Source organism: Hemibagrus wyckioides, linkage group LG15 (genome assembly GCF_019097595.1).
Source record: "Hemibagrus wyckioides isolate EC202008001 linkage group LG15, SWU_Hwy_1.0, whole genome shotgun sequence".
In the NCBI taxonomy this organism is placed as follows: domain Eukaryota; kingdom Metazoa; phylum Chordata; class Actinopteri; order Siluriformes; family Bagridae; genus Hemibagrus; species Hemibagrus wyckioides.
In genome coordinates, this window is record NC_080724.1 from 19,165,973 (window position 1) to 19,285,574 (window position 119,602).

Here is a 119,602-nt window from a genome sequence, read left to right on the forward strand (position 1 = left end):
TACACCCTGGACGGAGTACCAACTTTTATTATTATTAAAAAAAATTTTTTTGTTTTGTTTTAGCAAACAGTCCGCAAAGTCAGTCCACATAAATCCTTCAATAGTTTACATACCCATTTTCCTATTGTTTACTGCAAATAGCATCTTTGTCATAGAGTAGAATATTTGTTATTTAATGTTCTTCAATGGAAACAATTTATCCACCTCAAGTAGATAGATAGATTGATAGATAGATGTTTTAATATTCTTTGTTAATACGTATCTAATATGAATTTAACAAAACTAATATAAAACATTTTTGGATTAACATTTTCAGGTAATTATGTTTCTTTATGTAAAACGACAGGTTGTATAGGATTCGTTTCAGTCTGAAAAACACCGTAATTAAATCTGATTTGGATGGAATTATTTGTCATGCTTTAATCATTCATACACAAATGATTAATCTCTGATGTCTGATCCTGGAATTAAAATGGAAATAAATAAGCTAAGAATAAAGCATATAAATGCACTACAGTGACTGATGCTAGTGCATTCATGTGCTGTATTTTTCAAAATTTCTGTTCAATGCATTCTTCTTATTGTTCAGCTAATTCCATTCCAGCTAAATCCAGTCTTTATTCTGAATTACACAACACAATGAAAATTTCCATTGCTATGTGTGGAGCCGTTGCTTTTCCTACGATTCTAAACACAAGCCTTTGATTTCCTCATCTGAAAGTTGCTCAAATATTGTGCTCTTTAATTGTGGTGTGCTGAGGAAGTGAGACTGCAGCCAATAAACAATGTGTGTAAGTTATACGTGAGAACAAAATCTGCCCCTTTTCTGTACTGTTTCATCACTCAGCATCACTCAGTCCTTCCCATAACGACTAATGTGCACAGCCCGTGCCTTTCCAGTGAAAGAGGAAAAGTACTGAAATTATAGAGCTAGTCCTTATATGGTAGAGTAAATACATTTGCGTTTCGTTCAATTGTTCTTTAAAGCAAAAAAAACAAACAAAAAACTATATATATATATTGGTTCTTTTTTGTGCATCATATTAAACATAATTTTGCTGTTTAAAAGAAAAAAAACATCAGATATGTTTCTGCATAAATTGTGATCTGTCTGTATTACGTGCTATACATGCTAGAAACACCTTGTCCACTGTGAAAAGTGGATGTGGAGGACACTTCACAATCTCTAGGAAAAAATATTTATAATAATAATAATAATAATAATAATAATAATAATAATAATAATAATAATAAATGGGTTGTTATTTAGTATTTAAGGAAGGAGTCTCCAGTGTCAGCACTTTTTGTTTACTGTTATGGGAAAGACATCAGGATAGAGAACTTTGGGCTTTTCCAGTTCTTCTGTGACATGAGATAATTTTTTTGTTTGTTTTTTGTCTTCTTAACTTCAAGACAGACAGATAGATAGACAGACAGACAGACAGACACACATACAGACAGACAGACAGATAGATAGATAGATAGATAGATAGATAGATAGATAGATAGATAGATAGATAGATAGATAGATAGATAGATAGATAGATAGATAGACTCAGAAAGAAAGAGAGGGGGCAGGGCTAGTGAGGGAATGGCTATTTATAGCTGTCATAAAAGGAATTAACTTTCATATCGACTTTGACTATAACTATAGCTGGCAAAATGCTGTAGGTATATGTGATTAAAGACTCTAGGACATCCTGTTATTGGAAAATAATTAACTTTCATTGTGGTAAAGACAACACTTTGGCTCGTTTTACAATCTTCCCGTAGTTCATATAAATAGGATTTTCCCTGACGAATGGTGTCTAAAGACAGCAATACAAACAGGGCTTTTCAGTGTGTGTGTCTTGCATCACTATGTGAAAGCCCTTTAATGTGACTTTTTGACTTGAGCGTTCAAATAAATTCCCTTTTGAGAGAGATAAAAGTCTGATTGACTATCGAAAAGTACAGTGACAAAAATACCCTGAATTTCACATGCCACTGTAACTCAAAGCACACCCCTTTGGTTATGTTATTCCACGGAGGGTGTGGGAAATAACAATACATTTACAAAGACTGGTGCAGAAAGCGTCTTTGGAGATTAGTCGAATTCACCATTTACACATTGGTAAGGTTGGCTATAATGCACTATAAGAGCATGTATGATTAATGTTTTAATGAATGAGATTAAAATGAGGTAAAAGGGGGAGGGTTCTGCTTTTGTAGCCAAAACAGCCCTGACCCGTCCTGCACTGTGTATTCTGACACCTTTCTATCAGAACCAGCATTAAATTCTTCAGCAGTTTGAACAACAGTAGCTCGTCTGTTGGATCGGATCACACGGGTCAGCCTTCACTCCCCACGTGCATCAATGAGCCTTGACCACCCATGACCCTGTCACCGGTTCACCACTGTTCCTTCCTTGGACCACTTTTGATAGATACTGACCACTGCAGACCGGGAACACCCCACAAGAGCTACAGTTTTGGAGATGCTCTGATCCAGTCATCTATCCGCCATCACAATTTGGCCCTTCATCAAACTCGCTCAAATCCTTACACTTGTCCATTTTTCCTGCTTCTAACATCAACTTTGAGGACAAAATGTTCACTTGCTGCCTAATATATCCCACCCACTAACAGGTGCCATGATGAGGAGATCATCAGTCTTATGCACTTCACCTCTCAGTGGTCATAATGTTATGCCTGATCAGTGTATAGTTTGGGTCTTTAGGGGAGGGGTTCATGTGCTAAAAATCAAAACGAAAGAAAATATAAATGAATAATATATGATTAAAGCTAGGTTCTAAGCTAGCTTACAAATTTGATACATGCTGTACATTAATAAATTAAATATATATACAATTTATTTTCTATACTAGCATCTGTTTCTGAATAGTTCTGGCTGTAGATCAAATCACAGGTTTACTAGATATTAATGCACTCATTCTGATACCTAATGCTCTCTATGGTGACATCAGTGTTTGTTGTGTTGGTCAGGTGATGTTGTGGACAGATTTAATAAGCATTTAGGAGGAAGAAGTCTGCAGCGTCAGCATTTTAACGTTAGAAGTTAAACCGTAAGTTAAAAATCTTCCAGACAAAGCGCTTTGTGGTTTCGTGGTAACATAGAAAAAGAGAAGCTGGCACAAAAACATCTGTTTACAGCTGTTATAATGTAAAAGATTACAGAAGTTTGTTCCCTGGACGTTCCATAACATTCAGTATAACGATAAATGAATAAAAACATACAGCATGGTATCCTATAATAAATAGTAATGCGTTAAAGATGTTCATTGCTGTGGCATAAGAAAATATTTTGGGATGTGCTGGGATTTTATTGAATAAATAAGCACCTTTGAGGAGGTGTAATGCAGCCTTTTGATTATTGTACTAAAACACCATGCCGCATTTTGACATTTTATAAAACACATTATGTTTTATTCTGTTTTTATGATGTAGGACTATACAGATTTTAATGGTGCAGTACTGCACAAGTATAATTAATCAGACTATAGAACAATAAGCAATTATTTCACTAAGTACTGAGAAAAGCTGTGGTTATTGTCTGTACCACTCTTTATCTTGCTATAGCAAAAATGTACATTTCACGCTGTACTGGACTGTAGCCTGTGTAAAACATGAGTCTCCTTATATCTTTGCATGGATACTTAATTATTTATACAAACGATAAAACAATTTTGAAATTTATTTATACAAAAAACAAGCCTTAGAGAACCTGGCTTTTTTATTGAAAAACCTGGCTGCAGGTATTACAAGGGTGGATCTTCTTTCTTCTTAGTCTTCTATCTATCTATCTATCTTTCTGTCTGTCTATCTATCTATCTATCTATCTATCTATCTATCTATCTATCTATCTATCTGTCTGTCTGTCTATCTATCTATTCATTATTTTTTTTGATCAAGTGTACATTTTTATTTTGTAAATACAAATTTATTGCATTGTTTGACTCCCCGTGTAAGGGTTTCAGGTAAATTTATTTCTGGAAATAATAATAATAATAATAATAATAATAATAATAATCGCAAAAGGAGCTCATAAAATGTTTTGGAAAACGCAGAGAAATAGCAGGAGTGCATTCAGAATGGCTGAATCCCAAATCCCTCTTTATTCTGTATATAAGTGCAGTAGATAGGGGGTAAAATAATGACTATTACTAGCACTTGACTTTTGTATTTATCGCATTAAAGCACTGCACTAAACCGCTATCAGTCTGTCAGGCTTCTAAGTTCTGGTAACAAACTAGGAACAGCTTAACCTCTGCCGGAAGTAGAACTATGGGCCGTATACTAAAAACTACCACCCTGATGGACATATAGTGCACTACAGCCTGTAAAAGCTATGCTATGTAGGACACCTAGATAGAAAATAAGGATGCCTTTGGGATTGAGCCCAAGTGTGTTTTTATTTTGAATGATAAGGGGATGTGCTTGTAGGAGCTAGCCGGGCTAATCTCGACTGTATTGTGGAAGTATGATAATTGCCTGACCAGGTATGAAATTTATTTTAGATTCATTTATTTAGTGCGCATTTAATTCAACGATTAGTTTTGTGTTCGCGTGTGGAAAATGTATACAATCGCACTGCAGCTTGTTTATGGTAATGCTAATGCTAACGTTATATGGATTCAGTGCTAGTTAGTTAGGCTAGCTTGCTAAGTGAAGATGTTTTAAAATTAGTTTTTAGCTGACGTTTTTTTTACTCAGTTACTGATAAAATATGAGTGGTGATCTCATTTACTAGGTGAACCAAATTAGGTCCTGTGTTTGGAATTGACAGTTGCATGTCCGGCTGTTTATATGCATTACACATGTGTTTAAATGGATTGTTCCTGCTTTCATCAGCAAGACCACACTCATGATGAACTTTGACGGTCTGGACCCGGGACTGGGTGAGTACGCGGCCGGCCTGCACGGAGGCCTGGAGCCCGGGCTGGACACGACACTGGACCCGGCGCTGCTGCAGGCTGTGGAGCTGGACCCGGACGCCATGGCCGTGCCCGTGGCCGAGGGCATGTACTCCGAGCTGCACAGCGTGGCGTCCGAGGTCGGAGTTCCGGTCACAGCGACCCACTTCGACTTGCACGAAGAGCTGCTGTGGATCGGGAACCACCGGGTAATGGACATCAGTGCAGAACTGCTGTCATGCACATCTGGAACACAGCAAATATGAAGTTGAGGCCAAAGGTTTTGCATAAACCTAGGCTAAAGACATCCAAACTCACTAATTGCTATACCTTTCATACATACTTTATTTCCATAAGTTCCATGATTTCAAAAGCAGTAACTGAAATAAAGTAATAACTCATAATAAATCTAAAATGGTCAGTGGGTCATTTATTCATACACTATATTGTCAGTTTTGGGACACCCCTCCAAATCATTGAATCCAGGGAAGTATTTCAGGGTTGGGCTCGGCCCCTTAGTTCCAGTGAAAGGAACTCTTAATGCTTCAGCTTCATACCAAGACATTTTGGACAATTTCATGCTTCCAACTTTGTGGGAATAGTTTGGGGATGACCCCTTCCTGTTCCTGCACACCAGTGCACAAAGCAAGGTCCATAAAGACATGGATGAGTGAGTTTGGTGTGGAGGAACTTGACTGGCCTGCACAGAGTCCTGACCTCAACCTGATGGAACACCTTTGGGATGAATTAGAGCGGAGACTGAGCCTGGTCAAAACTGGCACATCTGCCTTTATATGCACATGAATGTAATATGGAGTTGTCCGGCCCTTAACAGCTATAACAGCTTCAACTCTTCTGGGAAGGCTTTCCACAAGGTTTAGGAGTGTGTTTATGGGAATTTTTGACCGTTCCTCTAGAAGCGTTATTTGTGTGAGGTCAGGCACTGATTCTGGATGAGAAGGTCTTGCTCGCAGTCTCCACTCTAATTCATCCCAAAGGTGTTCTATGGGATTGATGTCAGGACCCAGTCAAGTTCCTCCACACCAAACTCACTCATCCATGTCTTTATGGAGCTTGCTTTGTGCATTGTCTCCAGATTTATTCCTCATGTCGTCTCAGGGAGATTTTCGGTTCCCTTCACAATTGTCTAGAGATCTACACATGAATCTGTATCCAGATTAGCTTTGTGATACTGTAAAACCGCTGTATGAAAAATGGAATTGGAAATTGAATGGATACTCTGTTTATCTTTAATATCGAACGTGTTAATTTACATGATGTTTAAATGTCAGCGTTTTTAAAATCATAGAAACACATGAGAGAAAAATCACCAGTATTATTGTTTAATTTCACAGGGTATTTATATTCTTTCCTTTTCTCCTATTTCAGGGACACGCGAGCTCCTTTTTTGGGCCCACAATGGGACGTTACTCCTCGTTTCAGGTGCACCTGGCTGATGATATCCGCCATATTCAGAGCATGGACACCGGCGTCCTGTTCCTGACCAAGAGTAACCTCAAGTGCCTTACACGTGGAGGCCTCATCATGTTCGACTACCCGTGAGTTTCATCTGAAACACGCTGACCGTGAAAAGTGAGAGGGTGTAACCTCATGACACATAATAAACAGCCTTATGTCTATCTGTTGCCATGTTCCAGGATGGAAGAAGGTGCTGATATGCACAGTTTGCTGCTCACTGACAATAACACGCTGCTGTTGGGAGGTTTGCAGAACTACGTGACCGAGGTGGATCTGAACACCGTGCAGGAAACGCAGAAAGTGAGATTTCTCAACATGTGCACTTAGTGTCCTATTACAGAAATGCATACTGTTAACATGCAAAAATAAATGGGGCTATGGGGTTTAATGATGTCTTAAGATGCCATACTTATTACACAAGTGCTGTCTAGTAATAAAACAAGTATCAAACATGACATGGCAGGCTGTTATAAGAAAATGGTGAGGTGATGAGAATCAGCCAGTGTTTCATTTTTCCTGTACCAGAGTCATTTCCAGCAGTAACCCGATTTTTTACTTATTAAAGAACAAAACACATTAAACACTCAGAACAATGAGGGGAACTTGGTAACGTGTGTTCTGGTGACATCACATGCACATCAACCACGAAAATAAGTGGAATCGCAAAATTACCTGAAACATTCACGTGACATTTCAAAACGTTCGGCACAACGAGGAGAACTGCGTGACGCGTATCCTGGTGACATCACGTGTGCGGCACACCCCAAAATTAGCGAAATCGCAAAACTACCGCAACATACACGTCAAAACGCTCAGCACATTGTTTCGAACTGCTTGACGTGTCCAAGTGACATCACATGATGTCCACTTGCTTCGTCAAGCCGACATCACAGTTTGTCGCGAAAATCTAATTATGAATTTATATTTAAGCCTATAGAAAAGCTAGTTAAAGGCTTTTTATATTTTATATAATAATATTTTATCATTAATATTATATTTAAATTTATGAAGTACACACAAAGTATATAGTAATTGGGATTTTTAAATAATAAAATAATAAAAATAAAATAAATTAAAAAAGATAATGATAAGCATAATAAAATGATAATAATTAATAATAAAAACCCTTACATCTCCTAATACAAATACAATATTAACCTCTTTAATGGTTTATATACTTTCAGTATTTCAAGTCTATCAAGTCTGTAAAAGAGTAACCATCATGATTTTCTTAAAAGTCAGAAAACACACTCCAAATTGACCAAAATATATGAAGTTTGTTTTTCGAATGGTCTTTTCTTAGGCAAGACATTGTTATTCAGTGAGAAACCTGAAGACTTTCTTCTTTCTTCTTCAGTTTCAATTATCAGTTACATTCTGAATAGTTGTTCTCTCACTAGTGTCTCTGTTTTTCTTTTCTTAAAGACATTAAGACCAAAGAAAATTGTCATGCATGAAATGGCATAAAGTCAACGGAAAGTTCTCTGGCACTGGAAAGACAGAGACGGCATTGTGGCTTCTGGGTAACATGATAACATCATTTTTCTGTCTTTGTTTACTCTAAAAGTGAGCACTTCCTTCATTATATGTGATAAGACAGAAAAATTATGTAGTCAGGTGACCAAGAAACTACAGTGTCCTGCGTCCTAAAGATATTTCAGTGGAAGAATATTTTGTCTGTCTGTCATTTTTTAATTTTTATTCATTTACAATTTTGTTTAAAGCTATGTGAAAAGTACCGAAGTATTCTTTTCATTATGCAATGGTGCGTGGGATTTAGATATGGATGAAATTAAAAAAAAAATTGTACGTAATCAAAAAAACAGAAATGTTGCGTCCTCATCTTACACACTTTTTTATTTCTCTTAACTGTATCCATGTTTTTCACGTGCTGTTTTTGTTTTGTTTTTGTTTGTTTCTGTTATGTTGTTATGCTGCATGTTATGATGTAGTTTACCGTGGAGATCCCAGGCGTGGCCATCATGAGGCAGTCCAATCGTTTCTTCTTTTGCGGACATACGTCAGGAAAGGTGAGAGGAAAGAGAAACAGGATGTGTACGTATGACATTGTGAGAAAATCTGTAAAAGGGATATGATCTTTGGACCGGAGCTGAATATGTGGACTTTCCAATAATCAGTTTTCACAAATGCAAACAATGCAAGTATGTAGAACATTTCATGTTTGTGAGACAGTTCATGACCTTTCAAATTAGCTAGAAAGCCTGGAAAGTTTAACATTAGGAAATATGGACAATGAGCTGAAAAGAAAAGGATGGAATTTTTTAAGTATTTTCTCTGAGGTGCTTAAAAAATATTGTGAGATTATGCCATATTTGATATTTCCCTACATTCCTCTCGTCCCTTCTGTCTCCTGGCGTGACAGGTGTCTCTGCGGGATCTACGCACCTTTAAAATGGAGCATGAGTTTGATGCCTACTCGGGCAGCCTTTCTGATTTTGATGTGCACGGCAACCTGCTGGCAGCTTGCGGTTTCTCGAGCCGCGGCCTCAACGGCCTGTCATGCGATCGCTTCCTAATGGTGTATGACCTCCGCATGATGCGAGCCGTTACCCCTCTGCAGGTGCACGTGGATCCGCTGTTCCTCCGCTTCATCCCCACCTACACCTCCCGGCTGGCCATTATCTCCCAGACAGGTACATCCCTGCCCAGTAGTGTGTCATGTGCAGAGTCAGCCGTATCAGTGCTGGCTTGGTCACTTTCCTACATGTCCCTTATGCTTTTAGGTTATCCTGCACAACATTATCAACGTTTTGATGAATTATAGCATGGGTATTGTGAAGGTTTCCGTACTTAAATGCTTATGTAATATTTAGGGAAGGAGTCTCCAGTGTCAACCCACCCATAATTGTCCTCTCTCTCTATACATGTATTATGCCGAAATATTCCAATATTTTCGCCATTTAATATAACATACCTACATGAGCTTTGGCATGAGGCCACCAGCTGTTGTTTTGTATTGCTGAATGTTTTTTGTAATTGTCTGCTGATGCCCCCTGCAGGTCAGTGTCAGTTCTGCGAGCCCACAGGTCTGGCCAGCTTGGCTGATATTTTCCACGTGAACACAGTAGGCCAGCTGCTAATGAGCTTCGATGTGTCGAGCAGTAAGCAGGCGTTGGCGTTCGGAGACTCGGGCGGTTGCGTGCACCTGTGGTCCAGTGCCCCCGATGTCTCCTTCAACGACTACTCCAGAGAGACGGAGCTGGCCCTTCCGTGCATCGTGGACTCCCTGCCTCAGCTGGATTGGAACCATGAGCTGGTGCCACTTTCTCTGGTGCCCATGCCACTTACCAGTACAGAGCCTCTGCTCTCAGATTGGCCCAGCAACCTCGTCACTCCCAGCCCCAGGTACACAAACACTTTGATTTTATTTTTGTCTGTTAAGGCAATAAAAGAGGTCTTTAGGATGTTTAGTTTAGCTCTGCACATTATTAAGAGCTTGTCTTAAGAAATACAGCTGGTTGTGGTTTGCGTTTCACTTCTGCTGTCCGCTAGCAGTATACAGCAGTGTGTTACCTTTCCCTCTGTTACAGACGTGCACCTCCAGTTGACCCAGAGATTTTGAGGACGATGAAGACTGTTGGGTTTATTGGATATGCTCCCAATCCTCGCACAAGACCCAGAAATCAGGTACTGCACTCTGTAGCATCACAATTTTACTCCTGGGTCCAAATTTTATTCATTATTCATAACATAGTCTTTACAACTGAAAATGCTTATTTGATTTGTATGTTATATTGGGGCTTCAAAACATTCTGTTCATTTAAAATACCTTTTCAGGGTTGATGGTTTTAAAGAAAATGCCAGGAAAAGGGGGGCATACGAACACAGCCGACAAAGCTACGAGAACCAAATGAACAATATGTACTGAAAATCATGTGGCTTATAGATTAATACAGTAAATATAATTTGCTTTGTAGACAAATTACAAATACGTTTCTAATACAGTTTTGTTAACGGATGTCATGCTGAATGTTATGTTAATTTCTCAAGCAAGCTATAAGTTTTGCAGTTGAACAATCATATAAAATGTAAAATTGTTCTGTGCGTGTCTGTGTGTCAGGTTCCTTATAAGATAAAGGAGGTAGAGCTGGAGTATGACAGCTATAACCAGGTTCCAGAGTCTCCAATTGGAAGAGATGAGGAGCCTCACCTATACATGGTGCCAAAGAAGTACAGAAAGGTACTGATCATCCTGATCATTCTTGCTTACAAATCAGCACTTGAAGATCATTCTGAGGCTCTCTGTGTGAGCACAGTGATAATATCATTGTTGTGTTTGAATTAATAACTAATAACAACGCCTCAATCTCCACCAGGTCACCATCAAATACTCCAAACTGGGACTGGAGGACTTTGACTTTAAGCATTACAACAGAACTCTGTTTGCTGGTCTGGAGCCTCATATACCCAACGCTTACTGTAACTGCATGATCCAGGTAGGAACATCTTCACTTAACGAAGCATTTAGAATTGTATATGGAAATTAGCCAACACCATGCATGGGAATTTTTCTGTTAGATGATTAAGACTGGATTTTCACAGGTTGCACTGGGAATCATCAGTGTCTTCACCTTTGTTAAAGATTATCTTTCTCTTTCCTTGGTGGCCAGGTTTTGTATTTCCTGGAGCCGATCCGATGCCTGGTGCAGAATCACCTGTGTCAGAAAGAGTTCTGCTTGGCCTGTGAGCTCGGCTTTCTCTTTCATATGCTGGATCTGAGCAGAGGAGATCCATGCCAGGTACTCTTCCATTTACTGGTTAAATATATAACAGATCTTATATTGTTGAGGAGCTTTGTTTGCTCTTCCTAGTAGTACCTGAAGATGATGATAGTGATGATATGACGGGAAAATCCTTCTCTCCAGGCCAGTAATTTCTTGCGGGCCTTCCGGACAATTCCGGAAGCGTCAGCTCTCGGCTTGATCCTGGCTGATTCGGATGAGCAGACAGGGAAGGCCAGGCTAGGTCACTTAATCCAGAGCTGGAACTGCTTCATCCTCACACAGCTGCACCAGGAAACTCAGGAGCAGGAAGGACCTCAGGCTTACAGAGGGACCAGCAGGTGAAGGGGCAATTCACAGATTTGCACCTATTTGTTGTTTGGAAGTGTGCAAATGAGGGGGTTTTCACACTGGGTACATTTTCTGCAGTCCGAATCCAAGTGTGATTGTTCCTGGTGCCTTGTATGTCGTTGGTCTGGTTTCAGACTCGCATGTGTTATGAACTAAGGACAAAAAAACACATGCACGGATCGCTTTACTTCCTGAATAAGTGCAGCCCCAAGTGTCAGTTCACATTCACAGGAATCACGGTACAGTTCCACTGCAACCGAAAGTTTGGTACCACGCTGCGCTCCCCGGTCTGCACGACTGCTTTCACATCACCAATTTTTCATGGGAATTCAGACTAAACTACCAGTGCAAAAGATTCCTGATTTTGTGGAAAGATAAAACTTGTCATCGACTAGGTGTAAAGTACTGCAGGATATGAAACCACTTTGTTTACTCAGAGATCACATCTATCATGCAGCAGTTTGTTATCTAGAAATAAGTGAATGAAGAGTTGTATTAATGTGTGGTAGTCTATATAGTAACGTTTATTTTGTCATTTTGAAATAAATATGTCTGAGAATGACACAGTAAAGTGTGTGTGTGTGTTTGCAGTACACTGGGTTCCTCAGGGGAATCGGTGATCGGCAGGCTGTTCGGCTGTGAGGTGGAGAACAGCAGTCTCTGTCGCTGTGGGAAGGAGACGGTGCGCTCCTCACTCACTCTGCTCTTCACTATGCACTACCCTGAGCAGAACACTCTAGGTAACAACACACACACACACACACACAACTAGTGGCACACATTCATCACTGAATCAAAGAAAACTGGATCAAATGATAGTTCTCAGCAATTAGCTCAATCTTAATAAAACAGACCAAATAATCCAGCAACATGGCAATGAATAATGTTTGTTTTAATAGAAAAGTGTCCTGAATATGACTTTGGTGACATCCTGAAGAAGAGCATCTGTCTGGAGCAGAGCACACAGGCCTGGTGTGAAAACTGTGAGAAGTATCAGCCTACAGTAAGTCTCTTTCTTTCTCACTGAACTCTTACGCTGAAGTCTGGATGCTGATTGGTCAGAAGGTGTCAATTATTTTTATTTATTTTACAGATATTCAGTTTGTTTGTCTTGTTCGTCATACACTACGCATTGTTATATGTGTGTAATTGATGATATGGTGAAGGTAAAGGTTTCTCTAAGGAGTATTCCGTGTAAGACGTAGTGTGAGTGTGAGACGCTGAGACGATGTTTTTTTTTTTTTTTTTTTGTGTTGTTAATTTTAAGAGGGAGAAAAATGAGAAGGGAACAATTGTTCGTAGCTGCTTTAATATATGTAATAACTTGTTTTGAAGATGTTCCACAACATAAATATAACCCTGAGTAGTTAAAAAGTCATGTTGTATTTCATGAGAAGTTTAATCATTGGCTATTGAAGAATAAAAACCCTTCCGTATAGATAATGATGTGCTCGACTCTTTGTGATGTGTGTGTGTGCGCAGGTGCAGACACGGAACATCCGCTGTCTTCCTGACGTATTGGTGATCAACTGTGAGGTGAACAGTGTGAAGGAATTAGACTTCTGGAAAGCCCAAGCTGAGGTGAGCTCTCCACACCAACAAATCTGTACTCGGGATCCTAAAATACTCACCAATACTCCCAAATAATACCAATACTGCAGGAACGAGCCCTAAAACCCGGAAATAATTTAGCAGTTTAGCACTTCCTTGTTCCATTGTGAGTTTTCTGAATGGATTTTTGGTTAAAATGCCTGAAATAAGGTCTTAAAATATTTTCATGTTTTATTCTACGATGTAAAATGCATCAGTAATACCCCACTTGTATGTTTTGAGATTATATGAGGCTTGAAAAAGGCGGTCAAAAAGTGACTGAATGGGAATACAGAGGTTTTCGGAGACATTAAATGTCATCATGCCAAACGGAAAACTCATCTATTATAGCCTTATGTTTATACTAATAATGTTCCACCTCAAACTTTTATTCATTCAGATTCATCCACAGTGGATCCCTATCAGCGAACTTTTTTAATTTATTAAATAAAGATTGAAAGAATAGTCGGAGACTAAGTGGCAGAGACTTCTGGCAATAGTATGTACGTTTCATAATTGTGTTTATTTTTTGATGAAAATGTGTAAACGTGTTTCTAGCATAATCAAAAAGCCGTCGGAAAACGGCTATAGCGTTAGGCTGCAAAACTGTGCCATCTATGTATCATACAGTACAGTGTAAAATATCAGCTGGGGTGAATTAAACCTCTAGCAACACCTTGAAATGGAATGAAAACAAGCTGTCCTATAAAACTGGTGCACTAGCTTTACTAAGCATTTACAGTTTCAGGTTCTTGGGGTTCAATGTCCTGTCAGATTTAGCAAATTGCCGTTTTTTTGTAAAAAAAATATATGTATATATTGCTAACCTTTTGTACATTTGCTTGCTGTGCAGTACTCCTTCAACAAGGCATTGAAGAAAGAAGCTGCAGAACCACCAAAGCCCAAAGAGCCTCTTCCTACAGAGTGGTGTTTAGAGTAATACTGAAACACACTGTGACATCTTACCACATACACACTACACACAATATTTTTATCAAAATCTTCCAAACCAGATTAGAATAAAAAAATATATCAATAAAATCTTGTTATGAGGCTTTTCATGGCAGCCATGTTCCTACTAATAGTCATGACATCATATTGGCCTACACCTATTATCATTTACAATAATGCACTTTAATATGAACAGGGATGAAGCGTACAGCGTGGAAGGTTTAACCTTTGACACACGAGCAGAGGACCTGAAGCATGTGTGGATTCCACAGAGTCTAAAGATGTGCATTAATAAGACTCACGGTCTGGAGGTGTGCAGCTGGACTGCGACTGAAGAGGTAAGTGTTTGGTCGTACAGAATATTATTCAAAGATTATAGTACGCGTATACAGTTAGTGTTACAGTGAGGAGGCAGCTGTTTGTGCTCTTCTTTTTTTTGCTGTAGTTGAGTCCTGAGGAAGAGTCTGAAGGTGCTGCTGTTTACGACCTGGTGGTCACTGTGCCTCACATTCAAGACACTCGTACAGGCGGAAACCTGGTGGCTCATATCAAAGTGGGAGAGACGTACCACCAGAGGAAAGAGGTCAGACACGCCCTGTGATTGTGAATTTCAGCTCAGGCTGTCATTTAAAAGTAAGGATAAATGATGGAGAGACATGGATAGATGGTCAGAGAGGAGATGAGCTTCATGGTAACAGCTAGTCTGGTATACCAGGTTTGATCAAAAGGTGCAGTGGATTCTTGCAAATAAGGTTAAATCATGCTCTAAGGAATTTGCCTCAGGAACATTTAACTTACCTTTCCTTACTTGCTTAATATCAGCAATGCAACATCATTAGGTCAAAAATAATCAGACCCCTGACCATGATGCTCATATGTAGTTAATCCAAACTGTTGCTACAAATTCAGGCACATGCAATTGTCTAGAATGTCTCCATGTTCTGTAGCATTAAGATTTCTCTTCAGTGGAACTAAGTTGTCCAATCACTGCTCCAGCATGACAATGTGCACAAAGCACAGAGCTCCATGAAGACATGGTGTGTGAAGGTTGCAGTGGAAGAACTGGAGTGTCCTGCACAGAGCGCTGACTTTGACTCAACCCCACTGAACACCTTTGGGATGAACTAGAACACCGACTGAACCCCAGACCTCCTCACTCTTACAACGTCCGTGTCTGATCTCACTAATGCTCTTGTAGCTAAAGGAGCACAAATCCCATAGCAACACCTAGTGGAAAACCTTCCCAGAAGAAAAGAGAAGAGTGAAACTTATTGTAACAGCAGAAGCAGGGCTACATATGTGTTAATGCGTGTGGATTTGGATTGGGTGTGATGGTCGGGCGTCCATGTATTTTTGACCATATAGTGTAATTAGTTTAGCGGTAACAAAATGTTTATGAATGAAATACTGAATAACATCTTTTGTTCCTGTATAGGGGGTCACACATCAGCAATGGTATCTGTTTAACGACTTCTTGATTGAGCCTGTGGATAAGGTAACGTCATCGATGTCACATGTAGATGTTTACACCGTTCTGTTCTGTGAGTAAACAAGTCCTAAGAAAGCCTTTGTGTCCCTCAGACTGAAGCGGCTCAGTTTGATCTAAACTGGAAAGTCCCGGCTATCATTTACTATGCCAGGAGGAACTACCATACTAAATATGACCTGCGGAGTAAGACTTCTCACCATGACAAGTTTGTATTTCACACATAATTTGCCTCATTAGTCCCTTATTCCTTATCACCTTGCCGTCTTCCAGTTAAAAACCCAATTGAAGCCAACGTTCTGCTGACCGAAGCATCGCTGGCCCGCAAGCAGAGGAAGAGTCATGCCACTTTCATCCCTCTGATGGTGAGCGAGATGCCTCAAGCTGGAGACCTTGTGGGACTGGATGCAGAGTTTGTCACGCTCAATCAGGTGTGTGAAAAGCGATTTGGGTTTTGTTTAAATTCCTTGTGTGATACAAACCCTTCTCTTTGTGAATTTGAATCCCGAAGATGCTGCAGCCGATTGTTCCTGCTGCCTTGTTAATCTTTCCCCTGTCAATCCAAGAGACACTAAACAATCGTGGGCATCTGTTCGCTTGTGTATGTGGAAGAGTGTATGTAGATTTACACTAGGCTTTCTCAGACTGTGCTGTGTCTTGGTATGAGTTGCAATTTGAAAATACTTAGTGACTTTGTGTGTCTGGGACGAAGCATGTGCGAGCCTTCACCCTGTCTGTTTGGTAGGAAAAGCCAGCTTGTTGGTGGGAATTCACAAATAACCAAATTAGAAGGAATCAGGTTTCAATAAATAAATTGTACGAGTAAATAGTTTCCCTGAGGTTTTCTAAACTGTCGTTAATAATCTGTCCATTTAATTATGCTGTTTCATGTAAATATGATTTTGCTAACGATATATTTGTGCACGTGTTAGAAAATGTGATCTACATCTATGACCTGTCACATGAAATCTCTCCGTATTTGTAGAAGGCATGTTCACTAATGGCATGTTATCTTTGCGTTTGCCGTTGGACAGGAAGAGGCAGAGCTACGAAGCGATGGGACCAAGTCCACCATAAAGCCGAGCCAGATGTCTGTGGCTCGTATTACTTGTGTTAGGGGACAGGGGCCCAACGAGGGGGTTCCTTTTATTGACGATTATATTTCGACCCAGGAGCAGGTGAGGTGTCTAGTGAATTTGAGCTGACTCTGATTCAGCTTGATTATTTTAGCTGATTCCATATTTATATTTTAATATAAATTATCCCTTTCTCCCAGTTAGTCTTTGGTGTAGTACAATTTATGTTCAATAAATGTGTGAATATTTTAGCAATAGTTTTGACTTGCATGTTCAATAATGCACAAAAAAGTGAACAAGAAGATTAATCACACTCTCTTGTATAACACTTTTTATTTATTGCTTGTTAAAATATGTTTTTAAATACCCTTTTGCTCTAGGTGGTCGATTACTTGACTCAGTACTCGGGAATCAAACCCGGTGACCTGGATGCCAAGATTTCTTCAAAGCACTTAACTACACTTAAGTCTACTTACCTCAAACTCCGCTTCCTTATTGACACCGGAGTGCGTTTTGTTGGTCACGGTTTACAGAAGGACTTCCGAGTCATAAACCTGTTGGTGAGTTTGATGCACCTCCAAATATGTCTCAGGGAGGTATTGTGCATTAATACGCTTGCTGTGTTTAGGTCCCGAAAGACCAAGTGATAGACACAGTCTACCTCTTCCACATGCCCAGGAAAAGAATGATCTCTCTGCGTTTCCTTGCCTGGTATTTCCTGGGTAGGTGCTTTCCATTGTCCGGAAGCATCTTTTTCAAAAATACTGATTCTTTTATTATTATTATTATTATTATTATTATTATTATTATTATCATTATCATTATCATTATCATTATCATTATCATTATTATTATTATTATTATTATTATTATTATTATTATTATTATTTTCTAACAGAACTTTTGCTACAGACACAATCATGGCTGTAGTCTTGACTTTGACTTTATTTATTGACTTTCTGCTTCAGACTTAAACATTCAGAGTGAGACCCATGACAGTATAGAGGATGCACGTACTGCTCTGCAGCTGTACAGGAAGTACTTAGAGCTGAACCGTGGGGGGCAGGAGGAGTTCCGGAAAGTACTGAAGGGCCTTTATGAAAAAGGACGTAAGCTAGACTGGAAAGTGCCCGAGTCGGACTCTGCAGACAACCAGGGAAGCCCCAAAGGTAGGTAACCAGACCAGGATGTGACATGGTCAGTACATGTAGATATCGCGAGTCTTATGAATAATTTCACAGGAAAAAAACGAGTCCATTGTTCACATTTGAACCGTACTCGCCGGTCTCTAGGCTGGAAAATCAGGAGCACGACACATAGCATAGAATTTTGATTGCAGTAATTGATTTAATTGACTACATTACACAGACCTGCTCACTGTGAAGTAGTAATCATTTGACAGTTTTTACACTCAGCTTGTATCCAACATAAGGACAATAAAGTGCATGAGCCAGACGTGATATGAATGGCTGTTCAATTCATTGGATAATTATTCTGCTCTCTATGTTTGACAATACAACAGTATTGTGATATAATTCTTTACCTTCTGGTTGTTTAGAAGGTGTTTAGTTTATTTTCCGAATTAAAGAGCAGGATTTCCTGAAGAGTCTCTCTGTAACATGAGAAAAAGAAAGAATCGGAATAACTGTTTATAACTGTCTGAAAGGGATAACAGGAACTAAAATAATGTAATAAGCATGATGCATCATCCTTTAACCCACCCATTATACTCGGGGTCGATTTAATCCCCTTCCACATTTAATGTCTCGAAATATATGTTTGAAATATTTTTTTGCTTTATATTTAATGACTGTTACTAATTTAATGGAGATAACCAGGTAAATATAAACTGATCATGATATTGTGTTTTCAGTGTCCTGTACACATTTTGTGGCATCATTGTTTCTTGGGGTCAGTTTGACCCCAGGATATTTTAGCTGTATAAAACAAATAAAAAAATAATACATTCATCCACTTTGGTTGTTTAGGATAATATTGAGGTCATTATAACAATCTATTTCATAATCTTAAAGAACATCCCTCTGCTTTAGAGGTGTAACCTAACAGAAATATACCTGTGGTACTGCGAGAATCACTGAGAGTTCACGCGACATGGTGGAGGGGAAATTTATAACAGTGATTGTTGTCATACTCAAGGAATAAGACATTTCATGATGTGTTCATATAGAAAAATAATGAGCATTTCTTCCCTTTTATTGGCTCATTTTATTTTACCATGATTTTGCTCCAGTGTTGTTTTTTAGGGTTTTCTTTCCTCTCCTTTGTCAGGTACTGCTGTGTTCCCCTCAGTGCTTGGCTTATGATCAGAGTGAAATTCCTTTTGCAACGGTAACATTCCAGCCAGATGGACTTCTCACTATTCTTCACTCATCCATCCAGCGGTCTTCAGTATTGCTATGCGCATTGTTTTGTGCAAACACTGGAAAAGCAAACACTGATTTATCCCAGTTATTTTGGGAAAAGTGAACGTGCAGTTGGGGAAAAAATAATTGTTTAATCAAAAAAAGAGTTCGGTCAGATGTTTGTGCAGTGAATTTGAAAAGTCTGCACACTCCTGTTACAACTGCAGGGTTTTATGTAAGCAAAGAAATCATGTCAAAGCTTTTTCTAACTCTAATGTGATCTAGGAACCAAAAAAAAATTGGAAATGCTTTAGGGAAATTATGAACTTGGCACAGGTTGCGAGTTCGAATCCCAGAGCCACCAAGGTGCCACTGCTGGGCCCCTGAGCAAAGGCCCTTAACCCTAAAATTGCTCAGTTGTATTTAAAAAATTAAGTGATAAAATGGATAAGAGCGTCCCTATCCCTATCAGATTGCAATAGGATCCTCTGTACACAGCCCTCTCGTTCACTGTGTGACGTTAAATGTGGAAGAAGTTCTGATCGAGTCATGATTGATCTTGGTTGCAGTTTTTCCATCGCCGAATCCTGCAATTTTAACAGGAATGTATCCACTGTAGCTAACAAGTAAGGCAGGCACCAGATTAGCAAATCTTCACACCCTCGCCGTTGACAAGCGGCTTTGATATCCAAGTTTCCTGTTTGACGCTGTTAGGAAATACATTTTATAATAAGTAAAAAAAATTAAAAAGTTGAATTTGTATAACAATGAACTCTATCTCGGTTCACTTTGTTAACTACATTTTGATAGACTTGTTATAGACCCGTGTGTGGAACATCTCGGCTGATCGGCTTCATTCGCACTAAATCGAGAAGAACTGCGGAAGTTGACTTTTTGCTAGGATTTCCCTTTTTGATATCGCACACAGCCTGAACCTCTGTGCTAACGATCTGGGCGCTCGCTTTATGATCGAACGATGTGCAGCAATACTTTTGGGGGGAAACTCCACCCAGAAGTCACTTTATATAAAAGTAACTGCTATAATTAAGTTAAAATCTCAATATAAATGCCAGTGGAGGATTGCGATTGGAGCTAAACCTGCATATATTTCCATCTGGATTTATTAACTCCACAATTTACCGGTGTTATTGGAATCACTTTTATAGTGATAAAACATCTCGTAATAAGCATGTAAAGAAATGTTCAAATTGTGTCATTATTAAACAATACCAGCAATTTGGAGTTGGATGAGCTAGCCACATCCAGTCTAGTTTGACGATAATGGCTATTAGTGACACCTTTTGAGTTTGCTTTAGATGCAGATTTTGAGATTTTTGTGTTTTTTTTGTTTGTTTGTTTTGTTTTTTAATAAAACATTTTTTTTTTTCCTATCACTGTAGTATCACGAATATATCATTTGATGTGACTGCACAGAGTACTGGGCCAGATTTGCCGCAGCTTTTCCTGCTTTGACCTTCCTGTAAAGTCAAACATTGCACTTACTGAATTTTGGTGTTAGAACAGGAAGCCAAAGCACATGTACTGTTGTGTTTTTGTATTTTGTAACCATGATGTACACTTTGATAATGAGGCAGCTGAATAAACTTCCTTCTTTTTTTTTTTTTGACACTTCGGGTGATTTGGTGTCATTAATACTATAAAGCATGAGTACAATGGGGAAAGGAGTAAGAGGGAAATATACTCCGTGATGGACACCTGATGTTTGTAGACATTTTAGAAAATGTAAATCACCATGTAAACCAGTCCATCACAGGACCACACATATAGACAGACAACCACACATACACACACTCACTCTTATGGGCAATTTACAATTACCAAATCAGCCTAATGTTTTTTGGCTGTGGGAGGAAACCGGAGTACCAGGAGTGCCCACGCAGGTACGGGGAGAACATGCAAACTCCACACAGAAAGGCCCCTGTCTGTTCGAACCCAGGACCTTCTTGCTGTGGGGCAACAGTGCAATTTATTTTTTATTGTGCTTGTATGACCGTCTAAAGTATTTTAATTCATAATGGTGTCTCAAACAAAAGTATCTTATAATAATAATAATAATAAAGCACATGATGAGAAAAATGTATATTTATTTTTTCCTGGTAAGCACATTGAAATTAGTTCCTGCATTTTAAAATAAATTAATTAATTCATTAATTTCAGGTAATAAATAAAAAAAAAAATATGTTCAGTCCTTCATTTGGGTTGGAATATTAACAAACAATTAAAGAGGAATCTTCGCACACGACACAGTGAGGTAGAGTGTGTTTAAGTAAGAGATATGTTTGATGTTACTGGTAGCTCCCAGGCTCCCCGGTTTGAACATAAGCTCTACTGTCTGTGTGGATGTTTACATTTTTCCATGTGTCCACGTGTCCTTACCGGTTTCCTTCCACAGTCCAAAAACATGAATTTAGGTGGATTTTCTTTGCTAAATGCCTCCAAGGTGTGAATGAAGGTGTGAGAGGGATGGTGCTCTGCAAATGACTGGCATCCCATCCTGGGTGTTCTCAGGATAAACTCTAAACCCACGGCACCTCTGACATGGATTAAGTAGATGTATAAATAAATGAATTATGTAGTATGGGTATATCAGGAAAGTCATCAAGACTAATGAAGATGCTTGAAATGAATAACAATAATAATAATAATAATAATCAGCAAGAGAACCTTGGGTAAAAAAAAAATGAAAGTATTGAGATTGTTAATAAAAATGTCACATCAATAAGAGCAAATCTGCAAATACTCTTAACAACAAACAAAAAGAGAGGCAGGAGAGGAAGTTCCCTTTACATGCATAGAAACTCATTTGATTAGCTCCTTATTTCCTGCCTCTTAGTCAAGTATTAAAAACCACCTCAGGAGGCATCGTGCCATCTCATCCCCAAACCTAAAACCCAGTCTAAATTCAAACAGATTTTTGACAGAATTTCCCTTAAAAATGATCAAAATGCACATCATATCCAAAAATCCATTATCAGAAAGGTTTAAAGAACTTTGGGAGAATCTGGACAACATTCGGGATTTAACATATGGTCTTTTTAAGATGCTAAAGGATAAGATGGACAACAGTAAGATGGTGTACTGTATGTAAGGAAAAGAAACCCGATCGGACATGCTGTTATAGGAAAGTAATCAATGATGTAATGTGCCTCAGTGTGGAGATGTTACTGTTTACACACTGAAGTCGATTGGGTTCCAACAAGATCACATCCAGTTTTGGAGATGCTCTGATCCAGTGGTCTAGCCATCACAATTCGGCCCTTTGTCAAACTCGCTCAAATCCTTACGCTTGTCCATTTTTCCTGCTTCTAACACATCAACTTTGAGGACAAAATGTTCTGCCTAATATATCCCACCCACTGACAGGTGCCATGATGAGGAGATCATCAGTCTTATTCACGTCACCTCTCAGTGATCATAATGTTCATAATGCCTGATCGGTGTATATATAGTATACAGCTCTGGAAAAAAAAACAAGAGACCACTGCAAAATAATCAGTTTCTTATGTTTTTAACATAAATTCAAAATATAACTTGTTATTTAGAGTGTATATTTTTTAAAGGAAATGACAACACGTCAAAATAACCCAAGATCATGCGGTATTTGCAGAGCTCGAATAAAACAATATGTAAATAATTTGTAAACAAATTGTGTTAATGCTTTGGCTAAATAACATTAAGAAATCAGTATTTGGTGGAATAACCCCGATTTGCATGCGTTTTGGCTCCATGCTCTCCACCAGTTTTTCACATTGCTGTTGGGGAACTTTATACCACTCTTTTTACAAAGAAAAAGCAAACAGTTCAGCTTTGCTTGATGGTTTGTGACCATCCATCTTCCTCTTGATGACATTCCAGAGGTTTTCAATAGGGTTCAAATCTGGAGATTGGCCAGTGGTCTCTTATTTTTTTTTTTTTCCAGAGCTGTATATCCCACCCACTAACAGGTGCCATGATGAGGAGAGCATCAGTGTTATTCACTTCACCTCTCACTGCTCAGTATATTAAGCCTGATCGGTGTATACACACACACACACACACACACACACACACACACACGAGTGAACATTTCACTGTTGCTTTGAAGAAGTCAATGCTGGTTGTGATAGAAAGGTGTCAGAATACACAGTGCATGACGGGTCCGCAAAAAAAAAAAAAAAGGGGGGGACCAACACAATCTTAGGCGGGTGGTCATAATGTTATGCCTGGTCGGTGTATATGACAGACTACAACGTTAGCTTAGGCAGGTTGTCTCGTGCTCATTATAAACACCTGAAGGCATGGGAACTAAGATATATATATCATTTATCATTAAAAACTGTTTTCTTTTAACAGTATATAGGTTTGTATATAGAAAATTAGGCTACTTTATAGACACTGTGCTAGTATTCACGCGACTATATTCCTGTGCATATTGCCATGGAAACGGCACAAAGATTTGCAGACAAAAAAAAAAAAAGTAGGGCAATATGTAGAGAAAAAATGATTGAAAACAAACAAAAACAACCCCTAAAACTTCGGGATTTATTGGCTGATGGATAAAATGATGATTTATTGAAGTAAAAGAGTCCTGAGAGATACAAAAAAAAAAAAAAAACCAACTCGGGGGGGAAAAGAAAAAAGGAAAAGAAAACGCGTGACGTCACGCTCCCACAATGCACGCGCGCTTCAGCAGCTCGAGCGCCGCTGTGTTTAGAGGGAAAACACCGCAGGCCTGGACAAACTCCAGAAATTAAAGAAAAGAAGGGGGGAAAGAAAGCAAGAAAAAAGCTTAAATTTATTGCAGTAGATTGTTGGCTGCTGATGGAAGCAGGAATGGCAGACGGAGCGTGTTTTTGGCGCCTGGTTAGTGATCTGATCCGGCACACAAAGTGGACTTCTGCGGGGCTTTAAAGTTTTGTGGTAAGCGCTGCACCGCTGTTTTTAATGCAAAAGAAAAGAAAAATATTATTTTTTAATAAAAACAATTCCGCCTTAAGATCCAGGCTGGTTCAATTAGCTCACGTGCATAAATGTGTCAACATTCTTAAGTGCAAAAAGAACATTTTTAATTAGCGGTTTTAAAAACCAGAGGAAAAATGTTGGCCGGTTTCGAGGTTGAACAAACATGTTAAGTAAGCGTATATAAGTTTAGATTTGTTTCTAACATATACAAATAGTTTTTTGGTGGCTTTTTCTTTCATTTTCCGATTGAGAAAACTTGTTTTCTGATCGATGCCCCAAAATCTGCATGTGTAATCTAGATGTTTTGTTGTAATTGTGTGTGTGTGTGTGTGTGTGTGTGAGCTGTAGCTGCATGGTGGTGGGATGATGATGGGGGTCTAATGCATGCACTTCTGCTGACTAAGTGCAAACTCGTTTTACTGAATTAAAAAAAAAGGTGTCCGAAATATCTCTCATATGTTTCTTTGACCGTCACTGTCATTTATATAGAATTATTTCCGTTATTTTTGTACGTGGAAAAATTCTATGGTGTATTTCCTTTTATCCAAAGTCAGGCTGTGTAACCAAATGAGATTAAATTATTTAATAAGACTTATTAATATATAGCAGCTTTTACACGATTAATTTTTTTTTTTAAATGTTTGTCACATAAATTTGTCACATCTTTTTTAAAAAATGTTTTGTTCCATTGGGATAAAAATAAATGCAAAATGTAGATGTCTGTTTTCCCCTGAACTGAATTTTATTAGATATTAAACCTGCACAAAACAATCTGTAATTATTACCATAAAATAAAATCATTTTCAATCATCAATTTTCAATTGCAGATTTTAAAACGGCATCGGATCGAATGCATTTTTTGTGAAGCATGAAACACAAATTTTTTCGTAGAACATTAAACGCAAATAATTTTTATTCATTTCTATATAATGATTTATTTCATACTAAAGTTTCGGTAGTATTCGATTAGTAATTCAGTAGTATTTATAGTAAGAGTAATCAGATTATTCTGTAGTATTCTACCCCCCCCCTTTTTTTTGAGTGGGTACAATCCTTCCTAATCTCTAAATCGTATGTTTTTGAAGTAAAGCAAAGGAACTTTAAGCTTATGTTTGATGGTATCTTGAGTCTGGATTGAAAGAGTAGAAAAGGAAAGAAAAAGTAAAGAAAAGAAGTGCGAGCACAAACGGAAAAAAAGAATTTTATAAACAAGCTGCTGTACGCGTACGGCTTTGTACCTGTTCGTCTGTTCCATTTCCTGGCCTTTGATTCATTTCCATATGTCATGTATATGAAGATCAGGGTGTGTGTTAAGCAGTTTGAAGGGAATGATACAACATCTATTCGTTTTAGAATATTTTTCATGACATGATGGATTATTACACTGTCATACATAAAGCTAGTACAGTGCACTGAAGTTTTGTAGTAATTATTTCTACAGGAATGATTAGGAACATCTATGCACCTGCTCATTTATGCAGTTATCCAATCAGGCTTGTTTTTGTGTATAAAATCATGCAGATACAATTCAGTTAATGTTCACATCAAACATCAGAATAGGAAAATAAGTGTGATCTCTGTGACATTTGCCTGTGGCGTGGTTGTTGGTTCCACATGGGCTGGTTTGAGTATTTTAGAACCTGCTGATCTCCTGGGATTTTCGCACATGACGTTGCCTCTAGATTTTACACAGAATTGTGCAAAAATGAAAGAATTCCTGTGAGCAGAGGGTCTGGAGGCTGATGAGAGGGATCTGAGGTCTGGTTTGAGCTGACAGGAAGTCTATAGCATTTCAAATAAGAGCTCTTAACAACCCTGGTGAGCAGAAAAGCATTTCATGCACAAAACATGGAACCTTGAAGTGGATGAGCTATAACAGAAGAAGATCTCTTCAGGTTTCACTCCTGTCAGCCAAGAACAAGAATCTGAGGCAATCGTAGGCGCAGACTCGACAAAACTGGAAGTTGAAACAAATCACCTAGTGATTTTTTTTTTTTTTCCCCAGTCTATCCTGTTTCGATGAGTTTGCCTATGATGTCCTCAAATTCTTGTTCTCCGCTGCCAGGAAAGGAACCTGACGTGATCCTCTGCTGTTGTAGCCAATCCGATGCAAGGTTTGAAGTTTTGCGCATGCTGAGATGATTTTCTTCTCACCACAGATGTAAAGAGTGATTATTTGCATTACTATTATCCTTCCTAGTAGCTTTGACCAATCTGGACATTTTTCTTATCATCAAGGTGTTTCCATTCATGTTTTTTTGTTTTTCTCAGCATTTTATGCAAACACTAGAGACTGTGTGAAAATTCTGAAATATGCAAACAAGTCCATCTGGTACCATAATCTATTCCACAGTTAAGGATACATTCTGATATTTGTGAACATTAACTGAAGCTTTTGCCATGTATCTACATGAATGTGCTGAAGGACAGGTATTCCTAATAAAGTGGACAGTGATGAGGGTTACAGTGCAAATGTACAACAGAACAAGACAATATATACGCTGAGCAAGGAGACTCAGTACAATATGGACAGCAAAATAAATACAACACGACAGTTCTAACATTCTTGAACCTGGTTTATAACTGAAGATGAACTTGCTTTCTCATTACACCTTTGTGTCTTTGTACAGGATGTTAAACATGCAAGGACTACCAACCATCTCAAGAGAAGTTCTATGAAAAAGTTGGACCTCTGGTATTCTGAACTCCATTGACTATCTTGCATATGTATATTTATACCTAATCCGAAAACTCACCATAACCATGCTGTGCAAGAAATGGCTTCTGCTAAATGTCCAAGCACAAACATCCTAAAACCTGCTCGTACGTATGAAGCGATGTTCCACGAAAAGAAGCAGCTAAACAGCCACCTACAGACCCATGACTCCAACAAGCAAGAGCTACAGTGTGAAGAGTGTGGCAAACACTACAACACTCGACTGGGTCTGAGACGCCACGTGGCTACCCACGTCACCTCTGTGACCGGAGACCTTTCCTGTAAGGTGTGCCGTCAGGTTTTTGAAAGCATGCCGAGTCTTCTCGAGCACCTGAGCACCCACACCGGCCGTCCTCCTCCGGGCGGGGCCGTGCGAGAACGAAAGCACCAGTGTGAGCGCTGCGGCCGGCGCTTCTTTACTCGTAAGGATGTGAGGCGTCACGCCGTGGTGCACACAGGCAGAAGGGACTTCCTGTGCCCTCGCTGCGCTCAGCGCTTCGGCCGACGTGACCATCTTACCCGCCACCTGAAGAAGAGTCATGCCCAGGAACTGGACGTCCTCACGTCCGCGCCCCCCAGTGTGGTGAAGGAAGAACCGAGTCTGACCATGTGCACCTCGGGATCTCCTAAGGATGCCTCGGAAGCATTTTCGATGGGTATGTTCAACCCTCAAGGTCTGCAGAGTGCCTCTACCTCAGGGGTCAGTCACCATCATTCTGTGGTGCCTGGATCCCTATCCAGCCCCATGGGTGTGGGCTGTTATTTTGAGCCAAGCAAGCACCAGCCCCAACAGTACCATGAGGCTCAGCGATACCAGCCTGCCTCCGCTACCTCATATCTGAAAGTTGAGATGGAGAACTTCCTGAACGAGCTCCAGTGTGGCCCGATGCCACCTCAGGCCACAGTTGCAACCTCTGCGTCCAGACCGAGTGACCTTCTTCCTGATAGCCTGGGAGGTCAACCTGCCCACTTCACCCTCAGGAACGCCACTGCCGAGGCTTCACCCACCGCTGCTAACGTGGACCTCTCGCCACTGCTGGGCTTCCTGCCGTTCGGTCTGCCACCGTACAGTGCCCCTTTGAGTTCAGGAGGCCTTGTGATGGGATACTCTACAACTACCACAGATTGCTCACCGACTCCTACCTCTCAGCTCCCTGGGCCGCTCGCCTCGTTTCAGCCGCAGCCGCTGCACGAGCCTCATGCCTTGGGGCATTTAAATCAGCCTCCTGGTTTCTCTCCTACTCTACCTCGATTCCATCAGGCCTTCCAACAGTGATGTTCCTTCTTAAACTGAGTGATGCGTATCCTCGCGTACACCTCCAGAGAAGCACTCAGCAGACTTCGATCGAAGGCTCTTACTTTACAGATACGACTCGATAAAATTCTGTAGAATAAGATGATTTGGGAGAATTTTGGATTGAATAGAGATTGTTTTAGAATAGTTTTGACTTAGCTTTTATTATTTTATTTTTTTTCCTTAGTACTTCTTCCCTTTATTTGATTGTAGTGATTTATGGTGTTATTTAGATTCATTTAGTATCGAGAAGTCTGCATTGAACTAAACTGAGGAAATACGATGATGTGCAAAAGTCAGAGACCGCCGTTTATTTCAACTAAATTCCAGTCAAAATGGCAAGTCAAAGAAATGTCTGCAGATCAGACAGTAATGCAGGGAACATGTATTGAACTGGAAATTAAACAATAGTGTCTACATTTACATTTCTGGCAGACGCCCAGAGCTGCTTACAATTTCTCATTTATACAACTGAGCAATTAAGAGTTAAGGGCCTTGCTCAAAGGTCCAGCAGTGGCAGCTTGGTGGACCTGGGATTTAAACTTCCGATCAGTAATCCAACACCTTAACCACTAAGTTACACGTGTGTGTGTGTGTGGATGTATTCCCGCTTAACACCCAGTGGTCCCGGGATAGGCTCCACTGCAGTCCACACCTAGATAAAGCAGTTATTGGGGATAAATAAAATGGAAGCCAACACAGCTACGCTCGTTATAGCAGGAAACTCAGAAGTGTCAAAAAATCTGAAAGGTTTCAAATAATTTTAACATCTGTCTCCTAGTGTAACATCAGAGACAAGATGCAGCTGCGATAACAACTCATATCGAAAGATGTTAAGACGTACCCTTCAAAAATGACACATACCTTCAAGCCAGCAAGTTTGTGTCTAAAATGGCTACAGGATATATTTTCGAGAAGGGTACTTGCCTTGCATATAGAAGCGGAAAGGCCAAAGGAAATTCTGTTGAAACTTATGCGGTGTGTAATTTCCAAAGCTGGATGTGTTGAGAATTGGCACTGTAGATATCGCAGTGAGATGATGTTTGGGAGTATTTTTGGTTACTGGAGGTGTTGAGAGAAGAACATGGAACAGTGGAACCTCGGCATATGAATGCCCTCTCTTACGAATTTTTGCATTGGTATATGAAGAATTTTCAGCATACAAACAAACCGAGCTGAACTTTGGCTATGTTGCGCATATGTCCAGGAGCCGTTCAAAACTCGTTTGCATCAGTGGAAAGCCAAACAAAGCCGAAGTGAGTTTACAAATTTTTGTCTAGTCAGCGAAAGTTGTTTAGAAAGAGTCAACCCACGATACCAACGTTGCCTTCAGCATGCATGCGAAAGCTAGGTGATTTTTCGGGCATTTTTTTGTTGACCGATCCGTGGCGTGGGCGGTCTGTTCTTATTTTTAGCCCAAGCTTGGTGGCACGACTTCCTGTGAGGAGCCTTGACATGGAATGCTTGGCTTGGGTCAGTTCTTTGTAAGCAGCCGTACAGTTTCCATACGCTTCGTATTGGGAAAATTGGTCATGTTTTTGGGCGGCTGGAACGGATTATCTACATTTACATTATTTCTTATGGGAAAATTCGTTTCACGATACAAATTTTTCGCCTTAAGAACTCGCCTTCAGAACCAATTAAATTCGTATCCCGAGGTTCCACTGTATATCATACATACCAGAAGAGTCGGAGCTGTAACAAAAGTAAGGGTAGATATACTGAATACTAAAAGTTCTGATCTTAAACCTGCACAAGTTATTTTGACACTGAAAAACTCCATACCGTGCACTTACTGTCTGGAAATGAAATGAACCAAAAGGGTGATCTCTGACTTTTACGCAAGTTCTGTACCTTGTAATATTCTTTGGAAAAAGAGACTGGATTATCACAGTGTTCTCCATTGTACAAGCACTTTTCTCAGTCAGAAGCACTTCCATGACTCAAGAGTCAGTTTTAAACTGTGGTCTAAATCACATCCCAACTCGCAGCTTTCACGCAGTATATAATCTACCTCTTTTAGTGGACTTCTCCGCCGGGGAGCCGTCTCCCCTCTCGTGATATTGGCTAGAAAAGCAAAGTGAATACCTGTATGAAATGATGTAGTGGATGTAGAGAACTTAAAAGCAAAAAAAAAAAAAAAAAAAAGTGGGGATTTTAGAGTGCATTTCAGTAGTAAGGAAACTGAGACGATTATAGAGTCAGGTGTTATAATTAAAATAAAAATTAGCTTTTATTCGTGTTGTTTTAGCGTTTTAAGGTGAAATTTGAAACGGTGCTGTTGCTTTCCGTGGATCGACGGCGTACGGAACAACGGTGTGAAGTGTGAAGACAATTTTGTTTGTCTTGTTGCCTGTAACTCTTAATTTCTCTCTGTTCATTCCATAAATTCATCGGAAAAGCAAATGATTTGAAATATCGAAATACTTCACAAAGGAATAGCTACTGAAGGAACGTATGATTAGTGGTCCCCCCTCCCCAGTCCTTTAATCCCATTTAAAAACAAAGTATTTTTGTCTCATGTGATTTCTGTTACTTTTCCCATTACGGATATATTACACGAGTTAATGGTTATTGACGGTCCCATTTTCTGCAAATGGCACGAACGACTCGGGAGAAGAAAATCGTCGGCGAGATGAATTCGGTTTCTGCTACAGAAGGAAAAGGGAAAAAAAGGCCCGAGTCGAAATGGAACTGGAACCCATTGTTACTGTGACGTGTTTGGACTCAGACGTAACTACCTCAGACATATCTGCAACTGTGTTTATGTGGGTATCTCACTGGAGTAAGATGGTTTACATCTTTAATAATGTCCAATCGTGGCACTTGTTGTCGTTCAGTTGGTCTTTTGTTAAGTCTTTTTTCACATTTTCAAGAAAAAAAAGGCTGAATTCATTAAATGTACTTAGGAACAAATTCATGGATGACAGAGAAAATAAAGTATCTTCGAGACTCCTGAGTCTTGGCATTCTTTTAACCAACCTTCTAATTAAGTAATCTGGACTAATAAGTGAGAAAGAACAGTGTTTACATTTGTTCAGAATCTTCTGTAGACCTTTATAACACATTTGTTTGCATTTGTGTTTACTTTAATGGAGAGAGAGCCTCTGTGCTGTTGATATAGAACCAAATTGCTAACAATTAGCCTTTTTAATTTATTATAGAATGATAAAATACTTTTTGTCCTTTTAATTTGATATTCAACCTTGAGGAACGTCCATGAAACATGTTTCTGGTGTCATTTATGTTAGACTTAGTGGTTTTGGGATTAGATTTTGGTGTATTGTAAAGAACCTGTAGTGTAAATAATCTCATCTAATGTTGAAAATGACGTAACTAAGGCTGATTCCTGTGTTTTTATAAAGGGAACTAAGAAAATTAACTTAACATGTTGCAAGGAAGATGTTCTCCCAAGATCTGGCATTATCTGCCAATTTCAACACACTGATGGTTGCAAGTATTTTAAAGTTCTTTAGTCGTATTTTCATATGATCCAGAACAAGATCCTAGTAGAAAATCCTAAAATTCTCTTTAATGAAGCCGTAAAGAACTCTTGAAAATGCTCCACAACAGTTTCAAATAGCAGACAAGTTCTAGGTATTGAGAATAAGATCATTACAGATAGTTCGAAGTCTGTGTCTTATAGTTTTTCTAGTTAACACATACACCTTTAAACGTTCTTCAAAGGTTTTGTGCCTAAAATGAAGGGGTTTTTAGTTTCTGAAACCCGATAAGAAAAAAAACTTGGAGGTATGTCTCTAGTTCGGTTGCTTTGGGTAGAGAAAGTTTAATGAGAAATGAGGTTCAGCCATTTCAAAGATGTGAACAGGATATCATAGAAGTTGAATGCGATAGGAAATAAATAATCGAATCAAAACTAATCACTGAAGATGTATTTTTGCTACAAGTATAGGAAGACCAATAACTTCTGAGAAAAAACATTTGGTTTGGAATAATTCTAGTATATTGTAAAAGTATTTTAATTGAGGTATATTATACAGTATATAGCTGTATAATATCATTTCACTGATTTCTCATATTTCTATGCAGTCTGTGCCAGACTTAGAGAAGAACGGGTCCATCTAGGGTTCTCCAGTTTTCTTGTCTGAGTGAAATTTAATGTTTTTACATAGACAATTGTACGATAAGTTCACTTTAGAAAAAGTAAAACCAATTCAGAAATTGTTTAGTGTTAACCCCTGAGGAACCCATTATATACTTAAGTGCATCTACATTTGAGAACCTACTCTTAAACACACACTAAAATGCTTTCTTAATGACTTAAATATATGATTATATTAAAACACAGTGGTGTTTAGGGACTTTGACTCAACTTGGTACATTTTCCCTCAACATGATAAAAATATATGGATGTTGTATTTTTTGACTGAAATGGCTTTTTCACTGACGTCAATCTGTAAGAACATCTGCAAACGTCAGCAGTATCAGTGAGCTGGTTATTTCAGTTCACTTTAAAGCAAACGTGTGTGGATAAACTTTTATAACATTTCTATTCACATATTATGAATTTAATAATTTGTTAATTTATTTCTTTTTCTATTTTTTTTGACCAAACAGGCAAATATACGGGCAGCTTAAGCAAATAGGAAGCCCAGGCCAAGGACCCTTGGATGACTCTCAAATGAGTCTGTAGTAAACATATATAGTGCACTACGTAGGGCGCAGACGCCTATAATACACAACCTAGTGTAGTGCACTTCTGTAGGATGTTATGAGCCATTTGGGTTTCAGCCAGTGTTTTGCCGGAATGGGGCGCTACTGATGTGTTGTATGGGTTTTATAGATATATTTGGGAAGCAAAAATAAACATGACAGAGTAAATATTTATTATTAATATAAATTGCAGTTGTTTGTGTTAAAAGCTACAGATGATATCCATGTACTAGCTGGTTAAGTCGCTGGATCAGTGTTGTTTTTCCAGCAGAAATGGCAGACGAGGCTCTTTTTCAGTTCCTCCATAATGAACTTATTCAATATGTCAACAACGCAGAGAGCGGGGAAAATGTAAGATATAATATAATCATGTCATTTCTAATAATATTGTTTTACAAGTAAGTTATGAAATGTTTCATATGTAAGCGTTTAATGGCTTTAACTAACTAGCTGGTGTCAGCTGATGATATTGCTCGTGTAATTAAGTTAATTTTCTCCCTGTGGAAAAAAAAATTGCTGTACAATTATCTTATAAAATCTACTGGAATCTAGGAAAATGGACGGTGTGTTTCCAAGCTTGAGAACATAGGCTTTCGTGTAGGACAAGGTCTCATCGAAAGGTAAGTAAACATTGTCAAACTCAGAACTACGCTCAATAAATCATACACCGATCAGGCATAACATTATGAACACCTGCGTAATTTTGTGCTGGTCTGCTGCCAAAACAGTCCCGACCCGTCCTGCACTGTGTATCCTGACCCCTTTCTATCAGAACCAGCATTAACTTCTTCAGCAGTTTGAGCAACAGTAGCTCGTCTGTTGGATCGGATCACACGGGCCAGCCTTCACTCCACATGTGCATTAATGACCCTTGACCACCCATGACCCTGTCGCCGGTTCACCACTGTTCTTTCCTTGGACCACTTTTGATAGATACTGACCACTGCAGACCGGGAACACCCCAGAAGAGCTGCAGTTTTGGAGATGCTCTGATCCAGTGGTCTAGCCATCACAATTTGGTCCTTGGCATCAAACTCGCTCAAGTCCTTACACTTGTCCATTTTTCCTGCTTCTAACATCAACTTTGAGGACAAAATGTTCACTTGCTGCTTAATATATTCCACCCACTAACAGGTGCCATGATCATCAGTCTTATTTACTTCACCTGTCAGTGCTCATAATGTTATGCCTGATTGGTGTATATTATAGTGTCAATCATGGTCTTTATATATATTTTATATATATATATATATATATATATATATATATATATATATATATTTCTGATGCATACATAGAGTTGTGTGCAAATATTTGTGCACCCCTGGTCAAAAGAAATTAATATAACCTATGCAAAGTTATACACTATATTGCCAAAAATTTTGGGACACCCCTCCAATCCACCAAAACATTTTGGACAATTTCATGCTCCCAACTTTGTGGGAACAGTTTGGGGATGACCCCTTCCTGTTCCAACATGACTGTACACCAGTGACCAAAGCAAGGTCCATAAAGACATGGATGAGTGAGTTTGGTGTGGAGGAACTTGACTGGCCTGCACAGAGTCCTGACCTCAACCTGATAGAACACCTTTGGGATGAATTAGAGCGGAGACTGAAAGCCAGGCCTTCTTGTCCAACATCAGCTGATTTCACAAATGGGCTTCTAGAGAGGAATGGTCAAAAATTCCCATAAACACACTCCTAAACCTTGTGTTAAGCCTTCCCAGAAGAGTTGAAGCTGTTATAGCTGCAAAGGGCGGGACAACTCCATATTACATTTATGTGCATGTAAAGGCAGACGTCCCAAAACAGTGTATGTTTAAAAAGTTTCAAAATCTCGGTGATGGTTACGGTCTCTACTGTTTCTATAGGTTCACCAAAGACACGGCACGTTTTAAAGACGAGCTCGATGTCATGAAATTCATCTGCAAAGATTTCTGGACCTGTGTGTTTAAGAAGCAGATTGATAACCTGAGAACAAACCACCAGGTAAGTGTGTGTAGATCGACTTGAATCATCATCATCATCAGTCTATCAGAGCCTGAATGTGTTAATGGGTTGAAACACTTATGGTCACAGTAATGTGCTGCAGTGATGCACTGTTTACACTTTACAATTATTACCTCAGATACTGCAGTCATGATGCAATAGCGTGTAACTCCAATCCCCACTTTTTTTTGGCAGGGTATTTACGTCTTACAGGATAATAAGTTTCGGTTACTGAACCAACTGTCTGCTGGTAAACAGTATCTGGAGCATGCCCCAAAGGTACACATGCACCCTGACGACGCGCATCTTTTTAAAATCTTGCGAAACCAACAAAATGTAAAACCTTGAGCTCCAAATCTTCATTGAACTGCTGGATGGGACACTGGTCTATATACCAACATGTTCACACACTTTTTAATACCTAGCGTAGTCATTCTATCTGCTGTTGTGTATTTTTGTGTTCTTTGGCTTCATTTTTTGTCACATTTCTGTGACTGAAAGTTTTTTTTTTTCTTTTTTCGTTTCATCCTGCACAGTATTTGGCGTTTACCTGCGGCCTGGTGAGAGGAGGGCTCTACAATCTCGGTGTGAAGAGCATCGTCACTGCTGAGGTGTCCGTCATGCCTGCTTGTAAGGAGAACTGTTTTAATGATTACACACACACACACACAGAGTTTTGGATGAGATTGAGACAAACTGGAGACTGAGATAAAGACAGGATAGAGAGTTATAGAGAGACAGAATGACAGGCTGGAGACTGAGAGAGACAGAGACAGAACATCAGACTAGAGACTGATAGAGAGAGAGAAAGACAGGCTGGAGACTGAGAGAGAGACAAAGACAGGATGGAGAGAGAGAGAGAAAAAGAAAGACAGGATAGAGACTAAGAGAGACAAGGAGACAGACTGGAGACTGAGAGAGAGACAGAAACAGCCTGGTGAGAAAGAGAGAGAGAGAGAGGCAAAGACATGATGAGGATGGAGACAGTGAGAGGGAAGTGGAGTCAGAGTGAGGGGACAGAGAGCAGAAGAGCGAGACAGACAGATTAAAGACAGAGAATGGATATGAGAGAGACCACAATGCAGAGAGAGATGGAGAGAAACAGGAGCTGATGGAGAAAGAAAGAGAAAGAGAGATGGAGATGCCGAGAAAGACAGAGCCTAACCCAGACAGAGACAAAAAGATTGAGTATAAGAGTGCATCAGCAGGGTAGTATATAAGGTACTCAGCGTCACACTTACAACTCGTCCTGAACTCTTTTTAGGGAATTACTGATTATTTTACTCGCATCTCAGCGTAACACACTCACTGTGACTGTTCTTCTCTTCTCAGGTAAATTCCAGGTGATGATCCAGAAGATGTAAAACACTGAACAAGAACAAAGTCTTTATAATATATACACATCTGTCATAGTTCTGTTTATTTGTGATTTTATTATACTGTTTTGTTTGGGGTTTTTTTTCCTCCATTGATGCCTCTTAAATTCCTTGCATGCAATCTATAGCATGTTGAGGTCATGCCTTAATGTACTGTGTTCATTTGTACCATAACCTTGATTTATTATGGGTTTTACACTATATCATCTACATCATTTGCACAAGATATCATTAAAATGTCTTCTGTTTGAAGTTGTACATCATGTCTTATTTGAATGCGCAGGATAGAATATTGGCATGGCTCGTCAAATTAGTTTAAATAAGCATCAAGTCGTGTCACAAAGTGTAGTCTAACTGTTTGTGTTAGATCTCTAGTGTATATTTGGTTTTAGTCTTTTTTGGAATAAAGTAGACCTGTCCAGGGTGTACCCCTGCCTTTCGCCCAGTGTGTGCTGGGACAGATCCAGCAGATCCCTGTGACCCTAATTTGAAATAAAGCGGGTATAGACAATGGATGGATGGATGGAATAAAGTATATGAGCTTCCAGACTCCATTAAAGAAAAAATCCACCCTGAAGGGCCAACATCTGCACCAGCATCTTCACTACAATGGATTTCTCATTAACATGATGTTTAATGTCTCTGGAAAATGAGTCAAGAAGGAAAGAAGCATCTCTAGTGTTTAGTGGCTATCAGCAAAATCTGACCTTTATGATTGACACTGGAACTGCACCAGCAATGTCCACATGTGACATCTGCATGGAAGATAACCTCTAATTTCCAAAAGAATTAACAACAGACTCACTAGACATTTATTATTTCAATATAAACATATTTAAATGTTTCAAGATGGAGCTTTCCTTAAAATTTCCAAATAAAGCTATGGATCTGCCAAACCTATTGAAAAACTGTCTCTTACCAGGGCAGAATCATACCATTATTACCGTTTCCCATTATTGAAGAGTGACAATAGACTGTGCTAAAGCAGGGGTGTCCAGTATTATCCAGAAAGGGTATAATGTGGGTGCAGGTTTTCACTCCAGCCAAGCAGACGTCACACCTGAGTCTAATGAAAGCCAAGCTTCACTGATTAAACAAGAGATATCAGGTGTGAATAAGGCTAGCTTGAAATGAAAAATTTCCCCAACACCAGCATCAGATAAGAGTTTGTTGTATTATTTTTGTGTGTATTATTGACAGAATCCAGTGGCAATAGAAGAGTTTTATTGAGGGTAAGAAAGATATATAACTGATTATGTGCTATAGTATTGTAGTAGTTCATAGTAATAGTCATGTTAGTTTATATTACCTGCTGACTTTACTAGAACAAACATGCTAGTCCTCCATCTTCCGTGGTGTGCACATAGTTGATAGTGTAACTATGCAGGAATGATCGCTTTATTTGATATCAAATGAAAAATTACTCCAACTGCAGCCTTTTGTGGATAAGACAGGACAGGATCAATACTTTAACACACAAAAAAGTGTGGTTTGTTTCAGACCATTTGAAGCAGTTAGCAGTTTGATTAACAATAAACGATTCTAAAAGGGAAATCACTGTGTGGTCAAAAGTATATGGACACCTGACCACACTTGTATGTACTTTTTCAACGTCCCATTCGAGATTCACTCCCCATTTGCTCTTAAAAAAAAAAAACCTCCACTCTTCTGGAATTTAGATTTTGGAGTTTCGCAGTGGAGCGTTAGTGAGATCAGGGATTCAGTGAAGCTGAGGCAAGGGCTCTGTGCATGCCATTTGAGTTCTTCCACTCCAACTTTGGCAAACCATCTTCATGATGCTTTGTGCACAGGGGCGTTGTCATGCTGAACAGGATTGGACCTGTTCGTTCCAGTGAAGGGGAAATTGTAATGCTACAGCATACAAAGACCTTCTAGACAACTGTGTGCTTCAAATTTTGTTGTAACTCTTTGCTTAAGACCCACATATGTCCACATACTTCCGCCATTAACTCTCAGTAGTCGTAATCACCGTGGATGTGTGTTTTTTTCACATGTATAACAATAAACAGGTCAAAGAATCTAATATATACTATAAAGTAATGTATTTTGAGGGAGCATCTGACTGAGGTTACAGTTAGAATTAAGGGCAGGATTGTATTCAAGGGACTTATTCGTTGAATTTAATATGTTCAAGTATTTTTTTTTTTTTTTTTAGTCTTGATAAGTTCATTGACACGTTTTTTTTTAATCTCTGGTGTGCTCAAAATAACTTTTGTTGTTAAAATGAAGAATACACCTCCTGCATATTAAAACAACACAAACATGCCCCCCTTGTTTTAAATGTCCCGGAAATACGCGCACCCCTGGCAGAGTGAAAAGAAGACAACGTCACGTGGGCCATTGCTCGCATTGATGTGACCAATAGGAAGCCGAGTTCATCCCGATCAGCGTCGCCATTGGCTGATTTTTAAAACGCAGCCCAACGGCGCTGAGATTCAAACTCGTCTTCTCCTCTTCAGTGGACTGTTGAGTTTCCTACGCGTCCGTTGGTCCGAGTTGGTCGTGTTTATTATTTTTGTGTCTGTTTTCTGGACAGCTACAATAGAAAAGGTGTTTTTTTGAGGGTAAGAACGATTATTAACTGATTGTGCTGTAATATTGTGGAAGTTTATAGTGATATTCGTGCTAGTTTATATTTCCTGTTGACTTTGCTAGCACAGACATGCTAGTCCTCCATTTTCCGTTGTGTTCACGTACTGTAACTAACGCTTTATTCAGTGTCATGTAATGAAGGGAAAAAAAACAATCAGCTAGTTAATTTCTCCGTGTTTTAGCTCAATTATCTGGCTTTGCAGACGCCTCGGGTTGAGAAGATGGACGTGCAGCAGGCTGGAGACTCTGCTGATCCGTACACTTTCGATGCACCGTTTCATGTAATTCACGATTTTAGTCCAGACTCTGAAGATAATGCTGATCAGTGGTTTGGTAAGTTAAAAAAAGTAAAATATATTCTCTTAAACAGTTAGATTTGTCATAATCACGCCCTGTTTGCCTCCAGTGGTAACCTTTCCCAGCCTCCACATGCGCGTGCAGTTTATCTACACTCGCTGTTATCATATAGATCGAAAAAAAAATTTCCCACTTTTTAAAGAAGAGATTATTTTGTTAAAACTTGTTTATTAACAGCCTGATTGAAGCCAAGGTAGCTTGCGAAGTTCTGGTTTCCGTCTGGAAGAAATGATGGCCTTGTCCATCTTTGTGATGTGTCCCAGCCAGAAATGAAGGAGGAGTGGACACATGTCCAAAAAGTTTTGAACAGGATACTTGAAATGGTTCTTAGAGCCAAAAGACTGAAGGCAAACATTTACTGTATGGCCCTTGAGCAAGGCCCTTAACCCTCAATTGCTCAGTTGGATTAATGGGATAAATGTAAGTCACAAGATAAGGGTGTCTGCCAAATGCTGTATATGTAAACTGGGAAAGTTGGGATGGTTATGTCTGTCTACAACCATGGCTATATTCTTCCGTGGGGTGGTGGTGGTAGCTCAAGTGGTTCAAGCCCCAGCACTGCCAAACTGCCACAGTTAAGGTCCTTGAGCAAGGCTCTTAACCCACCCTGCTCCAGGGGTGGTGTGTCATGGCTGACCCTGTGCTCTGACCCCAACCCCCAAGGATGGGATATGCGAAGAAAGAATTTCACTGTCCAGTAATATGTGACGAATAAAGACTAGTTACTTCCTTTAGATATAATGGCTGCTCCAAAAAATGGGGAAATGGAGCAACTCACAACCCCCTTAAGGGCTCCAAAACCTTTTGATGGGACGCACGGTGAAGACCTGCCTAAAGCCATCGTCACACCCATTGTTCATGGGGCTGATACGAAAGTGTCAAAAGGTAAGACTTTTGTATTGTGGATTCAATTCTGTTTGGATGCTATCGATATGTAGTGTATAATATAGCTTATTGAGGCTTTAAATGTTTAAATAAGACACACATGAATATTTTTAATGCTTGGCTTTAGATGTTCCTGAAGATTCTGCTTCAGAACCACCGTCTAACATTGTGACTTCATGGGGAGACAACAGACCCACCAGAGCTCCTAGTCAGACTCAGAAGAAGAGTGCTCCAGCTCAGCCACGCAGGTACAGTGGAGTAGTTGCTCTGAATATGGGTGCAAAATGCCTTAAATATACAGTGCATTCTTACCCTTCAAGTACTGACTTAAGCCAATGGATTTTCTCGTGCTGCAGGCACTCACTTTTCAATGAAATAAATGAAAGCAGATGGTTTTGAGACTAGAGTATTTTGTGAAGTTGTATTCACGAGTGACTCACCTAAAATAAATCTGTAATAAATACTGTGCACCCATTATAAAATAATCGATTTAGAGAAAATGTCTGACTTTGTATGTCACAGTTTATAGGGGTTTGGTGTGAAAGTGGACAATAACCATAAAAGTATGTCCCAGTCAAATCTAAAAATGTAATCTTTTCTATTACATTTGCTTTCCTCAGAGTATTGAAGCGTCCTGTGGTCAAAGAGCGAACTCAAGCTCCTTCTCCGCCTCCTGTGATTAAGAAAAGGAGGTAAGTCAAGGGTCACGATACAACATGACATGCAGGGGTTTAACAATAGTGTTCAGTTAGAGCATCATATTGATTGATTATTTACAGAGTTGTTCCAACTCCAAGAAGAAGAACAGTTATCCGCCCACCAAGAAGGTAAAATGGGCTGTGTGTGTAGGGTTGGTGCACAGGGTTAATGGTTATGTCGCATGATGGGGCGTGATCACTGGTGGCATTCTGTTAAAAAATGTGGCACGATATTTTGATAGTGCCTTTCTTTTTTTTTTTTTGGGTTGTCATGAGGCTTTTCAGTATTCAGGTAATCCACCTCTGTTTTCCCTACATGGAATGTTACATATGACACCCCCCTTTTTTCTGTTTCCCTCTAGGAGCTCAACAGGGGCAAAGCAAGCTCGCCTCAGTGGTGCTGCCGCCAGACGCAGCGTCAGGCTAAAGAACAAACCACCTGTGGTCTCAGGTGCTGCATCTACATCCAGTGCCTCTGCTATCCAGTAAGTAGCAGTAACATTAAGCTAGTTGTCTACCCCGAGTCAGATAGGGTGATTCGGGTTATTTCTGTAATGTCATTTACTCAAATGACTTTTCTGCTTGCAGACAGAAGAGCACCGAGCAGCAGGAGCTGGAGCGCATCGAGGCTCTACAGAAGGAGGTGGCCGAGCAGCGCAAGAGAAATGAGGCCAGCTACAGAGCTGCACTGGCAGGAAGTGAGTTCGCAACATATTGTTGGGATGAAATAGTTATGACTTTGCTAGGAGATGAGCCTCACTTAACTGTCTTTCTTTAAAGGTCAGCCTCCAAAGAAGCATGTGCTGTCCACCACCATTCCCAAAGAATTCCACTTCCGCTCAGATAATAGACTGAAAAATCAGATGGATGTTACTGATGCTTCATACAAGGAGAGTGACTTTACCTCACAACTGCGCAAGCACCCGGCCTCACCTGTGAGTATCTACTTTAAAAGCAGGTGTGAATGTCCGGGTCAGGAGTATCAAGCAAAAATTCCTAAACATCTTGTAATAAAAGTCCAGATAAACAAAAAATATTTAATTTTAAGACAATTCCTAGTGGGTTTTTTTTTTTAATTATTCTTCATAGTGTTATGAATAAATTTTCATTCATGCTTTTCTCTAGCACCACAAACAAAATAGGTGATGCATCTGTTTTGAATTTGATAGCAGGAGGAGAGATGAAGTCTTCTGTCCATTTGTGTTTTAAGCATTCAATTTTGTCTTTGACCATTCTTTAAACAAGCCATATTTGCCGTCAGGTAAGCAAAGTCAAGAGGGCAAATACGATTAAAAATTTGTTTGCTATCTGATCAAATATCTCTAGTCTTGTAGGTAGTCTCTAGTCCATTGAGTTGCCTTCAACAGAAATGCGTATATGTTTGAGCGCTGTATCAGAGGTATGTCCATATGACCCAACAGGCTAATTTTTCAATTGTGACCCTTTTTATAGTTGAAGGCTCACAAGGGCACCACAGTCCCAAAGCCCTTCAACCTCTCTACTGGCAACAAGAGGAAGTTGGAGGAAACCAGTTCCTATGTGTCCATGGCTGAGCAGATTGAACAGTTTCAGAAGCGCACACCAACCCGTTATCACCTGCGCAGCCGGCAGTGTCAGGAAAAGGGTGGGTCAATACTTCAGTTATTAAAGATTTAATTGTTGATGAGCCTTTTTATGTTGACATGCTAAGCATATTGAATGTATGTATTTGGAGCAAGTGTATTATACTTGTCCTGATTAATGTTACTTAAAATCTGTAAATGTGTAGCTTAATTAGATCTTCATTATGCTAACCAGACTTTCATGTGTATCCTCAGGCCCAACACCAGTGAAGACTGAGAAGCCCAAGGTTACTCACCCTCACACCCCTCAGCTCCTCACCCGCCAGAGGAGCCGCCCTGTCACGGTGAAGAGTACTGCAGAGATTGAGGCTGAAGAAGCAGAAAAACTGCAGCAGTAAGTAGCTCTAGATTTTTATTTTTATTATTTATTTTTTTTTGTAGCTCCTCTAACATGTCCATCCATAAAAGGCCTAGTTTTTGCTATACGGATTAAATTATCACCTGGAAAGGTGAAAGTTTTGATGAGGTGGATTCAGCATAATATTCATAATGTTACCCTCGTCTTAATTCAGGTTCAAATTCAAGGCTCTCGAGCTCAATCGCAAGATCCTTGAAGGGGCCCTGGCTCCGAAGAAACCTCCACCTAAAGAAGCGACTCGTCCAGAGGGCTTCCAGCTGGAGGTGGAGAAACGTCTACAGGAGAGAAACGCCACCAAGAAAACAGTAGTAGAGCAGGAAGACCACACCTTCCACTCCAAACCTTTACCAACACGTATCCTGGAAGAAGTAGTGGTAAGGATCTTGTAGACCGTATACAAGACGAGTATTGTCTGTCCAAATGAACTGATCGGCATTGCGCTTTACAAATTGGCTCTTTACATTTACCCTCAATTTGATGGTCAGATTTTATTTGCACGCAAATTGGAGAAAATGTCAAGACTCTAGAATAGCATGCGAGTATACTAGGTAGGTTGGAATGTTGGCCAAGTTTTCAATCATATAGACTGTATAGGGATTCTTTTGTTTGATCCATACTAAAGACTAAAACACTTAAGCATAATGTTACAGGAAAGTAGTTAGTGATTTTTCATTATAGAACATATTTTTTGGTTTAAGCTTACATTCAGTGTTGAATGTAAAATTTATGGACACCTGCCAGTCATACCCGTGTGTTTTGAACAATCCCTTTTACAGGTTTAGTCCCCTCTATGCTGTTATGTTAACCTCCAGTCTAGTCCAAAATCAAAAGCTATTATTATTTGCCTTCCAATCTATTATCAGGAATTTAGCGATTCGTTCCACCATGTCAAGCTTATAAGTTGCATATAAACCTGTATGATGGTGTTTTGAGCTTCCTAACTACTTGCTTTGGGTTCTTCTTTAGGGTGTCCCAGAGAAGAAGGTACTGAACCCTACTGTCCCCGAATCTCCTGCTTTTGCACTCAAAAACCGTGTACGTGTGGAACGCAAGATAGAAGAGGTACAAGCTAGCTTCTTAATTTGGATGGGCTTAATTGGTGGGGAAAAAATTTTGTGCGCTGTTTCTGAACTTCTGTTTGTGCACATTCACAGGTGAAGGCACCGGCTCCAATGAAGGCACTTCCTGTGCCCCATTATGTGCCCTTCCATCCTAAACCTGCAGGGAAGGCCCACATAGAAATGTGTCCCTTCTCATTCGAGCAGCGTGAGCAGGAGCGCCGAGCACAGAAAGAGAGAAAACTGGAAGAACTGAGAAATGAGGAGGTATAAATTCTCAAGCCGTGGCTCTCTGCAACTATCTCCATCACTGATTATAACTGGAAGCTATTTTGACAAATTGAAAATCACTTGATTTGTAGTAGCATTGCGGATCAGTCTATAAGCAACATGTCTCTTTTAGGTGCCCAAATTCAAGGCTAGGCCTCTGCCTGACTTCCATGAAGTGAGTCTTCCAGAAAAGAAAGTAACTGAACCTACCAAACCTACTCCTTTCAAGCTGATGGTGGATGAGCGTGGATCTGTGAAGAGTGAACGTTGGGAACAAATGGTACTTTTTTCCCCCTCTACTTTCTTTCCAAACAGAACTGCAGACTGTGTAGGAAAAGAACAGTCCTATTGCAGAAGTACTGAATCCTATGCATAAAGGTGAAAATGCTTTTGTTTTTCATTTGTTTTCTTTACACCTCTCCTAGATGAAGGACGAGTTGAAGCAGCAAGCTGACGCAGCGTGCTTCAAGGCGAGACCCAATGTAGTCGCGCACAAGGAGCCTTTTGTGCCCAAGAGAGAGAACCGCTCCATCTTGGGTATGTTGCACATAACATGTCTGGCACTTGGGCTTCGGTTGACCGTTTTGAACCTGTCACCTCACTGCTGGTGCTGCTTCACTGTGGTTTTGCTGCTCTAACTCTCCACCTCTTCTATTTTACTTCCCATTTTCACCCACTATTATCAACTTCTTCCTCGGCTCTATTTTATCATATCTTTTGGCACTTTCTGAAGCCGATACTACTCATTCTGTAGTTGGCGAAGGTTTCCAGCTGTCGACCGAGCGCCGGGCCAAAGAACGGCTGGAGTTTGAGCGAGCTCTGAAGGAGAAGGAACTGCTGAGGGCGCAGATGGAGGAGCGACAAGCCAGAGAGCAAGAGGAGCATGAGAAGGAAGAAATCGCCAGATTACGGCAAGAACAGGTACATTGGTCAAACTGCAACTGTGGAGTCTTAATAAATGTTTGAGCATGGTATATGAAATTCTTCCTCACCTAAAACAGCCTCAGCAGCATGAACTACTGATGTGATGCTGTGGGGGTGTGTTTTGTGTGAGTCTGAGCTTGAGTGCAAACTATGATGGTCAATCTGGGTTGTATCTAAATGGCTTTATCTTTGTCACAGGTTCATAAAGCCCAGCCAATCAGACGCTACAAACCAGTTGAGTTGAAGCACAGCGAGGTGTCTCTCACCGTGCCCCAGTCTCCAAATTTCTCCGACCGCTTTCGTTTATAAAGTCCCATCAGGATAAACTGTACATAATTAAATGTTGTTTTTGCCCCTATTTTTATTTTTTAAAGAAGATCATTCTTTTTAACTGCTTTTTAAAGCTGGCTTCTTAGTATGGATCATTCTACACTCAGACTCGTTTGAGACTGACGCATTGCATTATGTGAACTTTTGTACAATATCTTTCCTGTCCTTCATTTGTACATGTAGCCTCAAACATTTTCTGTCTTAATGTTTTCCCCTCCTTTTTAATGTATTAAAGGTGTGCTAGAACAGTTTGTTGCAGAGTGTGTTTTTTTTTTGTGTGTGTGTGTTTGGAGTAAGGGCTTTGTGTATGGTGAAGGCAGGCAGGTACACTATTGCCAAAAGTTTTGGGACACCGCTCCAATTCATTGAATTCAGGGATTGGGCTTGGCCTTTTAGATCTAGTGAAAGGAACTCTTTATGCTTCAGCATTCCAGTACATTTTGGACAATCAACTTTGTGGGAACAGTTTGGGGATGATCCCTTCCTGTTCCAACATGACTCCACACCAGTGCACAAAGCAAGGTCCATAAAGACATGGCTGAGTGAGTTTGGTGTGGAGGAACTTCAGAGTCCTGACCTCAACCTGATGGAACACTTTTGGGATGAATTAGAGTGGAGACTGTGAGACAGGTCAAGACTGGGACGTCTGCCTTTACATGCACATGAATTTAATATGGAGTTGGCTCTCCCTTTATATCCTTGCAGTAAGGAGAGATGGATGCTACATTTGGATGTATTAAAGAAAACGTCTCCTGTCTGATGGACTCTCCAGTTTGTCTGGGAAATTTTTAATGATAAGTTGCTTTTGGGGTGAGACATAAAGGTTTTTTCCCCTAATAAAATTATGCTATTTTTCAAAAGTGGTGCTTTTACGAGATCTCCTTGTTGATAATTTGGCTTCGAATTAAACGTCTTCTGACTGTAACAGTACCCACTGGTCATTTTCGATCATCTTTCTGGAGGAGGCGATTGAATTTTTTGCCATATTTTTTTAAAAATCTGTTTTAACAGTAGTTGCTAGTTTTCTGAGTCTCAAAAATTTTTGAGATTTTTATTTTACTGCAATTCGGAAGGAAATCTATTTTTTAAACCAGTTTACGAAACACTTGCTTCCCTTCTTCCTTTATAAAGGAGAATTAATGACCCCCCTGTTTATTCACAGAAAGAATGAATTCTCTAAACTTCATGCTGCTATTAGTTTGAACAAGCCGAGTGCACTACTACTACATCTCCAAGTAAATTATTTGCAATGCAGAAATATCACTAATAATAACAGTGGTTCATCAGGTTACTGAACATTTTTTTAAAAATGCAACTGTATAGAAGGAGTCTCCAGTACCAGCACTTTATAAGTAGTTTTTTGCCACAGGAAAGCCTTCATGACAAAATATTACATGTTCCAGTTAAGCAGTAAAATGACTTTTTCCCCCCAAAAAACTAAAAATATAACACGGCTCTATATCAACTTGTTTCCTGAAAGTTCCACACTAACAACACTTGGACAATATAAGTCCTGATCTCCAGGAAACAGTTATTTTCATTTTATCATTTCTAGTACAATCTTTATTATAGGATAGTCTTTAAAATACTATAAGATTTTTACCCTTCACTAGTGATATTTTGCTGAATTTCTGATTTTTTTCTGATTACTGTCAGCATATAGATTTGTTTTCAGAAAGTGTGTGCCCCCTAGTTGAATGTGGCCAGCCTTACATACCTCATTTATCAGTTACTATTCGAAACTCCCCTCCAATCATGTCCCCTGCTTGGTCTGGCTATTTCTGGTGCGGTGGACACTGGGCTCAGATAAAGGAAGAATCTGAAAGGTTGTTGCATTGGCAGCTTCAGGGGGAACCGGTCATTGTCCCTCAACCATTCTCTCTGAGCTCATGGTCTCTTCATGAAGACTTGATATACGACTGCCTTCTCTGTAGGTAAGTGTGTGTGTGTGTGGACCCTGATTGTTCTGCTGATACTTATAATCATGTTCAGGATTGAGTTTTGGATTTCCCTTATGTGTTTTTTCATTTATTTATACCTGCTCGTTTTGTGTCTCTTGTCTTAGTGTGTGACCCTAAAAAAATTCTGTATTCAGAGAATGTATTCATTTAAGCTCGAAGGTCAAAGGGTTAGGGTTTCTAACCTCTCAGTGACGCTTGCCACTTAGGTTCCTATAGGTGTAATAAAACGTCTTGTCAAAAACACCTGTTTACTTCTTTATTGCCTATGATTGACTTGTGCAGCTTGTTGCCTGCTCCTGCTACCAGCTTGGTTTGATGTTTACTAAACATGCGGTCAGTAAAGTGGCCTGCTTCTGCTGCCTGTGACCCAGCCACTGTGGAGGTCAAGATGGATGACCTGCACCGTAAACTAGACCAGCTTTTAGCACGCAGCTCTGGGGGAAGCTGCCCAATGTGTAGGATGTGCAGCCAACACAGTCGGCAGCAAGAGGCTACAGTCAGCCAGCTCTCAGCTCAGGCAAAGCTCCTTGAGAACCTGGAGAGGAAAGTCATGGACCTGAGGAATGCACTGGAGGAACTGACAGAAAGTAGGTTCACTGATATGATTGGACACTGATTTTCCCTGTCAGTTCCACTTAATGTTAGATTTGTAATATAACATAAAGCTGTATATTTGCACGTGTCTTTTAAAGATCTAGAAGGCAGGACTTGTGACAAAATGGCTGTACCTTTAGCAGCTCTGCAGAGAAGGAAATCTCTACCTGTACGGACATCAGTGGTATGTAGAGATCCGTTACACCTGACGCTAGTTTGGGATTTCCAAAAAATCTTAATTCACTGCATGCTTGCTTCACATTGTTAAGCTGTACGAATTAAATCATTTGCAGTAACCATATCATAATATTATGGCGCTAAAAAACGTTAGAGGTTTCATGTGATTATTGCATGCATAAGGTGTTTTCAAATTGCCACCTTTTTTGTCTGTCCTTTCAATCACAGGATGAAGTCTATGTGCAGCTGGATAAACTCAGAGATCAAAAAATAATCCATAATGCACCCTGTGGGAAAGGTCAGGAAGGTACCCATTTTGTCTTCTAACACTATGTCCCTTAGACAGCATTAACCTGGAAAGTTGGCATAGGTCCATTTTAAGAGTAATCTTTTCTGACGGGCTGCTGTAAGAGTGATTGACTGGAATGTTTAACTATAGCCACTGTGACCCAGGACACACCTGTCAGGAATAAAATAAAAAAGCAAATGAGATCATCACACAGTGAGATAGCATGATTAATTAAATAAGGAGCCTTCACATTATGTGAATATGATGTGATTGCTGAGGGCAGCACGGTGGCTTAGGGGTTAGAACTGTTGCCTTTCAGCAAGAAGGTCCTGGGTTCGCATACTGGGTTCTAGTTTGCATGTTCTCCCCGTGCCTGTGTGGGTTTACTCCGGTTTCCTCCCACAGTCCAAAAACATGTACATTAGGTTGATTGGTAATTCTAATTTCCCCATATGAGTGTGTGTGGTTGTCTGTCTATATGTGTGGCCCTGTGATGGACTGGTGACCTGTCCAGGGTGTAGCCCTGCCTTTTGCCCAGTGTGTACTGGGATAGGCTCCAGAAGATCCTAGTTAGACCCTAACCAGACCCTAATTAGGAATGAAGCGGGTATAGAAAATGGATGGATGTAATGGCTGTTTGTTTCTCTGTTCAGACACTCTGATTGAAGACACAGAAGGTGAGGGGCTTAGAGACAATGGATCACCACTCAGATATGACTGTGCAGACAGCAAAGCTCAGCGTGATTCGCAGTCACACAAAGATTTATTGAAAGTGACCCCACGCTGGACAACAGCACAGTCTGGGAATAAAACACCAAATACAACCAAGATCGGTGAAGAAAAGTCATCGTTAAGTCCAAATAGTTCCAGGACAGCAGGAGCGTTTGGTTGTACAGCTGCAGCGACTGCAAAGATGGATACACTTACAGTTCCATCAAAGATGCAGATTCCACCACCAGAAGTGATTACTCCACCTGTAAGGAGGAGTCCACCACCACTGGAAATGACTACGCCGAAACCGAAGATGAGTACGTCTCCAACAAAAACGGAGACACCTTCGCCGAAGACGATCGCTCCTCCGCAAAAGGTTGCACCAACTACAAAAAGCACACCAGCAACAACACACACCCTAACATCGAAGATCACACAAGCTCCTTTTCTCTTTAAAGCAACTGTGTCTTCACCTACCACAACAACCATACAAACGTCAGCAGCAGGATCTACAACCATAACAACAAACCAGAAGATCCCAGGTTTATGGACTGCTTCAGGCACAACAACATCTCCAACCGTGGTTATGACTACATCCAGTAATCTACCAAGGTTTAATGTAAAAGAGAATGCTCCAGCACCATCATCAGTCCATAGTCTTCAAAAGGAAAGTTTGGGAGTTCCTGCTGTAATGTCTCAAGGCAAAGGGATGTCTTTGTTTAAATCTGTGCAACCACCTGTGCTGGAAACAGCAGACTCAAAATTATCCCAGCCAAACGGCACTGTCACAAGACCAATAAAGACAAAAGATGAACTGCTACCACCAAAGACGACTGGACCTCCTCTCACAAGTTTGGTCACCTCCAAGCCCAATTCTCCACCAGAATCCCCACTTACAGAGAACATCACACCAATCCTTAAACTTCTAAAGGCTCCTGTAGCAACACCACAAAACATAGACAAGTCTTCAACAAATGCACAAACAACAAAAACACTCACAATGAAATCATCTGCATTATCACCTTCCACATCAGCAGCAACCTCCTTTCTCCAACATGTCTACAGCTGTCCTGAATCCTTGCAAAGGTAAAGTGAACAAATAAGAGTGAAACAGGGTTTTGTCTTGTACCAGTTTGAGATTGAAACCAGTTTGCATTCAACTGGCCAAAGCAATGCCTTTTACTGTTAGTCTTCAGGCCCCTGGAGGAAAAGCAGAGCCTGTGACCACAGTAACGCCGCTTTTTGGGAAGTCTGGGAATGCGTCATCAGGAGTCACCTGCACCAGACCGCAAAAGACTGGAGGGATACAGATCAAAATAAGTCCGGCGTCTGAGAAAACCACAAGTCAAAATGTCAAAGTGCCACCCAAGACCTGCTTAAAAATGATAGGTGAGGAATCAGAAGAATAATGAGATTTAAGCCTTGTAAGCCTTGAAAGAGGCATTTTAAAGGTCACCAGACTGATGTAGAGAAAATAAACCAAAAAAAAAAGATTTTTGCCCTCAACAGTATCTGTTCATGAACAATTTCATCAGATTGTTTTGGATGTTTTCCAAAACATGAGATGAAATGCGATGAACTGAGATAAGACGATATGACATGAAATGAGATATAATGAGATGAGGTGAGAGGAACTGAGATAAAACGAGATATAATGAGATGAGGTGAGAGGAACTGAGATAAGATGATATGAGATATAATGAGATGAGGTGAGAGGAACTGAGATAAAATGAGATATAATGAGATGAGGTGAGAGGAACTGAGATAAAATAAGATATAATGAGATGAGGTGAGAGGAACTGAGATAAGATGATATGAGATATAATGAGATGAGGTGAGAGGAACTGAGATAAAATGAGATATAATGAGATGAGGTGAGAGGAACTGAGATAAAATGAGATATAACGAGATGAGGTGAGAGGAACTGAGATAAGATGAGATATAATGAGATGAGGTGAGAAAAACTGAGATAAAATGAGATATAACGAGATGAGGTGAGGGAACTGAGATAAGATGATATGAGATATAATGAGATGAGGTGAGAGGAATTGAGATAAGATAATAAAAGTTGAAATGAGATATAATGAGATGAGGTGAGAGGAACTGAGATAAGATGATATGAGATATAATGAGATGAGGTGAGAGGAACTGAGATAAAATGAGATATAACGAGATGAGGTGAGAGGAACTGAGATAAGATGATATGAGATATAATGAGATGAGGTGAGAGGAACTGAGATAAAATGAGATATAACGAGATGAGGTGAGAGGAACTGAGATAAGATGATATGAGATATAATGAGATGAGGTGAGAGGAACTGAGATAAAATGAGATATAATGAGATGAGGTGAGAAAAACTGAGATAAAATGAGATATAACGAGATGAGGTGAGGGAACTGAGATAAGATGATATGAGATATAATGAGATGAGGTGAGAGGAATTGAGATAAGATAATAAAAGTTGAAATGAGATATAATGAGATGAGGTGAGAGGAACTGAGATAAGATGATATGAGATATAATGAGATGAGGTGAGAGGAACTGAGATAAAATGAGATATAACGAGATGAGGTGAGAGGAACTGAGATAAGATGATATGAGATATAATGAGATGAGGTGAGAGGAACTGAGATAAGATGATATGAGATATAATGAGATGAGGTGAGAGGAACTGAGATAAAATGAGATATAACGAGATGAGGTGAGAGGAACTGAGATAAGATGATATGAGATATAATGAGATGAGGTGAGAGGAACTGAGATAAAATGAGATATAATGAGATGAGGTGAGAGGAACTGAGATAAAATGAGATATAATGAGATGAGGTGAGAGGAACTGAGATAAGATGATATGAGATATAATGAGATGAGGTGAGAGGAATTGAGATAAGATAATAAAAGCTGAAATGAGATATAATGAGATGAGGTGAGAGGAACTGAGATCAGGTGATATGAGATGAAATGAGATATGATGAGATGATATGAGATGAAATGAGATATGATGAGATGAAAGAAACTGAGATCAGATGCTATGAGATGAAATGAGATATGATGAGATGAAAGAAACTGAGATAAGATGATATGAGATAAAATGAGATATAATGAGATGAGTCGAGAGGAACTGAGATCAGGTGATATGAGATGAAATGAGATATGATGAGATGAAAGAAACTGAGATAAGATGATATGAGATAAAATGAGATATAATGAGATGAGGCGAGAGGAACTGAGATCAGGTGATATGAGATGAAATGAGATATGATGAGATGATATGAGATGAAATGAGATATGATGAGATGAAAGAAACTGAGATAAGATGATATAAGATGAAATGAGATATGATGAGATGAAAGAAACTGAGATCAGATGCTATGAGTTGAAATGAGACATAATGAGATGAGGTGAGAGGAACTGAGATCAGATGATATGAGATGAAATGAGATATAATGAGATGAGGTGTGATAAGATGAAATGAAGTCCAATAAAAAGAGATGAGAAGGCAAAACAAATGCAGGAGTTAATATGATAATTAAATGGTAATGTCGTTCTTGATATCACACATTAAAACATACAAAGCAAGCTTTTGAATTTGACCCTTACGTGATGTGTGGTATCCAGAACAGACTAATCCCTGGCCTTAGCACTGCCCTGTAAACGTTACCTGCAGCTGTTCAGACCCCGGGATAATAGTGAAACAGACAGGGAGACATAGATCAGGTGTCAGCGTGTCCAACATGCCTTCTCTGTTGTGTTGCATCATTCAAAATGTCACTACAGTACATAAACACTTAAAGTTCCCTCTAATGTTTAATGCCATGTTTACTCTTTTACCCAAAGGCCGTTTTGTTCTGCTCATGTTTAATATTGGATTTCTTTGTCATTCTTTGACACTCAGGGCTAAAAAAGTAGATTTTCATAAGTATTTCTGTTTTTATTCTGTCCTGTGCTTACTATATATTAATAGAAATTTCCCAAGAAAATAAAAAACAAAACAAAAGAATGGTTGGATTTCCACACAAATATTCCTGAATACAAATCCTCATAGTAAATGATGCTATCAAACCCATTTCTGTTCTCTGAGATGCCCCAAGTGCATCTAAAATTTAAAGGTGTTTATCTTCACCACTAAAATTCTGTATAAGATTATCCAACAGAGGGAAAAACACACATCTCACATCAAAAGCCGACAGAGTCCTGACTCATTTTCTATCAGACTCACAGCCAGAAAATCATTCATTTCTTTACATTGATTGAAAATATCCAATTTGTAGATCACCAGTAAACTGGTAAAAAAGGGTTAAGAACGCTAAAATTGTTTTTAACTCACAATCAAGGTATTCTTTCACAATTTGTAATCAGTAGCATGATTGTGATGGAACTCTAAACCGTTTCTCACAGCCCTTAAACTGTGGGTAATGTGTAAAACACAGTGTGTGTGAATTGCAGAATCATGCAGAATAAGCTTAAACAAGTGTTTCTCCTGCGTGACATAGATGATGTTCCTCCAAAGCCAGCCCCTTTCTCACATCGGTGTGTGTCTCTGAAGACGAGTCCGCCATCTGACTTCAGCATCCATACTCGAGAAGTGCTGGGAGGGTGAGCTCAAAATCGGAAAATATTTATTTTATAACGTACTTTACTGTATTGAAGTAAACCAATCATATAACCCTGAATTGAATATGGAGTCTTGATGTGTCTTTGCATGGTTGAAGGATGGCCATAACAATAATGCATTCATAAGTACAAAAAAAGTACATTAATTAAATGACTGTTCTGTTATTTTAGTGGTCGTTTCGGCAAAGTACACAAATGCACAGAGATTAAAACCGGGCTTAGACTGGCAGCCAAGATCATCAGTACCAGAACTGCCAAAGAGAGGGTGAGTGCTGCTTCCTTTACTTCACCGTCTTCCTTTCAGTTCAGGAAACGGTGAAGGTGAGCGGAAGTGAACTGTGGAACTTTTCCGTGTTTGGCAGGAAATGGTGCTGAACGAGATCGAAGTAATGAACCAGCTGAATCACGCCAACATCCTTCAGCTCTTTGATGCCTTCGAGACCAAAAATCAAGTAGTGTTGGTCCTGGAGTAGTGAGTATCCCTCATGTTGTTGCGATCAGTTAGATTGAAAATTGTAAGTTCTTTTAAATGGAGATGTAGAAAAACAGTGTTATCATGTACGACATCTCAGTTTAGGTTCTTTTTTATGTCTGGAATTTGTTCAATTTTTTTCCGCACCAGAAATAAGTCGTCACTCCCCCTTCACACTTTAAAGCAGATCCATAAGCCCCACCCCTTTTTGTAACCATGTGTTCACACTACCAGCATTTTTTGCATTATGGCACTTAACTCTGCCATCGGCTGCTGATGGGTGTTTCTATCTTGAATTTATCGTTCATTGTCATGGTTTTCATCATCAGCTTTATGCTGCAGCACTACCATGTTTGGGAGATCACAACTTTGAGTCTCAGTGATGCCTCAGCAATCTGTGTCCAACAGCCAAGGAAACCTGTGCTTTTTTGTTTGGAGGGATGTGCTACTCTCTCTCCCAATCAATCACTGCAGCACGAGCCGATCATAGGCATTTGTCAGCTCATGTATGCAGAAGACTGTGGATGCTACTTCTTTTTAAGTGTGTTACGCTGCCCTGTGATGTGAAGCATGAGCAGCAGTTTAAAAAGGTTGGGTTGGTTAGGTATCACATGTCTGGTAGAAAGTACATGTTAGCCTTCACTCTTCCTCGTTTTACCAGATCTGATCAAAGTAGTTGTCTCAAACTGCTATGAAAATTCAGGAAGGAAATCCATAAAGTATCAGGAAGAGTCAAAAAGGATTTTTAATTGATTTTTTTTAATAATTTAAATTATACTTGTGGAGAAAACTGCTAGTTATGTTCGGTAGGTTATATGGTGACCTCCTATTGCTACCGGCCAGGCATTTACATTTCTGGCATTTGGCAGACACCCTTATCCAGAGCAACTTACAGTAAATCTCATTTTATGTATCTGGGCAATTGAGGATTAAGGGCTTTGCTCAGGGGGTCAGCACTGGCAGCTTGGTGGACCTGGGATTTGAGCTCATAACCTTCCAATCAGTAGCTCAACACTTCTACCACATGCTTCTTTATATCTTTAAAGCATGTCCCTTTTCATAATTACAGGTTTCTTTCTGTGTAGAATTTTTATTTCTCTGCATGTCTGTATGGGTTTCCTTGCACTGGTAGTTGGATAGGCATCTATAAATTGCCCCATTTGTGTGAATATGTGTGCATTGTGCCCTGAGAGGGATTGTTTCAGGGTGTATTCCCACTTTACACTCAGTGATTGCAGGACAGACTCCAAATCTGTCACCACCATGACCAGGATAAAATGATTACTAAAGATGAATTTATTCGTTCATTTAATAATCATTTGCTCTTATTTATTATGATTTCCAAAAGAATGAGAATAAATATTTCTGGCTATTTATTTATTTAGCTGATCATATTTACAATTGTAAAAAAAACCAGACTTTTTATTGAACAGCAACACAAGAGGTTCAGGTCAGTGATTATAAGGACATTTAGGGATAACTATTAGAGATAAATAGTAACTTAATTTTAAACTTTATCATTTTTATATTTTTCTGTGTCTATACTTCTGTAAAGCTGCTTTGAGGCATTGTTAAAAGCCCTATATAAATAAATTGAATTGAATTGAAACTTCTGAATGACCTGCAGTGTGGAAGGAGGTGAGCTGTTTGAGAGGATTGTGGATGAGAGCTGCCCCCTGACTGAAGTGGACGCCATGGTGTTTGTGAAGCAGATCTGCGAGGGCATCCAGTACATGCACCAGATGTACGTCCTTCACCTCGACCTAAAGGTATGACCCACTGTCACACATTCAGCTGCAGGAACACAAGTGTTGATCTGCGTGTCTTACGAGCTGCTCCGCTTTCAGCCAGAGAACATCCTTTGTGTGAATCGGTCGAGTCATCAGATCAAGATCATCGACTTTGGGCTTGCCAGAAGGTAGAGTGTGTGTTAATCTCCTCCACATAGTCGTAAATATCTACCAGAGTGTCAATGGCAGTGTTTAAGTGTACAAAATAAACAGCTATCACCGCCTTCGCTTGCACTAAGAAATCTGATAATAACACATCTACATTTGTAGTTCAATTGCTACAGCTTAAACATATTTCTCAGTAGTAAGGTGGGAGACACCTCTTTTTCCCACAGGCCATAAATTGGAATTTCTGCCTGTTTTGTTGTGTCCATGTTCAGCATTGAATGTCTTTTACATGTCTCGCTCCACAGCGGTGGTTAATATGAAGCTCATATCATAAAGTAGACACTCAGGACTTTGTAGAAATTAAGGATTTCTGTTTTTACCTTGCTTATTAGATGCAATATATTCATAGTACATAAAAAAAAAAAAATTCCACACAAATGTTTCTGTCTTCAGATTAAATGTTGATATCAAACCCATTTCAGCTCTCTGTAATGCCCCAAGTGTTTGTTCATAAGCAGCTAAAATATGAACCTGTTATCTTTAACCGATAAAATTCTGTGTAAGGTTATCCAAAAGAGGGAAAAGCCTGACTCATTTTATATCAGACTTGCAGCATTAAAATAATTTATTTGTTTATACTGATTGAAAATGATTTACTGACTGTTAAATATAATAAGTCGATTTCCATTCAGCCAGTGGAATAAGATGGCAGTGTACTGGTAAAAAGTATCTTGTAGCATAAATCAAGTAGTTTGAATGAACTTGAACTGTTTAATCCGTTTGGAGAGTGACGTAAATTTAACAAATTCTACACTGATTTCTATTAGCAAGTTGATTTTGAGTATTCAATATACAGCTAACATCCTTCTTCTTCAAGTTTTCATTTAATGCTGAAAAAAAGAAAAGATATTACACTGAACACTTATATGATCTGTTAACTGCCGATTGCACTTTTAGAGTTCAGGAAAGAGCTGCTTCAGATCAGATTATCGCTGGATCCTCTAATCAGCTCTTTCCTTCTGTAGGTACAAACCACGAGAGAAGCTCCGAGTTTCATTCGGGACACCTGAGTTCCTGGCGCCAGAGGTGGTCAACTTTGACTTCGTTTCCTTCCCTACAGATATGTGGACTCTAGGAGTTGTCACATACATGCTGTAGGTCACACATATACACTTGTATATATTTCTAAATCTGTGAAAACTTGTGAATGTTTCGACCGCAGATCCTTACAATGAGCTATACAGAGAGAGATGTATGAATCGAGAAAGGGCATGAGGGTTGCTTTGTAGAAAGAGAAAAGAAGAAATTTGTAGAAATAAAACACAAACCTAAAAAAAAAAGATTTTCTTACATATTGTATACAAACAACCAAGGCAGAATATCTTTAATCTTTGTTTGTCAAGCAGTTCAGCTCAGTTTGAAAACTGTGCTAATGATGTAAACAGGGCCAGGTCTGAGGTTCGACCCCATAATTTCAGAGGTTTATTTAAGGAAGCTTCACATTGCGAAAGTCTGTTAAAGCTTAGAAAGAGATAACAGATATTGTAAGTCGCAAACGCTTACAATAACAGTTACCTAAATAATCGTACACTAATAACTGAATTAATATGTACTTCAATTTGAGTTATTGACTGTACAAATCACCAGCTAATTAAATGCTAACCTCAACTATATGACTTTATATGTGAATATCAACCACCTTAACTACATATGTACATGTAGTTACTTAATTAGTTAATGTATTAATGAACAAGTAGGGATAAACTAAATCTGACATGCTCTATAAGAAAGTATATTTATTAAACATTACAACACATCATTGGATGGCGCTGGATTACTGTCAGAATTTGCGTGCTCTGCTTTTAAGAGTGGGGCACTAGGACCCGGGGCGCTCTACTCCTTTAGCCACAAGGACGAAATGAACACATTAACTTTTATTCATTTAGCAGATAATATAATCTATTATCTTTTAAAACTAGAGTCCTGTGAGATGTTTTCCGATGTTTTAGTTTAATTTAGAGCATGTTTGATTTATTTTAGTTTACCTCTACGTGTTAATAAATCCATTAACTAACATATACATGTACTTAATGTGGTCGTTATTCACGCAGTAATAGATATGTTTATTACACACCTGAACTCCTGTTCATATTTAATTAAGTATTAATTCGGGTATTAGTGTATGATTGTTATTGAACACATTAATTATTAATATTAATTGATTATTATTAATCATTGATTAATTAAGAAACTGCAATTCATACTATATACACAGTGGCATTTTAATGTCGCTTTATAACGTCAGCTACACAGAGTCATATCCTCTCCAGCCTTTCCTTTGTTTTTCTCTCTTGAAGTTAATAAGACAAAAACATGCTCCTGTGTCATGTGACTAAGGAACAACAAAAGAAAGTCCTGGAAACTATTCCATCATGGAAAATATCCTCACTCTTAGGAAACTCTGACAATGAGACACATACTCCTTCCATAAATGTTAAACAAATGCTTACTTAAACTCTCTTAAAAATAAAAGTTTCACTAAAAAACAAAAGGCTTTTTTTTACACACTGATGCCAAAGAAATTTTTTTTTTGACACCCCAAAGAACCTGTCAGAGTTCTTAAAGGAACCCATTTTTTCTTTTTCTTTTTATAGTTGAAATAACTTTTTCCCACTATAGAGAACATTCTGTGTAAAAAAAAAAAACATTTTGTAGATGTTAAACTTTCTTCACAGAACTATACACCCTGACAAATAACCTTTATTATTTATTTAAAAATGTAGAAAGCTTTATTTATTTATTTATTTATTGATTGATTGATTGATTGCATTAACTGCATTTTTTTAGTTTAGTGTATTCAGTAATAGAAATTCTATTTTTTGGAACAGAATCAGGAATAAATTTTAACATGGACTTCAACACAGAAACAAATGTTTAAGACAATAAAAAAAATCTAGTGTAGCGTGCCTAAAACTTTGATAGTGTAAGAATGTAATGAACACCCATATAGAATTGTCATTAGCCGTGGTATAAGTCTGATGTTTTGCAGAAACTGCGAATGACATCAGGATTTTTTGTCCATACTGTGTTCCAGCTGGAGAAACTGTGCCTGACTTTTTCTCTTTGCTTACAGATTAAGCGGCCTTTCTCCATTTCTGGGTGATGATGACAGCGAAACCCTAAACAACGTATTAACAGTCAACTGGTACTGTCATATTTTACCTTAACAACCTGAATATTTTTAACCGAATCTCTGTAGGGTATGTATATATATGTACTCTATAAGATACAGTACATGTACTGTATACTCATTAGATTAACAAAATAAACAGAACACTGATATTATAATATAGAGTTAAAGATAAGTTATTATACTCATTTAGTTTACATACACTGATCAGCTATAACATTATGACCACCTGATTAATATTGTGTTGGTCCCCCTTTTGCTGTCAAAACAGCCCTGACCCACTAGACTCCATTAGATCCCTGAAGGTGTGCTGTAGTATCTGGCGCCAAGATGTTAGACGCAATACTTTAAGTCCTGAAAGTTGCAAGGTGGGGACTCCATGGGCTCCACCTCACAACTTACAGGACTTAAAGGATACTTACAAGACTTAAAGGGCTTAAAGGATACTTTGGATAGATACTGACCACTGCAGACCGGGAACACCCCACAAGAGCTGCAGTTTTGGAGATGCTCTGATCCAGTGGTCTAGCCATCACAATTTGGCCCTTCGTCAAACTCGCTCAAATCCTTACGCTTGTCCATTTTTCCTGCTTCTAACATCAACTTTGAGGACAAAATGTTCACTAGCTGCCTAATATATCCCACCCACTAACAGGTGCCATGATGAGATCATCAGTCTTATTCACTTCACTTGTAAGTGGTCATAATGTTATGCATGGTTGGTGTATATGCAAATAAAATTATGATTGAAATCTCTATAATTTATACTTCTAGGCTTGGGACTACATAAGAGAAGGCTTCTAAAGCTTTCTCTTATGTCTCAGTAATAGCTTTAGTTTTAATTCAGGTTCATTTTTAACATTTATTCACTGCTTATAAACTTTCATTAGAAGTGAGTTTGAATGTTTTTTGGTCTTTCTTATTTCAGGGAATCATGACAAAAATTCATATTTGTAGTAATTACTGGAAAAACACTGCAATTGTTTGATGCAGTTTCATGCAATATTTACTCTCAGTGTCATTTCCCTGTGCAGGTATTTTGACGAGGAGACATTTGAGCATGTCTCAGATGAGGCCAAAGACTTCATCTCCAACCTGCTCATCAAAGAGAGGGGGTAAAGTTTCAGTACCTTTACATGCTCTAAAACATTCATCAGAATTTAGATTCTGGAGCTTGGAAATTTTTTTGACCTCTACATTGTCAAGCCAGAAGGTGAAAAAACCCTGGGATGCCTTTATTAAATCTTGTAATAGCTCAATAGCTCATGAACTAGCTACAATCTAGCCAGCTAACTTTAGTGATATAGAGAAATATGGTCAGTGTTATCGGTTTAGCCACGTACTGACTCTGCATGTTGATTCATCTAGAAATTACCACAATATATCCTCCAAAAAATGGTGTAAGGAGACCTAAAGATATTATAGTCTATAGAATCATATACAGTGGCATTTACAGATCAGAGGCAGAACACTGTGACGAATGCATACGTATGCAGTTGTATGTAGTGCAGTATATATTCTCCAAGAAAGAATCAGCTAGATGTGGTGTGTTTTGAGCAGCCAAGTCCAGAAATGTCCAGGTTCTAAGTATCATCCTGGTTGAGAGCCCGAATTTCCTGCAATAAGAAGCTCCTCCACATTGTCTCTGTGTTTACCTTCAAGGAGCGGAAGAGCTCCACAGAGAGAAGAGTCCATTGTTTAGAAGTCTGAGGTCTTTCACTATATTCCTGGCCTTGGTCCAGCGCCGCTTGCTGTAGATAAGTGGCAGGTCAGGGAGCTCTGTAGATGGTGTGCTCAGCTGATCATACTACCCTCTGGAGAGCTCGACTATGATGTCATGTAAACATGTCTGCTCACTCCTTCAGTAGTAAATATAGCATTAACCAAATGCATGAATTGGTCAGTAATGAAGGAGGCATTTAATTTGGATTCTGTAGTATTCTTTACATTTTGGTATTTAGTACTATGAGGTGAATCATTTGGTGAAAACTCGTGGCAAGGAATCTGGCTCCATCATCTTTCACACAAGTTATTCATATACAGTTTACATAGCTATGAGACAGGCAGAGCAAATCATCCTCACTCTTTCTCTTTGTGTTTTCACAGTGGCCGTCTTAGTGCTGCTCAGTGTCTTAAGCACCCCTGGCTGAATAATATATCAGAGAAAGCAAAGGGGAGCAATATTATCCTAAAGTCGCAGGTTCTCCTCAGGAAATACATGGCCAGGCGGCTGTGGAAGGTAGAAAAATATACATTCATACATGTGTAATAATAATATGATATACATAATAAACTTATGCTTTCTCTCTCTCTCTCTCTCTCTCTCTCTACACAGAAAAACTATATTGCTATAGCAGCAGCCAACAGGTTTAAGAAGATCGGCAGCTCAGGATCCCTCACATCACTGGGAGTTTGAAATGTTCCTCCTCTCTGACTTTCAACAAATGTAATGTTATTTTATCATGCCCACTATTGTAGTTACTATTTAATATCGAAAGATAACCCTTAGTAATGTTACAATAATATAAATAGATTTTATTCCTGCCTCATGCCCAGTGTTTCCAGGAAAGGCTCCAGAGACACCATGACCCTGATCAGGATACTAATGTTTGCAATGTTAGACATTTAGCTCCAGTTAAAAAGCAAACTGAAGCCATAAAACTCAGACACCAAACAGATTTTGGCTTATAAATTACTTTTGTAAAGGAAAACATATCAGTTTAATGTCCGTAGCCTTTGTTTCCATATAGCTGAAATAAAAATAGAAACAACATTAGTACAGTAAAAAAAAAACATTGCAGTTCCCCACAACAATGAATATAAAGTGACTAGTAGAGGGGGCATGGTGGCTTAGTTAGCTTCAAGGTTAGGGGTTCGATTCCTACCTGAGTTTGCATGTTTTTCCAGTGCTTAGGAGGTTTCCTCCCCCTGTACAAAGACATGTGCTGTAGGCTGATTTCTAAATTGTCTTTAGAGTGGGAGAGTTTGTGTGATTTTGCCCTGTGATGAGTTTGACCCTGACCAACTCCATTCTCCCATGACCCTGTGTAAGATAATGGGTACAGAAAATGGAAAGATGGATGGATTTAACAACTATAGACTATTAATTTAAAGGCTGCTAATCTGATGTCAAACTTAAACCATTTTTTGACTGTACACTGCCCTGCATTAAAGATGTGTTAACAGAATTGCGACATAAATATCCTCCATCTCAGTTTTATTTGTATAGCCTTTTAAATAATACACACAGTAGAAGAGTAAGCACTAAAAGGATGATGTTCAGTGTTCCTAATAAAGTGGACAGTAAGTGTAGTTCATTCTACAGTGGTAACAGTTATGCTTTACTCCACACGGTGGCACCACCTTAACCCTAAATCAAGAATGAATAAGAACACAACGAACACCATTTTATCAGACTTTATAAAAATCTGCTGACTATTATGACCTTGTCTATGACTTTGTAATGTAATGGTCTGGTGATGCTGATAGAATCCACGCTATTTCAAGGGACTCGAGGAACAAGGCAGGAGATACCCTGGATGGGTACCATTGCAGGGTACAGTCGCATACACACTCATACACAAGAGACAATTTAGAGATGCCAATCAGCCAACAATGGACCAGTGGATGAATCTGGAGAACCCAGAGGAAACCATCAAAGAACATGCACAAAGGGTGGAAGTAGGAATCAAACCCCCAAACGAGGCAAGCCTGATAACCACTACCGACGTGCCTTTCTTCACATGTTATCTGACTCTTCTATTCCAGCATTGACCCTTACATTGACTTTACAGGTGGTTTTACATTAAAAACTTTTTCACAGCTGTATGTTTCATTGCAACATGACCAGCACTGGAAAACTTTGATTGAAACATGACCAGCAAAGCAAACTTCCTATTTGCTTGTTTCATTTCTGCTATGAAAGTAACTGTAAGTTATAATGGCTGTTAAAGTGTTCTAGCCATCATGGTTATTTTTTCTAAAAAGGCAGAGTTTCATTTCTGCATTTCTATTATTTGCTTTATATTTGAATTATTCATGTAGTATACAGTATACTCTATATACTCTATATATCGCTTTATTATTTCTTTAGTGTTTTCATTTCTAATCTTGATTTGTATTGGAATAAAATATAGTTGAACAATTCACAAGACCTTATAAGGTGCTAATCAAGTTCATGAACCTCCAGTTTGATCCTTCCAGAAGGTGGATCAGATATATGACTAAAAAGTTTGTTCAGGTTTGTTCTGTTTCTAGATGTATTATAAGAATTGGGCACATTTAACTGTCAATAATGCCATAATGAACACCATATTATTCAGCTGGATCTGTTGTCACAGTTAAGATAAACGACTTGCGGTCTTTCTGGGTCCAGCATACCACATCCTTTGGCCACTTCTTCTTTATCGTCCTGGTTTAAGTATTATAAACATGCCATGCAATTTTTTTGTATTATTTTTTAAATAATTTTCTTCATAAACCATTGTCATAAAACAGATTAATAGATCAGTGTCAGGACCTCATAAGGAGGAAGCCAAAGGTGAAAAAAACAAACACCTTTAAACATTAGGAAACAGGAACTGATACTTAAAAAAGGAGAACTGTTTAAGTGTTTAACACAGGAAATGTGAAATAGAAAGATCCCTGACATACAACAGGAATTGGTGTGTGGAGATGATCAGAAAACAGTCTGAGAGAAAAAAATGGGAATTATTCAGTAATATCTAGAGTGGTAAATGAACCTGAAAAAGTGGATGGTATGTAGGGCAAATAAGTGGTCCAGAAATGTTTCTCAGTTCATGCAGTGATTGGCTAAAACCTTTAAATCATTTGAACAGAATATAGCTGTGAGGTGATGATCATCTCTGATGCCAAATAACATCTCATGTATGTATACACAGCTAGGGGAAAATACATTAATCCTTCCTTAAAATAAGCTGTATATGTTCATCATACTGCGATGGACTGGTGACCTGTCCAGGGTGTACCCCTGCCTTTCGCCCTATGTGCGCTGGGATAGGCTCCAGCAGACCCCCGTGACCCTAGGAGTCCTAGGAATAAGCGGGTATAGACAATGAATGAATGAATGAATGAATGTTCATCATAGTAGGGGGGCATGGTGGCTTAGTGATTAGCATGTTTGCCATCCAGGGCTGGATGATTCCTGCTTCCGCTTCCTATGTGGGCGGAGCTTGCATTAACGTCTTGTGCTTCCTGGGATTCCTTCAGGTGCCCTGGTTTCCTCCTCCAGTCCAAAGACATACGTTGTAGGATGTTTGGCAGCTCCAAACTTGTACGTTGTGTGTGTAAGGCCCCTCTAGGATGCCCCAAGCCTTGTGGCTCAAGACCTCTGGGTTGGACTCCTGCAACCCTGTGTATAATAAGCAGTACAGAAAATTGATGGATAAATGCTAATCATAGTACAAACTGAGATTCCTGTGCAAGAAGCAATAGGAGTGGAAGTGAAATGGCAAACCCACCAGGTAGCACAGCATCCCATTACAATTCCCCCATTTCAGCTCACCCTAATTCACTGTTTATGTGCCTCATTATGAATAAACTAAAATTTCCAAAAGACAGACTAAACTGTAATTGAAAATGTGCACAAAGGCTATTCCATACCCAGGAGGTTTTATAGAAAGATTTTATTTATTTATTTATTTTTGCTCATCCAGCAAATGCTTTTATTCAATGTGTCGTAAATCTAAGACAGTATACAATTTACCAGCTAAGTGTGCAGGCTCTTGCTCAGGTTCAGATGGTTATGGCTCTAAGTCACTGATCACAAGGTCAGGGTTCAAGCCCCAGCACTGCCAAACCTCCATTGTTGGGCCCCTGAGCAAGGCCCTTAACCCTCCTTGCTCCAGGAGTGCTACATCATAACTGCCCCTGTACTCTGACCCCAACTTCCTCAGCTGGGATATGCAAAAGAGTAAGAAAAGAATTCTGCTGTGCTGTAATGTATGTGCAGCGGTAATAAAGGCTTCTTTTTTCTTAAATTGAAAGTAGGAAGCGAACTCACAATGTTCTGATCAATAGCCCAACACCCAAACCTATAACCACTAAGCCGCCAATCAGCCTCAACTTCCTACTCAAAAGCTTTCACTGATAGAAAGCCAGCGCAGTCAGAAAACTGTTTATATAAATTTTTTATCAGCAAGCTATACAGTATTAGACTAACAGGTTTAACATTATTACACTTTCTGGATGCATTCTTGACTAACTGGTTCAAGCAGTACAGTTTTTCTTATCATCTATATTTAATAGATGGAGAAAAGGCTATCCCACAAAACCTACCCATATATGCATGAAAACACTTCTGGAATAAATAATTCATTTTTTAATTGATGCCAAGCTTTATTTCTCTGCTTGGGATAATGAATAAAAGCATCAAGATTGATCTGCTTAACATATCCAAAAATCTAGTTGCTGTTATAATAATCTCCACTCCACTGCTGGGAAAGCTTTCCATTAGATGTTGGAGTGCGGCTGTGGTGATTTGTGATCATTCAGCTACGAGAGCATTACTCAGAGCGGACAACGGTGATGTGTGAGAAGATCTGGGGTTCAGTCTGTGTTCCAGTTCATCCCAAAGGTGTTCAGTGGGGTTGAGTCAGAGTCAGGGCTCTGTGCAGGACACTCCAGTTCTTCCATTGCAACCTTCACACATCATGTCTTCATGGAGCTCTATGCTTTGTGTACAGGGGCAATGGGAAGCAGAGGAAACTTTTGACCATGTGGTGTCCAAAGCTGCACTAAGATCAAGAAGCATTAACACAGACAAATAGTCTGAGGGCTGTAATACGTTATTTATTCTCTGTCTCTGTATTTTGATACTCAAGTCCTAAATCTGGACGGAAATTATTAAGGTATGAATGTCTAATGCATTAATGTACATTTTATTGGATTGCTCTTTGACATATTCACCCAATAATTGTACAGTTAGATTTCTTGATCTGAAGTATTACTGCATGCAATTTCTGTAATGAACGCTCTAACAATGTCTTGTATTAATGCATTCATAAGAATCGGACTGAGTAAGAAGGAAGATGTGGAGCTATTCAGGGAAATTAGATCAGATTGCTCAATTAGCTTGTAGGATGTTTTTACTGGTCTCTATATCCATATAGAGGCTATTTTAGCTGAGTGTAATATTTTACCAGAAAGCATGGCTTTCAAAATAGCCTTTATATTGCATTATATCATATTAGTAAGTACATCAGTTAGGTCAAGGTTCATGTTTCTTGGAAAAGTTACGATTCAGCCCTCAGTACAATACTATTATACTCCCTCCACCGTGCTCTATGGCTGGAATGACATTTAGGAGTTGGCATGCAGTGCCTTGTACTTACTAAACATAACACTGACTCTTTATGCAGTGTGAAACAGTTATGTAAACCATGAGAAGACAGCAATGTGCTTTTTACCAGCCAAAGCCATGTCAGTATCAGTTGGTATGGTATTTTTGGTCACCAGTTTGAGAGTTGTTTAGGTCATGTGTTTTCCTTGAGCACAAATGACCATAGTGTACTGGTGGAGACGTAAAGTTCTTTTGTAACACTGCAGTCTTGTGAGCTTCAGCAAATAATTTTCTGAGGGCCTGAAATAGCTCATGATTTACACGTCATCGCATTCCCTTTGTGACGAGCATATAACATCAAATGATTTAAAGCGATGACTACGATGAAGATGATATGGTTTTAATCATTGACTTTTTCCTCTGTATTTTTTTTTCTTTTTTATGAGATTTTATTTAGAATCATTTACAGAAAACAACAAATGGCCAAGGATCAGGAATCACATATTGCATACGATGATCTTTATAGCTTCTTTTTACCTAAAACAAATTATATGTGTGATGCATTAATACACTCCTGAGCCTATCCTTGGAAAACACACTGTGTGAGGAGGAAATAAAATCCTGGATAGGATGGCGGTCCATCACACACACACACACACACACACACATGAAGTACAGCCACAATAAAGCACAGCCCACCTACCTAGAAGGAAACTAGAGAACCCAGATGAAATCCACCCAGACACGACAACACAAATACAGGCAACATGGAAGTATTCACCAAAAGTATTGGTACACATGTCTCTAATAGTACTGGCATCTTATCTACCCCCTTGCATCCAAAATTTTTGTCGCCCTTACTGACCACTCGCCTCCAAAAGTATTGGCACCTTGTCTGTCCGCTCAGGGATGAGTTTTACCACGGCCAATAACAGCAACAATAACATTTTCTTTAGAAATGTCTAGTTTATTTATTACTGTTCAGGTTAATGATACCAGAAGTGAAAGTAGTAGTCACTGTCAAACATTTTACTGTATTTCTTTGTTCCTTGGTATAGATATGTGCCATGATATGGTCCTTAAAAGGCAGGTACCATCTTTTCTCAGTGTGTGGTGTCAAATATAAGAGATAGATTTTATATATATATATGTGTGTGTGTGTGTGTGTGTGTGTAAATAAATGAACACTAAGTGATATCTCATTTAAAACATGTCCATTTTCTGACTGCCTTGCCCTAGTGAAGTCCAAGTTAATGACTAAGCAAACAGTAAATGACGACATGAGCATGATTTTGTAAATGTTGGTGGAGGGTGGAGTGAGTGACCATTTTAAAGCAGCGCGAGAAAGCGGAAGGTTCTCTATAATCGTTCACTGCTTCATAACAACTTTATAACGCGTTAGGGTAAGTGTTTACATCCCTGTGTTTTAGCCTGTATGGACATAAGGCGGATATTTTAACGAAGGCTTGTCGTCTTTTCGGGAATAATTTGCGCTCGTTCGTGAGCGGCTGTTTTCCGTGAAGAAATAAAAGTTGTGGGTTTTTATTCTTGGTATTAATTTAGGTTTTAAAAACGAATTTGTATTTGTATTGTTTAGGTGTGAATAGAGACGTTATGATTTTTGTGTTGTATCGAGCACTTTTACCTCTTTTTCTTTTGTTTGTATTTTTATTAACAATTTTTTTATTAGCTATTTTTCCAAAAAAAGGACAATAATGTCTTAGATAAACTGGTTGTACGAGTTAAAGATAAAACTTTCAGTCGCATTTTGAGCCGAACTTTGTTAGTGAACCTGGGGTTTTTTCCCGAAGGTCTACTAGATTGTTTTAAGATGGAGGAACTACAGACCTCCCTTTTAACCCTTAATATCATTATTAACAGTGAAACTAATTAAGGGTCCGAATATAAGATAGATTTTGTTTCAGACATTCCACTTCACCATATTATAACATGCCATATGTCATATGTGAGTTCACGTTAAAGAGGAAAGAAACGCCCATGTTCATAACGTTGGGGGGAAAGAGTTAAATACACGTGTTCACTGAACTCGTATCCTGTTTTTCATCTAATGCACTTGAATTCATGGGGAAATAACAGCAGATTATGGAGATAAGCAAGTCTTAAGAGCGGTCAAGCTGTATTCAGGGTCGAATTATGATTTACAGTGTGTACAATAGTGATATTGATTCACTTCAAGATGAACCGATTCAGTTGAACCGAATCAGTCGTCACTGAAACGCGTTTGTGTGTAGAATTATTCAGTTCGGTTTATTAGGCGAAATTTTAGTGTTTGGGTTCTTGAAAGATTTTACACGAAAGAAAAACACCATCAGGTACTTAGATATACTTGTAGGTGTGTTGTGTGGTGTAAATATAGGTGTGTTAGACATCTGTTTACATTGGACATACAGCTTTCTTTCTCTAAACATAAATGCTCCACCTACCCAGGACCTGTTTCAGTCTACTGTATTTGTTCTCTAGATCAGAGATCTTCCCATTAGTCACAATGTAAAGCTGATTATTTTTAATGGACTAATGGGATTACTCATGAAGGCTGAGTGATGCTTATTAAGCAGGACTGGGCGTAACGTAATGAATTAGTGCAAATTCCACTTTGTACGTGCTTTGGATCCAAAATGGCTTACAACTGAAGCAAAATCTAATCCAAACAGTTCAGGATTAAAAGGTCTTGCAAATCCTCAAATCCTGAACATTGCTGTCTGGCATTTTTGTTGATTTTAGATCGTAGTCTTCTTGTTATGAATACAGATCCTAAACTGAACAGCCAGTCACTGGACTATCTTTTGTTTGGTGAGGGCTTTTGTAGTTACACAACAATTATCCACTAGGTTGAAAATGTACAGATATCACACAGCTACCATGAAGACAGATTTTTGTTTATATATATATTTTTTTCCTTTTTTTCAGAATCAAAATATCAAGCAGGATGGAGGGAGGAATGAAATGCGTGAAGTTCCTGGTTTTTTTCTTCAACTTTATCTTCTGGGTAAGTTTTCAGTCCACAACTACAGGATCCGGTTGTATTCATCGCTACTGACGCTTCCTTTTTATTTTCCGACTGATTCATACAGTTATATTGCTTCACACCCTTTTTAGGAGTGTAACTGCTGTGAAAATGTTGACACAGTCAGTTCTGTGTAAGTTTGTCACCACCCATTCGGTTATCCAGATGGATGAATGAATGCGCCTCCTGTGATATCTTTAACCCAGATGACTGAAATAATACTGTAGTTTGTCATCACTAATTCCTGGAAAAATACTCCACGCACACTTTCATTTCTATCTTAATTTAGTTAAGTAGTTGGATAACTGTGATTGAAGGTGAAATGTTGTACAGACTTGTTGAAGGAAAACTCAGCTTAGGTTTTTTTTTTTTGTCCTCATGTACACATTTAGCAAGAAGTGTCTCTGTGTAATCTGTGTTGAAATAGCTATCTAGATTCATGCAGTCAGACCTCAAAATTGCCGAAGAGGAACACAAATGGAAAATATGCCACGGTGTCTGTTAATGATTTAGTGTTAGTTAGTGTTACACCTATGATTATCGACACTATTACATGGCTCACATGTTTACATTCTGTAAGTAAGTAAGTAAGTTGGACGACTTGGATTTAGGAATGAGTTTGATTACCTTCGGTCAGTGTCTTTTTTTCGGACACTAAACAGAGCTCGTTCAACTTGTTCCAACTTTAGAAGGAAGTACTGCTTAAGTTACAGGCTAAACAATGCATCACAACTTCCAAACAACAGCATGTGATGCTATTCAGATCAATTCAGTTGTTTTTGTGTAGCACTTTTAACAACAAACTCCATCTCAAAGCAGCGTTACAGAAATACAGAATAGAAATGACATAGTTTTGAGTTATATTTCTCTGGCTGTGCGGTGGTAGCTCAAATGGTTACGGCTCTATGTTGTTGACTGGAAGATCAGGGTTTAAGCCCCAGCACCACCAAGCTGCCATTGTTGGGCCCTTGGGCATGGCCCCTCACCCACCACTGTATCATGGCTGACCCTGCACTTTGACCCTAAGGATGGGATATGCAAAGAAGAAAAATTCACTGTGCAGTAATATATATGTGACAAATAAAGGCTAATTAACTTAGCTTATCACTAATGAGCAAGCCTGAGGAAATGGTAGCAGGAAAAAACTCTCTGCGAAACCTTGAGTGGATCTTCATCCTCAACTGAGTGACACCAGAGAGTGTGGTTATAAATAATATAAACAGTTTATAGTCAAGTGGGGTTGTGTACCCAGGAGCTTTTGTGCAACTCAGGGTGATTTCTAAGTTCATAGATTTAACACTAATTCCTTCTTAAAGCCATGAAATGCTCAATAGTGGAGATGGAGACCTGATCACAAAACTGACCACTGCAAGTGTAGTTCAAAGATACCGATGTAGCCTTCAAGCGGTTCTACTTAACGGCCACTTAACACATGCTTAAATCTGCAGATTGTTGGTCACAAAATAATAGTGATGTTTTGTTTATAATGCACTGATCAGGGGTGAAACTGACCCTCGGTAACTTGGAGAGAGTAAAAATGTTCTAATTTGTAATTTTCTAATATAATTTCTAATTATGGCATGTTGGACAGCAGAAAACTGAGTCACTGAAACAGTGGAAAAACGTAAGAGCCAATCATATTTCATCTTTAATCTCCTCCCCAATCACTGGCATAGTTTCTCCACCAGTTTATTCCATGATGCTACCCAAAATGTCAGATTAGTACACCAGGATGATTTTTTTAAACGTATATAGTGCATAAGCACATGGTTTCAACCCCTACAGATTTGTCCAAAGAAGGATAATGCTCAGATTAATATAGTGGTCATTTGTGTGGGAACAAGTCAGCTGACTGAGACGTACAGGAAAAAAAGCATAAGCTTCCCAACATGTATAAAACCATGGTTTGAACTTCCTCTGGGTTTTTGTGGTCTTGACGATATCCTGTGTCTGACATTTTAAAGGGAGCAGTCATAGTTTCTAAACTGACCTCAAGTTCAGAATAGCTATTTTATTCATTTTATTATGACTAGGAAACGTATCCTTCCCGTTCTTCTGTATGCCAGACATTTTATTCCCGTTTGTGAATCTACGGATCGTACAAGATTTGGAAAAATGCCCAATATATTATAAGGGAAATTACGATTTTTCCCAGAGCTCTCCTGATCACGGGTGTGATGTAACCTTCTGACTAAGTTTCCTGAGGTGTTCTAACAGGATCATGTGAGCATGTCATGTGAGGATCAACATTTTTCCGCCGACTGTAATCAGTAGTCTGGCCAGCAAAAAAAGAAAAAGAAAAGCCTGGAAAAATGGAAAACCCCACAGCTCTGGAAGCTGAAGTGGAGGCAAAGTGGAGTAAGCTGGAATCCAGGAGCTCTGCCTCCATCTGCGACCTCCTGTCAGTAATTCAGCACTTAAATATTTACACTGGTGTTACCCTGTGTGGCCAGGAATGAGGATGTGAACTCGGAGAATGCAGACCACTGGCAGTACCCTGTGTTTGTTTTCCGTCTGTGTTCACACGTCAAGGTTAATGTAGAATTAATGATAAATATTTTTTTAAGTAAACCTACCATTTAGGCCACTTTGTAGGTAGACTGTTATACAGGTATCCTGGCTGTTGCTATTTCTCAGCCCCGGTATTAGAAAAGGAACTAAACATAGGTCTACCACTGGGTATTTGGTTTGGTGCATCAGAAACACAGTCACTTTCGCAAGGCTGTGTGTGGGTTTTTACTCTGTGGTTGAGCGTATCAGCACAACCAGTAGCAGCATTTTAGTAGTTTTGTACTTTGCAGCATCTCTGTGACTAAGAAGCTGCATATTTTTATTTGGTCTTGAAGAGAGAAAGTAGTTTGATGAAGGACTGTTATCATGTAAGTCGTTAACAGTCATTACCAAATAAGTGAAAACAGGAAGAAACTTGTTTTACAGTTGTCATTCTTGCGGAAGTAATTTCATTTCATTGTATGTACCACTTATCCGATCTATCCTCGGGTCACGGGGAGCCTGTACCCATCTCAAGCATCATCGGGCATAAAGGCAGGATACACCCTGGACGGAGTACCAACCCATCGCAGGGCACACACATACACATTCAATCACACACACTACGGGCAATTTAGAGACTCCAATCAGCCTAGTAGCATGTCTTTGGACTGTGGGAGGAAACCAGAGCACCCGGAGAGAACCAACCAAGCATGGGGAGAACATGCACACACAGTGAGTGGGAGCGAGACTCGAACCCAGGATGCTGGAGGTGGAAAGTGGAAAGAAGGCAAGTGGGCAGAGGCAGTGTGATGCTCTGGTCAATATTCTGCTGGGGAACCTTAATGTGGCTGTTACTATGATGCATATCAACATTGTTGCAGACCAAGTACACGCTTTCATAACAACAGTATTTCTTCATAGCTGTGAAAACTTTCAGCAGAGAGTTGGTGTTGACCAACAAAATTTCCTAGACCTCAATTTCCTAGACACAAAAAAGTATCTATGGGATGTCCTGGACAGAAATCGATAGGTACAACTTACAGGACATAAAGGATCTGTGGTGCCAGATACTGCAGCACACTGGTTTTAATGTTATGGCTGATTATAGAAATGCCAAGTATACTGCCAAGTATAATGCTAAGTTGTGTACTTCATACTAGTTTTATCTGGTAAACAAGGAACTGCGTCTAGTTTGTTTACAGACTTTAGATGTGTGTATTTAGCTTTTACAGCCTTCTCGCTGTGTTGTAAATGTGCACCAAGGTGTGTTAGGTAGAGTTTTCCTGATTACCTCCTGTATATTTGCCTACAGTCTGACATGATGCCCTTCATAAACACGACACCTTTAGCAAATACAGGCATTAGGAAAGTTAGAGCAAAAAATATCAGCAGATCAGCGCGAGTGTCCTTCATCCTCCTTCAGTTCAGTGGAGCGTGTGACGTGTACGAGCATGCAAGGCCCGTACGCAAAAACCATACATCCGTACATTTCACCCACAGTCATATGACTGTGATTAATGTGAGATTAGGTGAGGGTGCAATGTGTGATCGTGTTCATTTGTACCGTGTTGTGTCACTTTGGAAAGTATATAATGAATCAACGGAACAAATGTGTGACATAAAATGAGAAGTGTCTAAAACACACGTGTAAATTCTAAATGTAAAACATTGTTTGTGTGTTTTGTGGGACTTTTCTGTAAGAGGGTCTTGCTGTCATTTCAGATATAAATAATCCTAAAGCACCAAGGTTATTAAAAGAACAAGATGGTTCTGTTTACTAGTTACTTTAGATTATAATGTTAGTTTATGGCGTAATGCTCAGGGGGCTGGCTATTAACGGGGTTGAAGCGCTGAAGTTGTTTAATAAACGTGAACATAAGTTAGACGAGAACTGTGTGCGAAAAGTGTCTTATAAAGTCTGTGAAATGTGCATGTGGTTGATTGACCACAGATATGGAAAAAACGTAGCTGGGTGACGAGGACTAGCTGTAAACGAGGAAATGAGTTGTGTTTTCTGGGGACTGTAGTCCATAGCGGCCATGTTCGTAGTTCACGATGCATGCTGTGAAGAGTTTGTGGATTGTCCTGCTGTGACCGGTCTTTACAAACGACTTGATTGTTACTCGTTCACTACAACAGCCGTAAATATCGTCCCTCTGTAAATCTGTATTTATTATGAGGATAAAACCAGCACCAGGTTACTCACTCTTGAAGTCCCGTCCAAAAGTATTGGAACACCGTTCTTTCCTTTTTGCTATAGAATGAAGACATACAGATTCAAAATCTAATGAATATGAGATGACAGATCAGAATTCGCTAGGTGCGATGAACAACTTTTGTTCGAACCGAACATTTTTCAAGCGATCAGAAATATCGGAACATGAAGTGAGACTGCATGTTGAGGCTTTGTGTGTAGGAAATGAAAAGCCTGGCTTTTCTAATATGTTTCTCTGTGACTTCTCTGTCTAGCTATGTGGCCTGGCTCTCATCATAGTGGGCATTTTGGCGCAGACCAACATGACCATGATTAAGCAGGTGGCCAGTAATGCATCCCCCATCGTGATCATCGTGGTAGGAGTCGTGATCTTCTTCATCGCCTTCTGCGGCTGCTGTGGAGCGTGGAAAGAGAACTACTGCATGGTCACTACGGTAAGGCAGGAAGCACCTATCAGACCTGTATACTATAATTCAGTATAGAAACACAAAAGAAAAAACAGGGTAGCTCAGACGTATTTTTTAATGAATTTATTATTATTATTATTGTTATATCTGAATTTGAACATTGTAAATAAAAAAAATTAATTTTAAGCATTTTAGAGACTTTGATTCAAAACAATATAATGTCTTTTTTGCTGCATGATAATTTTTAGTGCTATGGACCGGATAGTGTTGAAATCTTCATCATATAATGAAGAATTCATTAGCTTTTAACGATTTTTTGGGGGGGAAATTTTAAAGATATATATATATATAGATAGATATTTTTTTTTTTTCCAGTGCAGGTTTCCAATGAACATAAGAAGTCCTAAGTATCCCAAACTAACAGGTCCAACTGGATACTTGTTTAGATTTCTTGCTTCATTGAACACATTGCTGAGAATACAGTGAACTCTTAGGAACTTCTATGTTTACATTTTTAAAAATTCTTCTCTCTCTCTCTCTCATTTATTTATTTATTTATTGTGAAATAAAACCTGTTTCTGATTCGTCATTTCTCCTCAGTTTGTCATCCTGCTCTCCATCATCTTCATCGTGGAAATCGGAATAGCCATCGCTGCATATGTCTTGAGAAGCAAGGTGAGATTTGACACTATACAGTCCCGGTGGTTTGTAGCCGTCCATTTCCTCAAATCAAGGGTAAAAAATGTATTGTGTCTTGTCTTTTCATCCAGCTGACCAATCTGGTGGACGACGGCCTGAAGGAAGCGATCAAAAACTACTCACAACCGGAGGTTCAGAAAGAATTGGACAACGTACAGGAACAGGTTTGTCCTGCACATGGACATTATTAACACACATCAGTCGTAAGCTTTGATTAGCATCGGGAATTTCTGAATTCCTCGTTTTATAACGCAGTGCTCCCGTATGCTCGATTCTGATTGGCTGTTGATTAGTATGATGTAATAGCAGATGTATCCAGAGGTTTATGTTAATGCGCTCGTCCGTTTCTATAGTAACAGCGTATACAGGGATTGTAATTATTGGTGTAAAGAGGGGACATTTATTGAACATTATGAAGATGCTGTGTAGCCATCGAAAGCTAAAGCGTTAACTTTCATTTCCATGAGCGAAAGTGTTTTGGAATTGTTTTTGAAGACTTTGCATTTTATGGTTTCTCAGTCACAGACAATCTGCACATTTTTTCGTGTTAATAACCTTAGGAAAGGACTGTTTATAGGAAGTAAAAACAGGAGCAAATCTGCCCGTGGACATCAGATGTAACTGAATATAGCTGAAGACACATAGCTGTAGAGTATAGCTGCATGCAGCGACTAATAATAGTGCAGACACTAAAATGTGCAGACACGCTGGATACACAACCTCTTAATGTGGTTTCAGTACAAATGCCATCTGAAAGGTCACACTGTGGTGTAAAAGGTGTAATTGTTGCATGGGTGATATTACATCATGTTACATGTGAACTCTGAGCGATATCTGAGCCATATGGAGGAACAAAGTAGCTTTACAGAACATAGGAAATATAGTACAAAAGCTCAAGATTAATATTAGACTTACATTTAAAATTATTTCTATTAAATTCCCTAATCCCTTACTTCCTTTTTGTCTGGAGTGATGGATTGCATCGCCATAGCAACACAATTTGAGAAATCGATATACTAACAAAAGACTACATGCTGGGTGGAGTTAATTATATGGATGCAAGTGTAAAAACCTAAAGTTTATACACGTAGATGCCCAGTTCTGAGTTTTGGAGGATGTTTAGCAACCAGGAAAAGCTTTGCACTTGGGGCTTGGACTCTTAACTAGAAACAGATAAAAGGATGATGTGTCTCTTCTGTTTTTAATACTATTGTAAAAATAGAAACTGTTGTGGTCGTAAGAGAAACAAAACAGTTCAGGACATGCAGTTATTGGAAAATAATCAACATCCCAGTAAAATCTGCTTGGGACCTGTCGTTGATTATTTGCCCATAATGCCACACCCCTAAGTGTGTTTATTCCTGGTCTAATTTGTCATTCAGGATCATTTTCTCCTGTGTGTATGTGTGTAGCTGAAATGCTGTGGAGCAGTGAACTCTAGCGACTGGGTGGGCTTCAAGGGCGTCCAAAACTCCGTCCCGGACTCGTGCTGCAAGAACAAAACAACGAACTGTGGAAACGGAGCCATGAATAATAGCACCATTATCTACATCGAGGTAAGAGCAGAAGAAGCCCTGCGTTCCCGGGAGCCAAAAAAAAAAGTTTTAAAAAGATGGTTCTCTTTTTATCAACCAACATTTCTGGTCTTTTGCCACCTGGATGTGTAATAACAAGGACACTGGCTTGTTGCACTGTAGGGTTGTGGGTCTATTCTGGAGAACTTCCTCAAGAAGAACATTCTCTGGGTTGGAGTAGCAGCTCTCGTCATTGCCTTCATTGAGGTAAGACACATTTTTTTTTCTTTTACACTGCCATCCAACCTATTCCTGTTTACTCCTCCTCATCTCTCGCCTTCTCATTTGTGCTGCTTTAGATCTTGGGTATTGTGTTCGCCTGTACGCTGATGAGGGGGATCCGTAAAGGCTACGAGGTGATGTGATCCCGTGGTCAAACTTCAGAGGAATCACTTTTTACACTCCAGTTAAACACTTCAGATTTGTAAATGTCTTCCTGTAGCCAGTAAAAAAAAATATGTACCTATATGCAAAATGAAATCTTGTTTTTTAATCTTAGATGGTGAGAAAAAGCTGGATTACTGTCTGTCTTTTTCTTTATTAAGTCTCATATATTTGTACTTTAGTCACAAACTTCTTCACAGACTTCTTCTTTTAGTTGGAGATTGTACTTTTATACTCCCACATCTTGTGTATTTTATTATCCACTTTTTAAAGGCGAAATGCTTTACGGACTTTGGAATGAGCAACGAATAAACCTTAAAGTAAATAAAGTTTCCACCCAAAATACCGGTGTCGGGTTTTGGCCTCGATTTACAGACGTTTTCACACATCGACGATTTGGAAGCGGTTTGAATAGAATTTCACTAATAAGTGAAGCATTGTAAATCATTTCTAGAGAGCTGTATTTTTTCCACACGTTACCTTATTGTCTTATATTATTCCATGAGTTTGAATCAGAACAAAAATGACCATTTTGTTTGTCACAAGAATTCAATGATGAAGCATTCATGTAAATAAATAAATAAATAAATAAATAAATAAATAAGCCACTGTGTTATGCAATAGTAGCTCAGGACCTGACTAAGAAGTCGAATAAAACCGGAAACTCGTGCTGTGCTGTGGTCAGACTAATGATGCTTTCTTCTGGTACATTCACACCTCTATTAGTTTCTCTGCAGTTCCTGCTCCTTAATTAGGTAAAGAATAAAAAACTACAACAAATACTCAACATTGAAGTATAATATGGCCCGACGCTAAGCGGACTTACTGATAACTACCTCAGAGTTGATTATTTTCCAATAACATCATATCCTGTAGTGGTTTCCATCCATTTTCTATACCTGCTTTATTCCTAATTAGGGTCCTGGGGATCTGCTGGAGCCTATCCCAGCCCTGTAGTGTTTTAGTTAATTCCTGAAGATATTCCTGAATCATTTAACTTTCCTCTGATTTTACCGACACTTCAGACTTTGTTTTATTTTGTTAAATAATTTGGATTAAGTGGGGCATCCAAAATACAAGTCCCTGTGAATAATTCCTTATCCAACACATATACACACACCCTTTCCTACCTGTATAGTTAAATTCTAATTTTAGCCTCATTTTCATTCTATTTTGATTCTATTTTTCTGACAAGCTCCATTTCACACGTCCTACTGTGTATAGCTGTGCATGTGACAAATAATTGCTAAATAAATAAATAAAACGTATTAATAGAAACGTATTAATAGAAATCAATTATTCAGTTGCTGAAAATTAATCAATCAGAAATTGTGAATAATTTAATAGCGCTGCGGTATAAAAAAAATAATATAAATATATATTATAATATATTAATATTAATATAATATATTAATATTACTTAAAAATATATTCATATTACTAATGTAAACCAGTGATATAAATCTAAATAAACTCAGTGTCATGGGTAATTACAAAAATATAAATAAAATAAAAAAGAAAAATCATAATAAGTAAGCAAGCAAAGACTGCTAATGTTCATGTGCTCTGCTTGTGTTTTCAGTGTTTTTGGATCCATCCTGCTACAAAATACGTGTTCGAACCTTGTAAAGACTTACAAGCTCTGTATTTTTATGTGTTGAGAAAGCAAGGAAGTGAAAACATCACAATGTGTCACTTTTGTTACCTTGTTTGCACCAAGCAACAGCAAAACACACGAACACACACACACACACTTCACATATTTCGTACGTGAAATAAAAAATCTCTTTATATAGCAGTGGTCATTGGTGACATGTCATTATAACATCAAGGCACATTTACAGAGATCAGTGACTGCAGGCCAAATTGAGAGAAAATAACCTGTTCTGTTATTCTTACATTTCACACTGCACTATAGCCGAATGGTTTCTGGAGGCACAAATAAACGTAATCAGCTGTGAATAAACCCTGTATATTCATCAGCTTTTAACCGGCAGAGGCTATCATAGACTTCTTTCTTATAAAAGGCTCAGATTATTACGCTGACTTAAGAAAACTGGCTTTAATACCAGTTTATTGCAAATGTACTGCATGATGTCGCTTCATAATAATCAGTTATAGACTAGACGTTTTATTGATTATGTTTTTGGGTTGTTTTTGGCTGGTAGATTTTTGACAAAACTGGCAACCCTGAATACTGTTTTACAGTACAATTCCATCAAGGTTTTGGAGTATAGATTGTATGTAAATTAAACAAAAAGGCAGAAAAGCACAAGACTAAACTTCCAAACCATACGAGCACAGAACTGCACTCATTGTTAACCCATCCGTTCTTAGAGACGTTGTTTATAATCATTTTATAATATAATCACGAGACCTCTTAGTGTTTCTGAGGCTTAAAGTTGTGTGTAAATGTGGAATGGATCCAATTGTTCCATTTACAGACGTCTGATAGGACGCAAGGTATTGTTTTCCTTGCGTTCATCACGATTCCCACCCATCTTTTTAATCAGTTCGCTCAAGTAAACAAGAAAATAAGTAGGAGATTACTATCATTCCCTCTCAAAGTCACTCAACACTGTCTTTGAGGAGCTGTGCTGTATGATCCTGATACTGTTCTGGTAAGTCTCTGATAACAGCAGTGGTTCACTCCCTTTGTTTTTTCCCCTCCCGGTCAGAAGTTTTTATATGCTTTACTCCTGATCCTTTGATGGGAAGATCGCAGGGTCTGATCAGCTGTGCGGAAGGTTCTGGTAGTTCACCGTCAGCAGCATCATACCATGCAAATACAGCGAGGTCTCGGATTCTGCACAGAGGAATTAAGGGAAGAAGAACAAAGGTGTTAACTCTGTTATAAACGATGTAAGTAGAGCTTGTATGTGTGTGTGTGGTTGGGTGGGTGGGGGTGCAAGTGTGTTGCAATGGAAAATGATGCAATCTGACACTGCAATGGGTGCATGATGTACGCTCAGGGGTCTTCTACTTCCTGTGTCAAAATGAAGAAGCATACTAGTGCAAGTTCAAGAATAATACATTTGAAACTTTCACAAGATGGATGATTCTGCTGGGGGGAAATTAGTTAAAGTACAAAGTCACAAAGTGAAAAAGTCATAATCTGAAACAATTCAATTCAATTTTATTTGTTGTGTGTTTTAAAACAACGGACATTAATTCAAAGCAGCTTCACAGGAGTATAAAAATTCAGAGTATAAAAATTATTACATTTTTACTGTGACTGAGAAGTGCAAAACAAAATAACATCAGAAAATAGAATAACAAATACAATCGCATTCACAAACCATACCTACCTTATATACCTATAATACATAAATAAATAGATGAGTTCCATCTATCCATCCATCTGACTATCTATCTACTCATCCATCCATCCATCCATCCACCTATCTGTCCATCCATCCATCCATCCATCCTCATATCTATTTGCCTATCCAACCATCCATCCATTCATCCATCCATCCGCATATCTATCTGCCGATCCATCCATCCATCTGCCCATCCATCCATCTGCCTGTCTATCTGCCCATCCATCCATCCATCCATCGATCCATCGATCAACCCATCCATCCATCCGCCTGTCTATCTGCCCATCCATCCATCCATCCGCCTGTCTATCTGCACATCCATCCATCTATCAATCCATTTATCAATCGATCGATCAATCCATCCATCCATCCATCCATCCATCTGCCCATCCATCCATTCATCCATCCATCTATCGATTGATCGATCAATCCATCCATCCAGCCATCCATCTATCGATCCATCCATCCACCTATCTATCTGCCCCTTCATCCATCCATCCATCTGCCTATCCATCCATCCATCCATCTGCCTGTCTATCTGCCCATCCATCCATCCATCTGACTATCTATCTACTCATGCTTCCATCCATTTGCCCATCCATCCATCCATCCATTTTCTGTAGTGCTTATTATACACAGAGTTGCAGGAAACCTGTAGTCTATGCCAGGGGACTCGTGGTAGAAGGTGAGGGACATCCTGGAGGGGGAACCAACCAGTCGGCAAATGGCACAATCTCACACACACACAGACACACTTACACACACACACTGAAGATAATTCAGAAAGGCCAATCAGCCTACAGAAAAGCTAACCAGAAAGGCCAATCAGCCTACATTTCTCTGGACTCTGGAGGAGGAAACTGGTGGAAACCCCCTAAGCACGGAGAGAACAACACCACACTCAGGATGGAGGCGAGACTCAAACCCCCAACCCTGTGCAGTGTACTAACCACTAAGCCTAATACTGAAATCCCCCTTCTCTCTAAATTACCTTTACCAGTCTTTTGTTTTCGAGTTCATTTTTTGGGACGGCAGGGGGACGTATAAGAATTTCCAGATTGCTCATGTGGGGGGTGTGTGTGTGTGTGTAATGAGTTGTCATTTATAGATACCAATACTGCTAACACAAAAGTCCTAAGAGGAACAAAAAAGAAAAACGGAATATAGCAGCTGAGTTAAAGAAATGTACTTTATAAAGCTGTTATAAACTGAACATATTGTCTGGTCCATGTCCCTATTATACTGACTATATTAATAACGCAGAGGAATGATAAATGATAATGATGTAAACTTTGAAATGAAAAACACTTGCTCTAAATGTATAGAAGTGACAGTGCAGGGTGCACTTTGCTGCACATTTATTACTGAAGGGTTTATCCACACAGCAATGCAAACTACACCTACTCAGTGGGGCAAAGTGAAAGTAAACAGCTGCTTCACATCCTGCTTTCTGTCCTCTTTAGTGGACTGGCTTGGCTTTATGGTTGTAACAACCAGTCATAAAGCAAACAGTAAAAAAAAAAAAAAAAATCATTGGTGTTCCTCTGCCCACTCTCCATGACTACACAAGAACTAAGAAACGGGCAGGAAAAAAATCACCACAGACCCCTCACACCCTGGACACCACCTTTTTTAACTCCTCCCATCTGGCAGATGATATAGAACATTTTATTATTTCTCTCTCTGTTGAGTGATACGTCCCACTCCTGAGCTCCCAGTGTTCTGAGTTTCCAGTGTGACAGCTTCTTCTTCCCGGACATGCCTGATCCATCCAGATGCTCTAACCCCTGGTTGGAGTCTTGACACTTACTGCTGCTGGGGATAGATCTGTGTGGACAGCCTGTGACCTAGGAGGCTGCTGTAGATAGAACCACTAGGAGACTATCTCACCATTATTGAACTGCCATTGCATCGGTCAGCTTTCGGAAGGAAGCAATTAGTGCTCAGTCATTCATGAACTCAGGAACCTCACTGACCTATTAGTTCCTCAAGAGCTCTTGGTTGCACAATTCATCGTGACTATAAACTGTTGATGAAAGGACATTATGAACTTTTACCTTATTTACTGCCCAGTGTCACCCTAATGAGGATGAAGTTCCCTTCTGAGCCTGGTTCCTCTCAAGGTTCCTTCCTCATATTATCTCAGGTAGTTTTTCTTGCCACCATTGCCTATAACCTGCCACATAATCTGTATATTGTGGATTTTATTTAATTTCTATCCATATATTATTGTTTGTAAATTAAATGTGTAGTTATTTTCTATCTCTATAAATTAATACATTAATACTGGTTCAATAGATCACAGACTTAGGACACCATCTAAAAAAAGGACTAGTTTAAGTGCTTCAGGAAGAGGTAGGTCTTCATCCGTTGTTTAAAGACGGTCAGTGACTCAGCTGTTTGGACGTCTAGGGGAAGTTCATTCCACCACCTCGGTGCCAGAACAGAGAAGAGTCTAGATGTATACCTGCCTGTTACCCTGAGAGATGGTGGGATTAGTTGAGCAGTGCTAGAAGATCTGAGGGAGCGAGGTGCAGTGTGAGGAGTAATAAGAAGCTTTGAGGTGAGAGGTAGTTGGTCCATTCTTGGTTTTGTAGGCAAGCGTCAGTGTTTTGAATCTGATTCAGCTACCAGAAGCCAGTGGAGGAATGCAGCAGTGGGGTGATGTGGGAGAACTGAGAGGTAGACCCGACTGTAGAGATTTGCAACAAGCACCTGAGCAGCTTGTGTGGATAAAAATAGCTGAATCCTTCTGAGGTTGTACAGAAAAGAACGACATGAGCATGTGACATTAGCAACATGGGAGGAAAAGGACAGCTAATTGTCCATGGCTACCCCAAGGTTGCGAGCAGTGGTCGAAGAAGAGATCAGAGATACTGGCATTTGCCCTATTCTGATTCTGATTAAAAGGCTATGGCTAAACCGTAAATGCTGACATCTCTGATATTCAAATACGTAACTACTCTTTCTCAGAATATTTGATGGTGCTGGTGCATATCTCTCACCTTTAAGGTGCACTGAGAACTGCAGCCACTGTGACATCCAGTCTCGGCACTGTGCTGGACTCAGACTCTCCACGTTCAGCCCTCTCACATAACACGCCTGCAAACATAGATCACGTGATCCAAACACTTGAGCACGTGGTGCATTAAGTTGGGAATAAAACAAGGTGATCGATAATATATTACAATAAATGCATTAATATAAACCTACGACACCTTCTGACCAATCAGAACCCGGAACCCTTAACAGTTAGAAATGAACGATGGATATGTAATCAAGTCTCTCTCTCACCTCTTTGAGCTCCACGTCAGAGAGCTGATGGAGGCCCAGGTTGATGATGGCGCGATCCAGGTGCATGAGCTCTAGGGCGTGGCTATTTAAACGTTGGCTCATCCAGAACGCCGGGAGGCGGGGCGTTAAGAAGAGCAACGTGCAGAGGTGTCTCTGGAAATAATTAACAGCAAGCACATTTCAGCTGTAGTGAGGAGGTTCAACTTTGATAGTGGTTGAAGATGTGATGTCACTATTGCTATGGTTACAGGGGCAAGTCATATGATTTGAGAGATTTTTATCAAAGTCACACAACTAATGTCAAAGCTCTTAGTCTTAGATTTGTACTGGATCTACACAGGATCTAACCCTAACCCTAACCCATGTCATGACAGTTTCATGTAAAACTTTAACTTCTACTCTAAATCAGTTCTCTAAAACACCCATTAGTCATTCAGTGTAAGGTTGCTGGTGACGTGATGTCTGCCCCATGACCATCACATGGCGTGACATCCTGGATCTCTAACACTACCGAGGTTTCCTAATGAATTCATCAGCAGACAAATATAACGTGAATAACCAATATTAGAATATAGATATTTATATATAAATAAAATATAGAATTTTACTTGCTGTATTATGTCCAGTTAGTTATGTTATGCGCACTAAAACTGTACACACTTTGAACTTTATAACAATGCTATAGTCATATCATTTACATCACCATATTCTTTTTTTATCTGTCTATATTCTATTTAAATTTATTTTGTCTATTTGTTTTTCATGATACAGCAAATTCCATTTCATTTTCTTGCCTTATTATTCTATTTTATATTATAATATTTCATTTTTAAATTCTATTTTTGATTTTTTTTTTAATTTTACTCTATTTATATTCTTATGCAAGGATGGTCATGAAAAAATGTTTCACTGAAAGTCGTACTGTGTATGATTGTGTACATAAACAAAATATTTTAATTTGAATTAATTATTAATGCCATTCATAGATGGATGGGCAGACAAATGGATGGATGGATGGATGGATGGATGGGCAGAAGCATGGATGGATGGATGGATGGGTGGACAGGCAGGAGGGTAGATGGATGGATGGGTGGATGAATAGATGGATATATGGATAAATCAGTGGATGAATAGATGAATGGATGAATAGATGGATGGATGGATGGATGGATGGATGGATATATAGACGGACATATGGATAGATCAGTGGATGGATGGAAGGGCGGATAGATGGATGAATAGATGGATATATGGATAGATCAGTGGCTGAATAGATGGAAGGATGGATGGATGGGCAGAAGGGTGAATGGATAAATGGATGGATGGATGGGCAGAAGGGTGAATGGATAAATGGATGGATGGATGGATGGATGGGCAGAAGGGTGAATGGATAGATGGATGGATGGATGGATGGATGGATGGATGGATGGATAGATGGATGGATGGATGGATGGGCAAAAGATGGAAAGATGGATGGATAGATATTTGTGTAGGAATCATGATCATTCTCTTCTACACTGATCACTAAAATTGAAATAAAATGTACTCTATTTCATTTGACTGATATAAAAAAAATACAGATCTCTGAGATTTGTTACATTTGTTACAAGTCTAAATAATAATGTATAGGATTTATATTAAAATTCACGGAAATATAATTAAGTATGAATATTATTAAGTCACAGCTTATTATTGTGTAAGAAAACCTCCTCTGTTCTGAAGCTTTACATCTGACTGTAACAAAGCACTGATACTGGAGACTAATTCTATAAATGCTATAAATAAATAAATAAAATCAACTTACAGAAAAAGGCATTATACCAACAACACACTTCTATAATTATAAGTTTTTCACCATATAATCCCCTGTAAATCTGCTGTTTCATGGAATCAGTAACATAAGTGTAATAGAATGAGCGTGTTAATATAAACCTGTAATTTAATGACATTAAACTACTGTCAGATCTGCTGTTTAATCGAATCTACACCTTCTGACCAATCAAAACCCAGAACATCAGACAGATACTTTCTGTAGCACTCATATAAGGCATAAATATCAGAAAATAATACTTTATTTCAGATCAAATTTTATTTTCCACTAACCATCTGATCTGCACCCATCCTTCTGATTCCCAGTGGAGGGCCTGAGAATAAAGTGCTCACTGCGTGAAGATCAGACACAACAGGGTGAGCACCACTCTGGACCTGGGGCAACAAGGGCAGATATTAATATTTACTAGTTTTTCCACACAGTCATTGAAATGCATTAAAGCTCCACACAGGGACTCACTTTACTGCACAGTTCAGTAAGTCGGTTTTTCAGTTGTTCGTGTGCGAGGTGCGATGCCGTCGTCTTCAATCCGCCGAGGAGTGGCTGGTGATGCTGCACTCTCTGTGCGTGATACACCGCCCGGAACTCCAGCAGCTGCTGCGGCGTCCAGAAATGTCGTATCAGGAGCTGGCGAGGATAAAGGTACCTGGGAAGAGAGGAGTAGAATGAGTGCAGACGGAGAGGAAGGTATTACACGGTAATGGAAAGATCGAGATAAAAGACTGAGGAAAGTATAAGAGGAAAAAAACACCACGGGACACGCTGTACTGAAAAATCATCGAACTCGTGTGCTGTGCTAGGTCATTTTCCTAAAACAGAGGGAATTCTTCTTTACTGGAAACTGCTGGTTATCAGTTTCATATTAACCACCACTGTGGAGTGAGACATGACCGAACAGGCACAAATTCCATTTTTTTGGCCTCTGGGAAAATTAGGTACAATGCTTGATGTGGAAATGGAAAGCATTTTCATTTCGAGAGATTAAACATGAAAATAAACTGTACTGAGAAGCTGTTAAACCGACTTTGCATTTTCATTTGGACATATCCGCTCCACACGGGTATTTCATGAAAATGTGGTGCAAATATAAGTTTTGCACCAGAATTTGAATCAGATCTCAATGTGATGTGAACACACACAGGCAAATGCAATTGAAATGAGCTTTTACTAATTTAGCATTTGAACTTGAATAAAATCCGGAATATGCTGCTATGCTAAGAGGAAAATATGTGTGAAAATGTGAAACCATATGACCCTCGGTGTACTTATCACACTTCTGTAACCGTTTAATGCAATTTAATTGTGTAATAATGTAAATTCAGTCAATACTCACATTAAAACAAACACTAGGTAGTTGGCAAACGGAGGAATGGAGATGATCACCAGAGGAATGGCTTTGATCATATCTCTGTGGAACTGAAAGAACGAGTAAGAGTGTATTATATATTTATATATATTTATATTAATCTTGTAGCTAGGACAAGTCATCAAATACAGGTTTAAAAATACCACCTTTAAGTGCAATCACAATTAATTAGTAATGAATTCTTAATTTTGAACCTATAAAAATCCAAGCTAGTTTTTATTAACTAATCGTTATGTACACGAGTTTAAGTACTTTGGAGTCAACAGTCCAGAGTGATGGAGAGTGTGGGAAAGAGGTAAAGAAGAAAGTTGGAATGGGTGGAGAAAGGTGTGTGATAGAAAAATATCAGCGAGAATCAAGGGGAAGGTGCACAAGACGGTGGTGAGACCGGCCATGCTGTATGGTTTAGAGGCAGTGTCACTGAGAAAGAGACAGGAGTCAGAACTGGAGGTAGCAGAGCTGAAGATGTTGAGGTTCTCTTTGGGAGGGACACGTTTGGACAGGAGTACATCATGTTGGCTCATGTTGGACGTTTGGGGGACAGAGTTAGGGAGGTCAGGTTAAGATAGTTTGGACATGTTCAGAGGAGGGAGAGTGAGTATATTGGTAGGAGAATGCTGGACATGGAGCTGCCAGGCAGGAGGCAAAGAGGAAGGCCAAAGAGGAGGTATATGGATGTAATAAATGAGGATATGAAGCTAGTGGGTGTTCAGGATGCAGAAGATAGGGGATAGGTGGAGAGAGATGATTTGCTGTGGCCACCCCTGAAGGGAAAAGCCGAAAGAAGAAGAAGAAAATGGTCGCCCCAGCACCACCAAGCTGCCATAGTTGGGCCCTTGAGCAAGGCCCCCAACCCACCCTGCTCCAGGGGTGCTGCATCATGGCTGATGCAAAGAAAGAATTTCACTGTGCAGTAATGTATATGTGACGAATAAAGATAACTTGACATAATCAAAGTTAAATTTTAAAACCTAAACATGGTAACGAACACACCATTTAAGCAGACGTCTGCTTGACTTCATATGCAGATTTCTTTGTAAGATTTTAAAGAACATAATTATACAAGAAGGATCTGTTTTTCCTCACATATGTTTCCAAGACAAAATACATATTCAGCTAAAAGTAGCAGGCTGATGTTCAAACCCAGTGACAAAACTGTACTTTTTTCCTCTAGATTTTTAGTTCCATATAGCTATAAAATGAATAAATACTCATTAATTCACTCCTTCTTGCAAGTTTCGAAAAGCAAGTAACTTTCTTTAGAAAGAGTTACGCAGAAAATGTAAGCAGTGTGTATGCAGATTTAACTTTAACACTGCACTTACATTTAAATTGCGTTAACGGTACTATGTCGCCCTCTAGCGTTCATCCGCTGTGCTGCACGTCAATACTGAGACTGTTCTAATAAAATGAACTTTAATGCGAAATGTCCTTTTAGACAGCAATGTAACAACACTGTTAGCTGAAATTCAGATTGTATGGAAATATTTTTAAAAATCCTAAGACTATAACACATAACCAATATTTTATTAAAACAATTTCACAAAACCCTTTCTGGTCATTATTCAAAACATCTGTACCACTAGTACTATTTGTGTAGATAGATAGATAGATTCCAAATTTGATATAATGAATTAAAAAACACACCCTAACTCACTCCTGATCTCACCTGTCTGAGCTTCTCCATGTCACGGTAAGGCAGCTTCCGGGGATCGATGCCGTTTTTGATTATCCGAATTCTGATCCTATGAACTTCTCGGGCATCCTCGAAGAAGAGTCGAAATCCTTCAAGGACATACACAGAGAAACTCTAAACACATGTTCCCAAATGTAGTGTAAGTATTTTAACAAACATACGCACAACCCTGATTTTTTCAGAAGAGCTGAATGGAACACATTTAGAAGCTCACCTCGCATAAACGTGGAATAGAGGATGAAAAATCTAGGGAAACGTCGCTGAAGAAATCTCTCGTACTTTTCGTTTGCCCATTTCAACCTTGCTGCGATGCTTTGGCCAAGGCCGTACCTCGCCTGAGAAGGCGAATACTGCCTTACTAAACATAATCTGTGGAGATGAAGATGAGAAAGTCGATAAACACACCAGTTTTGAGGTTATATTTCTTTGTCGCCTCACACCTCCAGGGACTCTGGTTTGATCACGTATTCAGGTATCTATCTGTGTGTGTGGGATTTTTATTTTTACCTCATGGTCTGCATTTGGGTTCTCTGATTTTCTCCCACCTTCCAAAAACATGGAGACTCTAAAATTACCTCTAGGTGTGTGTATGTGCATGCATGTTGCCCTGCAATGGATCCGAGTGTATTCCCAGATCACATGCAGCGTTCCCAGGATAGTTTCTCTCTATCTATATCTATCAATATTGAACAGTTACTGAGGATGAATGAATGATGTTATGACCATTAAAGAACTTCTAGTTGGACTGCATGTCACTCATGATTCATTTATTAGAAGGGTTTTATGTACCTAGAGATGAAAAGGAAAACTACAGCCCTAAAATAACTCCCAACTAATATCCAAAATCCCTTAGAGACCTTAAATAACTACAATCATAATAATTTTTGCATGGACGAAAGTACTGGCCCTCTGTCCTTCCTTAAGACCATAGTAGGGACATTATAATATCAGCTGTTAGTAGAGAGTGAAAGAGACTAAATAAATAAGTTGGATCTATATGTTAAGTGACCTTTCTGCTGGCTCTGCCCCCTGGTCCTGACAGCCTCTGGCCTGTAAATACAGTCAGTAGCATGCAGCATGACTTTTCCAGCCTCGACAGCATGTGCATGATTACTGAGAAATTAAACAAAGTGTTACCTGAGTTGTGTGGCGGCTAATTTAGGCCTACAGAGCCCTGCGGTGAGCCCCATGTACCGGATCCCGCACAGAAAAGTCATAGAAGCACCGCCGCACACCCGCATATAGGACAGCGCCATTTTGCGAAAAACCGCTGTCAACCCGGAGTGGGCGTGGTACCGAGTGTGGGCGGGGCCAAAATGCCTGTACATGAAGCACGATTGTATTATTATTATTATTATTATTATTATTATTATTATTATTATTATTATATACTTTAAAAAAATTATTTTAATTTTAAGCCTGATTAATGCTTAAAATGAAATTATTATAGAAAATTATTATAGAAATATATTTAACGGTAAAAAAATAACGTAAGAGGTATTGTGAAATATTATATAACATACAAATACCTCTAATAACTAAATGATTTTTTATATTCAGAGGAAGTATATCATAAGTAAATATATATATTTTTTAATTAAATTGCATCAATAAGCTTAAAATGTATTGTATTTTAGACATTTAGGCTACAGGTTCTTTCTTTCTTTCTTTCTTTCTTTCTTTCTTAAATTTATTTATAAGCTAAATTAAACTCATAAAAACTAAGCTCGGATATATGTTTATTTATGTTTGCGTTTTGTTGTTATTTACCTTGTTATTTCGAAAAATTGTAAGCATTTTATTACATGATTAGCTATGATATTTGATATTTCCCTTTGTATATTTCCCTAACAGCAAGATAAAACTACTTCTGAGGCTGTATAAGGGCTGAAACATAATATTCAATGGATCAAATCCATCCATCGATTCTTTTCCTATATTGTGATTGTACAGAATGTGAAACATACAGGTAATCTTCTTATGGATTTCTTGATGCACAGCTTCTTTTCTTTTTATTTACTATTATTAATGGATAGGCTAGCGTAAGACGAGTAGGAGCTCGTTGATTAAGGTGTGAGTTCGAAGGACCCAATCCATCAATTTCAAAAATAAAAATATAAAGAATGTGGTTATGCTTATAATGATTTATAAATGAAAAGGTTAAATGTCATTTCTTAACTCAACTTGACATTGTCTTGTATGCTGATGTTTGACTGCATGTGTGAACAATATTAAATCTTGAGTTACAGTGTGCCATAGCTGATTTCAACTGTACAGCTACTCAAATTTTGTCAAGTCAAGAATCAAGAAGCTTTTATTGTCATTTCAACCACATCTGACGCAGTACACAGTGAAATGAAACAACGTTTCTCCAGGGCCTTGGTGCTACATAAACAACATAGCAAAATAGGTCTGGACCAGATCTGGCCCACACCATGCACTTACACTCGGCGCACATACCACAAAGAATGGCGGCCCTTTTGTGGCCCATATCTGGTTTGCCAGAGGTGGGCCATGCATGGGCCAGCACCGGGCCACATCTGGCATGGACAGACCTGGGCCACATAAACCAAACCATAACCGGGCCACATCTGGCATGCCATCGTATAAACAGTGCCATCACTGTCAGACCTGATCTGCATCTGGTTGACATACCACTCGCCATGCCAGAACTCAGCCAGCAGTGCCGGCTTAATACCAGATCTGGCCCAGACCCATCTGCTAATTACAGAACAGAAACAACAACACAGAGCTAAGGACAGAAGTTTGTCCTAGCTACATAAAGTGCAACGATATATATATATAGCAGCATGATAGTATGGATTGTGCAAAAAATGCAGTAGCAGCGGTTGAAGTAGTGCAAACAAGAAGTAAACATTATAGCAACATGCCATTTATTCACTTTTTTCTGCACATATTAAATACACTCTACTGAGGCGTTAATTAGTTGATGAGTTGAATCAGATGATTTGGGAACAGGGAAAACACTCAAGACAGTGAAGTGGTAGTGGGTTTACTCCAGGATCAGGGATGTGGGGCTGTGTGAAGGAGATCTGTAGGTGGGAATTGGGGGGTAAGGGCGTGTGGGTTGGGGGTAGGAGGCGGTGATTGACTTGGTGTGGGCGGGGCTTAAAGGACTACGGAAACACGTGACTTAACGAACATTTAAAGAACGTTTTCGGGTGGCAATCATTTTAATTTCAAGAAGGGTAAAGGTGAGTTCATGATGTGATTTCCTCAGGTTGGATTATGACCTCCTTTCCCCACACACCCAAAAAATAGTTACTGCTGTAATATGTGAAGTTTACTAAAGCTGTAAACAAACCTTCTCTAGTGTATTGTGCTTGAAAATGTAAAGAAGGCCATTGTCGCTTAGATGTTTATATCCTTATCATCTTTACATGGAGTTTCTACTCAGAAATGAATATCTGACTTTTAAAGGCTTCTTAAAACCACCAGCCTCGCCGTGATATCCAGGGGAAAGAAAATGTCCACCATCAGGTACGGAACCAGCGTTGGTCCTTCAAGGGTTAAAGGAGATGCTCGTGAGCACTGGGAGGAAGATGAAGGTGAGAACTGCACCAGGTTTCTGTCTTTAAACCTTAACTATATTTTTTAAAATGCGTATATCATGCCATACTGTGATAGCCGGACAAACCTGGTAAATTGTGGTAGATGTATTAGTGTGGCCTTACACAAGAAGTTTCAAAACATTGCCACCACTTCCGGTCTACTAAATGTCCAGATCCGGTCCACCGAATACACCTGGAATCCGTGTTCCACAGATTAAAAATTATCTTGCGTTGAGAAATAAAAAATAAATAAAAGATGCTCTGTTATTCCTCTAAGGGGCAATATAGAGCTATAAATGCAGATACTAACTCTGGTGACTTGATTAGTTGAAGTGATAAATGGACTCCTTAACCATTTCTCTTTAACCAGGATAAAAAAACTACTTCAGATTAAATATCTTTTACAAGAGTTTTGCCTTTAGCTTTCTTGGCTACAGCAGACCCATCAACAGATAGGGGAAAATAAACAAAATAAATATTGATAGTAAAAATACTCGGTAATGTATAATACATTTATAATTTATAATATATAAATAAATATATTTATTAATAACTTATAATTTATGCGTTTCACATCAAAGGGGAGTGAATACTTATGCAGACATTTTATTTTATTTTTATTTATTTATTTACATTTTATTTTTTTAATTTATTAAATGATACTGAGTCCCCCCAACTTCAGCGTTAGTGTGCAAATTAAAGATCCATAATCCTGGTTGAGTGTGTTCGATGGATGGACTGATGGATGGATTGACTAACTCCCTCACACTCACTCTCTCTCTCTCTCTCTCTCTCGCTCCCATGAGGTTAATTCTTGTTAGAACAGCTTTACACAGTTGTGTGTGTGTGTGTGTGTGTGTGTGTGTGTGTGTTCAGTCTTCATTCTATAATATGATGTTCAACTGCATATGAGTGTGATGGCGAATTGATGACGAACATTTGACTATGTATGTTCTGTAAACATATTCCACAAGTTTGATTTGTTTGTGCATTCAGGGTTTATATGATGCTTGTTCTGATGATGACATTTAAGCATAACTTTATTCTCTAGCCCCCATCAACAAAATGCCAGTTCTTTATAGCTAAAATTGTGCTTCATTCTTTAGATACATGTATGTCTGTGTTTGTATGTAGAATAGCTTCATCAAATTGGTAAAACTGGTGTAGAACCCAGGAAGAGTTCATCTCCGTTCCACTAACGCTCTTGCTCTTGGTTCAGAAGCAGGCCATATCATACAGCGCCGATTTCTCAAATTCTTTGGGATTTTATTTAGCTGTAAAAGAAGTCCCATGGACTCATTTAATACAGATTTATTTTATAAATGGAATCAATGTGAAATATAATATGTTTATTTATATTATAAAGGTATTAAAAGTTAGATATTGCGCATGCTGTGAGCTTTTTGGGGACCATGGCTTCAGCTGTTCGATGAAAACAGGATGAGGTGAAGCAAGGAAATGCAACAGAAACAGCTAATCTTTATTTGGTGGTGGTAATAGTTTTATTGGCCGCTGTATGCTAATTACTTTTGAAAATGAGGTTGAATGTGATCGGTTCATTCTGAACACAGCTACATGTATGCAGCCAGGTTATTGTACGATTATGTTTATTTAAATAATTAATATTAATTAATTTATAAATCATTCTTAATTAATCAATTATTAATCAATCAATTGTTCTTGAATAATTAAATTAATGATTTTTTTTTATTTTTACTTTTTTTTTTTTTTTGTTTAAAAAATATCCATTGTAATTTAATTTTCTTTGCAGCTGTTAAACCCTTAAATAGAAGTGGATAAACTGTATGAAGCACTTTTCCTTAATAAATAAATAAATCGTTATTGCCATTTGTAATTGAGGCATAAGACGACTTAAACACTTTTTCTTTTCTTTTTCTTTTTTTAGGAAAATATTCAACAGTGATGTGGTGTGATGAAGCACACACACTAAAATTCTGTTGCCACACCAGAGTTGATCATTTTCCTATGCCAACACACACCACTGGGTTTTATTCCATTCTTATCTAAAAATAAATATCATCTGTGAAGTTTGAGATTACTCATTCAAGGCAGCAATGCTTGTTTTTCACACCAGTGTAGGAAGCGGTTGAGTTTATTCACCATGGCATTTCAGATTTTGCCCATAGTGTACTTATTTGTATGTGCTGTTTCTCTTTCACAGCCAAACCGGTTGACGATGCTGATCCTAATGTGATGATGCAGTGCCCTTATGACCAGAGCCATCAGATTCGGGCGTGTCGCTTCCCATTTCACATTCTCAAGTGTGCCAAGGTCAGTGTTTTTGTCTTTAGAAACTCAGTGATTGAAATTTCTTTTTTTTTTTTTTTGCTCCTGAAGTTTGAACTGTTGATCCGAAACCAGTGTATTTCTGTGGATTTCTTTCTTTCTTTATTTATTGTTATATATATAGAATCACCCCAAACTAGCAAGTGAGCTTAGGACGTGCCCCTTCAATGCCAAGCACTTGGTCCACAAGCAGGAGCTGGCATCGCATATTGAGCACTGTAAAGATAAATCCATAGAGGATGGTAAGATCTTGGATAGTAATGCCTCTCTTAATCTGGACAATGAGAACTGTTTTCCAGCCCACAGAGCTTTCTTACCTGTATATATCGCTTTCTCCAGCTGTAGATAGCAGTGCTGAGGTGAACCGGAAGTTTCACGTGCCTATTAAGTGGACTGCTCCTGCATCTAAGGAAGACTGGGAAAAAGGTCAGTGCGCCCTATAGGGTCAATGCTCAACTTTCACTAGTGTTTGTTCTTTGTAAGTTTCCTGAATTGCTAGGTTTCTGACATGATCCAAGTTTTCTTCAAGTTTAGAAGTATATGGTAACTGATTAAAATTATTAATCTTTTGGCAAAACATGGTATCAAAATACTGAGGTACTGAGAAGAAAGTTTTTAGACTGATGGTGTCCTTAGTCTGTGACCTGATGAACCGATATGGATGTATTCATTGATAGGAAGCACTTCTTCAAGTCTCTCTGGACAAGTACGTCTTCCAAATCCTGTAGATGTTTTATTAGAAGGAAAGTTCACCAGACAAAAAACTGTGCATTTTCTAAGTGCATTTGTCGTGCTGAGAAATACTGGTGGTTGTGCTGAAGTAACTGCTGAGGGTTAGGTTCTTCTGTGCAGGTCTGCTGGTTATCTCTGATGGAAACTATAAGCTGGAAATGACAGGCACTGTATAAATATGTTTCTCTCTGTGAGATGGATGGATGGATGGATACTTTATTCATCGCAAAGGGAAATTTAAAACTTCCAGCAGCATCCACAAACACGGATGATAAATAAGAAGGAATATAACAGAAAAATACTAAATTCCTGAATTTAAGGGTACAAAAATATAACAAACACAATTTAACAAAATATAACAAAAAATATGACTAAACCTGTAAAATTTTATTATATCCACTTGTACATGAATAGTCAATTTTTTCAAGCTGAATAACTTGCTCCAACAAAGCTGAATGAAATGTCCTAATTTATTATAATTCCTCTTCTGTTTGTTGATTTTTTTTTCCTGACACAAGTAAAAGGCAAAAAATATGCCCTTCATGCACAGTTTGAGAGATGTAGACTTGGCTTTCTGGTTTTAATTCAATCTCCCGGTTTTTGCTGCAGAGTCTGATGACAACGCAGAGACGTTTGTGTGGGGAGTGAAGAACAATCTGCTCCCCGTAAATAAGTGAGTGAAATGAAGATGTGCTTCTCATTATCTCGTATGGTTGGTTGTGTGTGTTATTTGTTTTGTTTTACTCCCCACCCTAAATACAGTAAATCAGATTTGCTGTGCTTTGCTACAGATGTCTTTGCCTTTCCTTTAGGTCTGCGCCACCAGTCACCAACCACTTGAAGGCTGAAGTCCGTGCACCTCGATCTTTCCCCTGGAAATTCTGTGAGTTCTGAGATCAAAATTAAAAGCCTGCTTATTTACTGTAGTGTTCAAAATCTGCAAGTCTCGCTAGCTTTATCGTCCTGTGGATTTCACCATATTGGTGTCGCTCTAGATGGCAGCCATAGTCTTGACTGACTTTAAGCCTTTGTTTTATAGATTTGTTTTAAAATAACCAGTGTTTTTTTTTTTTTTTTAACATTTGCTTTACTTTCAGATTCCCTTAACCGAGGCTCTAGAGCAGGGGTGTGCAATCTTATCCAGAAAGGGAAGGTGTGGCCACAGGTTTTCATTCCAACCAAGGAAAAGCCACACCTTTTGAGGATAAGATTGGACCCCCAACTGCCTCTCTTATCTAGAACATTTCAGTTATCCTAAACAGGCTGTGAGCTTCAGTATTACTAACAGAATTCCCCTTTATCTTAATTGGGTTTTTTTATCTTTAAATATATTTTTTAATTAAATATTTAATGTTCTTTAAACTTTATTCCTTGTTATAATTAAATAAAGTATTATAAATTAAATTAATTATACTGTAATAATAATAATTGATTATTGTTATTTAAATTTATTTTGTATTAAAATCATATTTTTGGCTTTGAGAGAGGAATAAAACACATCGGGTCATGATGCTTTAACATCATAATAAACTCCAGGGTTGTTACAGTATCCTTTCTTAGCAGTGTAACTGTTGGTCATGTTTTACTCTCTGCTCAAGGGAAAATCAATGTTACAGTATTAATTAAGTCCAATTATGTTCCAGTCGCTTGCTTCAATTTTCTAAATGTTTCTCTTCTTTCTTTCACAGGACAAATCCCTTCTTTTTTTCAGTCTACAGCCAGCTGAAGAGTTTTTATTATTGAAGTTTTTAAAATACTAGGTATTTTTTGTGTGTTTTTCATAAACTGTGTATAAACAAGATTTTCAGACTGCCCGTCATACTCTGGATCTGAACTCGAATACCACATTTGGCCTCTGCTGAGATGTTAGTCTTGCTTTGGCTGATTTTAGACCTTTAAGTCCAACAAGTCTGGTGTCAAACAAAGGAAGTAAGACTTCTGTTGGAATCATTGTCCTTTTCTCTTATTAATAAATACAGCTTTGTTTGAACTTGTGAAATTTTGTTTCTCGATAGTGTTTGAAACATGGGCTGTGTCTCAATCAGCTCACTAGCTCCCTAGGTAAGGACTCACTACACACTGGGTGACTGATGCAAAATGAAGCATTCTTTGGAAAATTGTTGCATACAATGAGTAGTTTGTTATTGGGGAAAACATTCTGCATTGAACTAGCCTAGTAAACTCTGGGGATCTTTCTCCCATTCAATGCTTTGTTTAAGAGTATCGCCTCTAAGCTTTTTGCATTAGTATACTAGGGCGATGACACCTGTGAGGTCTACCTCCCCTTGGCGGAGTATCTCCTCAAGGCTTTTGTATTGTCACACCTTCAAGGCCTGCCCACTCAAGGCCTTTAAAACTGTAACGGAAGTTTCTTCTAGTTTCACTAGACTTGGTGATTACAGTACCATGGCAGTGTGTTCTGATCTACAATAAAACATTCCTGCCGAACACTACTTCAGAGTCCCCTGGTCTGCTTCAGTGAATTCGCAACATACTCAAGGAGAAATGGTACAAATATTCTCGTTCTCCTTCCAGTGACTCGGGCTGCGGTGATGGTGGACCATGTTAATGTTGAAATGATTGGAGTGCGAGTTGGTGGGGCAGAGCCACAGGTCTGCCCTCTTCTCCTCATCTCCAATGCCTCATTTAACCCGTGCAGACAGCTGGACACAGCAGATGGGCCCTGCTGGCTGTGCTGACAACCGCTTTATGCAAGTGTGTATGCTTCTCAGAAACATTTAGCATTTCCTTGAGTGTGAAGGAGCCACAGTGTGTACTGAGGGTCTATAAATGTTTTTTATATTTGTACTGTGCATCAACTCTTATGAAAGATACAGTCTCTTTAATGGTGATTAAAAGCCAATGACCAGTTTTGTATTTGTGTATCCACTTTTTTTTTCCCTTGCACTTCTTTTCCTTCCTGGATTTTGGACCTTTTGTCCTTTTAAGAGCAGTGCATGAGTCAAAATCATTTATGTATTTTAGATTTCAGCTTGATCTTGGTTGGGATTGGTGGCTTCTTCTTTGTCACTTTCTTTTTCCTGCATATAACTTATTGTTATTAATTATATTTCATCCTATTCTAAGCACAGGACAAGCTAGATTTCTGACTTTGTTCTCTTTCCAGTTTACCTTTCCTCTATCTATCTGTTAGACTGATGAATTAATAATCAGATGGTTAGATAGGTAGATGGATGATCAGGCAGTTAGATGGGTAGACTGGGTGGATAGATGTTCAGATGGATAGATGAGTAGACGAATGGATGGATGGATGGCTGGATGTTCAAATTGGTAGACTGATGGATGGATGGATGAATGGATGTTCAGACTGATAGATAAGTAGACTGGATGAATGGATGGTTAGATGGCTAGACTGCTGGGTGGATGGATGGATGAACTGACGTTCAAATGGATAGATGGGCAAGCAGATAGATGGGTAGACAGATGACCTGTGTGAGGACCTTTGTTATACCCCCCCTTTCCTCAAGACACAAGTCACTTTATTCCTTGTTACAATGTCCTATTGTAGAGCCTTGATTATAGACCCCTGTGGTGGTGATAGGATGTGGGAAGATGTCAGGAAAATGACCTTATGATCTTTGCAAGGGATGTGACTGAAGAAACACAGGCAAGTTATCTCAGTATCTAGAGCTTGGCTTTTTACCTTATTTTTCTATGTACTTAATTAACATCTATTATGAACAGAGCAAGAAAAAAATCCATCTCGGATTGTCATATCTCTCATACTGTGCTGTGTTTTTTTTATTTTAGAACTTTTGAAGGAAAGAAACTAAATGTTTAGAATATTGAATATGCAATATTTTAAAAATTCCACGTCTCTACTCCATGGTAACCAAATGTGTGATACTGACTATATTAACTGCTTTGTACAATAGGTCAGATTTTCCTCATGTCTAATCTCTTCTACTGAACCACGTGTTCAGACAACACACTAATATATTTGATCATAATTAAAATTATAAAATTGATCATGATTGATCACATGTCCATTTGTCCTTTAGTGCAAACCAAATACTGAATTCTTAATACAAACTCTTAAATATACGTTACTATTTTAAAGGTTTTACTTTTCTCTCAAGTCTTCTGTGATGAAAATTGTGATATTAACTTAGAAAAGGATGCAAAATGGAAGCGTTTTCACTTGTGCTCTCAGACGTCTGGACCTCCCTCTAGCTCATATTTCACATTAGGAAGTAAACAAAAAAAAACACAGGAAACAACTCTATGGCAAACACATGAAGCGATGAGTGAAGGATGTGTTTTTCCGCTATCTTGTCCCATCGTACACCACCACAGGAAGCCCATGAACTGCACCCAATCAAATCTGGCACTATTGCCTACAAAATGTATTTTAAACATTATGTACTCACTCTATATATAAATTGCAAAATACTCTACTGAAAAACAAGTTTATAAAAATATAAGCCACTTGGAGACTATGACAGAAATTAATTAGTGCCTATAATGGACTCAGAAACTACACTGACCTAATAGTTCCTCATGAGCCCTTGGTTGCTGTTATAGAAAGGACATTATTTAGTTACATTTACATTATTTACAGTCCAGTGTCACCCAAATGAGGATGAGGTTCCCTTCTGAGCCTGGTTCCTGTCAAGGTTTCTTCCTTATATCATCTCAGGGAGTTTTTCCTCACCACCATTGCCTCAGGCTTGCTCATTAGGTATAAGTTTAATTTAAACTTTATATTTCCTTTCTTTCTCCTTCTCAGTTTCTCTACTTCTGTAAAGTTGCTTTGAGGCAATGTCCATTGTTAAAAGCGCTATACAAGTAAATTGAATTGAATATATTTGGCAGATGCCCTTATCCAGAGTGACTTACAATTGGTCTCGTTTTATACAACTGAGGAATCAAGGGTTAAGGGCCTTGCTCAGGGGTCCAGCAGCGGTAGCTTGGTGGACCTGGGAACCTTCTGATCAGTAACCCAACATCTTAACTAATAAGCTATCACATCCCTTCAGCTGCTACAGTTTAGACTCAGGACTTGATCTCACGTGAATTTCGCCACTTCGTGGATGTTTTGTTGTTGTTGTTGTGCTTAGTGTCGCTGTGGAAGACTTCTGACACTTTTTCCTAACTAACTAAGTGATGAAAGCATCACTAATGTTTTCCCACAGCACATGAAGTGCTCAATTATGCAGATAATTTATTCTGACCCTCAGGGAGGAGGTGGGGGGGTGATTAAAATCTGTGCCTGAGACGTGTCAAGGTTTTATAAATCTCACTAGACTTAGAGTTTGAAAGCATCTTCCTTTTCTTGCGTGTCTGGCTGGAGCCTGCTGCTTTCGCTGACCTTTTCAAAATGCAGTTTTTGAGGTAATGCTGACAAAAAACAAAAACAAAAAAAACCATGTGCAAAACAGTGGAAACATTTCAGTCAGGCTCAGTTTCGGTGCCGTATGTGTGTGTTTTAAAAGGTAGGCTTAAAAACATATCTGTATTATACCCATGTGTGTAAGTGTTGCCTCTGTGAAATATTTCCATTCAGAAAACCCCACTCAAAGTGATCTGTGTGATTTCATTTCCTAATTTCATATAAAGAAGAAGCACGGTTTGCGAAATCCTCATCTTCCATGACGAGAACACAACAGCGTCAGGACAGACTAAAATATTTCATGTGTTATCTCAATCTCGATACACCAGCACTGTCACGGCACAAAATGTTACACAAGAAGGAAAAAAATATAAGAGGAAGTTTATTATTGTAATATTCAGCCCGTAGCTCTGACTGTCAATTCCCATTACAGTCTTGTTATGCAATATTTCCTCTGTTGCGCAAACACTAGGGATGTGCTACAGCGCAGCGGTGCTTAAAATGCCTTTTGCTGTCAATCATCGTTTAGAAACGCTGGGCTAAACAAAAAAGGAAGGGATGGGGGTAAAAGCGGCTGTCACTTCCTTTTCCTCGCACACCACTGGATCGAGGGGACAGTCTGTCCTGCGAATGATGGAAAGGTGCTGCAGCTGTTACTCCCAACTGTATGGGTCAAGTCTGGCACTCTGGGGACGTGAAGGGTGTCCAGGGAATACACACACAGACAAACAGACTAGGAATTCATAAACAACTGAATTAACGGTGTAAGTTAATTAGAGCAAGAATGAATAAATAAATTAATTTATGAATGTCCAGTGGATGAACAAAGTTGAGTTTGGATTATTCTCTATGCATTTTTGAATAAGTATAAAATCAGAAGTTTATTTCTGATAGCCAAGAACAGGACTTTCAGGCTACAGTAGGTGCTCTGCTCACCAAAACTGGGCAGGCAAAACTAGAAAAGTCCAAATGACCAGATGAAAAAGACCACATGGGATTTCCCCCCCTGATATTAAACTGTCCAGTTGTGGTGAGATCCCTGTTCTTGGCATTTTCTGCCCCCCTGTCCCACACACACACACACACACATCTGGCTTCAATGAATCAGTGTGCATTTGGAGATGCTTTTCTATAGACCACAGTTGTAAAGAGTGGCTATTTCAGTCACAGTATCCGTCCTCTCAGCGTCCAACCAGTCTGTCTATTTTTCTCTGATCTGATCTGATCTTTCTCATCAACAAGCCCTTTCTATTCCATCTGCAGAACTGGATGCATTTGGATTTCCCACAATTCATTCAGAATGAACAGTTAACAAGCAAACTATCGTGAATGTAGTCAAATGTATCTAACATTTCATATTATAAGATTAAAATGAACCAGTTATAAGATTATTGAATATATTTCTTTATTCCTGTATGTACAGAATATTTTCCATATTTTACTCATTTCCAACATCAGAGTTTTGGAAAATTGTGCATCTTAACAAATGCTTAAATCGAAGAGAATTAACTGTCAAGAGAACAAGACTAAAATTAGCATTAACATTCAACAAAATTAGTTTAAAAAATCTGGTTTTTATCTAAGATCATGTTCAGAAATCTGTATCATCTTTACACAATTTACACAATGTGTGTGTGTGTATTTCCTGTACTGTGTTTGATCTGCAGGTTGTGTCACCTAGCGTTCACATGACCCTGAGTCTACAGGGTCATGATGTAATAACTCTTCTGAGAACAGACTGACATTAAAGGATGATTTTAAATGCTGACTTTAGGGGAAAAAAGGTGCCGAGGACTGTCATACATCGTTAGTGTACACTAAAAAAATTTCCAGATCAGTTTCCAGATCAGAGCATGAATGTGATTATATTAAAAGGTAGAAAAACATCCTTGAAGTGTTTATTTAATCTAATGTGTGTATATCATGTCTGTAGTGTGTGACTGAAGTGACAATCATTTTTAAGATCATTCCTTACGTTCAGAGAAAAACCCAGAATTTTTATCATAAAATATTTCACTATATATTATATTTAATAGATTTATACCTATCAGGCATAACATTATGACCAGTGAGGGGTGAAGTGAATGAGACTGATGATCTCATGGCACCTGTTAGTGGGTGGGATATATTAGGCAGCAAGTGAACATTTTGTCCTCAAAGTTGATGTGTTAGAAGCAGGAAAAATGGACAAGTGTAAGGATTTGAGCGAGTTTGAAAAAGGACCACTGGATCAGAGCATCTCCAAAACTGCAGCTCTTGTGGGGTGTTCCCGGTCTGCAGTGGTCAGTATCTAGTAAAAGTGGTCCAAGGAAGGAACAGTGGTGAACCGGTGACAGGGTCACGATCGGCCAAGGCTCATTGATGCATGTGGGGAGCGAAGGCTGGTCCGTGTGATCCGATCCAACAAATTGCTGAAGAAGTTAATGCTGGTTCTGATAGAAAGGTGTCAGAATACACAGTGCAGGACGGGTCAGGGCTGTTTTGGCAGCAAAAGGGGGACCAACACAATATTAGGCAGGTGGTCATAATGTTTAGTGTAAAGAATCTATCAAAAATGGATTAACTTATAAATGCATACTTCAAATCTATATGCTAATATTTAGTCAGATTTTGTCATCAGAGATTTCAAAACGTTGAACTCTTGAACCCAGTCTGGTTACGGTTACATTTGCATCACGCTAACGGGAAATTTTTTGTACTTTTCTAAGATTAGAAAATGAGTAACTTCCTATGTGTTTCATATTATTAAGACCAAAATCTTATTAAATGCAATCAGAATACGATTATGTCCAGCTATAACCAGCTATGACCACAGTAATCACTATCAGCTCATAAATAATAGGGGTGTAATGATTTGATGATTTGGACTGATCACACATCTTATTATTGATTAGTGTCCAAGGAGAGGTAGGAGGCTTATAAAAATAATTGCAATAATTACAATTTTTAACCTGATACATGATGAAGCCTGTTGTTTATACCACTAATAAAAAAAATGTCTGAAGGAGGAAAGGAGAGAAGGAGGGAAGGAGTGATGGAGTAAAGGAAAAAAGCAAGCAGTGATGGAAGGAAGGAGAGAGTGAAGAAAGGAAGAAAAGCAGGAAAGAGTGAAGAAGAGATTGAGGGCATGAGGGAAGAAGGGAACGATCGAAGGAGGGAAACAAGGAAGGCGTAAAGGAAGGAAGGAAGGAAGAAAAGCAGGAAAGAGTGAAGTACAGGGGCATGAGGGAAGAAGGGATTAAATGAAGGAGGGAAAGAATGAAGAAGGAAAGGAGGAGAGAGTGAAGGAAGCAAGTTAAGAGTAGGAAAAAAGAAAAGCAGGAAAGAGTGAGGGAAAGAATGAGCGCATGAGGGAAGAAGGGAAAGAGGAAAAGAGGGAATAAGGCGAGGAGGAAAGAAAGGAAGGAAGGAGAGAGTGAAGGAGTGAGGGAAGGAAGAAAAGCAAGAAAAGAGCGAAGAAGAGAATGAGTGCATGAGGGAAGAAGGGAACGAACAATGGAGGAAAAGAGAAGGGAAGGAGGGAAGAAAAGAGGGAAGGAGAAAGTGAAGGAGGGCGAAAATGATTGAAGGAGGGAAAAGAAAAGGAAGCCTAGAATATTCCTGCAACATTATGATTACAAATGCTAACAATAAACAAGCTAACTTCTTTAATTAATTAATTTATTTATTCTTTAAAAATATTCTAACAATCATAAAGGAGCAACTTTTACAATATTATTTATTATTGAACTTTAGATTCTGTCTCTTTTTTGGAGATCACTGAACTGGAATCATTTTACTGTGACTGGATTTAAAAGATTCCTTTGATGTATGACCAGTTATGAACTAATTGCTAGTCATTTCCATTATGATCACATGACAAACAAACAAACAAACAAACAAGCAAGCAAATAAATCTCTGTTGGTCTGGTTGTACATCACAAACCCCCTGCGGTTTCCTGACAACACAACACTCACATATCACTGCAGATTTATAATCATTAAACATTCCTAATTGCTGTCACAGTTTTTATTTATAAAACTCATGATGTACAGAGGAACATTTGTTTGTAATATTGATCACAAAAATCTTATCTTATCCATATAAAAAATAACATATTTGTTTATAATTTTTTCCTTACGTTCATAAAAATCTGTAAACATCTGTTTCTTGCGTGACTTCTGTTTGGACAGCGACGTCCAAGTGACTTTCCGTCTCTCTTTTCTTTAATCTTCGCTGTCATGCTAGCATTTATGTATGCATGTGTTTGTTTTTGTACTCTCGCCCTGACATTTCCTCTGTTCCGGTGCCTTTCTGCGGCTCTGTCAGCTCTTAATACCACATCAGTCCTCAGCACCGTGTCGCTGCCTGACAGCCCTGACCACCAGGAGTGACCTTTTCCTCCAGCCTCTCCGTTTCTCTCTCTCCGTCTTTCTTCAGAAGTGAAGTCGTAGTGGTGACTCCTGTGGTTTCGAAAGGCTCGGTGGGGAGGGTCCGCTCTCACGGGAGCACTGCTTCCTTTCATCTCGATTACCTTTTCCTCCACAAAACGTGTTTTTCTTCCACGAAAGGTGGCTTTTTTGTCACCGCTGACATTTATCCAGCTGATTTACAGAGATACCTCACAGCTGAGCCATTCGAACCCAAGCTTTTGCTGTAACACAGTAGGGACCACAGTGTGCTCAGGACACTTCGGGTTTCAAGACACACTAGTAAACAAAGAAGCCTGTGTGATCGTGATGATGATAATCATCCGTATGTTTACGGCTTGTTCCTCTGAGTGTTTATGTCTTGTCTGGACCAGGATTTGGGTCAGTTTTATCACATGTAATTCTAATCCCTAATTTGGATTACTTTCATTACATATATCTCCACCATCTGTTTTACTCCCTGATTAAAGATAAATCAGGGTTTTTTTTTCACGTGTCACATGACCAACAGTGGCTTATCATGCTATTGCCCAAAACTGATGTGCAGATTCTCTTCCTTTTATATTTTTCCCCATTTGTGACCTTTTAGTGATTTCACAATCAAGTAAATAATTTGCAGATAACAATTTGTTCACCAAAAGTATCTGTCATTTGTCATTAGTCATTAGTCAAGTGTAAGGATCTGAGTGACTTTAACAAGCCAAATTGTGATATCTAAATGACTGGATCTGATCATCTGCAAAACAGCATGTCTTGTGAGTTGATCCCGGTTATGCAGGGGTTAGTATGTACTGAAAGTGCTCCAAGGAAGGACAAACGGTGAACCAGTGACAGGGTCATGTGCATCGATGCGCATGGGAAGCCAAGGCTTGTCCGTCTGGTCCGATCCCACAGAAGAGCTACTGTAGCACAAATTGCTGGAAAAGTGAATGCTGGCTGTGATAGAAAGGCTATGTGTAGCTACAGAGCGATCAGACTGCTCATGCTGACTTGTGTACATCAATGGGGATGTCAGCATCAGAACTGGACGAAAGTGGCCTGGTTTGATGAAACATGTTTTCTTTTACATCATGTGGACAGCCATGTGCGTGTGTGTGTGTGTGTGTGTGTGTGTGTGTGTCACTTACCTGGGGATGAGTTGGCACCAGGATACACTTTGGGATGAAGGCAAGCCAGTGAAGGCAGTGTGATGATCTGGGCAATAATCTGCTGGGGAACCTTGGGTCCTGCTTTTCATGTGGATGTTGCTCTGAGACACAGCACCAGCCTAAACCTTTCATGGCAACAGTATTCTGACACACTGCAAAAATTTGCTCAGGAATGGTTTGAGGTGGCCACCAAATTTAAGACATATACATGATTTCATATTAATTATTTATTTACACGTATTGTCTTTCTTACAGATGGATGAAAATGTAGAGATAATGCTTCTTTGTGCTCTCATTGGTTTCGGACCCTGTGCTAGAGTAAATAAATGGATCTGAACCCTGGTCGTGTTTTCTCCTGAACACTTTAAATGTGTGCATTAGAGAACTCTTCAGCTCTGAAACAAATGCTGTGGGAATTCAGATAAATTCATGATTTGCGAGCCTTATGAATAGGTTTGTACTGCAGAGTTGCCAGATTTGTGTGATGATATCCTGAATAACTGCACCATAAATCAGTTCAGTTTGTAGCTTTCAAGCTTAAACATATAAATCCCAATTTATCAATTTAACAATACAGGTATGAACAATAAAATTGTGAAATTATGCCTTTTTAACATGCATGTTCAGATTTCTTGTGTTATTTTTTTTTTATCGCATTACATTTTGAAAATACATGTGCGAGAATTGTGAGAAGGTTCTGCCATAATTATATTTATATTCAGTCATAATTTTATAATTAAAGGGATTAATAATAAAAGAGAGTTAATTTTCTTCTAGAATGCTTTTATATTCAAATATATTGCTATGTTAAAATACTGGGGGGGGGGTTCTTTCACAAGAAAATACAATAAACATTATTTCAGTCAGGTTTGCTTCAAAAATAATCCCACTTATTCCAGCATGCTTTATTTTGCAGTCTTAAAATAAGGAACAGGTCTATGTGCACGATTTAGGCTTTTCTTTTTTCTCTTTTTTAAAAGTTCAAATTAGACGTATCACAATATTTAACAGTCTTGTCGGGGGCGAGCGCACGAGCCGGGGCATCATCATCATCCCCCAAACACCGAATGTCACGCGGCTGTGATGAGCTCCGTGTCTCTGGAGGGTCTGCGCTCCTCCGCCAGTAAGTTCATCATGCTCTCGGACTTGATGAGCAGGTTGCAGCCGAGGAAGAAGACGCCGAAGACGACGGTGAGCGAGAGCACGCAGAGCACGGCGATCTGCACGAGCCGCGCCACGAACTGCTCGCGCTCGTGCAGGAACACGTCGCCGCCGCCGCCGCCGCCGGTGCCGACAGACGCGGCGGCGGAGGTGAAGTTGCAGCAGCCTCTCGCGCCGTCCAGCTGCTCTTGCGTCCGGTTGAGGACTCCTAATCCCTCAGACGCGTTCATTCCGAGCTGAGGCGTTAAAACCGAGTGCGCACTTGGAGCAGCCGCGGGAGATCGGTTCGAAGACGCAACATCTAAGGGTCCAAGGGTCATCTGATCCTGTAAAACTGCCCAAACACGTCCGGCTGTAATTCATCCGGATGTTGACAAGAAATGTGCTCCGAGACTCTTCACTATACAACTCTACTGATTCAATTCATTCTTTTGAACTGAGTGAATCGCATGCGAGTCATTTTACAGTCCAGAGAATCATCCAGATGCATTGCGCTGGCCACAGGAGTTTTATAGTGTCGCTTATTTCTATTAGGGGGGAAAAATAGATTAACCCTTAAAGGCTCTTTTGTTCCTTCTCTGGAGGAACCCCTTCAGGGTGAGGACGCATGCTGGGAAGATAATAAGTGACCTCTCTTACCATGACATCACCCTTTTCAGTCTCTTCTTGCAACACTCAGAGCCAGAAAAGATTAACCCTTATCAACCAGAGTGAATCCTTCAGCCTCAATCCCAGTGCATCACTGCACCAGTACTGCTCTATCCCAATATCACACTAATATAATGTTTATAATATTGCACATATATTCAATTGTCTTTTCCTTATACAGCAACGCTGTTGAATTTTCAATTCTGATTGGTCAAAAAGTTTTGATTAGTTTTTCTGATCAGAAGGTTGTGAGTTGGAATCCCAGGGCCACCAAGCTGCAACTACTGGGCCATTGAGCAAAGCCCTTAACCCTCAATTTCTCAGTTGTATAAAATGAGATAAATTGTAAATTGCTCTGGATAAATGCCAGCAATGTAACTGTGTGTAAGAGCTACAAGGCAAATCACACCTTTTTAATAATGCACTCGTGCTAATATGTTAAAATTTTAATAGTAACAGTGTACGCCAGGACATGTGATGTGGACTCTCTGCATTAGCGGATATTTTCTTAGCCATATCAATATCCAGTTCGTATTTTTGGGAGGAGTTAAAACTGTTAAAACAGTGACATGGGTACATCTTCAGGAAGTGACAAGCTGCAAATTTTTCTTCTTATTCACTGTTATGCAATTTTCAATGGAGGGAAAAAGAGAGGCTGGAACAGGGGAAAGAGTGCTTATAGCTGCTATAATAAGAATAATAAGATGATCTCACTGTTTTGTTGACATTACTTATCCAAAAAAGGATAAGTAAACAAAAGAACGTTTGTGTTGGCCAACTGCTGCGGTATAAGAGAAATAAAACTCTTCATACTGTTAGAGGAAAAAGTAAACAACTTCAGGGTGGGAACAGTAACTCTGCTTCGCGTCACATCACTGCATCGTTGGTTATTTTCTTGTGACAGAGCAATCTTAAGAGAGGAAGAGAACGAGACAGAAGGGGTTGAGAAAAATGGAGGCAGTTCTGCTTATTGCCGCTGGATGTCGCTGTTGTGTAATTTATGTCCCAGACTTATCTGACACCTGTTCCTCTGTATCCAAACTGGTTACTAATCCCAATTTCCTACAAGCAGCTATTAAATGTACTCAGTACCATCTAGAGTACACAATTTGGACAACAAATTACTGCTCATTAATGAACATTCTGGATATTCTCTCTAATGTATCTTGTGTTGTCATGTCTTTTTTTTGGGCACCGCTTATCCTACACTGGGTAACCAAGTGACTTGGGGCACAAGGCAGAGAATACACTGGAGGAGGTACCAACAAATCACACACACCCATTCACACACTACAGACAATCAGCCTACAAGATACGTATGTCTTCATCTCTTTGGACTGGTGGAAGAACCCGGAGAACCTGCAGAACCCTCCCGAAAGCATAGGAAGCACATGCAAACTAGAGGCAGGAATCGAATATAAAAACTCCAACAGATTCAAAATGATGTATTACTTAATGGATTTAGAGCTGCATCAGATGTACAGTTTAATGTGTCTGAAAATTGCAGTATTTTAATGCATCTATACTATAAAATGATGAGATGCTTTATGACATTTTTAAGATTTCAGTGTGTTACTGCTAACAGAATTGCAAATGTAAGCCCAATTTCCTGCCTCACTTTTCAGCATGTTTGAGGCATGTGTTGAGTTGTTATGTGGTGAGGGGTTTTCCTGAGCCTGCAGGTGGGAGAGATGGTGTCAGTTCCACTTGCCAAGCGGTTTGATAATCTTAGGGCTGTGTGTCCTTGCCAACACACACACACACACACACTCCATCAGATCTAAGTGCCAATATGGATTTCACTTGGGGCTTTGGATATTTTTAAACCCAATGCTAAAGTTCTCCCTCCACTCCCTGCAATCCAGCTATCCCCAGCCTAACAGCCCCAAATCACACGTCTCCAGAACATAGTGTATGGTGCAAGATATTATTCACTCGTGCCTGGTTCATTTGACTGTTTCCATAGTAACAGCAAGATATGAGCTGACAAAGATTCTCGTTTTGAACAGACAGAATTCGGCATGTCATGCAAAACCGATTTTCGCATACAGCAGATTTGCTGTGCTCTCATTTACATATGATTTTAGCACCTGATAAGGATTCTGAATCACAAAATAGGACAGTCACACGAGGATTATGTCATGGAAGGAAAGAGGTCTCGCTTGTCGTCATTTACTTTTACACTTCGGAGGAATTTAGGATATATTACTTCTGCACAGATCTAAGATAGCTGATATAAACGTTCAATTTAAAGAAGTTCAGGATTAGATTGCTCTAGAAGTTCTGTAGATGTTCTGAGATGTTCCACCATGACGGACCAGATATTTGGGGAAAAAAAACAAACATAAAAGGAATCCTATTTAGGAGGCCTAATGTACATTTGTATAAAATAAACCATTATAAAACAAATGTCAAGTCATTCACAAGTAAGATTTTATTCTATATTTTTGTCGAGACTTGAGAGAGGTCAGTCAGACACACAGAGTGAGGTCATCTCCTCAATAACGGACGTCATTTGTTTTTGGATTTACACCATTTATTAAAACATATACACACATCAGAAGAAATACTCGCTACAAATGATGCAGGATTTCAAACTATTTCTTCAATTATAAGGTGGAGCCACGCCAAAGCATTATTATTCTTTCCACTCCAAACTATTATTTTCTGATAAGAGAACATCCTGAAGTGTTTTATTCTTCTTTATTCCACAGCTGTTTTACAACACCAACAAGAATGTATTTATTACACATTACACATTTTGTCCTTTAAAAGTTATATTTAATGGCTGGCAACAATCAGGAGCAGAATTTCAAGAATAAGCGCAAAAAAGTACTTGAAAATTTGCTCTCCTGATTTTCCAAGTGCAGACTTGTTTGATTGCCTCATTTACAAAACAACAAACAAGATGAATATAAAAGTTAGTGAGATTATACTGACAGTAGCACCTTATGTTATACAAGTACAGCTTTTAACCACAAACCTGTTCGGCCTGTTCGTTACAATCAGTTACGTGATCATTCAGTATTCACGTATCATGTATGCAAACTACAAATGATATTAGATGCATTAAATGAGGATTAAAGTTTCCATAGAATGGCTGTAGGACACATTAAATTAGCACAGAGCCACCAGAACAGGGCGGCTGGTATCAATGCATGAGCAGAGCAGCAGGTAAACCTGTCCTCTGCTAGAAGAAAAAAATAATTAATTAATTAATCAATTAATTAATTAATTAAAATTCACATTTTATTTGTCACGTACATAACCCTACTCAGTACAACATGTAGTGAAAAGGTTTTCAACTGTCTGTTACATAAAGAATAAAAGAAAAGAAAAATAAAATTAAAGAAAATAAAAATGGTTAATGAAAATAAAATAAACTTGAATCCAAAGTAGGCACAGTAAAATAAAATCAGTCAAAATTAAAATAGCAGAAAAATAGTTACAAATAAAATAAAAATAAGAGAAAATAGAATAAATCAAAATTAAAATGGCATAGAAATAGTTGCTATAAAAATAGAATGGTTTTAAAACAGAAATACTCAGCTGTAGATAGTACATAGGGATAGTAGAGCTTGTGGCTGATTTCTTTCTAACCCAGACTGTAGATTCTTACAGCATGAGGCTAGTAGTCATGTGAAATTACTACATATTTACTGTCAACTGGGGTTTATTTATTTCAACCCACTTCAGGGGCACATTCACATGTCTGTCTCTCTGTCTATTTACATACCTACCTGTCTGTCTGTCCATCTGTCTGTCTGTCTGTCTTTATGTGTGTCTGCATATCTATCTATTTATCTATTTATCTATCTGTCTGTCTGTCTGTCTGTCTGTCTGTCTATCTGTCTGTCTGTCTGTCTGTCTGTCTATCTATCTATCTATCTATCTATCTATCTATCTATCTATCTATCTATCTATCTATCTATCTATCTATCTATCTATCTATCTATTCATTCTTTTCACTCGGATTCAGTTCACAGTGAATTGTTCTTCACGCTGTATTTGTTTTTCTCCTGAAGTTTGCTGACGCACTGCTACTCGCTCACTCCAACAAAGACACGGACCAAGCGTAGGTTTAAAACCACATCATGCTGTGAGAGGAAACATCTATGACCAAAAAATTTGACTATATATAACAAGCAGGAAAAAAAAAATACCCAGGTAGCAGCCATGCCGTCTGTTCCTGAGTGACAGAAATGGAAATAATCAACTAATACATTTGCATGAATAACTTTAACTGCTGATATTTAACAGGGCAGGGCAGCTGCACTAAATAGCAGCTTTATACCCTTGTGATGCTGAATATCCCATTCTGATTGGTCAGAAGGTGTTGATTAGATTTCCATAACGGCAGATCTGACAATAGATCCAGCTGCAAGACAAATCAATGGTGCAATTGAAACAAATGTTTTATGGGACGTGAAAACTTGCTTGTCTGCAATATGTAGTAACAACTCACTTAAAACATTAAATTCCAATTTATTTGTTTTTTTTCATTTTTGTCAAAATGTTTTGTTTGTTTGTTTTTTACCATGGCTCTCAACCTTGGAAGTTTACTGAGAAACGTTAATACACCGGTAAGCACCGAAACCTCCACATTTAAATGTACACCATATATTCATTTTTGTGTTAGCAGAAAATTCGGATTTGCCCGTGCCCATTTTTTGCACGTTTGTTCCATGTGAAGTCATTTACAGTGAACGGAAATTTGCCGCAAGGTCAGTTCCCCATTTAGCTTACATCAAACCCCACATTCCGTCTCCAAGATATTTATGGAATATACATGCACCGCCTGACAAAATGAGATCGTTTAACGTGCATGTGATCATTTTTCACACCACGGAGGAATGTTTAATGGTTGTGAAGAGTATGAAGAGGGAGAACTGAGAATCAACTCGTCAGCTTTGACCAGCAAGCTGTGTGTGTTTAGTTCTAGTCGTACTTTCTCTATTGTATACATGAGTGAAAAACTTTCCCTTAAATAAATAAGAAATTCCAGTCGGGTGTGAACTCGCTGAACTTGAAATCTTTGAGAAAAACTGTAACGTGTTTTGTTTAATAGCCGATTCACAGGAACTTGTGTTTTGACACTAATTGAAAAACAATACAATCGTTGATTTGTCTTCTGAGGAGAAAATGTGTGTTTATAAATTTTGTCTCTGGTGTTAGCACGTTGTCACAGTCTGAAGTAAAGCTCGAAATTTACGGCTAGATAAAGTTTTGTTTTGTGGAACGTTCCAGAACAGTGACTATAAACTGATAAAAACCAATGGAAACAACATATGATATGCTCTCTTAAATTTGGCTTTTTGTGCGATACTTTTCAGCTCATCGCGGTTGTAAAGAGTGAGTACATTAGAACCTCGGTGTATGAACGTCCCCGAGTACGTACAAATCAGGTTACCACCTAAAATTTGCTCCTACATCCAACCCAGGAACTGCCATCCCAAGCCGCCGCTATCAGATAAACCAAGTCACGAGTGCGTCATCCAGTGGGTTTTGATCAGTCTTCGGTCCTGATCGTACCTGCACATAGTCGCTGTGAACATGTATTGTGTTCTCGATATTATTTGTATTATATGATACAAAACAATTCCAGCACGGCCCTTAATACAGTGCAGAGTGGTAGAGATAGTGGGAAGAAGGTGATAAAGAAATAGATAAAGGTGATAAAGCAAGTCTATATAAGAAAGGTACGCAAACAATACCTGTACAGTCCGTGTAAATATGAAGTGTTTTCTCTCTCCTTTACAGTTTATTGTATTTAGTGTTGTATTATATTTATTTTTGTATAATAAAGGCTTTTTCATACTTTGTTTCATATTTTGTGCTATAAAAACCATATAAAAATACAAATAGTGATCAGGAATGGATTAATTCTATTTACATGTATTCCAATGGGGAAATATAAATCAGCCTATGACCAAATCGGGGTAACGACCAGAATTTAGGAACGAATTACATTCATACCTCGAGGTTCTACTCTATTTGATTTACTGTAAGGTACAGCTCGAACTTTTCTGGTATCTTCAGGACAAAGCGTTTTTTTTTTTTTGTAACTGTAACTATAAAGGGATAAAATGTAAGGCGTACTCGTTTCCTTCGGAACAAGCCGAGGTATAAAAGGAATCCAAGTACTCAGGAGAACTTCAGGCTTCCATGGCACGCCATGATGTTTCATTAATAACATACTTTTCATACTTTTTCTTCTTTTCATTTTTTTCAACTAGCCGGTTCACAGTTTAAGTGTTTCAGGATGAACAGGTTTTTCTAAACAGGTTTTTTTTTTTTGTTGTTGTTTTTTAAAGTCACTGAAATGGCAGTCTAAAGAAACAAATCAATGTCATGAAATAATGAAAGTCCTGTTTGTCTTCGGTTGGGTAAACGTGATTGCGTGAGTTCCACCTGTCGCGTAGTTGAGCTTCACACCTGGCAGTACGTGTCTTGCAGGAGCTTCGGCTCATCGTGTCGCTACCTGAGCTGACTGACAACAGAGCCACAAACGGATTTCAGATCCACGGCCAAGATCTGTCCCCCTGTTAGCCGAGCCGTCCTGCCACTCTCTTTTATTATCCCTGCATTCCCATCCCCTCACGTCCTGACAGCGAGTGTGAGAGTGTTGACCGTAACTCTGCGTGTGCTGGTGGTGGTGGTGGGAGAATGAGAGAGGCTTCCACTCTGTAATATTATCTCATTTCAAAGGGCAAATCCTGGTCATTTCTTACATGTACAGTTTCTGCACAGCACAGTGTAGCCCAGGCATGGGGTTATTTTCAGACGCTGCTTTCACATAACAGCTGTAATCGGAGCGAAACTGACTTTATCCAGTTACATCCTTCTGGATGAGCTGTGGGGGTATTTTTTGTTTGTTTGGTTTTTTTTTAGAGCACCTCCACGTCCTTCAAATGCACTTATTAGGTTCCAATACCAGACTGAATGTTTCATAACAGTCCATCATCTCGGCAAAATCTTAGGCAACATTTTTAGGAAAATAAAAAGGACATTTCTATAAAGCTTTGATGTAATAAGTGCAGAAATGTTTATGGCTGTATAGGAAGGTTGTGATAACATTGTGAAAATGTTTTGCGGGGATGTTATTTTTGGAACATTAGTGCTTGACCTCCTTAAAACATGTCGAGTAGTTCAAATATTACTTTGGCCCAAGGTTCAGGTTATAAATTTTAATAATATAATATAATATAATATAATATAATATAATATAATATAATATAATATAATATAATATAATATTTGCATAGGCATGCACTGCACAGGCATTCATTTTTACACCAGAATTCATATATATTATTAAATTTATATATATATTATTAAATTTTAACATCTTCTTCATTTTGCTCATGGAAAAAAAAAAACTCCTCAAGAAGGGATGTATTTTTCTTCTTCTTTTGACATACAGACGCAAGGTTGGGCATAACCACTGCTCCCATGTCAGAGCTGCTCTTTGTTACCTTCAGAAAGCAGCTGATCAAGTTACTGCACCACAATGATGAGCTATTTATATCCACCGTAGGATTTCCTCTGTCACTCCCCATCTGTGTGTTCGAGCCTCGTATGAAAGCCGAGGGTGGAAAGCTGAACTGGTTCGCATTGACAAAGAAACGACACGAAAATCTGCATGTCTGCCTGTCATTATTGCGTGTGTCATGAATAATTATGTCGAGAGGAGAAACTGCCTGCCATTCTTCAAAATGGACCGACGACTGCGAATGTAATAATGACATAGACAGTGCTACGTACATTTCTATGCTCGATGCAAATGTTGGTGTAGAAGTGCATGTTTGAAACGCACCTGTTTGTGGTTCAGATCGAGTCTGATTTGTTTTTTTATTTGCTCACTCAGTTTACTGCATTCAAATGTGAACACTAGTCCCACATGACTATATTGATAAAGTTACACAATATTCAAGTTGTTCGCCTCACACCTCCAGCGTCCTGGGTTCAAGTCCCGCTCACTGTGTGTGTGAAGTTTGCATGTTCTCCCCATGCTTGGTGGGTTTCCACCAGGTTCTCCGGTTTCCTCCCACAGTCCAAAGACATGCTTCTAGGCTGATTGGAGTCTCTAAATTGCCCGTAGTGTGTGATTGCGTGAGTGAATGAGAGTGTGTGTGTGCCCTGCGATGGGTTGGCACTCCGTCCAGGGTGTATCCTGCCTTAATGCCCGATGACACCAGGCTCCCCATGACCCGAGGATAGATCGGATAAGCGCTACAGACAGTGAAATTAAATGAAATATTCAAGTTGCATTTGATCTAAATTTGTTTTCCCTCGACACGATTTGATCTATTATTACTCAAAGACATGAATAAACTTCAAATTCTCATCCACATCAAGGGATGTGATAGCTTAGTAGATAAGGCGTTTGGAAGGTTGTGAGTTTGCACCCCAGGTCCACCAAGCTGCCGCTGATGGGCCCCTGAGCAAGGCCCTTAACCCTTAGCTGCTCAGATCGAACCCAGATCAGATCTACAAAGAACCCAAAGACATGATCTACACTCTGGGCTGTGTTAGTTTAATGCTAGTTTTCATAATGTTTACATTAATTCTAGGTGAACTGATCACGCTCACTCTACACTGTTCAATAATCTAGTCTTTAGAAATATGTTCAAATGAATTTTAGTAAAAATCCCAATTTGATGAGAATCCACTCATATTTATAATTCAATTTAATAACTTTTTATTTATTTATTTTTTATTTTATTTAAACACAGTCACAATCACACCATTGTAGGGCCGTGGTGGCTCATTGGTCAAGGCGCTGGGTCACTGAACAGAAGGTCGGGGTACAAGCCTCCAAACTGCCAAGCTATCAACATTGGTCCCTCGTGCAAGGCCCTTAACCCCATCTGCTCCAGGGGCACCGCACTATGGCTTGACCCTGTGCTCTGACACCTGATAATAAGCTGTGATGTGTGAAAACTCTTCAAGAATGTCCCACATGGGAAGTCTATGGAGTCATATAGAATAAAAATAGAATAGGATTAGAATTTCAATATAAATATGAATACGGTCATTCAAATATTATATGACTTTTTATAAATAAAGTGCATTTGTGTGCAATATGTCTTATACATATTGTATTGTACAAACTATACATAATATGTTTTCTTTAAAACGTGATCTGTTGTTCATCACATATCTTTGATAAATCTGTTTAAAGTAAAAATATTAATTAAAACTTTTTTTTAAATTTATTTTCTAGATTTATGCCACCAAGTTCTACATTATAGTATATTTTGTTACAAAAACTTTATCGCAAAAAGGAGTGATACTTTCACTGTTAAATGTGATATATTAACTGCAAACATTAATCACAAATAGTATCTGTATTGTGAGATCTTTAAAGAACTTTATGTAGTTTTGCAGTGCTTTTAAAACCCTAATAATTTCCTAGGTCCATTTGACCTGAACAGTACGACAGGGTCTGGGAGTGAGAATAAGACAAGGGTTAAAAATTTTACTTCACATTTTCCAACAGTGTAGACAAAATGATCAGACTGATCTTCTTCTAATCTTCTAAACCGGGCCCAGTATTCTTGACTGGAACCTGAACTGGTCTTTTGCTGTTGTGGCCACCTCAAAGTTGACCATGTAGTGCATTCTGTCATGCTTTTCTGCTGACCATGGCTGTAAAGAGTAACTATTAGAATGAATAATCCGACTCTTTCTTGTCAGATTACCCCAGATTATTAGTCTTTTCTTTTCCATCTTCCGTCATCTACAGCTGCTTCCTCCCACAGAAATGTTGCTCAATTCACGTTTCTTTAACTTTGTTGTGCTTGGGAACTAAACGAAAATTAAAAGCAGCTTGTCTGGAATCCACATCCATGCAACAGACCTGCTCTTAACCTGTTTCTGCCGCTCCTTCATACCATTCTATGTATATTTACCTATGGTGGTGCTATTTTTCTTGCATAAAACAAATCCAGGTCTAAACTTTTATCAACATTTCTGAAGAGAAAAATAAGTCAGGGTGATGACGATTGTCATGTCATGACCTCGTTACGTCTTGAGTTTGGGAGAATTGTCACCACTCTGCTCTTACTACTACATTATATTTGAGGAAGGAGAATTTGTGCACTGTCCCCTTGAGCCATATCGTATTCCCTATGGCCTGGACTGAATGTACTCTGTTGGGGGCGCAGTGGTTCTTCCGCCCAGCTGTAGTTCACTTACAGGTGACATTCAGAGTGTCTGGAGCGGCTCCGACGCCCCTCGTCAGGTATGTCATCATGTTACACCAGCCCAAAATTAGTCTGCAGTTTTCTCTGATCCCCAGGAGGGACATGTAACACAGGCTAAGGCATGTGTCAAAACATGGCAGAAGGCATCTGCTTGACTGAAACCACCAAATGTTTAGAAGATACCATTCCAGAAGAAGTAACTGGAGGGCACTGATGTCAGTCTTACTGTACGTTATGCTGTCAGTGTATGAAACTTGTGTATCTCTCAGTGTATTTGTGGGTGATGATTGGAATGCTTTGATCAGTATTTTAACAGCTTGTATTTTTGTTAGTGTTTAGAGACTAGAGTATGATTGTACTTCCTGTTGCAGCTGCAAATAACATGCTCATACCGAACATCCTGTATATTTCCATAACACAGTGTACTTTTTGGCAAAGCCTGATAAACTCACACAAACTGTTTCTTTTTAAAGAAAATGGATATTGACATACTCCTGTTTCTGTTCATTCCTTTTTCTTCCTCCTTAAGGTTTCATCTAATCACTGTGTCTATATATTATGTTAAATATAATGAGTAAACATTTGCAATTACTATATTATTTACCTGTGTTTAGTGTTAAAACTTTATAGCATAAAACTTATATAGCATTATATACATAAAACTTTATAGCGTGTCTTTTGGAAATAAAAGCGGCTGGGGGCGGAGCTATGACAGTTTGGGTGTGGCTCCAGGCCCCACCCTCTTATGAGGTAAGATTTAATTATCTGAGCTATATAAGGCATACGGGACAGGTTTATAAAGTAGGGATTGTGTTTTATTTTGGTTATATTTATGATTGAATGGTTGTATATATGGTGGAATTTGTTAGTATGGGTTTGAATTTAAAATAAACTTGAACACAAAAGAAAGATTGTAAAGGAAACTGTTTATAGCTGTCATAAACGATAAGAAAAATAGTAAACGGACAATACATATCCATGTACGCTCACAGCTTTTTAATAGAAAATGTTATTGCTGGCAAATTGCATGTGATGTTATTGGAAAATGATTTACTTGGGCTAATAAGACTGCTTCTAATAGTATGCCTACATAGGTTTTGTATTTCTTATATATGTAAAAAATCGATGTAAAATGCACAGAAGAAATGGTACATAATCTATCTATCTATCTAACACTAAAACATTATTATTATTATACATTATTATTGTAACAGAATTATTAAAATACAAATATAAAAAATGATATTATTAATAAATACATTATTAATAAATATATAATTTTTAATATTATTATTATTATTATTATTATTATATTTTTTATGTATTAATAATTGAATTATAAGTTATTATAAATTTTAAATTATAATTATAAATTAATTTATTTTCTATTTATTAATTGTTGTAATATATTGCTTATTTATTTATTTATATATTTGTTACTATTTATTTATTAATAATAACAATGTATTAT

The 119,602-nt window shown here is 38.8% G+C and overlaps 9 protein-coding genes across 14 annotated transcripts; 7 read left to right on the top strand and 2 right to left on the bottom strand.

The window, feature by feature from the left end:
- The first annotated feature begins 4,361 nt into the window (after nt 1-4,361).
- Nucleotides 4,362-20,909, top strand: pan2 (poly(A) specific ribonuclease subunit PAN2). Its single transcript, XM_058410344.1, has 26 exons — nt 4,362-4,498; nt 4,851-5,121; nt 6,302-6,471; nt 6,571-6,691; nt 8,344-8,421; nt 8,775-9,045; nt 9,412-9,757; nt 9,943-10,039; nt 10,473-10,592; nt 10,729-10,848; nt 11,023-11,151; nt 11,278-11,474; nt 12,076-12,224; nt 12,384-12,487; nt 12,967-13,065; nt 13,928-14,010; nt 14,222-14,363; nt 14,471-14,608; nt 15,461-15,520; nt 15,607-15,697; nt 15,785-15,942; nt 16,546-16,689; nt 16,968-17,147; nt 17,216-17,309; nt 17,556-17,756; nt 18,877-20,909. The coding sequence occupies exons 2-26, from the start codon at nt 4,864-4,866 to the stop codon at nt 18,909-18,911; spliced, it is 3,585 nt and encodes a 1,194-aa protein (XP_058266327.1). The 5' UTR covers nt 4,362-4,498; nt 4,851-4,863; the 3' UTR covers nt 18,912-20,909.
- A 2,735-nt stretch (nt 20,910-23,644) lies between these two features.
- Nucleotides 23,645-30,867, top strand: plagx (pleiomorphic adenoma gene X). Its single transcript, XM_058409135.1, has 2 exons — nt 23,645-23,870; nt 26,543-30,867. Exon 2 carries the CDS (start codon nt 26,690-26,692, stop codon nt 27,902-27,904), a length of 1,215 nt encoding a protein of 404 aa, XP_058265118.1. The 5' UTR covers nt 23,645-23,870; nt 26,543-26,689; the 3' UTR covers nt 27,905-30,867.
- Nucleotides 30,868-32,826: 1,959 nt separating this feature from the next.
- Nucleotides 32,827-36,207, top strand: trappc6b (trafficking protein particle complex subunit 6B). Its single transcript, XM_058409202.1, has 6 exons — nt 32,827-32,947; nt 33,149-33,216; nt 34,470-34,587; nt 34,783-34,866; nt 35,124-35,217; nt 35,920-36,207. Exons 1-6 carry the CDS (start codon nt 32,870-32,872, stop codon nt 35,949-35,951), a joined length of 474 nt encoding a protein of 157 aa, XP_058265185.1. The 5' UTR covers nt 32,827-32,869; the 3' UTR covers nt 35,952-36,207.
- A 2,197-nt stretch (nt 36,208-38,404) lies between these two features.
- Nucleotides 38,405-45,326, top strand: tpx2 (TPX2 microtubule nucleation factor). 4 transcript variants are annotated; one of them, XM_058410938.1, is made up of 18 exons: nt 38,405-38,548; nt 38,780-38,909; nt 39,669-39,818; nt 39,946-40,066; nt 40,439-40,510; nt 40,598-40,645; nt 40,879-41,001; nt 41,105-41,214; nt 41,297-41,451; nt 41,969-42,140; nt 42,334-42,472; nt 42,651-42,870; nt 43,463-43,558; nt 43,651-43,821; nt 43,958-44,104; nt 44,250-44,361; nt 44,558-44,745; nt 44,947-45,326. In XM_058410938.1, the coding sequence occupies exons 2-18, from the start codon at nt 38,798-38,800 to the stop codon at nt 45,055-45,057; spliced, it is 2,247 nt and encodes a 748-aa protein (XP_058266921.1). In that variant the 5' UTR covers nt 38,405-38,548; nt 38,780-38,797; the 3' UTR covers nt 45,058-45,326. The 4 variants fall into 4 exon arrangements, with proteins under 4 accessions (XP_058266921.1, XP_058266923.1, XP_058266924.1 ...); XM_058410940.1 differs by having other exon boundaries at nt 44,579-44,745; XM_058410939.1 differs by having other exon boundaries at nt 38,406-38,548; nt 38,759-38,909.
- Nucleotides 45,327-46,897: 1,571 nt separating this feature from the next.
- mylk2 (myosin light chain kinase 2) lies at nt 46,898-62,910 on the top strand. 2 transcript variants are annotated; one of them, XM_058410328.1, is made up of 16 exons: nt 46,898-47,012; nt 47,322-47,626; nt 47,732-47,817; nt 48,039-48,117; nt 48,753-49,896; nt 50,000-50,199; nt 53,305-53,407; nt 53,597-53,690; nt 53,788-53,897; nt 55,525-55,666; nt 55,745-55,815; nt 56,821-56,949; nt 58,929-59,000; nt 60,020-60,100; nt 61,092-61,224; nt 61,321-62,910. In XM_058410328.1, the coding sequence occupies exons 2-16, from the start codon at nt 47,368-47,370 to the stop codon at nt 61,399-61,401; spliced, it is 2,784 nt and encodes a 927-aa protein (XP_058266311.1). In that variant the 5' UTR covers nt 46,898-47,012; nt 47,322-47,367; the 3' UTR covers nt 61,402-62,910. The 2 variants fall into 2 exon arrangements, with proteins under 2 accessions (XP_058266311.1, XP_058266312.1); XM_058410329.1 differs by having other exon boundaries at nt 48,039-48,108.
- A 4,633-nt stretch (nt 62,911-67,543) lies between these two features.
- Nucleotides 67,544-77,686, top strand: cd63 (CD63 molecule). The gene is made up of 8 exons (XM_058409648.1): nt 67,544-67,688; nt 69,214-69,292; nt 74,273-74,452; nt 75,026-75,100; nt 75,196-75,288; nt 76,537-76,680; nt 76,822-76,905; nt 76,998-77,686. Exons 2-8 carry the CDS (start codon nt 69,233-69,235, stop codon nt 77,061-77,063), a joined length of 702 nt encoding a protein of 233 aa, XP_058265631.1. The 5' UTR covers nt 67,544-67,688; nt 69,214-69,232; the 3' UTR covers nt 77,064-77,686.
- A 1,014-nt stretch (nt 77,687-78,700) lies between these two features.
- letmd1 (LETM1 domain containing 1) lies at nt 78,701-89,875 on the bottom strand. Its single transcript, XM_058409647.1, has 9 exons — nt 89,730-89,875; nt 88,807-88,961; nt 88,566-88,681; nt 86,864-86,946; nt 85,990-86,176; nt 85,803-85,904; nt 83,700-83,852; nt 83,411-83,507; nt 78,701-79,888 (listed from the first exon to the last, which is right to left on the bottom strand). The coding sequence occupies exons 1-9, from the start codon at nt 89,846-89,848 to the stop codon at nt 79,815-79,817; spliced, it is 1,086 nt and encodes a 361-aa protein (XP_058265630.1). The 5' UTR covers nt 89,849-89,875; the 3' UTR covers nt 78,701-79,814.
- Nucleotides 89,876-91,712: 1,837 nt separating this feature from the next.
- Nucleotides 91,713-98,074, top strand: zgc:56699 (uncharacterized protein LOC405758 homolog). 2 transcript variants are annotated; one of them, XM_058409649.1, is made up of 8 exons: nt 91,713-91,807; nt 92,034-92,161; nt 94,347-94,456; nt 94,596-94,713; nt 94,811-94,897; nt 95,813-95,876; nt 96,016-96,086; nt 96,892-98,074. In XM_058409649.1, coding segments are annotated over exons 2-8 (534 nt in total). In that variant the 5' UTR covers nt 91,713-91,807; nt 92,034-92,079; the 3' UTR covers nt 96,894-98,074. The 2 variants fall into 2 exon arrangements, with proteins under 2 accessions (XP_058265632.1, XP_058265633.1); XM_058409650.1 differs by having other exon boundaries at nt 91,733-91,807; nt 92,052-92,161.
- An 8,325-nt stretch (nt 98,075-106,399) lies between these two features.
- Nucleotides 106,400-107,877, bottom strand: rprm3 (reprimo, TP53 dependent G2 arrest mediator homolog 3). The gene has a single exon (XM_058410404.1). The coding sequence runs from the start codon at nt 107,593-107,595 to the stop codon at nt 107,185-107,187; it is 411 nt and encodes a 136-aa protein (XP_058266387.1). The 5' UTR covers nt 107,596-107,877; the 3' UTR covers nt 106,400-107,184.
- Between the last annotated feature and the right edge of the window lie 11,725 nt (nt 107,878-119,602).

What these genes read in the sequence shown, in the direction of transcription:
- pan2 (XM_058410344.1), top strand. Translation starts at nt 4,864, where the DNA reads ATGATGAACTTTGACGGTCTGGACCCGGGACTGGGTGAGTACGCGGCC. An exon ending in GTGAGAAGTATCAGCCTACA is followed by an intron (nt 12,488 to 12,966) that starts GTAAGTCTCTTT and finishes GTGTGTGCGCAG; the next exon opens with GTGCAGACACGGAACATCCG. An exon ending in CGTACCACCAGAGGAAAGAG is followed by an intron (nt 14,609 to 15,460) that starts GTCAGACACGCC and finishes GTTCCTGTATAG; the next exon opens with GGGGTCACACATCAGCAATG.
- plagx (XM_058409135.1), top strand. Translation starts at nt 26,690, where the DNA reads ATGGCTTCTGCTAAATGTCCAAGCACAAACATCCTAAAACCTGCTCGT.
- trappc6b (XM_058409202.1), top strand. Translation starts at nt 32,870, where the DNA reads ATGGCAGACGAGGCTCTTTTTCAGTTCCTCCATAATGAACTTATTCAA. An exon ending in ACGCAGAGAGCGGGGAAAAT is followed by an intron (nt 32,948 to 33,148) that starts GTAAGATATAAT and finishes ACTGGAATCTAG; the next exon opens with GAAAATGGACGGTGTGTTTC. An exon ending in ACCTGAGAACAAACCACCAG is followed by an intron (nt 34,588 to 34,782) that starts GTAAGTGTGTGT and finishes TTTTTTTGGCAG; the next exon opens with GGTATTTACGTCTTACAGGA.
- tpx2 (XM_058410938.1), top strand. Translation starts at nt 38,798, where the DNA reads ATGGACGTGCAGCAGGCTGGAGACTCTGCTGATCCGTACACTTTCGAT. An exon ending in GAAGCAGAAAAACTGCAGCA is followed by an intron (nt 42,473 to 42,650) that starts GTAAGTAGCTCT and finishes GTCTTAATTCAG; the next exon opens with GTTCAAATTCAAGGCTCTCG. An exon ending in GTGAACGTTGGGAACAAATG is followed by an intron (nt 44,105 to 44,249) that starts GTACTTTTTTCC and finishes CACCTCTCCTAG; the next exon opens with ATGAAGGACGAGTTGAAGCA.
- mylk2 (XM_058410328.1), top strand. Translation starts at nt 47,368, where the DNA reads ATGCGGTCAGTAAAGTGGCCTGCTTCTGCTGCCTGTGACCCAGCCACT. An exon ending in CTGCTCATCAAAGAGAGGGG is followed by an intron (nt 60,101 to 61,091) that starts GTAAAGTTTCAG and finishes GTGTTTTCACAG; the next exon opens with TGGCCGTCTTAGTGCTGCTC. An exon ending in TGGCCAGGCGGCTGTGGAAG is followed by an intron (nt 61,225 to 61,320) that starts GTAGAAAAATAT and finishes CTCTCTACACAG; the next exon opens with AAAAACTATATTGCTATAGC.
- cd63 (XM_058409648.1), top strand. Translation starts at nt 69,233, where the DNA reads ATGGAGGGAGGAATGAAATGCGTGAAGTTCCTGGTTTTTTTCTTCAAC. An exon ending in CATATGTCTTGAGAAGCAAG is followed by an intron (nt 75,101 to 75,195) that starts GTGAGATTTGAC and finishes CTTTTCATCCAG; the next exon opens with CTGACCAATCTGGTGGACGA. An exon ending in GCACCATTATCTACATCGAG is followed by an intron (nt 76,681 to 76,821) that starts GTAAGAGCAGAA and finishes GTTGCACTGTAG; the next exon opens with GGTTGTGGGTCTATTCTGGA.
- letmd1 (XM_058409647.1), bottom strand. Translation starts at nt 89,848, where the DNA reads ATGGCGCTGTCCTATATGCGGGTGTGCGGCGGTGCTTCTATGACTTTT. An exon ending in TTAGCCGCCACACAACTCAG is followed by an intron (nt 88,962 to 89,729) that starts GTAACACTTTGT and finishes TCATCTCCACAG; the next exon opens with ATTATGTTTAGTAAGGCAGT. An exon ending in TTACTGAACTGTGCAGTAAA is followed by an intron (nt 85,905 to 85,989) that starts GTGAGTCCCTGT and finishes TTGTTGCCCCAG; the next exon opens with GTCCAGAGTGGTGCTCACCC.
- zgc:56699 (XM_058409649.1), top strand. Translation starts at nt 92,080, where the DNA reads ATGTCCACCATCAGGTACGGAACCAGCGTTGGTCCTTCAAGGGTTAAA. An exon ending in ACATTCTCAAGTGTGCCAAG is followed by an intron (nt 94,457 to 94,595) that starts GTCAGTGTTTTT and finishes TTATATATATAG; the next exon opens with AATCACCCCAAACTAGCAAG. An exon ending in AATCTGCTCCCCGTAAATAA is followed by an intron (nt 95,877 to 96,015) that starts GTGAGTGAAATG and finishes CCTTTCCTTTAG; the next exon opens with GTCTGCGCCACCAGTCACCA.
- rprm3 (XM_058410404.1), bottom strand. Translation starts at nt 107,595, where the DNA reads ATGACCCTTGGACCCTTAGATGTTGCGTCTTCGAACCGATCTCCCGCG.